This window comes from Abramis brama (assembly GCF_963993115.1).
Source record: "Abramis brama genome assembly, chromosome: 20".
NCBI lineage: Eukaryota > Metazoa > Chordata > Actinopteri > Cypriniformes > Leuciscidae > Abramis > Abramis brama.
Genome location: NC_139982.1, coordinates 33,490,392 through 33,634,570, shown reverse-complemented (window position 1 = coordinate 33,634,570; position 144,179 = coordinate 33,490,392). Strand labels below are relative to the sequence as shown.

The 144,179-nt window shown below is 41.5% G+C and overlaps 5 protein-coding genes and 1 long non-coding RNA gene across 8 annotated transcripts; all 6 read left to right on the top strand.

Annotated features, from left to right (window-relative positions):
- The first annotated feature begins 15,045 nt into the window (after window positions 1–15,045).
- Window positions 15,046–53,429, top strand: LOC311071199 (uncharacterized protein). Its single transcript, XM_084095430.1, has 15 exons — window positions 15,046–15,212; window positions 15,326–15,448; window positions 19,765–19,872; window positions 20,677–20,898; window positions 21,459–21,581; window positions 21,948–22,064; window positions 27,114–27,236; window positions 27,602–27,718; window positions 32,284–32,406; window positions 32,775–32,891; window positions 34,751–34,873; window positions 40,884–41,000; window positions 42,869–42,991; window positions 43,359–43,475; window positions 52,701–53,429. Exons 1-15 carry the CDS (start codon window positions 15,074–15,076, stop codon window positions 52,766–52,768), a joined length of 1,860 nt encoding a protein of 619 aa, XP_083951556.1. The 5' UTR covers window positions 15,046–15,073; the 3' UTR covers window positions 52,769–53,429.
- Window positions 53,430–71,238: 17,809 nt separating this feature from the next.
- LOC311071290 (stonustoxin subunit beta-like) lies at window positions 71,239–114,850 on the top strand (the record flags this gene model as incomplete). 3 transcript variants are annotated; one of them, XM_084095614.1, is made up of 6 exons in its annotated part: window positions 71,239–71,337; window positions 106,840–106,940; window positions 111,077–112,770; window positions 112,882–112,903; window positions 113,008–113,094; window positions 113,691–114,850. In XM_084095614.1, the coding sequence occupies exons 2-6, from the start codon at window positions 106,841–106,843 to the stop codon at window positions 114,848–114,850; spliced, it is 3,063 nt and encodes a 1,020-aa protein (XP_083951740.1). In that variant the 5' UTR covers window positions 71,239–71,337; window position 106,840. The 3 variants fall into 3 exon arrangements, with proteins under 3 accessions (XP_083951740.1, XP_083951739.1, XP_083951738.1); XM_084095613.1 differs by lacking the exon at window positions 71,239–71,337 and adding an exon at window positions 72,213–72,228; XM_084095612.1 differs by lacking the exon at window positions 71,239–71,337 and adding an exon at window positions 105,098–105,178.
- On the top strand, window positions 74,423–81,359 carry LOC311070399 (stonustoxin subunit beta-like; the record flags this gene model as incomplete). The annotated part of the gene is made up of 3 exons (XM_084094225.1): window positions 74,423–74,522; window positions 75,675–77,362; window positions 81,057–81,359. The coding sequence occupies 3 exons, from the start codon at window positions 74,423–74,425 to the stop codon at window positions 81,150–81,152; spliced, it is 1,884 nt and encodes a 627-aa protein (XP_083950351.1). The 3' UTR covers window positions 81,153–81,359.
- On the top strand, window positions 82,717–93,367 carry LOC311071308 (uncharacterized protein). The gene is made up of 9 exons (XM_084095662.1): window positions 82,717–82,902; window positions 82,983–83,281; window positions 83,596–83,712; window positions 83,850–83,939; window positions 91,679–91,807; window positions 92,410–92,544; window positions 92,644–92,687; window positions 92,802–92,845; window positions 93,024–93,367. Coding segments are annotated over exons 2-9 (702 nt in total). The 5' UTR covers window positions 82,717–82,902; window positions 82,983–83,140; the 3' UTR covers window positions 93,026–93,367.
- On the top strand, window positions 98,586–99,526 carry LOC311071123. The gene is made up of 3 exons (XR_014603760.1): window positions 98,586–98,780; window positions 98,911–99,018; window positions 99,221–99,526. It is a non-coding gene; the product is annotated as an uncharacterized lncRNA (long non-coding RNA).
- Window positions 114,850–133,630, top strand: LOC311071296 (uncharacterized protein; the record flags this gene model as incomplete). The annotated part of the gene is made up of 9 exons (XM_084095630.1): window positions 114,850–115,235; window positions 117,074–117,247; window positions 119,464–119,637; window positions 122,582–122,743; window positions 122,903–123,073; window positions 124,373–124,543; window positions 129,510–129,683; window positions 129,814–129,987; window positions 132,475–133,630. The coding sequence occupies 9 exons, from the start codon at window positions 114,850–114,852 to the stop codon at window positions 132,479–132,481; spliced, it is 1,593 nt and encodes a 530-aa protein (XP_083951756.1). The 3' UTR covers window positions 132,482–133,630.
- Between the last annotated feature and the right edge of the window lie 10,549 nt (window positions 133,631–144,179).

Genomic DNA, 144,179 nt, shown 5'->3' with positions numbered 1-144,179 from the left:
AGACTGCAACCTGTCTTTTGAAAATCATATTTCATATGTTACAAGAACTGCCTTTTTCCACCTTAGAAACATTGCTAAGCTACGTAATATGCTATCTGTTTCTGATGCAGAAAAGCTAGTTCATGCATTCATGACCTCGAGACTAGATTACTGTAATGCTTTATTAGCCGGTTGTCCTGCATCCTCAATAAACAAGCTACAGTTAGTCCAAAATGCCGCCGCTAGAGTTCTTACTAGATCAAGAAAATATGATCATATAACACCAATTTTATCATCACTACATTGGCTACCTATAAAGTTCCGTATTAATTACAAGGTATTGCTACTGACTTATAAAGCCCTAAACGGCTTAGCTCCAGTCTATTTAACCGATCTTCTATCGCCCTATAATCCATCACGCTCTTTAAGATCAATAAATTCGAGGCTTTTGGTCATACCTAGGATATCCAGATCAACCAAAGGAGGGAGATCATTTTCACATTTAGCACCAAAACTCTGGAATAGCCTTCCTGATACTGTTCGTTGCTCAGACTCGCTCTCCCAGTTTAAAACTAGATTAAAGACGCATCTCTTCAGCCAGGCATTCATATAATACTTTTAATCTTACAGTTAAATCCGACCTCTAGTTCATAAACGCCAGAGGAGAACTGGCCCCCGACTGAGCCCGGGTTCTCCCAAGGTTTTTTTTTCTCCATTAGGTCACCTGATGGAGTTTTTCGGTTCCTTGCCACTGTTGCCTTTGGCTTGCTCAGTTGGGGATATTTGGGAATATTTAATTTAATTAATCAATCAACGATACTATTGATCAGCATTACCAAACGTGGACATTCCACTAGAAACAAACATTGATGTATTGTTTTAATTTATTACTGTGAAGCTGCTTTGATACAACCTATGTTGTGAAAAGCGCTATATAAATAAACTTGACTTGACTTGACTTAATGTTGAACTACTCATTAGTCCTGCATTACTCCCTGCATCTCATTAATGACGGACCATTATTATAAAGTGTTACCTTTTTATGATTTCATTACAAACTGGTTTAGAGACACAAATTCATTGTTTGTTCATCTCCATCAGCTGCTAATATTTCTTTACATGTAAACACAAAATCATTACTCATTAGCAGAAACGCAAACATCCATTTTCACTGGCTTTATCATAGATGTTGGTTTTAAAATTGAAAACAATTCATAGATTATCATAGATGTTGGTTTTAAAATTGAAAACAAAAATAACTATGGATATTCTAATATTTCAAACAGAAGCAACATTGATTACAAAAGAGATTATGATCTCATAAATTATGGCATATTTATTCTACCCCAGTGTAAGAACTGATTTTCCTGGCTTCAGGTTATGGCCGCCATAGAGTAAGACGCGGAAAGCATCGCTCCCACAGAAAATCCTGCTTATATTGCATTAACTTGAGTAAAACTATGCTTGTATTTTCTTTAATTTAAACTGGATACACTTCTTTTGGCAACTTCTGAGAATGCCCCCTAAAAAACTCATCGAGAACAAGAAGGAAACAACCAACGCTACTGAAGACAACCCTTTAGCTTTAACGGCTAGCTTGGCATCGCCTCCTGAATGGTTCCAGTCAGAACTGGAGAAAGGTTTCGCGAAAATTCAAGTCATGCTAGACGGGCGTCTGTGCGAAATACGGGACTCAAGTATAGACAAAGTAGCCTACACAGCAACCTTCAGGAAACGAGGCAAAAATTGTGCGAACTCGAATCACGCCAAGACGGATTTAAAGAAGCCATTGTGAATCTGCGTGAAGACATCGCGGATGGTAAAAAGCACGCGGAGTGTGAAATACTTTGAAAGATAAGGTCGATGATCTTGAAAATCGCTCCAGATGTAACAATTTACGCCTCGTTGGCTTTCCTGAAGGGGTAGAGTGTCGTTTGTGGAGGAATGGCTTCCAAAAATCATCGGTGTCGATCAGGAGCGCACCTTTGAAATTGAACGAGCTCACCATACGCTTCAGCGCCGGCCGGCAGAATACGAAAGATTCTTTCGTGGTTAAATTGCTTCGCTTCAGAAATACAGTCTCAATACTGAATGCTGCACGGGAGAAAAAAAGAGTCAATACAAAACACATACTTTCCTGGATAAATTGGACATACTATCTCTTACTAAAGTTTCCAGGGACAATTTGGAGGGGGACATCACTGAGGTCGAAATACAAGAGGCCATATCATGCCTAGCTGCTGGCAAATCGCCTGGTTTGGATGGTTTTTCTATAGATTTTTTTAAAGCATTTATACCCAAATTAAAGCCACTGAAAGATATGTATGCAAGCTATAGAGTCTCAACGTCTACCAGACTCTCTCGAACAGGCTATGATAACTCTTCTACTTAAGCCTGGTAGAGACCCTTGTCTGTGTGGCTCATATAGGCCAATTTCATTACTCAACTCAGATTACAAGGTTTTGCCAAAATTATTGCCTTAAGATTAGAAAAAGTAATTTCACAGTTAGTACATATGGATCAGACAGGATTTATTCAAAATCGATGCCTTTTTGACAACGTTCGCAGGCTTCTAAATGTCATTTTTTTTCCGCCTCTCAGGTGGACTATCCTGTTATTGCCGTTTCTTTAGACGCCGAAAAGGCCTTTGACCGAGTTGAGTGGCTATATCTGCTTTCGGTCCTCCAAAGGATGAATTTTGGTCCTAAATTTATTAATATGGTTAAGATGCTTTATAACCATCCAACAGCAGTCATTCAGACCAATAGTGAAATCTCGACTCTATTTTCCTTGGAGCGGGGCACGAGACAGGGTTGCCCACTGTCTCCCCTTTTATTCGCGCTAGAAATAGAGCCTTTAGCTATTGCAATTTGCTCGCATGACGTCATTAGTGGTTTTACAACCCTTCAATGTCGGCATATAATCTAACTATATGCAGACGATATCATGTTGTATTTGATTAAAGTAATTTCTACTATACCAGCACTGACGACTCTACTACAAGATTATGGAATCATATCTGGTTATAAAATTCATGTGAACAAGAGTGTCTCTATGCCCCTTAATATAGCTGCTACTCGATTACCTCTTAGAAATTTTCCCTTCGCCTGGAATATGGATAAATTCACATATCTAGGACTACAAATATCCAGAGATCTGTCTCAGTTATTAAATTATGCTCCTTTACTTAAAAAAATAGAAGGGGACTTAGATACACTGAAAAAAATGATTCATTGAAATGATTCAATGATTCATTGAACTTAGTTCAACTTAATGCATTTGTTTAAATGTAGCTAAAATCCATTATGTGGAACCAATTAACATACACTCACCTAAAGGATTATTAGGAACACCTGTTCAATTTCTCATTAATGCAATTATCTAATCAACCAATCACATGGCAGTTGCTTCAATGCATTTAGGGGTGTGGTCCTGGTCAAGACAATCTCCTGAACTCCAAACTGAATGTCAGAATGGGAAAGAAAGGTGATTTAAGCAATTTTGAGCATGAGTGGGTCATATATGTAGTCGAAATGTAACATAAATTATGTTTAAGTCTACCAGGACATTTCCAGAGCACTTCATGCTTCCTTCATTTTCCAGCAGGATTTGCACCGGCCCACACTGCCAAAATAACCAAAACCTGGTTCAATGACCATGGTATCACTGTGTAATTACTGTGTGATTTCATGTAATATTCTAATTTTCTGGGAATTTGATTTCGTGGGTTTCATAAGCTGTAAGCCATAATCATCAAAATTATAACAAATAACGACTTGAAATATCTCACTTTGCATGCAATGAGTCTATATAACATATTAGTTTCACCTGTTTAGTTGAATTCTTGAAATAAACAAACTTTTTGATGATATTCTAATTTTATGACCAGAACCAGTGTATATATATATAAAGTTTAGTTTTATCTTGCCTTGAAACATGGAGGCCCAGACTAAAACAGCTGCACTTTTGCTATAATAAAATACTGTAAATAAATATTTTTGTGAAAATATGTTGAACATTACCAGGTAGAGTTAGTGTTATGATCATAGATTATTAGATGATCTACATTAAACATGAATCTGACCATTATAGGCTCAGTGTGTGTCAAATGAACTGAGTGTTTTTAGTCAGACTGTAATGGAGGATTACTTACTGGAGTAAAGGTTTGGCCTGCTCTTTCATGAGTGTGTGTGAAATATGGTCAGTGCTTCATCAGGTTCACTAGTGTAGACAGAGCAGAGTCTGTTCTAGTGTTACGATGCAGAGCAGGAAGCAAGAAGCAGGATCCAAGTGCAACGGTGTTTTTATTAAATTAACTAGAACTTTGACATAAACTCAGACTTCAGAACAGAACAAAGAACATGCAACCTCACAACATCAATAACTCACAATGACTGAACTAACACACAGGGCTTAAATACACAGACAACCAAGCTAAACAAGATAACAAGGGGGTGTGGTAAATAAGAAACACCTGGGAAGACTAATCAACATAACAGGAGACAGCTAAACATGCAAAGACAGGGGAACACATGACAGACAAGAACAAGACACAAAACCCACACCGTGACATAGCCCCCCCCCTATGGGCGGCTCCCGACGCCCATAAAAAACAAAAAGTTCAGGAGGGCGGTGAAGCGGAGGCGGTCTTGGGGGAGGGCCGGAGGGCCAGGCCCACACTGGGAATCGGGAACAGGATATAGGCAAGGCGGGCCTGGGCCATGGAGCGTGGGCGACAAGGGCGGAGCAGACTGTGCAGACGGCCATGGAGGTGCAGGCTGTGCAGGCAACCAGGGCAGAGACGACCCTTCGGGCGGCCAGGGAGGAGACGAACCTTCGGGCGGCCAGGGCGGAGACGACCCCTCAGGCGGCCAGGGCGGAGACGACCCCTCAGGCGGCCAGGGCGGAGACGACCCCTCAGGCGGCCAGGGCGGAGACGACCCCTCAGGCGGCCAGGGCGGAGACGACCCCTCAGGCGGCCAGGGCGGAGACGACCCCTCAGGCGGCCAGGGCGGAGACGACCCCTCAGGCGGCCAGGGCGGAGACGACCCTTCGGATGGCCAGGGCGGAGTTGACCCTTCGGGTGGCCACGGCGGAGAGGACCCTTCGGGAGGCGACGACCACTTGGGAGGCGACCATGGCACAGGAACAGACACTGGCTCAGGAACAGGAACAGACACAGAGACAGGAACAGACACCAGCTCAGGGACAGGAACAGACACCGGCTCAGCGGCGGCCATCTTGTCCGAAGACACAGGCGTGGTTTCGGCCATCTTGTCCAAAGACACAGGCGCAGAAAGAGGAAGAGGAACAGATTCAGGCTCAGGATCAGATTCAGTCTCGGCGGGACGAGACTCTGGACGGGCGGACGTGACGTGAAGCTCTGGCTCGGCAGGACTGACGTGAAACTCTGGCTCTGGCTCGGCAGGACTGACGTGAAGCTCTGGCTCGGCAGGACTGACGTGAAGCTCTGGCTCTGGATCAGGATCAGCGCGCTCTGAGCTTGACGGGACCAGCGGCAGCGAGGGCTTTGAGCTGGGTAGGACCAGCGGCGAAGAGGACTCTGAGCTGGTTAAGACCAGCGATGAAGAAGGCTTTGAGCTGGGCAGGACCAGCGACGAAGAGGGCTCTGTGCTGGGCGGCAGGACCAGCGGTGAAGGCTTTGTGCTGGGCAGGACCAGCGGTGAAGGCTTTGTGCTGGGCAGGACCAGCGGTGAAGGCTTTGTGCTGGGCAGGACCAGCGGTGAAGGCTTTGTGCTGGGCAGGACCAGCGGTGAAGGCTTTGTGCTGGGCAGGACCAGCGGTGAAGGCTTTGTGCTGGGCAGGACCAGCGGTGAAGGCTTTGTGCTGGGCGGGACCAGCGGTGAACACAGCTCTGGACTGGCGTGAAGTGCAGGCTCGACTGGACTGGCGTGAAGTGCAGGCTCGGCTGGACTGGCGTGAAGTGCAGGCTCGGCTGGACTGGCGTGAAGTGCAGGCTCGGCTGGACTGGCGTGAAGTGCAGGCTCGGCAGGAAGATACTCAGGCAGGAAGGTCTCGGTGAAACATGATTTATGCAGGATAGTCTTGGCGGGACAAGACTCCTGCACGATGGCCCTTATGGCAACACGTACTGACCTCAGCAGAGAATCGGCCACACTGGATACCAGTCCTGGACGATAATAGACCAATCCGGTGACTCGCTTGATGGCTGGCGTGACGTGAAGAACAGGCTGAAGAGATACTGCGGGTTCACGAAGCTTCTCCTCCATGCCCACAGCAAATGACGAATTACTCAGGAAAAGGGCCAGGTCAATATACCTTTCTAGCATCCAGCCGGTATAGTCCTCTGGCATCATTTGAGCAATATCCTCGTCCAGACCGCTCCAGAACAGATCCATGAGCTGGACGTCATCTAGTGACGCTAAATGGCAGCAAGCCCAGAAGTCCTTCACATACCTTTCCATGGGCTGGCCATCTTGAAAAAGAGTAGCAAGGAATCTCCTTAGGGCCTGGTTACTCACAGTTGCTGGATCCATTTTTGGTGAGTTATTCTGTTACGATGCAGAGCAGGAAGCAAGAAGCAGGATCCAAGTGCAACGGTGTTTTTATTAAATTAACTAGAACTTTGACATAAACTCAGACTTCAGAACAGAACAAAGAACATGCAACCTCACAACATCAATAACTCACAATGACTGAACTAACACACAGGGCTTAAATACACAGACAACCAAGCTAAACAAGATAACAAGGGGGTGTGGTAAATAAGAAACACCTGGGAAGACTAATCAACATAACAGGAGACAGCTAAACATGCAAAGACAGGGGAACACATGACAGACAAGAACAAGACACAAAACCCACACCGTGACATCTAGCATGAAGATGTTTCAGATTAGAGACCGGTCGAACTCGTTTCCTCACTCTGGAGTTTTGTAGCTTGTATTTTAAAGTTCATTTCTGAACACAAACTCATGTTCTCAAGGATAGTGAGTTTCATATTTCAGTCAACAGATTTACATTTTAAACCCATGTAAAGCCTATGCCAGTCTCTGATGATTCAGCCGTACAGAATGAATAAGAAACACACAGGAGATGTTTGTTTGGTCTCTATAAAGTTTAATTGAAGACTGAGTTGAATAAAGCCGATAATAATCACTGACAGGTTAGTCTAGTTAAAGAGTCTGACCTGTGCTTGAACTGAACCAATGAGTGTGAAGATCAGTCCATACAATCCCATCATGCATCTGGTTGAGCGCACTCTCCACCTATAGCTTTTGTATGTGTGTGTGTGTGTTGAGCGCACTCTCCACCTATAGCTGGTGTTTGTTTGTGTGTGTGTGTGTGTGTGAGCACACTCTCCACCTATAGCTGGTGTGTGTGTGTGCCCGGGTTGAGCATGTGTGTGAGCGCACTCTCCATCTATAGCTGGTGTGTGTGTGTGTGTGTGTGTGTGTGTGTGTGTGTGTGTGAGCGCACTCTCCACCTATAGCTGGTGTGTGTGTGTGTGTGTGAGCGCACTCTCCACCTATAGCTTGTGTGTGTGTGTGTGCGCGCGAGTTGAGCATGTGTGTGAGCGCACTCTCCATCTATAGCTGGTGTTATAGGTGGTATTCTTTTAGGTATCTCTGAAAGGTGGATTAAGGAAATTAATCAAATTCAGTATAAATTTCTTTGGAAAAACAAACACCATTACATAAGAAAATCAGATGTAGTGAAGCCAATCAGCGAAGGAGGCTTGAATATTATTGATTTCGATGTTATGAATGGCACTCTTAAATTGAGATGGCTCCAAGCCTTCCTTAGGAATAAACATTCTGTTTGGTCTAGTTTTTCTTAAAAAATCCTTGATTTTTTGGGGGGCATTGATTTTCTTTTCTTAAACTGAGAGAGCGTGGCGTTCACAGACACCAGAATGAACGAGTTCACAGTAACGTTCATCAGGCAGTAATGCGGTACGTTCAGTTCACGTTCGCCCAAAATATGAACGAGTTCATGAACTATCCTTCAATGAACGCGTTCAGGCACAACACTGGCGGGAGTATTAGCTTCGAGGTAAACATGGGGAATGGCTGCTAACGTACTTTGCAAAAAACAAATGACTGAGATCATCATGAATTCGGCTATTGTATATTGATTGCCTAACGCTTATACACTGGCCGGGAAGCCGGTCGCGGCCAGGTCGGGTTCATTCACAACTTACGCCATGATGTCATTTTGGAATGATATGCTAAAGAGTTACCTGCGGTGTCAACCCCCCTCCTTCCTGCAACCAATCAACGCGCCCCTCATTTGCATTATTAAAATGACCGTCCACGACAGCCAAAATATCGCATCAGATCTCGCGAGACAATAATGCCTTCAGAAATAAGGGTCTGAGGAGCTCTGTGTTTATTTTTTTTTTCCATTTTTATTTTTTAGAAGGGCCTGAAAGACTATAATACAGCAGTAGGTATCCAAGGTAATACTAGGTTATGACTCCTTTAATATGGGTGCTTCTCAATTCTTATTTTTGCATCCTCATTTCCTTTCCTCGCTTCCTTTCCTCGAGTCTCAGCTCCACCCCTGCAGGATGCGAGGGAACGCTTCAAAGAAAAGACGCGAGGACGGAGGAATCGAATGAAAGCTTTTTTTATACATTGGAATACTTGATCAGTCGAGCGTCACTTCATCACGTCATCAGCAGCGCTCAAAGGATCTGCCCTTATGTTGTATTAGTTTGTTTATTTAAGAAATTCATAATAAATATTAATAAAGCAAGATACCCTGTTGAAATATGTGAGATGTGTGGTTTATATAAACTGCAAAGGTTAAGTATAAATCCAAATTATTGTAACCGATGTGAAGGGGGAGGAGAATTTAGACGTGCGTCACGTTTAAGTTGATAAAACTCTTCCGCATAGGATACACCTGTGCATCCTCGCTCATGACTCCTCAGGAAGCTTCCTAACTCCTCGATCCTCGACTCCTCGCGGTGCAATTAGAGAATTGAGATGTCCTTCAAGGTGGCTGAGCTCGATCGGTTTCCGGGTCATAGGATGGAGGACGGAGGAGCGAGGAGACGAGGAGGGATATTGAGAAGCACCCTCTGTCTGATTATATTAGAGACCTAAAGAAATTCACTCTATTCGACAAAGGAATCAAACTGGTGTCAATACCAAATGATCTCGGTAAGTGTGCAGCACTTTTAAATTATTATTAGTTTAGCATTGCCAAAATGACTGTAAACAAAGAAGACAAGAATGGTGGATTTTGTTTAGTAGGGAGACCGGGGACAGTTGCAACACTTTTTGCATTTCTCTCAATTACTCAGAGACTATTTGGACTAGACCAACCAAACTTATAGATATTAAACTTGCATCTGTCTGCTAATTACCCATACCATTTAAAGATGATTATATATGACATATCGTTCACAGTATTTATTTGAATGGAAGAAGTCAGATGTTGCAACTGACCCCGACCCAGGGACGGTTTCAACACAACCCAGGATGGGTTGCAACATGTTAAAATTAGCCAAAAATTATCCTTAATTTTTTAATATTGTAACACGCGTTGCGGCAGCATGCAGACATAGGCGAGACGGCTCGCGTGCCCATTGGCTGCCCTGCGGCAACTGCAGCGGCCTATCGAGAGAGGCCCCCGTGATGTCAGATCCAATGAGGGTGTTTTGCGCCCATTACGCCACGTCCCGCCGGAACGGGCGTGGCTTAAGCCTATAAATAAGGCTCGAAGGCTGATAAAATCTGTTTTTTTCATTGCCGAAGCGAACAAGAGCTCTAGAGAGAACCGAGGTTACGTTAGTAACTGAGTACGTTCTCTTAAGAGAGGTCTCTCGTACTGCGTAATAGCTTACGCTAAGGGAACACAGTGTAAAAAGCTGTGCGTGCTGGTATTCAACACTAAGGTCCCAAGGGCAGGTGCCTGGGGCTCATACAGTGCATAATCATCAGGGACTCACAGAGAGTCCAGGAAGAGGGGCTAGAATAACATCATTCCCGTAGAAAGTAGTGCTCTATTAAGAGCAGATTATATCAAGTGTTCCACACAGTCAGTGCGAACTCGGCCTGGACTGATAAGTATTAGGGGACTTACACACTGCCCACAGAAGTATATAGTCGATCAGCGAGCCACGCTCTAGCAGTTTCAGCATCCTGAGCCGATAGCATCGGGCAGACAATACTGATTTATTAGACCGAGAGCAGCTTAGCCTGCAAAGTGAGAACCTCTAGGTTGTAGAACCCTATAAATGTAGACGGAGAGGCACAGCCTGCCGCCATACAGATATCTTGTAAGGCAATCCCTCTAGACCAAGCCCACGATGAGGCCATGCCTCTTGTGGAGTGCACTTTGACACCTAACGGGCACTGCAGGCCCTTAGATGTATAAGCCAGCGCTATAGCATCAACTATCCACCTGGATAGACTCTGTTTTGACGCAGCTAGTCCCCTAGAATGTCCGCTGAACGAAACAAAGAGCTGCTCCGTCTGTCTAAAGACAGTTGAGCGAGACACATAAGCTCTTAATGCCCTGACCGGGCAAAGGAAGCCCGCGTCCCCTTCCTCTTCAGGGACCGGCAGAGCCGACAGGGAAATCACCTGAGCCCTAAACGGTGTGTTGAGGGATTTAGGAACATACCCGCGCCTTGGTTTGAGTATGAATTTTGAGTCATTAGGCCCAAACTCCATACACGTCACGCTCACTGAGAGCGCTTGCAGGTCCCCTATGCGCTTTACTGAAGCGAGAGCCAGAAGAAACACCATCTTGAAAGATAAGAGTTTGAGGTCTATTGACTGAATTGGCTCGAATGGGGCGCCTTTCATGGCTTCCAACACCGTAGAAAGGTCCCACATGAGAACTGAGGGAGGTCTGGGAGGATTCAGCCTCTTAGCTCCTCTAAGGAAGCGAATGACCAGATTGTTTGTTCCGAGTGACTGGCCAAGCGTCGGTTAGTGAACGCTGCTATGGCCGCCACGTAAACTTTGAGCGTGGATGGGGTTCTGCCCTTATCCAGTAGCTCTTGCAGAAAAGAAAGAACCTCCGTCACCCCACAGTCCCACCTCTAGCCTGCGTGATCGTGTTTAACACTCCCACTGGTAGGTTAGCGGGTACCCGTTGATGGCCCAAACATGTAGGGACCACAGCTCCGGGCGAGGATACCAGATCGAGTCCCTGGCCTGAGAGAGGAGGTCCCTCCTCACTGGTATCGGCCATGGGGCGGTACTCGTCAGTTGCATCAGAACTGGGAACCAGGCTTGGTTCGTCCAGAACGGAGCCACTAGTAGCACTGAGCATCCGTGAATTATATAGGCCACCACCGACATGTTGTCCGAACGGACCAAGACGTGGTGTTCTTTTATTTGGGGACAAAAACGCCTCAGCGCGTTGTGGACTGCCATCATTTCCAGGCAGTTTATGTGTAGAAGCTTCTCCCGTTCTGACCACTGGCCGAAGAACGGTCTGCCCTCAAGCAGCGCTCCCCATCCCGAGGTGGAGGCGTCTGTAGACACCACCTTCACACTCGAGGAAGTCCCCAGGCTTACACCTGAGCGGTACCAGTTGGTCACTTTCCAAGGTTTCAGAGCTGAGATGCATTTCTGATCGACCTTGAGGCGAAAGAGACCGGAGGTCCATGCTCGGCGCGGCACTCGCGCTTTTAGCCAGAACTGCAGCGGGCGCATGCAAAGCAGACCCAACTGAAGCACTGGAGATGCTGAAGCCATAAGACCCAGCATCTTCTGAAACTTTTTGAGCGGGACTAAAGTGCCGTAGCGAAAAGTTTTCGTCATGCGCTGAATACTCAGTCTGCGCTGCGGTGACAGTTGTGCTGTCATAGACAGCGAGTCCAGTTCTGTGCCCAGAAAAGATATTTTCTGACTGGGAGACAGCGAACTCTTCACCCAATTGACTTTGAGACCTAGATTCTCGAGATGATCGAGTAATATGGTTCCGTGTTCTATGAGCTCTGAGCGTGACTGAGCTAGAACCAGCCAATTGTCCAAGTAATTCAGAGCTCGCATTCCCCGTAGTTTCAGGGGTGCGAGCGCTGCATCCATGCACATCGTGAATGTACGGGGTGCTAGGGACAGGCCAAATGGCAGGACTGTGTACTGATATGCCTGGCCCTCAACGGCGAATCTCAAAAATCGCCTGTGACGTGACGCTATTTGTATTTGGAAATATGCGTCCTTTAGATCTATTGACATAAACCAGTCCCCTTGGCGAATTTGCGAGAGGATTTTCTTCGTTGTGAGCATTCTGAAGCGTCGTTTCAGAAGTACTTTGTTCAGCTGTCTTAGATCTAAAATGGGTCTGAGACCCCCGTCTTTTTTGGGTACAAGAAAATACCTGCTGTATATGCCCCCTTCGCTCTGAGCTTGTGATAAGGGTTCTACTGTAGCGATTAGCCTCTTTTTATAATGTTCAGCACCCACTCTGATATTCCGGGAAGCTTTGCCCATGTGTTCGCATGAATAGCTAGGGGCAGAATGATATCTGGGCTCTGGCCGCGACATAGTGGCGAACGGAGAGCACCGGTATGCTGTAACATAAATGCCGTGCTTGCAGCGGGTGAGGCGGGGGGGCGCGCCCGTGCTCGGCTCTCCTAATGATGTTTTATTAACAAGGTTCGAGAGGAGTACGTTCAGATAATTAACACAAGTGGAGAGCACTCAGCAATCAATGGTAAGAGGTGTATATATACTCAGCAGTCTCACTTCATTCCATTGACAGTTTTGCAGCATCCCTCCACCACCCCTTCTCCATGCTTCTAGTCCTAAACACTTACATACGGGGGGAGTACTCTGGGTTCGGGCCGAACTGCGAGCTCGGAGCCCTCCCTCCGGACAGCACGCCAAATACGCATTAAACTTTACCCCCTCAAATTATATGTAAGTGTGAACTCGTGAAGAGCCGTACGCTGAGAGAGAGCGAGCGGGGCGAACCCCGTAGGGCTTGTCATGTCTGTGAGTGAATGAGGGCGCGGGACAGCGGGCACATTCATAACACTGAAAACACCGTCTGTTTGGGCAGACTGTATGTGTGTTGTTTTCGTTTTTACAGAAACCGTGAGACATGCAGTGTGTAGTGTTTGTGGGCACTGGGTCGCGGGCACATTCACTACATCTAGTGCACAATCGACATGTCTTGTGACGGCGTTTGTTTGCAGGCGTGCATGTATTACAACAGGCTTGTTTACTGCGATATTGACATTTCCAGTCGCCTGAACTTCAGAGGGGAATTAGAAATGTGTGAGAAATGGAGGTTGGTCTGGCCTTGGCGGGACTAAGAGCACTCTCTTTTCTCCTTTCGCCAGCGACGCATGCAACAAGGGCAGGGTAGCTTTCTTGTACGTAAAGAAACTAGCCCAGCGACCGTCCGTTTCTGACATTCCCTGCGAACTGCGCACTTTGCGCTGCACTAGCAAAGGGAGAGAGAACTGGAAGAGAGAGAGCGTCATCATGTTTTGCTTCGGCGTTTGTTTGCAGGCGTGCATGTATTATAACAGGCTCGTTTGCTGCAATATTGATATTTCCAGTCGCCTGAGCTTAAGAGGGGACTGAGAAATGTGTGAGAAATGGAGGATAGTCCGGCCTCGGCGGGGCTAAAAACACTCTCTTCTCCTTTCGCCGGGGAGTAAGGGCGGGGTAGCTTTCTTGAACGTAAAGAAAAAACTAACCCTGTGACCGTCCGCTTCCGGCCTCCCTTGTGAACGGCAAAGTTTGCGCGGCTGGAACAGAGGGAGAGCAGGTATCATCCCCCACAGACGCGGCTTCTTGGTCGATATCCACAACGGAAGCGGTGGCAGACGGCAGCCGCTGTCCATCAGGAAGAGACTCTAGCGAAGCGGGTGAAGCAGGTGGACGCACCGGCGAGCTTTGCGGGTTGGGGGAGGTTCCGGGACAGCTGCAGTAGAAGAACACAAGCTTGAGAGTTCATGTTAGAGATGACAATCAGATTTTCTGACCCTGTGCATCTCTTTTCTCTGTCCATATTCAGTATCCTGGTTGTGGCACTTTAATTGAAAGGTTGAATGCCTCCAATCTCTGTGTGCAGTGCTCCATATACAGCGAAGAACAGAAAACCCTTTGAGTTCTGCTGGCAGTGTCTGAGAGAGTGGAAAAGAGATCAAGACCGTGCTGATCGATGTGGAAATGTGGGATGTAAAAGTGGTGATCAGAAACTGCTGAGATACTGCCCAATGATCTCTTTAATATAGGCCTACTTTAAAAATAAAGTGCAGTGTCCAAAAGTCCGTAAATGCCCATCTTGTGGTGTGCTGATTGAACACGATAATGATGGATGTAATAACATGAAATGCCCTGAATGTGAGAAAGAGTTTTGCTTTATTTGTTTAAAACCTGGCCATGACTACCCAAGCTACTCAAGCTATCCATGCACAGTCGCGTGGTGACTGCTTCAAGACAGTACATTAGAAGCAAGTCTCCCATTATTTTAAAGAAAAAAAATTAATCCTATTTTGGAGAACATGGTACGTTTATATTTGCAAATAAATTTATATCACATATTGCATTATTCTCTGCATTTTAAAATTTTAGCAAATTGAAGTGTAAATATCACACAGCATTGTTACACTGGTCCTTCCAGTAATTGAATTAGGTTTTGTTCCTTCTTATGATAATGTCCATAAACAGCTTCTGGAGTATCTGGAGTAACTGATGTGTGTCATAGAGAGATGCTGTCTCCTGCTGGACAAACACAAAACACACCTGAACTTCAATCCATATTACCATTCTTACAGTCTGACTGAATGAACTACCTTTTTAATATCCTTTTTTTTCCCTTTTTTTTCCCTAATTTTTATACATATGCATACAGTTATTTATCTGTTTATATACATATTAATACACACACACACACACACACACACATATATATATATATATATATATATATATATATATATATATATATATATATATATATATATATAAAGGCTTTAGGCTTATGGGGTTTTACTTTGACAGAGAACATCATCAGCATAAAGAGATATGATATGATCTACCTGACCTTTAATCGGAATCTGCGGAATCTCCGCCATCATTTCCTAGTTTTGTCAGTCAGAAAACGTATTTACTTAAACAGAAACACAATGGCTTTTCAGGTCGGCGTTTGGATTAATCAAAATACTGTTAATGTATTATCTGTGGCGTCATCGAGTGAAGAGTTTGAAAAGTTCACCATTGGAAAGCTGAAGGAAAGAGCATTAAGTTTGTTTCCTGGAGTAAGCGGTAGGTTGACGGGATCTTTCATAATCTTTGGATTTAATAGCATTCTACTGGAAAAAGCCAACATTTTATCATAATTTTAATCTTTGTAAATATGGGTTTTATTTTCTTGTCAGACTCAAATAGACTGAGGATCATTTTCGGTCAAGATGAGCTTGAAGACCATCAAACATTTGGATCGCGCAACATTGAACATCTGTCTCCCCTTTTCGTCGTGCTCAGGATGCCTGAAGGAGGAGGTATGATTCTTTTACAATTGGCTTTACAAAATTTTATTATTTTAGGCATTATATAATGTATCTATCAGAAAATGACAGACAGGCACTTTTACCTTTTAATGAATTTGAAAATAATAAGGCATGTGTCTCGCTAACCATACAACCGGGATCATTTACTCTCCCTCATGTTGTTTCAAACCTGTATGAGTTTCTTTCTTCTGCCATAGCTGCCAACTCTCACGCATTCACCGTGAGACACACGCAATTGACACTTTTCACACGCTCTCACCCCACACATCCAATTTTCTCACGCACAGAAAAATCGCGAAGCAAAGAGGACACGGAGACCGACAGACTAGACAGAGCAGGTTATGATATTAAAAAAAATAATGTCACTTTCATTACGAAATTCAGACAATAAATACCGTTTTGGCGCTTGTAAATGTGACGCGACAGATCCCTAGCGGCACGTGATCCGATCATCTCTAGCTGATAGTAAATAACATTAAAACACAAATGAACACTGTTGAAAGATACAGTACAACTTACCGAAATGTATATTCCTCATACATAATATCGACCAATCAATCAAACAAAGGGGTCAATAAAACAGCTGGAGAACAATTATGTCACATAACATTTACCTCAGGAAAGCCATTTAATGACCATAATAATATAGGCTATAGCGTTAGTTGGCTAGAAAAAAAGCTATAGAGAGTATTTTGCTAAATATGTGTACTATATTGCATATTTATTATATTTTTATATAAATATATAAAAAATAAAAAAAATGTATAATAAAAAAACGCATTATATTTAATTTGTGTTATTTTTTACCTTAAATAATACTGCCAGCTGATAGGGCTCTCTGTATGTTTACAGCATTAGGTGAGTTGTTTTTTTCTTGAGAAAAATGAATGCCTATCTTGTGTAGCCTACCTAATATTTATCCAAATGAGTCAATATTAAATCAAATCACAATAATTTAATTGAAATAATAAAAAAGCGCAGATTACCAGAAATTGAACCATGTAAACATTGTAACATGTTGTCACTAAACCTAATAAAATTCAGTTTAGTTACTAAAATGTTTTGACAATCACAATACACTTATTATACATACCCCCCCCCACCCCCCACCCCCCACAAAAATCTCACTCCAAGCAAAACTCAAAAGTTGGCAGTGCTGAACACAGATGATATATTGTGAAGAATGTCGGTAACCTGAGAGTTGACGTTAGCCACTGACTTCCATAGTATTTCACCCCCAAACCCCCAATATTTTCTGGTTCTGTTTCATGTAAAATATAACTTTTGTGATGTATATATTGCTTTCTCTCCATATTATCAGGAAAAAAAAACAATATTTAAAAAGAGAACACAGCACTTCGGTTTTGTTGTTGCCAAGACCCTTTCCAACAAATTAGATTATTACATGAAATCACACAGTAATTACACAGTGATACCATGGTCATTGAAGCAGGTTTTGGTTCTTTTGGCAGTGTGGGCCGGTGCAAATCCTGCTGGAAAATGAAGTCAGCATCTCCATAAAGCTTGTCTGCTGAAGGAAGCATGAAGTGCTCTGAACATGTCCTGGTAGACGGCTGCGTTGACTCTGGATTTAATAAAGCACAGTGGACCAAAGTCCTCTTTTCTGATGAGAGCAAATTTTGCATCTCAATGTCCCAGAGTCTGGAGGAAGAATGGAGAGGCACACAATCCAAGATGCTTGAAGTCCAGTGTGAAGTTTCCACAGTCTGTGTTGGTTTGGGGAGCCATGTCATCGGCTGGTGTTGGTCCACTGTGCTGTCCACTCAACGCAGCCGTCTACCAGGACATTTCCAGAGCACTTCATGCTTCCTTCAGCAGACAAGCTTTATGGAGATGCTGACTTCATTTTCCAGCAGGATTTGCACCGGCCCACACTGCCAAAATAACCCAAACCTGGTTCAATGACCATGGTATCACTGTGTAATTACTGTGTGATTTCATGTAATATTCTAATTTGTTGAAATCCTGTTTTTGTGGGTTTTATGAGCTGGAAGCCCAAATGATGTACAAATAAACAACTAATTACTTGAAATCGTTTAAGCTTTGGGCCCTGAATCTATAATCTATGGAAGTTTAACGTTTTTAATGGAATTATGGAAATAAATAAACTTTTCCATGATATTCAAATTTTTTGGAAAGGGTCTGTATATTATATTATTTTATTACATAAAGCCTACAATTTATGGATAGAGTATTGTCAAACTAAAATGCTTTTTTGTCATAATGTTAATTACTTCTGTTAGGGGGGAACAGTTTAGGACCCAAGGACCAGATGTTTGAATGAACACACAGAGTCAGAATTATAAAAAATTTAAGAGAAGTTTTACTGAAGATAGTTTGCAGTTTCATCAGCAGAAGTTCAGCTTCAAAACTCACACTGGAGTTTGTAGGCCGTAACCCTGCTTACAGTCACACTGTAACACACACACACACACACACACACACACACACACACACACACACAGCAGCAGCAGTTATACCCTTCAAGGTCTAAGCTACGTTCTTGCTTCAGAATGCAGTTTCTGATTGGCTAAGAAATAGATAAATATAGTAATTTTCCACACATAAACAGATAGACTGAAGCATATCTCCATAGATTATGCAGCTGACACTCAGACCCTGAAGTCAGCCACGTTGTGACCTTCCGGGTCTTGCTTTAACAAAGAAATGGTCCCTTCTCTTTAGTGACCCTTATATGTTTTAACACGTTGAAGATCTTTCTCAAACACAAAAACAAGTCCATATTTCATCTCTGGAAGCCGGGCTAAATGAGCAAGCACTGTTACTGCATTCACATATCAGATACAGACATCAGAGAATACATGAAAACAACATTTCAGTGATCACATTGGTAACTTCTATAACAAAGTACAAGAGAAGTCATTCAACTCATTTGATATTTAGAAGAAAAAATATTGATTAATACCATGATTATAATCACTCATTCATATACATTGAAGCAGCAGTGGATTCCAGAATCACTCTTTTAAATAATTGTCTCTAAAAACAAAATATTAAGAAAAATGTGGTATATAGTGAGGTACTTACAAGTTATGAGATATGTTCATTATACTACCATGGTGCACATTTTAATGAAAATATTCATCTTTAAAAATTTGATGTTAACTTGTATTAAAAACTTTTTAAAACATTTCCACTTTTAATTAAATTTAAAACACAGCATGTATTGATGCACCTGATTTTTTTTAAATAAAAGTTTAGAGAAAGGATAATCTTCTTCATTTGATAAGATACTATTACAGTAAATAATATTTTAAAATTATAATTTTCATTGTAGTATTTCACAAGAACAGTCCTTCTTCTCTTCTAATGGTTGCTGACTGTCTTCACAGACTTGAATGCTTGTTCCTCTGTCTCAATGCTCTGTTTACTTATCATTCATCCTCTCATTTTCCCTGGGATGTAGGAACACCTGACCCTGGAGGAACCAGCTTTAGTTAATGTCATATTAATGCATTTGGAAGATGCTTTTAGCCAAATTTACACAAATCAAGGCTAATATTCATATTATCCATATATCATATATTAGGGCTGTTAATCGATTATTTTTTAAATCTAATTACATACTCTGTGATTAATTAATCTAAATTAATCGCAAACATAATTTTTTTTCTGTGAAAGTATTTTAAATGTTTCAATTCAAATGAATCAATGAATAATCAGCATTAATGACTTTAAAGTTCAAAAACCCTTTTAGTATTATTTTCACTGTTCAAATAATGGCCATAATAATCAACAATATGACCTAATATGCTGAAGAAATAAATTCAATGCTTCAGGAAGAAGATTTTTGTCACTGCACATACAAGGCATCTCAGGCCACAGTTATAACCTAGGGGACACAATGAATAACTGAACACTCCCCTCAATGTCAACACTATTTCTCTTGTATTGTGCCATGAATAAACTTGCTTTTAATGTGTACAAAAAGAAGCAGAGGCAGCATGAAAAGTGGCTTCAGCTTTCTAAACATTACAGCAAGATGTGTATCTGATGTGTATTACATTTACATTTATTCATTTTAGCAGATGCTTTCATCCTGTGATAAACAAACTCAAGCAGTTTCTCATGAGAACCAAAAATATCCATAGTTCACAACATTTAAAGTATAAGATGGATTAGGACACAAAACAGAGCAGAAGAGACATGGAAAAGAGAAATAGAATATAGCGTCTTTTAGAGTGTTCTGTTTAAGGTTGTGTATTTGTTTAGTAGAAAGAAGTGTGTCTTCAGCTGTTTCTTGAATGTTGTGGTGGTCTCATCAGATCAGCGGAAGGTCGGCAGCTCATTACAGCAGAGAGGAGCAGAGATTCCAGCACAGGACGATTATATGTCTCTTTCTACAGCAGCCGGATCCCTCTCCATCACTGACCGTAAGCACAAGGAAACACACATATAGATACATATGTACATTCTGTACACTACAAACAAAATGCAAGGCAGAAAATTAATTTCTTTATCAAAACACTGATTTTTGATTTCTAACAAATTAGATTCAGGTTTTTTTCCACACAATCACACTGGTTGTAAGTAATCTGTAAATGAATGTGGCAATTCCTTCACCAAACACAAGAGTTGTTAGTTTAGAATGATATAGAATAGTGATTATTGTCTTGCAAAAAGTTAGTTTTCCAATTGTAAACAGATATTTATTTGCATTTTGCCAGACTTGGTTTGAAGATTTGGTACACGAGTGAATGGTCCTCAAGGACCACCATGTCCCTTTAGGGCATGGATGGGCAACTTCAGTCCTGGAGGGCCACTGTCCTACAGGGTTTAGCTTCAACCCTAATCAAACACACCTGAACAAGCTAATCAAGGTCCTCAGGATTACTAGAAAATTACAGGCAGGTGATTTTTTCAGGGTTGGAGCTAAACTCTGTATGACAGTGGCCCTCCAGGACCAAAGTTGCCCATCCCTGCTTTAGGGGCTCTGTAGTTTTACCAATCATTCATTCAACTTTTATTGTTATTTCTATTGTCTGCTGAATTTACTTGCATCACATTTCCTTTTGTGTTCCATGAAATGCAGGAAGTAATTTGGTCTTGGAGAACCATGAGGGTGACTAATGATCATCTTTTAACATAAGAACCTGATTAACGTGTTACAGTATTGTTTCAATACCTGCATGATGGTTATTTTAAACTAAACATAGTGATCTTTTATTTTGCCATAGGTCCGTGGATGAGAATGCCGAGCACTCCCAGCGATGTTAATATGAGGTACAGGACAGAAGAAACAGCGTATGATCTTCCAGCGGGAGCTCCAGCTGTTCCCTCAGACCCAGACATGCAGTTTGTGCTAAATTTACTTACATCTCTAAAGAGGATGGATCTTAGACGCAGAGAGCACACCAAACTCAGAATGCAACAGCTTGTGTTTGAAGCAGATTTAAATGGTACGTTTATTATCATTCTCCTTATTTGTGGCGTTTTTACTGTTGAATGAAACTGATCCTTGATTTTAGAAGATCACTGGACCTCCAGCATGCATCATCACACAAACACATACAGGAGATACTTTATAAAAAGATAGTATTCACTCAGGGGCCGTTTACACAACACCGTCTTCAGCTAAAAACAGAAAACTTTTATGAGCTTTGACCGTTCATTTACATGACGACTGCGTTTTGGGAGCCTGAAAATGCAAACTTTTGAAAATGCAGACTTTCAAAGTGCAAGTTTTTTTTAAATCAGTACTGTTATTGTCTCCGTGCAATCAGACAACTATCAAAAACACGACATTGTGAAAACTACAGTAGATGTGTAGCGGTAAACAAACATGACCGTTCGGTACCTTGGTAATGAAGTCACGGTTCGGTACTGCAGTAATAAACTAAACTGTACATGTGATTTACTAAATGCTGGTCAAAACATTGTTTTTTTGCATTTTTACTGTTGTTTTATTCTTCATAATTGTGTTATTGTTGAACTTTCTCTGACTGATTAACACATATAGTGAGATGCACAATTAATGTTAAAACCATGACCGGAAACACAACATCAGTAGATGTGGATTCAGAGGAACTGAAGAACATGACCATTGGAGAGTTCAAAAGAAGACTCGATCCCACAGTTCCAGGTAAGTCGAACTCTTCAGAGTTATGTGTTAATGTCCGTGTGTGTTTCTGTCACTCGTTTAATAATAACATTAATTATCATATGCGAAAATGATATAAACAGGAAAAACTGCATCAACATTTGAATGTTTATTCATCAGCTCTGATCAACCCAAAGGCCTGAACTACATCAGATTGTAGAATAACTTCTGCTGGATTATCCTTATACAAATTACCCTTATTTACTACAGTAACCATATTTCAACCATGATATTTATAGTCAAATGATGTTAATTGCAGGAAAAGCCTCTTAATGATGAAATGATCGTCTTCAGCTCTTAATGAGGTTTATACACTGATGATTCTCACGCATTCCTTGCTTTTCACAGTGGACACATGTAGACTAATCTTCGCAGGCAGAATACTGCAGGATCATCAAACACTGCGGGATTATGGCATTGAACATGAATCTACAGTGCGTATGATTCTACGTCTACCTGTAAGAGGTAAAAACAGTGTTAGTGTATAATATTTAATCTGACTCTTCGTGTCGTCACTGAAGACAAACTCTTGTTTTCTCTATAGCAGTGATTTTATATTAGTAATTCTTCAGTGAATTCTGCTCTTAAACTGAATGTATATTGTATTATTTTCTGTCATTATTTATATCTGTTACACGATTAAACCCCACAGAGGAACAGCAGTCAAGTGTCAGTTTATGATCACAGTTTTAACCAGTATTTTATACTAACAGGGAACATTCTGGAAAGATTCTCTCAAAGTTATGATCAAACATTCCTCCAGTAACATTACACATTTGTCCAGAGTTATCTGGTGTTTAATAAAGTCCTCAGAACATCAGCACTAAAACATTATTTATTCATCATTCATGGAGCTTTTATTCTGAAAGCTTTGAGTTGGAAGTTTGGCTTGTGTTTTTAAATGTTAAAGGGGTCATATAATGCCATTTTTGTACAATATGATTCTTTAGGGTCTAAATGAAACATTTCTAATATACTTTAATTAAAAATTCTCATTAGTATTGTAAGAAAACACTCATTTTACCTGGTCAGAAACAGCTCTGTTTTCAGCACGCCGTTTAAGTGCATGTGTCTTTAAATGATAATGAGCTTTGCTGACCCCGCCCCTCTGTTCTGTGCCTACACCGTTTCTAACACAATAACACAATAACCGTAACGCGGTGTTCATTATAAACGTGGGATTATGAATTATATTGAGAACGTTGTTGTCACAGTGTCTGGTTTATGTTCCTTGGGTCACCACTAGATGTCCTCCTTCCTCACGGTGTCCAGCACACTCTTGCACTACATTCCCCATGATCCTTGTCTGTTCATTGCACTCAGCTGTCCCTCATCACTGATTATTGCACTCAGCCTGTTTCCCATTATCATTGTCGTTTCCCTGTGTATAAATACCCTGCCTGTTTTGTGTTTGTTACGGATTCCTTGTTTTTCATCACGCCACTTGTGAGGTCTGTTCCACTTGTTGTTCCTGTTTATTGTTGTATGTTTTTGGACTGCTTTTTGTATTTTTGACCCTTGCCTGGACTAGTTTCTGATTACGGATTTCCCTATTAAAATTCCATTTTGCATTATTGGATCTTCCTGTGTTTCCCTGAGTGTGGATCGTGACAGAAGGAATCCGTCAAGAATAAAGATCCAGCATTATGGGGTTTCGTATCTCTCCCCCTAAGACGGAGAAGGAGAGGAGGGGACGGGTCCAAAATTTGATGCTTCTACGCCAGCAAGGCCAGACGGTGAATTGTCTGGCTCAGACTTTTTGGACCCTCTCTAGAGGCATGGACTACAACGATGCAGCTTTAAAGGATTTTTTTAATGGCTGCCTGGATGACCCATTGCCTGGGTGGGAGATGAAGGGATTGGAGGTCCTGGACTTTTGGGGGTTCACCAAATACCTCCATCATCGGAGCCAGTGGGATACACCAGTCACGCCAACCATCAAGCCAACCACCGGATCTGTCTATTGCTGTCCAGGACTGGTTTCCAGCGTAGCCGATTCTCCGCTGATGTCAGCGCGTGTTGCCAGGAGGGCCATCGTGTCTAAGTCTCGTCCCACCAAGACCGTCCTGCCTGAGTATCTTCCCACCGAGCCTGCACTTCACGTCACGTCTGCCCAGCCAGAGACTGTTCACGTCACGTCTGCCCAGCCAGAGACTGTTCACGTCACGTCTGCCCAGCCAGAGACTGTTCACGTCACGTCTGCCCAGCCAGAGACTGTTCACGTCACGTCTGCCCAGCCAGAGACTGTTCACGTCACGTCTGCCCAGCCAGAGACTGTTCACGTCACGTCTGCCCAGCCAGAGACTGTTCACGTCACGTCTGCTGAGCCGGTGTCTTCGGACAAGATGGCCGCCGCCGAGAGTGTTCCCTTCACGTCTGCCGAGCCTGTGTCTTCGGACAAGATGGCCGCCGCCGAGAGTGTTCCCTTCACGTCTGCCGAGCCTGTGTCTTCGGACAGGATGGCCGCCGCCGAGAGTGTTCCCTTCACGTCTGCCGAGCCTGTGTCTTCGGACAGGATGGCCGCCGCCGAGAGTGTTCCCGTCACGTCTGCCGAGCCTGTGTCTTCGGACAAGATGGCCGCTGCCGAGCCGGAGCCAGTGTCGGTTCGTGAGCCGGAGCCAGTGTCGGTTCGTGAGCCGGAGCCAGTGTCGGTTCGTGAGCCGGAGCCAGTGTCGGTTCGTGAGCCGGAGCCAGTGTCGGTTCGTGAGCCGGAGCCAGTGTCGGTTCGTGAGCCGGAGCCAGTGTCGGTTCGTGAGCCGGAGCCAGTGTCGGTTCGTGAGCCGGAGCCAGTGTCGGTTCGTGAGCCGGAGCCAGTGTCGGTTCGTGAGCCGGAGCCAGTGTCGGTTCGTGAGCCGGAGCCAGTGTCGGTTCGTGAGCCGGAGCCACTGTCGGTTCGTGAGCCGGAGCCACTGTCGGTTCCTGTGTCTGTTCCTGTGTCTGTTCCTGTACCTATGTCTGTTCCTGAGCCGGTGAGGTCGGTGCCTGAGCCGGTGGTGCCAGTTCCAGTGCCTGAGCCGGTGGTGCCAGTTCCAGTGCCTGAGCCGGTGGTGCCAGTTCCAGTGCCTGAGCCGGTGGTGCCAGTGCCAGTTCCAGTGCCTGAGCCGGTGGTGCCAGTGCCAGTTCCAGTGCCTGAGCCGGTGGTGCCAGTGCCAGTTCCAGTGCCTGAGCCGGTGGTGCCAGTTCCAGTGCCTGAGCCGGTGGTGCCAGTTCCAGTGCCTGAGCCGGTGGTGCCAGTTCCTGGGCCTGAGCCCTGGCCGCCCGAGAGGCCTTCTCCGCCGTGGCCGCCCGAGGGGTCGTCTCCGCCCTGGCCGCCCGAGGGGTCGTCTCCGCCCTGGCCGCCCGAGGGGTCGTCTCCGCCCTGGCCGCCCGAGGGGTCGTCTCCGCCCTGGCCGCCCGAGGGGTCGTCTCCGCCCTGGCCGCCCGAGGGGTCGTCTCCGCCCTGGCCGCCCGAGGGGTCGTCTCCGCCCTGGCCGCCCGAGGGGTCGTCTCCGCCCTGGCCGCCCGAGGGGTCGTCTCCGCCCTGGCCGCCCGAGGGGTCGTCTCCGCCCTGGCCGCCCGAGGGGTCTTCTCCGCCCTGGCCGCCCGAGGGGTCTTCTCCGCCCTGGCCGCCCGAGGGAGAGTCTCCGCCCTGGCCGCCCGATGGACCCTCTGCTCCGTCCTGGCCGCCCGATGGACCCTCTGCTCCGTCCTGGCCGCCCGATGGACCCTCTGCTCCGCCCTGGCCGCCCGATGGACCCTCTGCTCCGCCCTGGCCGCCCGATGGACCCTCTGCTCCGCCCTGGCCGCCCGATGGACTGTCGTCCCCGTCCTGGCCGCCAGATGAGCTGTCACTCCCTGTTTCTGTTCCCCTCCATGGACCTGACCCCCCATCCCTCCCCCTGATCCTCCACCGTTCCACCTCCTGCCTGGACTCTTGTTTTGTTTGTTTCTATGTCTTGGAGCGTCTGGTAGCCGCTCCGTAGAAGGGGGGTCATGTCACAGTGTCTGGTTTATGTTCCTTGGGTCACCACTAGATGTCCTCCTTCCTCACGGTGTCCAGCACACTCTTGCACTACATTCCCCATGATCCTTGTCTGTTCATTGCACTCAGCTGTCCCTCATCACTGATTATTGCACTCAGCCTGTTTCCCATTATCATTGTCGTTTCCCTGTGTATAAATACCCTGCCTGTTTTGTGTTTGTTACGGATTCCTTGTTTTTCATCACGCCACTTGTGAGGTCTGTTCCACTTGTTGTTCCTGTTTATTGTTGTATGTTTTTGGACTGCTTTTTGTATTTTTGACCCTTGCCTGGACTAGTTTCTGATTACGGATTTCCCTATTAAAATTCCATTTTGCATTATTGGATCTTCCTGTGTTTCCCTGAGTGTGGATCGTGACAGTTGTACATAGAAAACATGCCGTAATGTACCCTGAGTGTAAACAGCCGCATTCATCATGAAGCGTGTAGCAAGCGATTTGCAAAGAGTAATATAAAGATTAATAAAACGTTACACTCACTTCTTCTTCTGGAGGTGCAGCAGGAACACGAATACTTGGTACCGATCCTTTTTTCAGGAACAGCTTCTTAGCAAAACCAGCTTTACTGACCCTCGTTTGTAAAGCAGTCTGGTGTGAAATGATTTGCGCAAACATGAAAGCATTGCTGTTGTGGGGAATATTCCCTTCGAAAACAAACTCAGCCACTGCGTCTTCAGCGGTTCGGATTTAGGAACATCAAAATGATGCTGTGTTCCTTATTACACCCGAGAACAGAACACCACAATCGCTTTGACGCCATTCTGCTCATAGACAGTGCTCCAGCGTATCAACAATGACTGCTCCGGTCCGCGCGGACTATGATTGACAGCTCGCTCACGAGCGAGGGCGGGTCTGTTGAAACGCTGCTGTCAATTAACAATCGAGGGAGGGGCTTCCGACCATGACATTCAAAAGTAACATTTCCATAATTTTTGAAGAATGATAATTTGGAATGTTCTCTTAAGGTTTTGCTGACCTTCACATAAATAAGAATAATGTTTTTAAAATTATATATAAAAAAAGAACATTCAGAAATAATGTTTTCATAACTTACTGTGAATGTCACCAAACGTTCTTAACAGGGCTCTCAAGTGTCTTCGCATTGAGCGTGACAGTCACTCATTTCGGTCTTTTGTCACGCACTCCCGCCACACATTGTATTTCTCACGCAGAAAAATTATTTATAATATATTTAATATGCCGCAGCAGGCAAAACTTCTCCGGCCGCGCCGCTCTCACTGTGGAACCGGCAGGAGTCAAGCGCGTCTCCCCTGGAGTTCTTAGTCGAGCCTGCCACTTATCAGCCAATCAAAAAAAAGAAAGGGGCTACACAATAGCCAATCAGAAAATAGCACTATTGTATCTGGGTAAGACAACGCAACAACCAATGAAAAAAAAAGCATATCCTGGAATTGTTATTTTGCATTTTTACTGTTGTTTTATTCTTCATTATTGTGTTAATGTTGATCTTTCTCTGGCTGATTAACACATATAGAGAGACGCACAATTTATGTCAAAGACCTTTCCGGAAAGACAACACCAGTACGTATGGATTCAGAGGAACTGAAGAACATGACCATTGGAGAGTTCAAAAGAATACTCGATCCCACAGTTCCAGGTAAGTCGAACTCTTCAGAGTTATGTTTTAATGTCCATGTGTGTTTCTGTCACTCGTTTAATAATAACATTAATTATCATGCGAAAATGATATAAACAGGAAAAACTGCATCAACATTTGAATGTTTATTCATCAGCTCTGATCAACCCAAAGGCCTGAACTACATCAGATTGTATAATAACATCTGTTGGATTTATCCTTATACAAATTACCCTTATTTACTACAGTAACCATATTTCAACCATGATATTTATAGTAAAATAATGTTAATTGCAGGAAAAGCCTCTTAATGATGAGATGATCGTCTTCAGCTCTTAATGAGGTTTATACACTGATGATTCTCACGCATTCATTGTTTTTCACAGGTACAGATTACAGACTGATCTACGCAGGCAGACAACTGGAGGATCATCAGACACTGCGGGATTATGGCATTAAACATGAATCTACAGTGCATAGGATTGAACATCTATGTGTAAGAGGTAAAAACAGTGTTAGTTTATAATGTTTAATCTGACTCTTCATGTCGTCACTGAACTCTTGTTTTCTCTATAGCAGTGATTTTATATTAGTAATTCTTCAGTGAATTCTGCTGTTAAACTGAATGTATATTGTATTATTTTCTGTCATTATTTATATCTGTTACACGATTAAACCCCACAGAGGAACAGCAGTCAAGTGTCAGTTTATGATCACAGTTTTAACCAGTATTTTATACTAACAGGGAACGTTCTGGAAAGATTCTCTCAAAGTTATGATCAAACGTTCCTCCAGTAACATTACACATTTGTTCAGAGTTATCTGGTGTTTAATAATGTCCTCAGAACATCAGCACCAAAACATTATTTATACATCATTCATGGAGCTTTTATTCTGAAAGCTTTGAGTTGGAAGTTTGGCTTGTGTTTTTAAAATGTTAAAGGGGTCATATAATGCCATTTTTGTACAATATGATTCTTTAGGGTCTAAATAAAACCTTTCTAATATACTTTAATTAAAAATTCTCATTAGTATTGTAAGAAAACACTCATTTTACCTGGTCAAAAACAGCTCTGTTTTCAGCACGCCGTTTAAGTGCATGTGTCTTTAAATGATAATGAGCTTTGCTGACCCCGCCCCTCTGTTCTGTGCCTACACCGTTTCTAACACAATAACACAATAACCGTAACGCGGTGTTCATTATAAACGTGGGATTATGAATTATATTGAGAACGTTGTACATAGAAAACATGCCGTAATGTACCCTGAGTGTAAACCTTAGCCGCATTCATCATGAAGCGTGTAGCAAGCGATTTGCAAAGATTAAAGCTGCCGTCGGCAAATTTTTTTTGATCAAATTCAGTGAAATTGACACTATTATCCGACAGAACAACATAAATAAGGTGGTTTTAGAAAAAAAACCCGAGCTTCTAACTCCACCTGGAGCGTGTTATTTGTTTTGCAAAAATCCCCCGCTCCCGGCTCATCGGGTCCAATCAGCGCAGGGGGGTGTGAGATCTGACTGTCAATCACAGGTCGTGCACACGCCACAGATCCCCTCTCCCTCGCGCAGAGGAGATCTGACTGTCAATCACAGGTCGTGCACACGCCACAGATCCCCTCTCCCTCGCGCAGACGCGCACGTTACAATATCACATGCACACGCCACGCCTGAAGATTGTACGAAGCGTGATGGCGGAGAGAAAATCTAATAACAAGCTTCCAATTCCTCGGTTATTGCTATCTGTGGATAGATTAGCCAGGGCAGCCTACCTCTGAGTCCATGGTGTTGATCGATGCTGAAGAGACGGACGCGTTCACAGAAAATCAGGTACACACGCACTGACGAGCACGACCTCGATGGGGGAGGGTGCTCGCTGGTAGTGGGGGAGGGGCATGAGAGTTGTAAACATTCAAAATTTTGGCTAAGTCCACTCAATCTGCCAGACTTGCCGACGGCAGCTTTAATATAAAGGTTAATAAAACGTTACACTCACTTCTTCTTCTGGAGGTGCAGCAGGAACACGAATAGTTGGTACCGATCCTTTTTTCAGGAACAGCTTCTTAGCAAAACCAGCTTTACTGACCCTCGTTTGTAAAGCAGTCTGGTGTGAAATGATTTGCGCAAACATGAAAGCATTGCTGTTGTGGGGAATATTCCCTTCGAAAACAAACTCAGCCACTGCGTCTTCAGCGGTTCGGATTTAGGAACATCAAAATGATGCTGTGTTCCTTATTACACCCGAGAACAGAACACCACAATCGCTTTGACGCCATTCTGCTCATAGACAGTGCTCCAGCGTATCAACAATGACTGCTCCGGTCCGCGCGGACTATGATTGACAGCTCGCTCACGAGCGAGGGCGGGTCTGTTGAAACGCTGCTGTCAATTAACAATCGTGGGAGGGGCTTCTGACCATGACATTCAAAAGTAACATTTCCATAATGTTTGTAAAATGATAATTTGGAATGTTCTCTTAAGGTTTTGCTGACTTTCACATAAATAAGAATAATGTTTTTAAAATTATATAAAAAAAAAGAACATTCAGAAATAATGTTTTCATAACTTACTGTGAATGTCACCAAACGTTCTTAACAGGGCTCTCAAGTGTCTTCGCATTGAGCGTGACAGTCACTCATTTCGGTCTTTTGTCACGCACTCCCGCCACACATTGTATTTCTCACGCAGAAAAACTATTTATAATATATTTAATATGCCGCAGCAGGCAAAACTTCTCCGGCCGCGCCGCTCTCACTGTGGAACCGGCAGGAGTCAAGCGCGTCTCCCCTGGAGTTCTTAGTCGAGCCCGCCACTTATCAGCCAATCAAAAAAAAAGAGAGGGGCTACAATAGCCAATCAGAAAATAGCACTATTGTATCTGGGTAAGACAACGCAACAACCAATGAAAAAAAAAGCATATCCTGGAATTGTTCACGTGATTCTGCCCGAAAGTTTCGTTCACCCACAGAGGAAATCACTCCGAGCATCACTTTGAGCACAGAGTAAGTCATCATGATCTCCTGTTTTAATGATACAACAAATTCACAACTTGTTTGACACAAACAGTAACAACTTGACTGCTGTTAGAGAATGTTTCCCAGATAATTAGCATCAGTTTTTCATGAGTGTCTGTAACTTAGCCAGCAGTTTTACAGCCTGTTCACTGACAACACCTGCTCAGAACAAGTAGTCTAGGCCTAGTCATATTTTCGTTATCACACGATGACTGACATATTGTCACATTATAAACATCTCTCTCTCCAAATAGGCTTAATCATGTTATTAGCACTGAATAAATGAAAGTGTATTGCATAGTCAATGTTATAGGTCACTTTTAAAATCATGTCATATTTTATAATTATATTCTGGCCATGGATGCATTAATCATTGCATCTGTCTTTCAAAGATGTCAGGTAAAAAGCAATTCATCATCCTCTCATTCACCCTGAGAGGAGAGTCCCCTAAATAGGCATGGTTAGAGGATGCTGGCCCAGAGAAGGTGGAGAAAGTGTAGGCCCATTAGAGGAGGAGACAGTGCAGGTTGAAGGCAACAAGTCCAAAAAGGCAACAAACATTTACAATAAACAACACCAGTCATAATCTCTCTCTCTCGCTCTCACACACACACACATATACACACGCACATGCGGAAATTGAATAAATACTTTGTATTTGAGCAATTATTAATAACAACAACAAAAACACTAATAATAATATTATTAATGAAACACCCCCAGATGGCCCATGGGCCATGACCCCCTGTGACCCGTCACTCTTGCCTGTCTTCAAAACTTGAGAGCTCTGTTCTTAAAGGAGTCATAACCTGTAATTTTCACTTTTCCACGAGAATCAATGTATGTTATGATTGCCTAACGATTATACACTGGCCGGGAAGCCGATATTTAAAAGTGAAGCGTTTGTTTACCCCAGGGTTTGTAAAACAGCCCACGCGCACTCAAATACGAGATTTTAATTTCTGCCCCGACTTGACGTCATGACGGGGCAGGATATACCATATATGGACACCGCAGACCTATGCCGCGGGAAGCCCCGCCCCTCTCCCCCTCATATTCAGTCGAGAAAGATGCAGAAACGTAGTGCACACGTGAGTTGCTCTGTTGTTGACTGCCAGAATCAACATGTAAATGTGTTTTCTCTACCAAAAACGGACCAAACTATCAGGGACCAGTGGATGAAATTCATTTTTAATGACGCTGTCCCAACAACACTTTCAACTGGCTTATCGTTATGTGTCTGTGCTAAACATTTTACACAGGAATCATTCACAAATTTGGGTCAATATCAGGCGAAGTTGGCCTCGAAGCTCCGTTTGGAAAAAGGTGCCAACCCAACAATCAGGGACTTGCCTGAAATTGAAACGGAAAGACTGTTTTTATTGCTCTACTGTGTGTAACAAACAGCAGCTAACTGCTAATGCGGCTATTGTATGTAACGTTAGCTTCGAGGTAAACACGGGGAATGGACTCTACGAATGCTAGCCATATCTTTCCACTTTGTTTTACACTACAGTAGTGACGGTACAGGAGTCCATGCTCAGTGGCTAAAACTGTTTGCTAAATGCAATTATGAAAACAATACCACAAAACATTATTAGCCAAACTCATGCAAAACATGCAGTCTGAAAATAGCTTCCTGCCACCAATCAACGCGCCCCTCATTTGCATTATTAAAATGACCGTCCATGACAGCCAAAATATCGCATCAGATCTCGCGAGACAATAATGCCTTCAGAAATAAGGGTCTGAGGAGCTCTGTGTTTATTTTTTTTCCACTTTTCTTTTTTAGAAGGGCCTGAAAGGCTATAATAGAGCGTGGGTATCCAAGGTAATACTAGGTTATGACTCCTTTAACATTTCTTTGTTTTCTGGGAAGATTGAATGTTTATTGGCGACTTCTGTAAATCAGGCCGTTATCATCATATGCTTTACTGTACATGTGATTTACTGAATGCTGGTCAAAACTTTGGTTTATTTGCCTTTTTACTGTTGTTTTATTCTTCATAATAGTGTTATTGTTGATCTTTCTCTGACTGATTAACACATATAGTGAGATGCACAATTAATGTTAAAACCATGACCGGAACCACAATACCAGTAGATGTGGATTCAGAGGAACTGAAGAACATGACCATTGGAGAGTTCAAAAGAAGAGTCGATCCCACAGTTCCAGGTAAGTCGAACTCTTCAGAGTTATGTGTTAATGTCCGTGTGTGTTTCTGTCACTCGTTTAATAATAACATTAATTATCATATGCGAAAATGATATAAACAGGAAAAACTGTATCAACATTTGAATGTTTATTCATCAGCTCTGATCAACCCAAAGGCCTGAACTACATCAGATTGTAGAATAACATCTGTTAGTTTTATCCTTATAAACATTAACCATTATTTACTACAGTAACCATATTTCAACCATGATATTTATAGTCAAATGATGTTAATTACAGGAAAAGCCTCTTAATGATGAGATGATTGTCTTCAGCTCTTAATGAGGTTTATACACTGATGTTTCTCGCGCATTCCTTGTGTTTCACAGTGGACACATGCAGACTACTCTACAGAGGCCTAGAACTGCAGGATCATCAAACACTGCGGGATTGTGGCATTGAACATGAATCTACAGTGCATAGGATTTATCGTATGCCTGTAGGAGGTAAAAACAGTGTTAGTTTATAATGTTTAATCTGACTCTTCATGTCGTCACTGAAGACAAACTCTTGTTTTCTCTATAGCAGTGATTTTATATTAGTAATTCTTCAGTGAATTCTGCTCTTAAACTGAATGTATATTGTATTATTTTCTGTCATTATTAATATCTGTTACACGATTAAACCCCACAGAGGAACAGCAGTCAAGTATCAGTTTATGATCAAAGTTTTAACCAGTATTTTATACTAACAGGGAATGTTCTGGAAAGATTCTCTCAAAGTTATGATCAAACGTTCCTCCAGTAACATTACACATTTGTTCAGAGTTATCTGGTGTTTAATAATGTCCTCAGAACATCAGCACTAAAACATTATTTATTCATCATTCATGGAGCTTTTATTCTGGAACGTTTTAGTTGGAAGTTTGGCTTGTGTTTTTAAAATGTTAAAGGGGTCATATAATGCCATTTTTGTACAATATGATTCTTTAGGGGCTAAATAAAACATTTCTAATATACTTTAATTAAAAATTCTCATTAGTATTGTAAGAAAACACTCATTTTACCTGGTCAGAAACAGCTCTGTTTTCAGCACGCCGTTTAAGTGCATGTGTCTTTAAATGATAATGAGCTTTGCTGACCCCGCCCCTCTGTTCTGTGCCTACACCGTTTCTAACACAATAACCATAACGCGGTGTTCATTATAAACGTGGGATTATGAATTATATTGAGAACGTCGTACATAGAAAACATGCCGTAATGTCCCCTGAGTGTAAACAGCCGCATTCATCGTGAAGCGTGCAAGCTATTTGCAAAGATTAATATAAAGGTTAATAAAACGTTACACTCACTTCTTCTTCTGGAGGTGCAGCAGGAACACGAATAGTTGGTACCGATCCTTTTTTCAGGAACAGCTTCTTAGCAAAACCAGCTTTTCTGACCCTCGTTTGTAAAGCAGTCTGGTGTGAAATGATTTGCGCAAACATGAAAGCATTGCTGTTGTGGGGAATATTCCCTTCGAAAACAAACTCAGCCACTGCGTCTTCAGCGGTTCGGATTTAGGAACATCAGAATGATGCTGTGTTCATTATTACACCCGAGAACAGAACACCACAATCGCTTTGACGCCATTCTGCTCATAGACAGTGCTCCAGCGTATCAACAATGACTGCTCCGGTCCGCGCGGACTATGATTGACAGCTCGCTCACGAGCGAGGGCGGGTCTGTTGAAACGCTGCTGTCAATTAACAATCGTGGGAGGGGCTTCCGACCATGACATTCAAAAGTAACATTTCCATAATGTTTGTAAAATGATAATTTGGAATGTTCTCTTAAGGTTTTGCTGACTTTCACATAAATAAGAATAATGTTTTTAAAATTATATAAAAAAAAAGAACATTCAGAAATAATGTTTTAACTTACTGTGAATGTCACCAAACGTTCTTAACAGGGCTCTCAAGTGTCTTCGCATTGAGCGTGACAGTCACTCATTTCGGTCTTTTAGCATGCACTCCCGCCACACATTGTATTTCTCACGCAGAAAAACTATTTATAATATATTTAATATGCCGCAGCAGGCAAAACTTCTCCGGCCGCGCCGCTCTCACTGTGGAACCGGCAGGAGTCAAGCACGTCTCCCCTGGAGTTCTTAGTCGAGCCTGCAACTTATCAGCCAATCAAAAAAAAGAAAGGGGCTACACAATAGCCAATCAGAAAATAGCACTATTGTATCTGGGTAAGACAACGCAACAACCAATGAAAAAAAAAGCATATCCTGGAATTGGTTTTTTTTGCATTTTTACTGTTGTTTTATTCTTCATTATTGTGTTAATGTTGATCTTTCTCTGGCTGATTAACACATATAGAGAGACGCACAATTTATGTCAAAGACCTTTCCGGAAAGACAACACCAGTACGTATGGATTCAGAGGAACTGAAGAACATGACCATTGGAGAGTTCAAAAGAAGAGTCGATCCCACAGTTCCAGGTAAGTCGAACTCTTCAGAGTTATGTGTTAATGTCCATGTGTGTTTCTGTCACTCATTTAATAATAACATTAATTATCATATGCGAAAGTGATATAAACAGGAAAAACTGTATCAACATTTGAATGTTTATTCATCAGCTCTGATCAACCCAAAGGCCTGAACTACATCAGATTGTAGAATAACACATGTTGGATTTATCCTTATAAACATTAACCATTATTTACTACAGTAACCATATTTCAACCATGATATTTATAGTCAAATGATGTTAATTACAGGAAAAGCCTCTTAATGATGAGATGATTGTCTTCAGCTCTTAATGAGGTTTATACACTGATGTTTCTCACGCATTCCTTGTTTCTCTTACGAGAGGTCTCTCGTAGTGCGTAAGAGTATCTTACGCTAGGGGAAAAACTCTTTTTCACGAAATATTGAAGCAAAAAATTATCCTTAATTTTGAATTAATGTAAAGCGCGTTGCAGCAGTACACAGCCATGGGCGAGACAGCTCGCTCGCTCATTGGCTGCTCTGCGGCAACTGCATAAGCCTATCGAGCGAGGCCTGTGGTGACGTCGGGCCAATGAGGGCGCTTCGCGCCCTCCTTGCCACTTCCCGCCGAAACGGGTGTGGCTTAGCCCTATAAAGGGAGCTCGAAAAGGCTGATTCACTGATTTTTCATCTTTTCAGTGAAGCTCACGCATCATTGGATCACGAGAAGAAGCAACGCGTCGTCTGAGAAGCTGCTGCGCTATCCGGCGCCTATATCCTTTTCATTTATATTCCAACTGTTCTTTGTGTGTATGTGTGTGCTCGCCCTGCGACACACACTCGTAAAAGAGCTCACGTCTTTTTCAAGATGCCTTCATGCGGCTTGTGCCGAGCCCCACTCAGCGAGGGAGACCGTCATGTCATCTGCGTCTCCTGCCTGGGTGAAGATCATGCAGCGCTCGCGCTCGCGCTCGCTGACTGCGGCTGCCCTCACTGCGAGCTGATACCGATGGTGACTCTGAGGACTCGCCTGGCAGTATTCTCCGAGCCTGCATTCCCCGCTGCACTGCCACGCCGTAAAAAGCGCCGCTCTCAACGGATCCCGGAACCTTCTCCAGCCCGACTGAGCTCGCCGGTTCACCCGCCTGCTTCACCAGCCTCGCCCGAATCACTTCCTGATGCTCAGTGACCGCTGGCTGCCGCCGCTTCATTAGAGGAAGTTGATTCGAAAGCCGCGTCGGGGGAGGATGACACGTGCTCTCTGTTAGCTTCGGGCAGCGAAGACTGGGCGAGCTCCGTGGATCTCGCGCTTCCTGCTCGTACGCCTAACAGAAGAGCTAACGTCGAGAAGGAGCTGATGCGCGTACTCTCGCTGGCCGCGGTGAGCCTCGGCCTCGAGTGGCCCGCACCGGAACCCCCTTCTCGGACTCGGCTGGATGGTAGCTTCCTCCCTGGTGAGCGCACTTCTCCGGAATCTAAGCCCGCTCCTTTTCTTCCTGAGCTTCATGAAGAGGTGGCTAAGGCCTGGAGCGCTCCCTTTTTAGCACGAACACGTTCGTCTGCATCACCAGCATTCGCTACACTGCACGATGCTAAAAACAGAGGCTACCATTCACTTCCGCCGGTGGAACAGGCGATAGCGACACACCTTTGCCCGCTCTCTGCTGGACGGCGGACGAAATCGGTGTTGCCATCCAAAGCCTGCCGCATGACGTCAATGCTGCTCGCGCGAATCTTCTCCGCCGCTGGGCAGGCTGCACTACACACCATGGCCACACTGCAGATCTTCCAGGGAGATCTCCTCCGTAAACTGGACGAGATGGGACCTGACGCAATCTGCCTCTCAGACTTAAGGAGTGCTTCGGATCTCTCTCTCCGCGCTACTAAGTCTGCTGCACAGGCCATGGGACGGTGTATGGCTTCCACCACTGTGGCTGAGAGACATCTATGGCTGACGCTCTCAGAGATGGCTGAGTCTGAGCGCACCGCGTTCCTCGACGCCCCGCTGTCTTCTGCTGGCCTCTTCGGATCCTCTGTCAACGATTTCGTAGAGAGATTCGCCGAGGTCCAGAAAGCGTCTCAAGCCTTCAAGCACTTCCTCCCGAAGCGCTCCAGCTCTGCAGCGGGTCGTACTAAACCGACCCCGCGGAGCTCTCAGCCACAGCCCCCGCCTCCTGCTGCTTCATCGCAACGCCGACAGGAACGCAGCTCGAGACCCGCTCTCGCTCTACCAACCGACACCCCGCTCCGCGCGGGCCACGGCCGAGGATTGCGGTGAAACCAGAAGCCCCGAAGACATCCTAGCACGCCTAGGAAAGTGCCGGTGTGTGAGTCCCGCTGCAGCCGGACTCTCACCCAAGCGCGCTGCTGTTTCAGTTCCAGGAATTGCGACTGTCTGAGCGTCCTCTGCAACGCGCAAGCCCGTACAGTTGCCCGCTTGCCTGCACACAAAAGCCGTTTTTACGGCTACCCAGATATATCCTGTAAAGAGTGTATTTTCTGGTATTCCGGCCACGGCCGATGGTGCTATAAATGTAGTGCTGATGCCCACTTCCCAGTGCCCACAAACACTATGTCACACATGTCACATGGTTTCTGTAAAAACGAAACCTGTACGCGCAGGCAGACAGCGCGTCCAAAGCAGTAAATGTGCCCGCTTCGCCGCGCCCACACTTACTCACAGACACCATAAGTCCTACGGGACTCGCTCAGCCCTCCCTCACTCGGTTAAGCACCGTAGTCGGGTCGGGGACGAGCGCTCTGCCCGCTGTGATCAGCGCGCTCCCCGCCTCGAATGTCACAGGCATGACGCCTATGTTACAGCACACCGAAGCGCTTCTGTCGCCCAGCAGACAGGGCGCACTTCGCATCCAACCCTTAGCCATCCATGCAGACGCATGGGCAGCGCTTCCAGGGGTTTCGGAATGGGTGCTAGGCATTATAAAGAGAGGCTACTCGCTACAGTTTTGTCGACGTCCTCGCCGCTTCACAGCGCGCGTCGAAACTACGGTGAATTCAGAAGTAGCACACCTACTTCGTGCCGAAATATCAAAACTGATGAGCAAAGGGGCTATAGAGCCTGTATCTCAAGCGAAGGGGGGCTGTACAGCAGATACTTTCTGGTTCCCAAGAAAGATGGGGGTTTCAGACCCATACTGGATCTAAGACAGCTGAACAAAGCATTGGTGAAACGCAGTTTCAGAATGCTCACGACCAGGAAAATCCTCGCGCACATTCGCAGAGGAGACTGGTTCATGTCGATAGATCTGAAGGACGCGTATTTTCAAATACAGATAGCGTCACGTCACAGGCGATACTTGAGATTCGCCTTCGAGGGCCAGACATACCAGTATACAGTCCTGCCGTTCGGCTTATCCCTGGCACCTCGTACATTTACGAGGTGCATGGACGCAGCGAGCGACTGGTACCAATCAGGTGTAAGCCTGGGGACTTCCTTGAGAGTGAAAGTGGTGTCGACAGACGCCTCCACCTCGGGATGGGGAGCGCTGCTCGAGGGCAGACCGTTCTTCGGCCTGTGGTCAGAACGAGAGAAGCTCCAACATATCAACTGCCTGGAAATGCTGGCAGTGGAAAACGCGCTGACGCGTTTTCGTCCCCGAATCAAGGACCAACACGTTGTAGTCCGTTCGGACAACATGTCTGTGGAGTCCTACATAAATCGCCAGGGCGGTCTCAGATCCCGAAACCTATACAGGCTGGCAGAACGCCTCCTGATATGGGCTCAGCGCAACTTGCGCTCGCTGAGAGCAGTGCACGTGCCTGGGCTACAGAATTTGGGTCCAGACAGACTGTCCAGGAACAATGTTCCTACAAGCGAATGGTCTCTACACCCGCAAACAGTCCAGCTGTTGTGGGAGAGATTCGGCAGAGCGGAGGTGGACCTGTTCGCGTCCCACGAAAACGTTCACTGCCCCACGTTCTTTTCCAAGAGCGAGAGCGCGCTGTCCCGAACGTGGCCGCGCTGTCCGCTCTATGCTTTCCCCCCCGTCTCCCTCCTGCCTCAGGTGATAGAACGGATCAGGGAAACGAAATGCTCAGTGCTGCTTGTAGCACCGCTCTGGAAGAATCAGCCTTGGTTCCCAGTTCTGATGCAGTTAGCAGACACTGCCCCGTGGCCAGTGCTATTGAGGAGGGACCTCCTCTCGCAGGCCAGCGGTTCGATTTGGCACCCTCACCCGGAATTGTGGTCCCTCCCCGTGTGGGCGCTCAACGGGTAGCCACTGATCTCTCAGTGGGAGTGCTAAATACTATCACTCAGGCTAGAGCTCCGTCGACTAGACGACTTTACGCCTCGAAGTGGTCGGTATTCTCCAGCTGGTGCACAGCTCGGGGTCGTTCACCCCTCGATTGTGAGGTGACGGATGTTCTCTCCTTCCTACAGGAGCTGTTGGATAAGGGCAGAGCCCCTTCCACGCTCAAAGTCTATGTGGCGGCTATCGCAGCGTTCTCTGAAACAACGCTCGGTCAGTCACTAGGAAGGAACGATTTAGTCATCCGCTTCCTCAGGGGAGCTAGGAGGCTGAATCCTCCCAGACCTCCCTCAGTCCCTATGTGGGACCTCTCTACGGTTTTGGAGGCCATGAAAGGTCCCCCTTTCGAGCCCATCCAAACGATTAGCCTCAAGCATCTGTCATTCAAAACAGTGTTTTTGTTGGCTCTCACTTCAGTGAAGCGTGTAGGTGACCTGCACGCGCTCTCAGTGAGCGCAGCGTGCTTAGAGTTTGGGCCAGGCGACTCAAGAGTCATACTCAAACCTAGGCATGGTTATGTGCCAAAATCCCTCAACACACCGTTTCGGGCTCAGGTCATCTCCCTGTCTGCCCTCCCGGTGTCGGGCGAGGAAGGGGACTCGAGTTTTCTTTGCCCTGTTAGGGCTCTGAGAGCTTATGTGTCTCGCTCTTCTGTCTTCAGACAGACTGAGCAGCTGTTTGTCTCGTTCAGTGGACGTTCCAAGGGAATGGCTGTTTCGAAACAAAGCCTGTCCAGATGGATAGTCGATGCTATAGCGCTAGCATACACTGCCAAGGGTCTTCAGTGCCCGTTGGGTGTCAGAGCGCATTCCACGAGAGGCGTCGCCTCGTCGTGGGCTTGGTCTAGTGGGATTTCCTTACAGGACATATGTATGGCGGCAGGCTGGGCCTCGCCGTCTACATTTATTAGGGTTTATAACCTAGAGGTTCCCGCCTTACAGGCTAAGCTATTGTCGGTATAGCCGAATCAGTTGTCTGATTAGAATACTGAGATCGCTAGCGCAGTGCGCTGCCGACTGTCATATGGGCAGTATTGCGTAAGACCCACATTTTCCCACATTAGTTCAGGCTCCCCGCCTTGTCTATGTGATGTCATGTTATTACGTCTGTGGACGTCACCATATAGGGGCAGGAGGATTCCCTTCCTGTTCCAGGACTCCCTGTAAAGTCCGAGTGATTATGCATGGTAAACCCTGGGGTTGCTTCCAGGTTTATTGGTGTTTGATCACAGCACGCACGGCGTTTTGCACTGGGTCCCCTAGCGTAAGATACTCTTACGCAGTACGAGAGACCTCTCGTAAGAGAACGTACTCGGTTACTAACGTAACCTCGGTTCTCTCTAGAAGAGGGAACGAGTACTGCGGTCCTTGCCGTGCGTGCGATTCACTCTGGTTCGCTTCGGCGATGAAAAAATCAGTGAATCAGCCTTTTCGAGCTCCCTTTATAGGGCTAAGCCACGCCCGTTTCGGCGGGAAGTGGCAAGGAGGGCATTGGCCTGACGTCACCACAGGCCTCGCTCGATAGGCTTATGCAGTTGCCGCCGAGCAGCCAATGAGCGAGCGAGCCGTCTCGCCCATGGCTGTGTACTGCTGCAACGCGCTTTACATTAATTCAAAATTAAGGATAATTTTTTGCTTCAATATTTCGTGAAAAAGAGTTTTTCCCCTAGCGTAAGATACTCTTACGCAGTACTCGTTCCCTCTTCTAGAGAGAACCGAGGTTACGTTAGTAACCGAGTACGTTTTCACAGGTACAGATTACATACTGCTCTACTGCGGCAGAAAACTGGAGGATAATCAAACACTGCAGGATTATGGCATTGAACATGAATCTACAGTGCATAGGATTGAACGTCTATGTGTAAGAGGTAAAAACAGTGTTAGTTTATAATGTTTAATCTGACTCTTCATGTCGTCACTGAAGACAAACTCTTGTTTTCTCTATAGCAGTGATTTTATATTAGTAATTCTTCAGTGAATTCTGATCTTAAACTGAATGTATATTGTATTATTTTCTGTCATTATTTATATCTGTTACACGATTAAACCCCACAGAGGAACAGCAGTCAAGTGTCAGTTTATGATCAAAGTTTTAACCAGTATTTTATACTAACAGGGAATGTTCTGGAAAGATTCTCTCAAAATTAGGATCAAACATTCCTCCAGTAACATTACACATTTGTTCAGAGTTATCTGGTGTTTAATAATGTCCTCAGAACATCAGCACTAAAACATTATTTATTCATCATTCATGGAGCTTTTATTCTGAAAGCTTTGAGTTGGAAGTTTGGCTTGTGTTTTTAAAATGTTAAAGGGGTCATATAATGCCATTTTTGTACAATATGATTCTTTAGGGGCTAAATAAAACATTTCTAATATACTTTAATTAAAAATTCTCATTAGTATTGTAAGAAAACACTCATTTTACCTGGTCAGAAACAGCTCTGTTTTCAGCACGCCGTTTAAGTGCATGTGTCTTTAAATGATAATGAGCTTTGCTGACCCCGCCCCTCTGTTCTGTGCCTACACCGTTTCTAACACAATAACCGTAACGCGGTGTTCATTATAAACGTGGGATTATGAATTATATTGAGAACGTTGTACATAGAAAACATGCTGTAATGTCCCCTGAGTGTAAACAGCCGCATTCATCGTGAAGCGTGCAAGCTATTTGCAAAGATTATAAAGATTAATATAAAGGTTAATAAAACGTTACACTCACTTCTTCTTCTGGAGGTGCAGCAGGAACACGAATAGTTGGTACCGATCCTTTTTTCAGGAACAGCTTCTTAGCAAAACCAGCTTTTCTGACCCTCGTTTGTAAAGCAGTCTGGTGTGAAATGATTTGCGCAAACATGAAAGCATTGCTGTTGTGGGGAATATTCCCTTCGAAAACAAACTCAGCCACTGCGTCTTCAGCGGTTCGGATTTAGGAACATCAGAATGATGCTGTGTTCATTATTACACCCGAGAACAGAACACCACAATCGCTTTGACGCCATTCTGCTCATAGACAGTGCTCCAGCGTATCAACAATGACTGCTCCGGTCCGCGCGGACTATGATTGACAGCTCGCTCACGAGCGAGGGCGGGTCTGTTGAAACGCTGCTGTCAATTAACAATCGTGGGAGGGGCTTCCGACCATGACATTCAAAAGTAACATTTCCATAATGTTTGTAAAATGATAATTTGGAATGTTCTCTTAAGGTTTTGCTGACTTTTACATAAATAAGAATAATGTTTTTAAAATTATATAAAAAAAAAGAACATTCAGAAATAATGTTTTAACTTACTGTGAATGTCACCAAACGTTCTTAACAGGGCTCTCAAGTGTCTTCGCATTGAGCGTGACAGTCACTCATTTCGGTCTTTTGTCACGCACTCCCGCCACACATTGTATTTCTCACGCAGAAAAACTATTTATAATATATTTAATATGCCGCAGCAGGCAAAACTTCTCCGGCCGCGCCGCTCTCACTGTGGAACCGGCAGGAGTCAAGCGCGTCTCCCCTGGAGTTCTTAGTCGAGCCTGCAACTTATCAGCCAATCAAAAAAAAGAAAGGGGCTACACAATAGCCAATCAGAAAATAGCACTATTGTATCTGGGTAAGACAACGCAACAACCAATGAAAAAAAAAGCATATCCTGGAATTGTTTTTTTTTGCATTTTTACTGTTGTTTTATTCTTCATAATTGTGTTATTGTTGATCTTTCTCTGGCTGATTAACACATATAGAGAGACGCACAATTAATGTCAAAGACCGTTCCGGAAAGACAACACCAGTACGTATGGATTCAGAGGAACTGAAGAACATGACCATTGGAGAGTTCAAAAGAAGAGTCGATCCCACAGTTCCAGGTAAGTCGAACTCTTCAGAGTTATGTGTTAATGTCCGTGTGTGTTTCTGTCACTCGTTTAATAATAACATTAATTATCATATGCGAAAATGATATAAACAGGAAAAACTGAATCAACATGTGAATGTTTATTCATCAGCTCTGATCAACCCAAAGGCCTGAACTACAACAGATTGTAGAATAACATCTGTTAGTTTTATCCTTATACAAATTACCCTTATTTACTACAGTAACCATATTTCAACCATGATATTTATAGTAAAATGATGTTAATTACAGGAAAAGCCTCTTAATGATGAGATGATCGTCTTCAGCTCTTAATGAGGTTTATACACTGATGATTCTCAAGCATTCATTGTTTTTCACAGGTGAAGATTACAGACTACTCTACAGAGGCCGAGAACTGGAGGATCATCAAACACTGCGGGATTATGGCATTGAACATGAATCTACAGTGCATAGGATTGAACGTCTACCTGTAAGAGGTAAAAACAGTGTTAGTTTATAATGTTTAATCTGACTCTTCATGTCGTCACTGAAGACAAACTCTTGTTTTCTCTATAGCAGTGATTTTATATTAGTAATTCTTCAGTGAATTCTGCTCTTAAACTGAATGTATATTGTATTATTTTCTGTCATTATTTATATCTGTTACATGATTAAACCCCACAGAGGAACAGCAGTCAAGTGTCAGTTTATGATCACAGTTTTAACCAGTATTTTATACTAACAGGGAACGTTCTGGAAAGATTCTCTCAGAGTTATGATCAAACGCTCCTCCAGTAACATTACACATTTGTCCAGAGTTATCTGGTGTTTAATAATGTCCTCAGAACATCAGCACTAAAACATTATTAATACATCATTAATGGAGATATTATTCTGTAACGTTTCAGTTGGACGTTTGGCTCGTCTTTTTTAAATGTTAATACTTGTTATTTGTTTCAAAACATTCAAAAGTAACATTTCCATAATGTTTGTAAAATGATAATTTGGAATGTTCTCTTAATGTTTTGCTGACCTTCACATAAATAAGAATAATGTTTTTAAAATTATATAAAAAAAAGAACATTCAGAAATAATGTTTTCATAAATTACTGTGAATGTCACCAAACGTTCTTAACAGGGCTCTCAAGTGTCTTCGCATTGAGCGTGACAGTCACTCATTTCGGTCTTTTGTCACGTACTCTCGCCACACATTGTATTTCTCACGCAGAAAAACTATTTATAATATATACTGTATATATAGAAAAACTATTTATAAATGTCCTTGAAAGGTCCTTGAATTTGAAGTTAACCAAGGAGTGGGAACCCTGTAAACACAAAATTGCTTCTTTTTATAATATATTATAACTTCTAAATCTAATGATAAATTAATGCTCTACTCCAATTCATTTTTGAAATATAATCATTTACACAGTGGCTGTCATAACTTGTTTTCATGATGAAGTTATTTAAACATACATTAAATAATCAGGACATTACTAACAGGTTAAGTAAATATAATGAATATGCTAATATAGTGCATATACGAAATGCTTCTCTCTAGAGTTCATTACAGCAGAATACAATGTATTTAGTCGTTTTTGTGGATCCGTGTGAATAGGGATCATTTTACAACATTGTCGTCTATACTGTAAAAATGCAAAGAAAACATATTCACAACATCTTAAGGCTAACAGTAGCTCCTAACTTGCCGATTTAGGAGAAACTCTTAAAAATAATGGGCGTGTCAGACCTAATTTTAGGATTCCTAAATATTTGCTCTAAGAGTATTTCACAAAGCATTAAAGCACAAAAATTAGCCCCTAAATCTGTAAAACGTTAGGAGTAGTCAAGAGGACTCCTAAGTCACCAAGACCAAATCACAAACAATCCTAATGGCTGTTGCTGGCAATCCACCTCAGCATTCCCCTCAAAGACACTGTACACCATTGATTCAATAGCGATAGAGCCTTTTCTTCATAAATTCAATAAATATTTTGATTTATAGATTTAAACTGTGGGGACATAACATAAAGGTTAATTTATGTACTGGCAATAAACATTGCAGACAAGCTCGCGTGACCCGGGATTGAGATCCGGCTCGTGGACCTTTCCCAATCCCCCACTTCTCTCATCCACTTCGCTTATAAAACATAATTAAATTCTGTAATTAGCTTAACATACTAGTTTATTTAGACATTAAGCCTACAGTTTTAAGCCTTTATTTGAATTTGGCAACATGATACCTCATTTTACAATATTTCAATGATTAAATCACTGACAGAGACCCTTCCCCCATCAGCCAATCACTGTGGTCATAGTTAGTGAGTGTGATGACATCATCCATAGCAACGAGCAACGCCCTTTCTCTCAACTTAACACTTCTTTATGTTCCTTAGTGAAAGTTGGTCTCATATGAAGGTAAAATTATGTCATAAAGTACTGCATGCGCAGGGTAAGATTTGTGAAAGTGTACATAAGATTGCAAGCGTAAATTAAATTTGCATGCGCAAGAGAAGTTCCCTTTCAAGGGAACTCCCGTTGCGTCGAGAATGACGCTATGGGGAACGCTTTGCGTGATGACGTCTTGAAGCACATGTAAAATCAGTCCAATGGTGTAGCGGGACGTCAGAGGCGGGTGACGTCACGTACCAGGAAGCTATAAAAGCCGGCCCGAAACAGAAAACGAAAGCTTTCTGAGTCTTCAGTCGCGCTCTGTGTTGAAATCTGTCCTTGTTATTTGGTGTTGTCTGTCTATATATATATATATTTATTCAGATATGGCGAGCAAGCAGCAGTATCGAGTGTGTGTCCATCCCTGCCCGCGTTATTTAACGGGAGGTGACACACACACTCTTTGTGTTGTTTGTTTGGGAGAGGAGCATGCCCAGTCAGCACTCGAGGGTGGTGACTGTGTGCATTGCTGTGCGCTTCCATTGCGGACGCTCCGATCCCGGTTGGCTCGGTTCAATCCCGACCACGTTCCCCAGGGCTCGGGTCCCGCCGCGGCTGAGGCTCGGCGGCGATCTCAGACCTGGGGTTCGCAAATGGATCTGTCAGTGGATGTTGAGACGGGCTCTGCCTTATCTCAGCCTCTTACTGACAGATCCAGTGCCTCTCATCAGGGTGTGGAAGCACGCGCTGCGGTTTCTTCCCCCCCGATAGAGGCACCAGTACTACAACTATCCAGCTCTGAGGAGTTGGATGTTGTCAGTATTGAAGCTGAGTCTGAGGATTCGCCACCTCAGTCTCATGCATTTGAAGAGCTGCTTGATGTAGTTACTAGAGCAGTTGACAGACTTTCTATTGAGTGGCCAGAGGATAGGCAGGACGTTCGTTCGAAAAGCAAACTCGACGAACGCTTCCTGCCATCTCGTGCACAGCCTCAGCGCAGGAGTCTTCCGTTTTTCCCCGATCTCCACACCGAGGTGTCGAGATCGTGGGGAAAACCAATGTCATACAGAGTATACACACCACAAACATCCCATTACTCTTCCATCTATAAATATAAAGAGCATGGTTATGGGGAGATGCCGAAGGTGGAGGAGACGTTGGCGAACTATCTCTCTCCAGCAACGGCATCTTCCTTGAAGACTCCTACACTCCCCACTAAACCAGTAAAGTTTACATCTTCCCTGATTCATAAATCGTATGCAGCCGCTGGTCAAGCTGCAGCGTGTCTGCATACGATGTCCCTTATGCAGGCTTATCAGGCAGAATTACTGGGTGATTTAGAGGAGGGCGGGGGTATTGGTCCTGACACAGTAGCTGAACTGCGTAGAGCCACAGATTTGTCTCTCAGGGCCACCAAGGAGACCGCTAAATCAGTCGGGCGGTCTATGGCAGCCCTGGTGGCCACTGAGAGGCATCTGTGGCTCAATCTGAGTGACATCAAAGATAGAGAAAAACATGTTCTTTTAGATGCGCCGGTTTCTACTGTTGGGCTATTTGGAGATGCAGTGAACAGTGCGGTAGCTAAATCGCAAGAAGCTTCAAAACAGGCTGCTGCACTCCAGAAACTTCTCCCCCGCCGTTCTTTCATTGAGGCTGCTGAGCGGGAGCAGCCTCACTCCTCTAAAAACAGCGCTGATCATCGTGCCACTCAAAAGCAGAGTGTGTCCTCCCGTGCTCCCCCACAAAAATCTCGGGGACACGGAGGGCGCGCTCAAACCCAGCAGTCTTCGAGGGGTAGAGCGGATCTGCGGACCGTTATTACTGCCAAGAAGGCTGCTGGGAAGAAATCCTGACGTCCGAGGGCTCAGGACTAATGAGGGTAGTCCCCCCCGAAGCAGAGCGGTTAACACCTCTTTTTACGGTGCCCGTCTCTCTTCGGTACCCTCAGGGGACCGTTCTGCCAACCCTGCCGCCTCAGGTGTTACAGGGCGCAGCGGTCTCCGGCGAGCACATATCTCAAGGACCACCCGGAAACGTAGTGGCCTCGGGATGCCCGCCCCCTCCGAGGAGGGTGTTAGAGCAGTCTGTTCGGTCGTTCCCTGCCGGTGCGCCGTTACAGGGCGACGAATTGACTACTCGACAACAACAAAATCCAGAAACCAGTCTCGAGAGGCTGGTACCTCTAGTAGAATCTTTGACAGCGTGGAAGCTACTGTCAAATGTTTCTCGTTGGGTCCTGCAGACCGTAGAAAAAGGGTATCAGATACAATTCAAGAAACGCCCACCTCGGTTTATGGGGGTCCTGCCCACAGTGGTGGGCCCCGAGCAGGTTCTGGTTATGGAACAGGAAGTAAACACTCTGTTAGAGAAAGGGGCCATAGAATATGTACCTCCCTCCGACAGGGAAGCCGGGTTTTACAGCCGGTACTTCATAGTTCCAAAGAAGGACGGGGGATTGCGTCCCATTTTAGATCTTCGAGTTCTGAACGAGTCAGTCATGCAGCTCAAGTTCAAAATGTTAACATTGAGACAGATCGTGCCACAGATCAGGTCCGAGGACTGGTTTGTCACGATAGACCTCAAGGACGCATATTTCCATATTTCCATCCGTCCGTGTCATTGGAAGTTCCTGAGGTTTGCTTTCGGGGGCAAAGCATACCAATATCGGGTTCTTCCATTCGGCCTAGCTTTATCACCCCGCACTTTCACCAAATGCATGGATGCAGCTCTGGCGCCGCTGCGCCTCCAGGGTATTCGCATCATGAACTACATCGACGATTGGTTGATTTTAGCTCAGTCGCATCAGTTGGCGGTTCAACATCGAGATGTTGTTCTCGCCCACATGAAAGAGTTGGGGTTACGGCTGAACGCCAAGAAGAGTGTGCTTTCTCCACTCCAGAGGACCACTTTTTTAGGCGTGGTTTGGGACTCAGTGTCGATGCAGGCGCGCCTGTCACCGCCACGTATAGAGTCCATCCTTGCAGCTGTGAAAGGTGTAAAGCTAGGCCAGCTACTCACTGTCAAACAGTTCCAGAGACTGTTGGGTCTCATGGCAGCAGCTTCCAACGTGATACCTTTTGGACTACTGCACATGAGGCCCCTGCAGTGGTGGCTCAGGACCAGGGGGTTTTCCCCGAGGGGCAACCCATTTCGCACAATCAGGGTCACGCGGCGATGCTTACGTGCCCTGGTTATGTGGAAGAAACCTTGGTTCCTGTCCCAGGGCCCAGTGTTGGGAGCTCCTTGTCGTCGCAAACTGCTAACGACGGATGCTTCCCTCACGGGTTGGGGAGCGATCCTGGAGGGTCGCTCATCTCAAGGTCTGTGGGAAGACCATCATCGTTCCTGGCATATCAATCGCCTAGAGATGTTAGCTGTCTTCCGGGCTCTGAGGAGCTTTATCACAGATCTCAGGGGACACCATGTGTTAGTACACACGGACAACACGTCGGTAGTCGCCTATATCAACCACCAAGGGGGTTTGCGCTCGCGCCCGTTATCCAACTTGGCACGCCATATCCTCTTGTGGTCCCAGGGGAAGTTACTGTCACTCAGGGCAGCTTACATCCCCGGGGTCCAGAATATAGGAGCAGACACTCTGTCGAGGCAGGGGCCGAGGCCCGGGGAATGGAGGCTCCACCCCGAGGTGGTGGAGCTGATATGGAGGGAGTTCGGCCAAGCACAAGTGGATCTGTTTGCGTCTCGAGAGACGTCTCACTGTCCACTTTGGTTCTCCCTCACGCATCCAGCTCCTCTGGGACTGGATGCTATGGTTCAGACGTGGCCGAGGCTACGTCTGTACGCCTTTCCCCCAGTTGCTCTGCTCCCGGGAGTTCTGGAGAGAGTTCGCAGGGACCGGGTTTGCCTGCTTCTTATAGCCCCGCGCTGGCCGGGCAGAGTATGGTTTCCCGATCTGGTCTCCCTCCTCGACGGGCATCCTCTGGAGTTACCCGTCAGGAGAGACCTTCTGTCCCAGGCAGGGGGCTCAATATTTCACCCCCGCCCAGAACTGTGGAACCTGTGGGCTTGGCCTCTGAGGGGGCCCAGCTCATAGAGTCAGGTCTCTCAACTGAGGTTGTTGAGACCATTCTACAGTCCAGAGCTCCCTCCACGAGGAAACTTTATGCCCTGAAGTGGAGAGTCTTCACTTCTTGGTGTAGTGACCGTCGGTTGGACCCAGTTAACTGCCCAATTGGTACAGTGCTGGAGTTCCTGCAGGACCGGTTCACTGCAGGTCTGACCCCGTCCACTTTAAAGGTTTATGTGGCGGCCATAGGTGCTTACCACATTCCTTTGGGTGGAATGTCTGTGGGGAAAGACCCTTTGATATCTCGTTTCCTTCGTGGCACTTGGAGGCTGAGGCCTGCAGTTCGCTCTAGGGTGCCACCATGGGACTTGTCCATTGCATTACAAGGCTTGTCCCTGGCCCCCTTTGAGCCTATTGAGGAGGTTCCTGAGAAGTTTTTAACGCTGAAAGCTCTTTTCCTTCTTGCTATTTCCTCTCTCAAGAGAATAGGGGATCTCCAAGCGTTGTCGGTTGCTCCGTCATGCTTGGAGTTTGCTCCGGGTATGATCAAAGCATTTCTTCATCCGAGACCGGGCTATATCCCCAAGGTCCCCACTAATGTGGTCAGACCTATTGTTCTGCAGGCCTTCTGTCCTCCTCCCTTTCAAAATGCGGACCAGGAGGCTAATAATTTGCTTTGCCCTGTGCGGGCGTTAGACGCATATGTCCACAGAGCTGCCCTGTGGCGAAAAAGTGATCAATTATTTGTGTGCTTTGGGTCCCCTAACAAAGGAGGTCCAGTGTCTAAGCAAAGGATGAGCAAGTGGGTGGTCGAGGCTATCTCACTTGCTTATGAGGCGGCTGGGCAGCCTTCTCCTTTGGCTGTCCGGTCGCACTCTACAAGGAGTATGGCGGCCTCTAAGGCCCTTATTTCAGGAGTTTCACTACAGGATGTCTGTGATGCGGCAGGCTGGTCCTCACCGCACACTTTCGTCAGGTTTTACTCTTTGGATCTAGACTCTGCTCCAGGGTCTCATGTTTTGTCATCCTAGTTCTGCTCTATTAGATTACACACAGGACAGACATTCGTAGCTATGGAGGCGTTGGTATAGACGTTCCCCATAGCGTCATTCTCGACGCAACGGGAGTTCCCTTGAAAGGGAACGCCTCGGTTACGACTGTAACCTCGGTTCCCTGAAGAGGGAACGAGCGTTGCGTCGCCTTGCCATATCTCCTTCATGCCTGTCAGCTCGACTTCAGACTTTTACGAAGCTTTCGTTTTCTGTTTCGGGCCGGCTTTTATAGCTTCCTGGTACGTGACGTCACCCGCCTCTGACGTCCCGCTACACCATTGGACTGATTTTACATGTGCTTCAAGACGTCATCACGCAAAGCGTTCCCCATAGCGTCATTCTCGACGCAACGCTCGTTCCCTCTTCAGGGAACCGAGGTTACAGTCGTAACCGAGGCGATTTGTAAAGGTGTAAATCGCCTTTCAAGTGTAAGAAAAAAATATTTGCAGCATTTAACTGTTATTCGTAAGTGTAATTCATGTATTGTGAAGCTGCAGCTTCATGCTAACGCAAAATAAATAGGATCTGTATTCCTCTGACTTCCATTTTTGCGAGCTAACACTTTTGGCACGGTTTTTACGCACAAATACGGCCAAAAGCATTGCAGGCCTGTGAACAGCAATTGGCAACCGAAAACAACAGAGATAGGAACTGCAAAACAGATTCATTGCATAAAATCAAACTTTGTGTAAAAAAATTAACTGTTGCAAATGTCTAAATGACTTGTGTGCATGGGGCAAACAACTCTGTTGTTTTCGGTCGCCAATTGCTGTTCACAGGCCTGCAATGCTTTTGGCCGTATTTGTGCGTAAAAACCGTGCCAAAAGTGTTAGCTCGCAAAAATGGAAGTCAGAGGAATACAGATCCTATTTATTTTGCGTTAGCATGAAGCTGCAGCTTCACAATACATGAATTACACTTACGAATAACAGTTAACCTAACAGTTAAATGCTGCAAATATTTTTTTCTTACACTTGAAAGGCGCTTGTCTGAAGTTTAAAATCATTGGTTACCTGTAAGCCAATCACATAACGTTTGGTTATGGTGTGTGTTATGCGCATGCTCAGCCGCATCTAACTTCCACTGTAAACACATGTATGATGCGAACACAAAACCATCGAGCGAAATACCGGAGTGAACATGGCTGTGAACGACTTTTGCAGATTATGTGAAGTAAATCTATACGCATCCACAGTACAATCAGCGTTTACGTCACGGCTCTCAGCCTGCCCTCTGTTCGGCTGTTTTGAGGCCGGAGGAAAACGGGGAGATAGGTCGCTATCTCAGACGCGAACTGAAATTGAGCGGAAATACGAAGTCTGATGTAGTCAGGCTAGTGTAATGTTGCTGTTTGAGCATAAACAACATCTGCAAAGTTACAACGCTCAAAGTTCAGAGCAAAGGGAGAAATTTGCTTTTAAAGAAAGGACTACAACAAACGGCTGGTAGAGACTACACCACATTCCTCCCGGGTTAGTGACATCACCAACCCTAGAATTTACATAAACCCCGCCCCCTGAACACGATTTATAGATTATCATGACAGAATATGCTAATCAATGACTAGAAGATAACTACACATCAGCTTCATAAACTCATCAACTAACCATTCATAAATGTCATTTTGCTTCTACATGTTGTCACTTCTTCTTGAGTCTCTCCATCATTGTCTGACTCCGGTTTGAAGATAAAAGGCTAAAAGTTTTTGAAATGTTCAGTGTGTGTGTGAGGTAAAAGGACACCAGCTCTTGAAGCTCCGCCCCCTGTGCCGGGAGCAGCAGCTCATTTGCATTTAAAGGGCCAGACACAAAAACGGCGTGTTTCTCCTCACCCTCAAAAAGTGACAATATTAACATGCTATATAAAAATATCTGTGGGGTATTTAGAGCTAAAACTTCACACACACACTCTGGGGACATCAGAGACTTATTTTACATCTTGTGAAAAGGGCATTATACCACCATAAGGCATTAACAATGAATGATTTTATTTAAAAATATATATATTGAACAATATTATATTATATTATATTATATTATATTATATTATATTATATTATACCTACTGCATTAAATTGTGTTTATATTGCTTATGATTATAATAAAGTATATTATAATAGATTAGATAAGGAGCTGGACTGAACTTGGATGGATGAAAAATACATTTCACTGATTCAATACATTGATATAAATTAAATAATTGTAATTATATATATATGACTGTTGTCTTGATATTTTCTCATTTTCTCAAAGACTCAAGCTTACCAGAACAGGGAATTCGCAGGAGTAATTCCAATGAAAGATTACGTCCCGACTATTAGCTTCATTGGACTCACTTGGTTAAAAGAGCTGAACACTTCATATGATGGACATGTGGGTCAGCTGTCAGACAGAGAAGATTCCCATCATCAGGCCCATTAAGACACTAATCCTTATGTTTACTTCCAGCTTCACCACCAGCATCTGTCCAGGGCTGTGATCCCAGAAAACATTGTTAGCTAACTCTGTTCACATGACAGTTCCTGTGGTTTCTTGTTAGTATGACATGTGGACAGAGATCATGCACTTGACACGGTAAAAACATACACTAATTTACTTTATATTGATTTTATTTCTATTTTTTTTAAGTTTGTAGAAGATTGGAAAACTCTAGAGTCAGGAGTGTTTTGGACAAACTAGTGTAGTCAAAGCTACTTTTGACCAGATTTTCTTCTTTTGTTAAATTTAAATGTGTATTTCATGAAATACATGTTATTATGTGAATTATTTTATGTGTCTCTGTTTGCCATCATCACAATTGTGATAATCATGTAAAAACATTGGCACTCTTCCAGTGGAAGCATGTAGTCCCTGTCCTTATATACTGTATATTATTCTGTATATTGATGTATGCTCTTTTGTTTTACCTGAGATGTTATTCTACTTTGTTTATTGATCTGTGTCAATCAGAATACAAAATGAAAAATCTAATAAAGTCTGAGTAACAATATTCTCATTTGCATTTGTATATGAATAGATCAGTAGATCTGAAATTTTAATCATTTATTTTAATAATAATAAGTAAGCCATTTATATTATGATTGTTTAGTTTTATTTATACTTGAGTTGATTTGGATGTTAACCAGCATCTGCCCCTTTGTCTCAGTGTCTCCTAAAACCCTGTTTATTGTATCACTGTTCTTGAAAACAGTAAATGAACAACTGTGTTCATAAATAAACCTTTAACCTAGAAACTAAATCCCATAGATGGCGATAAAAACGAGTTAGACCGGTTTCACAGAGAATGCTGTCAGGAACTAAAGCCACACATAATCACATGGGAAGACTTTAGCAGGAGAATCAGCACACTTCTGTCACAGCAGTGAATCTTCTGTTAGCATGTGTGTGCAGGTTTGTCTATAACTGTGAAGGCGTTTATTTTTTATTTGTTTTTATTTACTACTTTTTTTAAATGGATTTTGAAATAATTTATACACTGTTTTGGACAAACTAGTGTAGTCGAAGCTACTTTTGTCCATTTATACAAAAAAACGGAAAAACAAATAAAGGCACGTTTTCTCGTTTTTGCTTATTTAATTTCAAATTGGAAAAAAGCTTTTGTTACTTTTTGTCCACTTTCATACGTATCAGTCCATCTAGATTTGTTCATGTTTTCAGTTCAGATTTCTCAGTCATGTTTTATTGCTCATGTCATGTGATCTCTCCCTGTTTGGCTTTATTTGTGTAATTTAATGCTTTGCTCAAATGGAGTTGATCAGAACTGGACAGATGCTTAACATCCATATTTCCTCAATCTGTGTTTGGGCCAGAAATTAAGGTTTTATTTTAGATTCAATCTGAACCTTGTATTTTATAACATATAACTGGAGTTTAATGTTCCAGTGTTATAATTCCTGATATTTAATAGTGATATTCTGCTGTTATTCAGCAGTGTTGGGTCTGTGGACTCTGAATATAATGCAGTTGTAGATTGTAAAGATGTTCAACAGTCGTTACTGACACTGTCATTTAGTCAGATATATTGTCTGTGTAAAGAGTCTTTGGGTTTGATCAAGTTCCTCTAAAACCTCTTTCAGATCCAGAAGACACAGAAACCAACCAGAGACGATCATCTCCAGAGTCTCTCAAACACAAAACAGATTCAACAGGCAAGAGAAGAAATTAAACTTTCATTTGAACATCTTCAATAAAGCTTGTGATTCATGATTTGAAAACTCTTTCTCTGTCCCTAAAGCGTTACTGTCTGTGTTTGTTTCCTGAAGATGGACATTAACACACATGGGCCGATAGATTACTCACTGACAGGTTAGTCTAGTTAAAGAGTCTGACCTGTGCTTGAACTGAACCAATGAGTATGAAGATCAGTCCATTCAATCCCATCATGCATCTGGCCTCTGAGTAACTGCAGGCCGCTAAAGCTCAAGGCATCCATGCATTAAAGGAGAACTCCGGTCAATTTTAACATTGAGCTCATTTTTTTGTAAATTTGGAGTGCTGTCAGTACAGAGAACAACGACAAAAATCGGTGTTGCCTACACCGTGTTATCCTCTTTTTAAAATTTGCACTCTGTTGACTTCAATGTGGCAATATTTAAACCTGCTTTTAGCCTCTTAACATCCTTGATGTGTCATTACAAGTGCCCAGCCAATGTGAGTGATTCCTTCAGAGTGAACACGGTGAATCTGACTGCAGTAGATGTGAAAGATATGGATAAAAATGATGTTATTTAAGCCAGCGCTCATACCTCAAAACTAATTCAGAGGACCTTTAGTCATTACTTAAAGCTGCAGTCGGCAAGTCTGGCAGATTGAGTGGACTTAGCCAAAATTTTGAATGTTTACAACTCTCATGCCCCTCCCCCACTACCAACGAGCACCCGCCCATCGTCAGTGCGTGTGTACCTGATTTTCTGTGAACGCGTCTGTCTCTTCAGCATCGATCAACACCATGGACTCGGAGGTAGGCTGCCCTGGCTAATCTATCCATAGATAGCAATAACCGAGGAATTGGAAGCTTGTTAGTAGATTTTCTCTCCGCCATCACGCTTCGTACAATCTTCAGGCGAACTTCAGGCGTGTCATGTGCATGTGATATTGTAACGTGCGCGAGGGAGGGGGGATCTGTGGCGTGTGCACGAACTGTGATTGACAGTCAGATCACACACCCCCCTGCGCTGATTGGACCCGATGAGCCGGGAGCGGGGGATTTTTGCAAAACATATAACAAGCTCCAGGTGGAGTTAGAAGCTTGGGTTTTTTTCTAAAACCACCTTATTTATGTTGTTCTGTCAGATTATAGTGTCAATTTCACTGAATTTGATCAAAAAAATGTTGCCGACGGCAGCTTTAAATATATATATATATTGTTGTGAAATAAAAAATCAAGTTCTGAGATACTGTTAGACTTTTTACTTGTAATTGTTATTTTATTGAGCTGGGATGACACACAAATTATGCCTATTGATTAAATATACTATCATGACTTGTCAGAGTTTAACATTTTCAGTTAATCAAAAATGTATTTAATTTTAAGTTCTGTTAATGTAAAAAACAATTTGATGACGTGTAAACGGCCCCCAGTTTCCTTGGGCATATTTAAGGCCAGACGAGTGTGGCCACAGCTGAAACTCGCTAAAGTGTAATGTGGTGAATGGTAAGTAATTTTATGCTTACGCATATTCGCATTCACTCAGGATTCTGTTGATGATAGCCTACTGTAACCGAATACCGAAATCTGAAATTTGAGCTGTGTTGATAGTATACGTTGGTCTGTGTACCGAGGTAAAGTTAGCTAGTAGCTGTAGCCTGTCACTGATTGAGTAGCTACACTATTTGTTCAGATACTTTGCTCAAAACCAGTCGGAGTTATGTTGGGCCCTATGAATTCCGTTTTATTTTTCTAAATTTCGTTTTTATTGTTTTATTGCCCGCGCATGTTACACAAGCAGAGAGAGAGAGACCTCCGGCCGCGTGCGTACTCTCACAGTCTTCAAACTGTCTTGCTCTCCCTCCCTCCCTCGCGCATATTAACGTTAATCAAAATTGATATAACCATCAAAATTAATAGAGAATTCACTATGGTAATAGGTCAGAAGACCGAAGTTTCATGTGAAGCATTCAGACATTTTTTCCCCTGAGTTACCGCTGTGCTGGGTGTGAATTGTACTAAAATAATAATGTATAATGTATGCTTTATGTTGTATTAGAAAGGACAGCAATTGTAATACAGTTCATTTAAATGTTTTGAAAGGGAAATATATTAAAAGATGAATGTTAAATGTAGCCTATGTTTAAAAGAGTTATCAACTTCAAATCAAATCAAAAGGGCTCAACTTAACTCTTGCAGAGATCAACTTAATTATTAAGTTCATGTTACTTAGAAATGTGTTTTATTGTGGCCAAAAAACTTCACCTAACTGAAAACATTATGTTGGATCAACTTAATTACTTGCATTCATGTTGAAAATTATTAAGTTCATGTTACTTAGAAATGCGTTTTATTTTATTACCTAAAAGGTAATTCACTATGGAAGCTTGTTTCTGCCACAGAATAAAACATTTTAAAAGATAATTGCGACTTTTTATCTCACAATTTCGAGTTTACATCTCGCAATTCTGACTTTATTTCTCAGAATTGTGAGATATAAAGTCAGAATTGTGAGATATAAAGTCAGAATTGCGAGATATAAAGTCAGAATTGCGTGAAATAAAGTCGCAATTGCATGTTATAAAGTCAGAATTGTGAGATATAAAGTCAGAATTGCGAGATATAAAGTCAGAATTGTGAGATATAACGTCAGAATTGCGTGATATAAAGTCAGAATTGTGAGATATAACGTCAGAATTGCGTGATATAAAGTCAGAATTGCGTGATATAAAGTCAGAATTGCGAGATATAAAGTCAGAATTGCGTGATATAAAGTCAGAATTGTGAGATATAAAGTCAGAATTGCATGTTATAAAGTCAGAATTGTGAGATATAACGTCAGAATTGTGAGATATAAAGTCAGAATTGTGTGAAATAAAGTCGCAATTGCATGTTATAAAGTCAGAATTGCGAGATATAAAGTCAGAATTGTGTGAAATAAAGTCGCAATTGCATGTTATAAAGTCAGAATTGCGTGATATAAAGTCAGAATTGCGTGATATAAAGTCAGAATTGCGTGTTATAAAGTCAGAATTGTGAGATATAAAGTCAGAATTGCATGTTATAAAGTCAGAATTGTGAGATATAAAGTCAGAATTGCGAGATATAACGTCAGAATTGCGTGATATAAAGTCAGAATTGCGTGATATAAAGTCAGAATTGCGTGATATAAAGTCAGAATTGCGAGATATAACGTCAGAATTGCGTGATATAAAGTCAGAATTGCGTGATATAAAGTCAGAATTGTGAGATATAAAGTCAGAATTGCATGTTATAAAGTCAGAATTGTGAGATATAACGTCAGAATTGTGAGATATAACGTCAGAATTGTGAGATATAAAGTCAGAATTGTGAGATATAAAGTCAGAATTGCGTGATATAAAGTCAGAATTGTGAGATATAAAGTCAGAATTGCGTGATATAAAGTCAGAATTGTGTGATATAAAGTCAGAATTGCGTGATATAAAGTCAGAATTGCGTGATATAAAGTCAGAATTCTGACTTTTTTTCTCGCAATTGCGACTTTATATCACGCAATTCTGACTTTATAACATGCAATTCTGACTTTCAAAACTCTCTCACGCAGAAGAAGATCAGGAGCAGAAGAACTCAGCGCTGCTTTACACCCGGAGAAACTTCACCTTCAACTCTTTAAATCACAGGAGTTTACTGTTCATTACAAACAATCCACTTCTGGTCCTGATGGAGCTCTGAACCTCCAACCCGTTCTGAACCGCAACTGGATATCTAAACATATTAAAGCCATAGACTGTAAAAAATATGGACAAAGAGTCTGTGACGTCACTCATAGACTTTCTGAAGAACGGGTTTGAAGCCGTTTATGGGGGGTATGGGCGGCGCCATCTTGGAAAATCTTGGGAAATCCTAACCCCGCCCACCTCCTGACGCAGCGCGCGTCACTCAGCTCGCTCTGCTACTTCGGTTATCTCTGTGTATATTTTAGGCAACGCAATATGTTATAAAACACCATACTAACTCTTTTCGTTTTCATTTAAAGAAATCTTAAACATTATAGCCACACAAATGTGGTTCAGGCAACGCGTATTGATTATATTCACTGCACATAGCGATTGCCTATTTATAAAAAAAAACAAAATATAAAACACAAACCTGCCTCTTTTCGTTTTAAATATAATATAAAAATATTAAACATTTTAATATGGTCCAGGCAATATGTGCATTTGTACTAAACAACAGATTTTGCAGTAAACAACTTTACAGATCATCTTCGTTGTATTAAAATTTAAAATGACAAAACTCAACCCAGTCTCTTTTTTGTTAAATTTCACTTTTATCAATATTAGCCATTATAAAAGTATAAGTAAAAGGTATAAGAAGCTATACAAATAAAGCAAACAATTCAGTCAAACATACAAAGTCAGCGCTCTAGTCTAACCATACAACGGTAAAGTAAAATAGCTTATAAAGTTATGAAACTTCCCCTCAGCCAAAACGATTGACCAGGGAAAGATTATAGATTCACGAGACCAAAAATCGCCCGTTAGATATACACAAGACGAATTATATCTCATGTTTAACCACTACAGAGACGCCAGAGTCAGCGGCAAACCTCAGAACGACTAGCCGAGGAAAGGCTGCTCCAGGCGGGGTACATGACGCCGAGCGCCCGGTCATCGCTGGATCTCACAACTGGATACAATTTTCATAAATCTTTATAAATAAACCACAGATTTAAGCTTTAAACAACTACATTCTCGCCTGAAAAACTCTTAAAACTACATTTCATGATACAGAAACAGTAGTATTATATTTCAACTGTGTTAAAAAATGGCGCTTCTTATGTTGTCATTCTCCGTGGCGCAGCCTAAGCTGTCAATCAAGCTGTCAATCAAAGTTAACCACGCCCTTATTTGTCATACATTTTATATCTAAATGCGATCTAAACTAACGAGTTAGAAAAAAATTCACAGCCCTCACAGTTGTCAGGCACTCGGAACCTATCGAAAAATACAATAAAAGTCCATGGGACCAACCTGTAAAAACATGAATTTATGCTGTGAAAACGGACATTTTAACATGGGGGCTATGGACATTTGCTCCCTTTTGGGACCTGCCCCTAGCGGATTTTCGATGTATTGCAGTTTTTCGCACTTCCGGGTAGGCTTCATTTTTCAGATTAGAATGTTGCCGCTTGGGTAAAGCCTATACGATTATAAGTGGGAGATCCTCATATCTGAGAGTCCTGGTCATCAGAAAGTATAAAGTTTAGTATTTCACAGTCCCATGTTCAGCTCCACAGCTTCTGTAGCTCTAGATAACTCTATAGTGTGTGTGTGTGTGTGTGTGTGTGTGTGTGTGTGTGTGTGTGTGTGTGACGGTGTTCTCCTGAGCAACAGCTTTATCTACTGGTCATTCTCCAGACCGTCATCATGACAGTGAAATCTCTTCGTCTGCTTCAGAAGATGCTCAGATATTCTGGCCACATTCATCCTCACATTCAGTGTTAATCTTTCATTCAATCTGGCCAGTAAATCAGTTTCTACTTTCAATATGTGTGTTGTCCTGTAATGTTATGCTGGAGTTTTAAAAGACTGTTAAACTTGTGCATGTGTGACATTATATATGACATTATACTGTATGTGTTTAGTCCTCTTATAGGTCTAAAACACTAATGAACAATGAAGCGTGTAATAGTGGTGTTCAGTAAAGTGTTCTAGTACCAGATCATCAAATTAAACACCTTTCTCTTGTGTGTTTACAGTAGATTACCCTGAGCTTACACACATTAACCTGTCCTGATTCATGCAGCAGAATTAGTGTCAGAGAATGAAGCGGGACTAAAGATGCATCTGGTGTTCATTAAAGTCTTCAGCCTCACAGATGAACTAATTAACACTTTTCTCTTTTGTGCTATTAGAGATGTGTAAGGTTAATGTATTATATATTATAATTGGGAGATTTATGTATAAATGGAGACAGTGGGTTAAAGTGTGGAATCTGTGTTCTTGTTCAAAAAACTTGATTTACTTCAGAGTTCATCTTTTGTGTTTTCTGATTGGCTGAACTCGGCTGAACTGTGAGTTGCTGTTCTTCTCAGTGATTTACTCTATCCTGTTGAATGTGTGTCACGCAAAGTTAACGAACCTTCTGTACAGATGTTCTGTAATTCTCTAAATGTTCTTAATGTTCATATTTCACAAAATGTAGAATTACACGATATTTGATTAAAAAAAAAAATTTGAACAATTTAGCCAGTACTTTAATTCTAAAACACAATAGAAGAATGTCAGTGAAATAAGCCAAATTAAATAAAAATTAGTCTAATTTATTCACTCTTTTTGTTGAACACAGATTTGTGGATCATAAATTATCAGACACGCTGCTCTTTAACAGCACTCGACATTAATCATTCTAGACTTTACATTTACAGATATTACACATCTAATCCAGTTCGACTGATGGGCCGAGATGGCGGTGCAGACGACCTTTTCTAAGTGGATTATTATGAACTGAAGACAAAAAAATATTTTACATGAACTTTGTGTTGAATTTTTTAAATCATGTAACTTTTACGCCGTGTTATTCTAAGAAGTGTTTGCCTGAGCCGTGCAGAGTTGGCCTAGTCATGCGGGGAAAGGAGAAAAGCGCGCACAAGTGAAGTATATTATTCCTACGCAAAGAACTCTAATGCTGAGAAAAGTAAGAGTGATGGAACGAGTATCCCCGAGAGTAAGACACAAGTTATCTATTTTCAACAGTGAGAACCAGCGAGCCAGGCCTGTGATTGTTCGATTCATCTCACGATCATTTACAAACCTTTTTTTGTCTGTGCATTTCCAAAAAAAAGGAAAAAAGCATTAACGTGCAACAAGTACTACGCGCTGAAATCAATACCTCATCATTAAAGTCATTTTGGCTTCATACTTTTGGCATAAAGTTTTAAAAAATGTGTCATACCTGACCAGAAGATGTTCAAATAAATGTCACATTAGACAAGGAAGTTGTAGTTTGTGTTTGAATAATTACGTATCTTATTTAGCTGAGGTAAATTCAACACAATTCTCACATATTCTTGCTGGATGAAGAATGAGAAACGGCCCAACGGTCAGTTGAAATCTAAAAGGCTGATTGGCGCTTCAGGGCAGTGATGAGGACATGTGTCGTGTGTCCAGACACCCTCGGCACAACCTTCAGCAATGGCCCTGAACGGTGGTTCAATGTCAACATTGTGACAACGCTGTAACAACCTTCACCACACAACGTAGTTATAGCAACCTTTTGGCCATGTTGTTAAAACGCTGTTAGAAGGTTGGGGACGTTGTGCCAACGCTCTGTGTTTGCTGGGAACCAGTTGCAGTTCGAGGAAGATGTGACGCCGCTGATGGAGCAGCGAGACAGCGGCGGTGGCCAGAGGTGGAGCGCGCCAGGAACGCTGGAGACACGGAGTCGATGAAAAGATGGAGATCTGATGAATTTATTGTTTTAGAGACCCAAAGCAAGCAGCAGAAGAGAGAAAGGAGTGAAAACAGATTTCTCCCTTTAGGCCAGGAGCCAGGTCCACTCCTCAGGATGTTTTTTGCTACCTTTTTTTCACTATTATTTCCCATTATCTTATACCTTGGGCCATCACAAGTTGATAATGACCACCCCCAACTCGGCCCCGTTTGGTCTCAGGGGCCAAAAAACACCCTTTTTGGGGAAAAGCTTGTGGCGGAATGATGTAATTGTGAATATAAAGATACTGCAGCTACATAAATGGCCATATAACCCTAACATTTTGCATGGTGTATCTTGACATATAGGGGAAACTAGCAGAAAAATATTCTGGGCATTGTTGCCTTTTTTCTGTCAAATATCACCCTCAACATACCCCAAAAGATTAAAAAAATGGCTGTCCGCCTGACAAATTGTCATCAAAAGTGATCATTTTCAAGCATTTTATTATATATATCACTGCCTAAAATGTACATGAAAAACTTCCCAAGTTTATAAGCTTCAATTTAAGTCCAAGATGACCTTTCTATCTAGAGGATTATAGCTGGTGTAACCAAAGTTCTCCACTGTACCTCAAATCGGAGAAAACAGAAATTTCAAGCATTACCATTCTATATTGGATTAAGCATATTTTTTACATATGAACAATGTCTTAAACAAGAGTTGAGACTTGACTTATGAGCTATATTATATGAAATGAATTGCATGAAAAGTGAGCAATGTTATGCCCCTAGGTCAGGGCTATTCAATTAGCATCATTCAAGGGCCGGATTATTAAAGGGGGGGTGAAATGCTATTTCATGCATACTGAGTTTTTTACACTGTTAAAGAGTTGGATTCCCATGCTAAACATGGACAATGTTTCAAAAAATTAAATTGTACGTTTGAAGGAGTATTTCTGTGCCAAAAATGCTCCTTCCGGTTTGTCACAAGTTTCTGAAAGTTTTTTTTTCGAGTATGAGCCTGTGTGACGTCAGCTGGGGCGTAATTTGACGGCACGGCACGGCACGCCTCCAGCCGCTCGTTTTTATCCAGAAAGACTCGGTACAGCCTATCTTTATTTTTTATAAATATAATAAAACTAAAGACTTTTTGGAGATTTGAAGGATGCAATACTACTCTATAGGTACTCAAGATTAACATGAGATTGACTGAAAATGAGTGTTTCACCCCCCCTTTAAATCGAAATGTTGAGAAGGGCCGGTGGATTTAGCTTATTTATTGAAACATTATTTATTACTTATTGAAACATATAGTCCATGAGCCAGGGGGGTCCATCGGTATCAACGGGGGGGCAAATGCTATCATTGTTTTTTGGCAAGGTATACACCCCTAGTATTAGAAAAATCACGATAGCAGTGCAGCGGTGATATCGAAATCACTTTTTTGAGCTCATGAAGTTACTAACCCCCTAAAATAAATTCCGTTTTTGAAATCTGGTGTATATCTGGTTTAGGCTCATGCTAGGGATATTATCAATATTCTATAATATGGTGCTTGGTATCGTTGGAAAGGGGACCTTTTAGGCTTTCATTTAAGCCCAGTACTGAATCTGTCTGACAAACACAGAGGTCACATGACTTCTTTATACCAGAAATAACACACATTTTTTCACAATTTCCGCCTAAACTGTATGCTTTCTTTTATCCCTGTTGCATGAAAGAACACCACGGACACAAAACTCAACAACTTCAATACTCAAAGCACTCTGATGACTCAGAAAAATGTATAATATACCCATACTATTTATTTGTGAGAGCCTTAAATTAGACTTGTGCAGCCAGCACAAGTCTTCAAAATAGAATAGAGCCAATAGAATGGACAAATAGAATACCCTATTAGTCCAGGGCCAAATGGCCTATTTATTCATGTACAGTTGTAATAAAAAGTAATTATTTCAATAGTGTAGTCAATGGTGTTGTAAACATAACACTTGTAAGTGGTTTAACAAAATGTTTCTATCATGTATTTTGATATTCACCCACTTTCAGTTAGAATGTCAGAAAGTAGCTCATGCATGGAATATTGATGGATTTCAACAGTTTGACATGCTTTTGTCAGTATTGTGAAAAGATTGTTGGTTCAGTTGACTGGTTATAACAACACTACCAACTATGCCATCTTCAATCAACTTCCATTGAGTTCCAGGGGTATTAAATGTAAGTACAAAATACTTTTTCTCTTGTGCTTGTGAATTGGTGGGGAATAGTAGCAGTAGCTAATGTAAGCTTGGTGTTTTAAGCAGGCTAGCTAGCTTGCAGGTTAAACAGTGTAACAGTAACTGCTACAGTGCAGTCAGGGCTCTCAAGTGTCACGTGACAGTCACAAATTTTGGTCTTTTGTCACGCCCTCTCGCTACACATTGTATTTCTCACGTGGAAAAACTATTTATAATATATTTAATATGCCGCAGCGCCCAAAATGTCTCTGGCCGCGCCAGTCTCATTATGGAACCGGCAGGACTCAATCGCTGTAAAAATCTATTATTGTCTATCCATTATAAAAGTGCATCTATCCATTATAAAAGTCCATCTATCCATCATAAAGTGCATCTATCCATCATAAAAGTGCATCTATCCATTATAAAAGTCCATCTATCCATTATAAAAGTGCATCTATCCATCATAAAAGTGCATCTATCCATTATAAAAGTCCATCTATCCATTATAAAAGTCCATCTATCCATTATAAAAGTCCATCTATCCATCATAAAAGTCCATCTCTCCATCATAAAAGTCCATCTATCCATTATAAAAGTCCATCTATCCATCATAAAAGTCCATCTCTCCATCATAAAAGTCCATCTCTCCATCCGAAAAATACCATCTATCCATCATAAATTCCATCTATCCATCATAAAAGTGCATCTCTTCATCATAAAAGTGCATCTATCCATTATAAAAGTGCATCTATCCATCATAAAAGTGCATCTATCCATTATAAAAGTGCATCTATCCATTATAAAAGTCCATCTATCCATTATAAAAGTGCATCTCTCCATCATAAAAGTGCATCTCTCCATCATAAAAGTGCATCTCTCCATCATAAAAGTGCATCTATCCATTATAAAAGTGCATCTATCCATTATAAAAGAGCATCTATCCATCTTAAAAGTGCATCTATCCATTATAAAAGAGCATCTGTCCATCATAAAAGTGCATCTATCCATCTTAAAAGTGTCTCTATCCATTATAAAAGAGTATATCTCCATCATAAAAGTGCATCTCTCATCATAAAATGCATCTATCCATTATAAAATTGCATCTATCCATTATAAAAGAGCATCTGTCCATCATAAAAGTGCATCTATCCATTATAAAAGTGCATCTATCCATCATAAAAGTGCATCTCTCCATCATAAATGTGCATCTGTCCATCATAAAAGTGCATCTATCCGTTATAAAAGTGCATCAATCTATCATAAAAGTGCATCTCTCCATCATAAAAGTGCATCTCTCCATCATAAAAGTGCATCTATCCATTATTAAAGTGCATCTCTCCATCATAAAAGTGCATCTCTCATCATAAAAGTGCATCTATCCATTATAAAAGTGCATCTATCCATTATAAAAGTGCATCTATCCATCATAAAAGTGCATCTATCCATCATAAAAGTGCATCTATCCATTATAAAAGTGCATCTATCCATCATAAAAGTGCATCTATCCATCATAAAAGTGCATCTATCCATTATAAAAGTGCATCTATCCATCATAAAAGTGCATCTCTTCATCATAAAAGTGCATGTCTTCATGTTCATTTTATGAAGTATACTTAAGTAATTTTACCCTCTTGATAGAGGCCAGTGCAATCAGCAGCAAAATCTTCAAAGAGAGAAGCTTTAAGTCTACTGACTTCAAAGGCTCAAAGGGAGCATCCTGAAGAGCTTGAAGCACCAGGGAAAGGTCCCAAGAGATTATGGAGGGGGGACAAGGAGGGTTTAACCTTCTCGCCCCCCTAAGGAACCTGACGACCAGTTCGTGCTTTCCATAGATGGCACATAGATGGCAACTGATTTGCCATCTATGTGGTCGTGATAAGCTGAAATGGCAGCAGCATGTACTTTGAGGGTGGATAGAGACAGCCTTCGCTCCAACCCTTGCTGCAAAAAGGAAAGCACGGACCCTATTGAACATCTTCGGGGGTCCTCTCGGCGAGAAGAAAACTACTTGACGAACAGGTTCCACTTCAAGGCACACGTCTCGTGGACGGCGTCTGTGCAGAAGTGATGGTGTTAAGTACCTATGGGGGTAAGTCACCTAGAACCAGAGATTGAGTTTCCAGAGGTCCGGACGCTGGTGCCATAGGGTGCCCTGTCTCTGAGTCAGAAGATCCTTCCTCAGAGGAATGGGAGGGACTGTCACGAGGAGCATGATTTCTGGGAACCAGGTCTGGGTGGGCCAATAGGGGGCCACCAGAAGGACCTGCTCCTCGTCCTCCCTGACTTTGCACAGGGTCCTACCTTTGAAGGTGTTCAAGCAGTTCAGCACCGACTGAGCGCGTTTGCTCTGTGAGGCGTGCTGTCTGTGTGATCGAATCCAACTCCATACCGAGAAAAGAGATCCTCTGGGGGTGAGTTTGCTCTTCTCCCAATTGGCCGGAAGACGCAACTGGCTGAGGTGCCTGAGCACGAGGTCCCTGTGTTCGCATAACTGATCTCGAGAGTGTGCTAATATGAGTCAGTTGTCGAAATAGTTCAGGATGTGCACACCCTGTTCTCTCATGGAAACAAGGGTCCCCTTCGTGACTTTTGTGAAGACACGGGGAGACAGGGATAGCCCGAAGGGCAGGACCTTCTACTGATATCCTCGACCCTCGAACGCAAAGCGCAGAAATGGCCTGTGTCGAGGAAGAATCAAGACATGAAAGTACGCGTCGACCCTTCAGGTCGATCGCTGCAAACCAATCTTGGGGATGGATGCATTCGAAAATGCGTTTCTGCATGAGCATTTTGAACCCACCACATTTCTTGGGTACAATAAAGTAGGGACTGTAGTGCCCTGACCTCCTATCGGCTGGAGGGACTGGCTCTATCGCGTCCTAGTAGGACTGGGATCTCTGCTCGCAAGACATGGGCATCGGCTGCTCTCACTGTAGTGGAGTGAATGGCCCAATCTATCTCCGGGTCGCCCGTCCTAGGGCTGCTTGCTCTTGGCTTTACCGCCCTGCTTGGCAGGGGCCTGGACGGGTAGGGGGTTGCCTGCCTGCGACTGGCTCCTTGGCTCCACTTAGGTGGAGGCTGCTGCTGCAGCGCGGGAGCGAGGGCAGACACAGAAGGCCGCCCCGGCGACGAGCAGACTGAGGGGCTGCGGGCAATGGGGTGGAGGCAGCAGCTGACCGCCGCAGCAGGATGTGCTTGATGGTCTCAGTCTGCTTTTCAGCCAGTTTCTGCTGGGCAAAGTTCTCGACCACCTTGCCTTTGAGTGCTCTCAAGCGCACCTTACCAGCTGTGAGAACAGCTTTTGTTTGCTCAAGTCAAAACAAAAGCAAAAAAAAAAGAAAGTGAGAGAATAAAGACCGCTCGCACTGCTGTGCTGTCACCCGCACCAGTGTGGAGAGGTCTGAAGAAGAAGAAGCTCGCTCAGTTTCACAATCTCCTTGAAGGTATGTAGAACACATCGAAGTGCTTGGCTCCAAAAACTGATGAAATCCATATAAATATAGAAGAAGATGAGGAAAATGATGATTAAGAGTTTATATTCTACACTAATACAACACACTAACATGACCAGTCATCAAAGTACAGCATGGATAAGCAGCAAAAAGATCTAATAACCAAATAAATGTTTTCTATTTTATGTTTGAGCTGTATTTTAGTTTCGCCATTTGGCTGTAAAGAATGTTTACCTGTACAGAAGGTTACTAACGTTTACTCTATTGAAGGTTTTTTGATAACAGACTACACACTAGAGTCATCTTTATTCCTTGTGTTGCGAGGACTTTGTGGACTTATGGAACCCATAAGGAATGGTAATGCTTGAAAATACTGTTTTCTCCGATTTGAGGTACAGTGGAGAACTTTGGTTACACCAGCTATAATCCTCTAGATAGAATGGTCATCTTGGACTTAAATTGAAGCTTATAAACTTGGGAAGTTTTTCATATACATTTTAGGCAGTGATATATATAATAAAATGCTTGAAAATGATCACTTTTGATGACAATTTGTCAGGCGGACAGCCATTTTTTAGTCTTTTGGGGTATGTTGAGGGTGATATTTGACAGAAAAAAGGCAGCAATGCCCAGAATCTTTTTCTGCTAGTTTCCCCTATGTGTCAGGATACACCATGCAAAATTTTAGGGTTATATGGCCATTTATGTAGCTGCAGTACCTTTATATTCACAATTACATCATTCCGCCAAAAGCTTTTTCCAAAAAGGGTGTTTTTTGGCCCCTGAGACCAAACGGGGCCGAGTTGGGGGTGGTCATTATCAACTTGTGATGGCCCAAGGTATAAGATAATAGGAAATAATAGTGAAAAAAAGGTAGCAAAAACATCCTGAGGAGTGGACCTGGCTCCCGGCCTACTTGAAGTTCGACAGCTGACGCAACGTCTTAATGACATTTCTGTGTTAATAACTCATTTGTTTAGACTGTTATATAATGTTATATAATGTGGGAGGTGCTAAACAGTTAAACCAGATCCATGGACAGTTTTTGTTCTGATTACAAAGAGTCAGTGGGGTCAGGACATGTGTTGAGTCATGGTACAAATACACCAGCAGGGGGCGCTATTCCCAGAGGGCATTTCAGGGGCAAAATCCTTCATAAGGAGAGTAATAATAATGGACGGTGGCTGATGATCATATTAGAGGACTCTCAAAATCAATACATTATTGCTAATATTTATGGTACTATTGCAAATCTACAAATCTGATTTTACTTCATGAATTACAAAAACGAATTGCAGAAAAACTAAATACATGAATACAAAATGTATTCTTGAGGATGATTTTAATGTAGTCAGATAGTAGCATAGATGATGGCCTCCCAAAGGTGTAAGAGATGACAGCAGATTATCTCTGGGTCTATAACTTCGGTCTTGTTGATATCTGGTGGAAAATGAACCCCCGAAAACTCATGTATACACGACAGAATAGTGATTTATCTTTGCGGTCTCCAATAGATTTATGGTTAATATCAGAGGAGTCGACATCAACATTACAACTGATCCCGCAGCTTTTACTGACCACAAATCTGCATCTTTATCACCACTAATGACAATAGAAAGAAGTGGATACTGGATTTTAAACAATTCTTTATTATTAAATGATGAATTTAAGTGTGAGGTCTTAAAAATAATTGATAAATACTATAAACAGGGTGTAATTAATAACCAATATGGGCTGCCGTGGGATTTTATGAAGTATAAAGTGAGGAGTTTAGCTTAAATAAACGGGCCAAAATGCAGGCCATCGTCAAGAGTTTGGTGTGTGATAGAGCAGATCTAGAGGAACAAGAGTTCGGTGTGTGATAGACAGATCTAGAGGAACAAGAGTTCGGTGTGTGATAGAGCAGATCTAGAGGAACAAGAGTTTGGTGTGTGATAGACAGATCTAGAGGAACAAGAGTTTGGTGTGTGATAGACAGATCTAGAGGAACAAGAGTTTGGTGTGTGATAGACAGATCTAGAGGAACAAGAGTTTGGTGTGTGATAGACAGATCTAGAGGAACAAGCTCAAAATCTCATCAAATTACAAGGGAATTTATATTAAACATTGTGAGGAAAAGGCCAAATCTGCTTTCATACGTCCCAGAGGAAAGAGGCTCGAGAATGGGGAAGAAAACAAGATATTCTTTGGAATAAAGAAATGGTGAAAGATTATCGATTAATAAATTACGCATGAATAATTCTGTCACATATGATTTATCTACAATTTCAAAACATATAGAATTTTATAAAACGTTGTATTCTAGCTCTGAAATACAGCTCTTCTTAATGGAGTCCTTTAAAAAAATAAATTGGATAATAGTCTTTTTGTTCATGATTAATTTGTGAGAAAGAGCTTCTAGTATTACAGACAAATAGTGTTTGACAATGAACGAAATCCCTCTTTCTTTATCTAATTTTCACAAGCAAGTCTTTCTGACATGGTGTTTGGCTTTTAAACATAACTTCTCTCCTCACTCCTTTTTTATTTGGAATAATAAGTAAATCACACACCAAAGAAAAACTTTATTTTTTAGAGATTGGTTTGAGTCTGATATGCTATGAGTTGGTCAGTTGAGGAGTTATGATGGTCAGTTTCTGAGTATTACTGAAAGATTGTATCTCGATTAAATCAGGGCACTTGGTGTAACATTGCAGGAAGAAAAGTCTCCAACTCTCCAAACATTTGTTTTTAGATAAACTTGATTTAATTAATGATAAATGCAGAAACCAATGGAATAGATCTGCTTTTGTCAATATCTCTTCTCCTCCATCTAAATGTGTTTGTGTTCATATGTTTCCTTCATTTGAGTGGGAATATTTCTGTGGAGTTCTTAGCCGGTGTGTAACAAATAAAACCACAGAAGTGTCATTTAAAATTGCTCACAGAATATATCCTGTGAAAGACACATTAGAGCTTGTTCATCTGGATATTGATTATCATTTGCTGTTTTTGTAATTGTGAAAGAGAGTCTATTGTGCACTTATTTTTTTAATGTCCCTGTTCTTCAATTTCTAGGTGTTAAAATGAACTGCAACCTAGTCTTAAATTTGCCATCTGTCTTACTTCATACAAATGAATATGATTTTTCCAAAAGAAAAATATCGATTTGTTTTTGTTATTAGTAAAATTTTATATTCATCAAATTAAATGGAGTAACTCAAAACCCAAGTTTGCTCATTTTAAAGCGGCATATAAAATGTATTTAGAGTCTGTAAAGTTTTTAAAAAATCGAAAAGCCCAAAGATCTGTATCTCTGCTAAATGAATTTAGGAACATAGCCTATGTTTGTGATGCCCCTTACTTTTATTTTTAAGTTTCTTTTTTTTTTTTTTTTTGGTTATTTATTTTATTTTATTTTATTATCGGTTCAAGTTATACTTACCAAAAAGAAACTTGATATTGAATTCTGTAATTTTGAAAATGCAATAAAAAATAATAATAAAAAAAGTTCAAAAAAAAAAAAAAAAAAAGCAAACGCCGCGCGAGTGTCACTACGGGAAGCGGAGAGAGTCAAACTTCACCTCTGTTTCTGCTGTTACGTGTTAAAGACACACTTTAGAAAACAGTCCGAGCCTCCGAGGAGAGAACAACCACGGAAAGAAAACAGTTCAGGTATGTTATAATAATATGTGTTTGGATTTGTGGCTAAGGGTGAGGACGCTGACGAGGACAGCGTAGGCCGTATAAGCCTCGGCCTCGAGTGGTCTCTGCATGGCGAGCCCGCGCTGTGCAGCCCGGCGCGAGGTTCACCCTCTCACGCACCTAATCTGTCATTTATTTTTGTTTTGATAATAAATGGAGCCAGCCTCCAAAAGTGAAACCTGTCCTGTGATTTTTTTGAAAAGTTTTTATATTGTGTTTGTTGTCTTTACATTAGATTAATAAAGTTTCATATAATCTAGAATATGGAATAAATAGCATTCAATACAAAATGAGTGTCTCTCATATATTGAAATCGAGTTTTATGTTTTTATTTGCTTTATTGTGCATTTTAGTCATATTACAAAATAATTTATTGAGGCCAAACATTTATAAACTGTCACTTCACCACGTGACAGCAGCATGCAAGTAGGCTCCTGATTGGTTAACGCGGCGCGAATTGACGCAGAAGTTCAGATTTTTCAACTCGGGCGGCAGACGCGAATTCGCGTCAAACGCGTGAATGCACAAATAGCACTAATAAAATCATTCGCGCGTAACGCGCTTAAGTTCTTCGCGCGAACTTGACGCGCGAATGAGGCGAATTCGCGTCTACCGCGCCGCGCTAAACGCCTCATTCGCGCCGCAGGAATTTTTTACGCGCGTAACGCGTCTTTGCATTGACTTAACATTGAAATCACTCGCGCCTGACGCGCTATTCGCGTCCGGTGTGAACGCACCATTAGAGACGTAATGCGATTTGTTAATCTTCTGATTAGGTAAACTAATTTCCCCAATAAATCACAAAAAGAAATAGGCGTCAAACACGAGATAAACTTTCTGAAGATCTGAAGAGGACGACGGGTAACGTTAAGCGAACAGACATGATGAAAGAAGATTTCATTTCTGAGAGAATTACACACTGGCTCAAAGATTCATCGCTGAAATAATGTACTACGGGCCTAAAGGCACACCTTAAGACAAATGTGCCTTTTTACTATTCCCAAATGCAGAAGAAAAATATGTTTGTATTGAACATTGGAGCAACAGATTTTGTGTTTAAATAAATCATAGTGGTTAATTTAGTTTAAAACTCTTATAAATGTATGAGGTGGCGAGGTTTGTCTTTTATCCCACAAACACACAGGGAAAAACAGCCTGAGGCAAAACACACACAGTAGCCTATTGATACAAATACTGTAGCTAAAATAATGTGTTTTTAATGATGTCCAAATTAATATTTGTTCAAAATAATCACTTTAGAAAAGTTTGTACTATTTTCAGTTTTTTTTTTTTTGATAAATAAAATAATTCATTTTTGTTAAATAAATATCCTATCATTAAAATATGTTAATAACAATATATTTTAAAAAGTTAAGATTCTGAAAGCATTGAAGGAGATCCCATAATAATTTAATATAGATTTACAGTAGTAACAATACATTGTATTTAAATTATATTATATAATTATTATCATATTTTTTAAATATGATTGTTTCATTATAAATATGGATATTATCTCTAAGGTGGACACTGAACTTAATATATGATATTTCCCATCTGAATCTAATCATGTCCACAACTGTAAAAGTCAGTCAGATATTTATTATCATGTTTATTATTGTGCTTTTGCCCCAAATACATACTTTTACATATTCTTCTGTTATTGAAAAACTGTTGCTTTAATTACCTTCAATAAAACTGAAAACTATTAAGACCTTTGTTTCAAAATTTAAATTTATAGATTCTCATTTGCTACTTAAATCTACAACTTTTAAAAAAACATCAAATATTAGATTTTTTTAGTTTGCGCTGCTGCTCGAGATCGCGTCACAGATCAGCCAAATTTCCACGTGCATCTTGAAGAGCGGATGTTTAGGAAAGTGCTGCGGCAAGTCTTTGTGCCTCTAGTGAATCAGAGAAGAATAAAGTCAAAGGTGCTTTTAGCACAGGGGTGTGAACCGACACTGGTCTCACGGTTCGGTTCGATTACGATTATCATGTCAACGATTCAGTTCAATTCGATATCACGATGCACCACATCCTCAATTTAAAATTTTTCTTCTAAAGTGAAGAAACAGTGTCATTCCAGTTCAAGTTTCAAGGGAGTAAAGCTTGTTTATGACATTAAGAAAATGAAAATCTGTCAAATAAATTTTGTTTTAAAGAAATGTTCATTTAAAAGCAGCGCTCATTAATCAGTGTATTATGTTACCATTAAAGATGTGCGCATCAACCGTCGCCAAATCTGCTGTTGAAGGTGACAATCATCCATTTAATCACGTGTAACAACACAGAATAATTGTAATTTGACCATCGGGTGCGGATCCTTAAATCAGAGAGAGAGTTATTGGGGCGAGTTAACTCTAGATCTCTAGGTTCATTGAGAAGGGAAACGAGACACTATGTCTAATGAAATGCTATGGGGAACGCTTCAGCGTGACTGATGTCTGAAGCGACAATTGTATTTGTCAGCGACAGCCTATGACCAGATTCACCATCAGCCTGGTCAGCCTACAACCTGTCTGCCTAAGCAGAATCTCTAGATTCAGAGGCCTCCAATGAGAAGGTATTGCAACAGGCAGTAACCACTTCACAATGGATTCCAGAGACAGAAGTGCTAGAAAGCAGAAACTTAGCATATCGACCCCCCATGCGAGGGGAGTAACTCTGAAAACTCTGCTCTGACTTGCAGAGGAGAACTCTACATGATCAGCCTCTAGAATGAGGGGAGAACTGACCGACTCACTGGAGTAAGTTTATCAAGGAGGCCTACAGAAAGTCCTTCAATTTGACATAATTATGTTGTTAAAGGAAGCCCTAGCAGACCTACCATTAACTATCCCCAGGGAGCGTAGCACTTAGCATATCAACCCTCTCAAACGAGGGGAGCACTACACAGGCTCGGCCCAAAAACAGTTCATCCAGGAGGCTGAAAGCCCATCACAAGACAATACTGCTATATGGGCTGTAGAGAGCAAGTTGTTAGGCTGTCCGTGAGCCTTCTTAAGATCCTTCTGTAGGCTAAGTTTGGTACTCACCTTGTTAGAGGCTCAGTATGCAAAGTGCCAATCTTAGCCTACAGGAGTATCTTAAGGAGGCTCACGGACAGCCTAACAGCTTTATACTGCAGATGGTGCGGAGCCCTAAGAAACAAAGTACTCAACTTAATGACCCTCTAATTGAAGGGACTATTAGCTAATACACTAGACTTAACCTATCAGGGAGGCTTACAGAGAGCCTTGTTACTTGATACAAAAATACACTGAATTCTAAGGAGTACTTAGTATAAGGCCCTTCTCAGGAAAGGGCAGTATCACCCATGTTCAGCCTAAGAGAGCTCAGCTGGAAAAGGGGGTCTCTGATGGGCGGAGGACTCAACAGGATGACTTGCACAAGAGGAGGCCTAACTATGTATTATACTAGAGACAGCCCTACCAAGAACAGAGCTCTCAGAGAATCATGCCACTGGACAAAGCTATCCAGGCGGAGGTCAGGGATTGCAGAATTCTGCAGGAAGATTCTCTAAACGAGAGGAGGTAATATTACCTCATGCTAAGGCTGCTTAACGAGGATGCTCACAGAGAGCCATGCCTCTCCATATTGCCAACATTAAGAGAGTAGAGGCCTTTAGCAAAGAGAGCTAGGCTATTCGAATTCACAATCCCAGTGGTTCGCTCAGGGAGTGGAGGCTTCAACTGAACAACTCTCAATAGATGAGCGATAGCCTAACAACACTCTAACAACAGGCTTGTTTTAAGAAAGAGCTCTAGATAGTAAAGGCCTTAACTGGATAATTCTCTAGAATGAGAGGAGGCATGACTGTGCTACTCTTAAGGAAGCCGTCCTATGAGGGGGTTACTGAAAGCAGTAGCGCTAAATAGTGAAAAAAAAACTAAATTAAAGAATGAGGGCTGATGTTATCAGCCTCCAAGGGAAGGAGGGTAGTTTTTTTACCCTCAACAATTCTAGAGCGCTGTAAGTGTCTACATTAAATCACTTCCCTGAGATCATGTTTTTCCTCACCTCACGCCTCCTCTGCGACCTGCTTCTCGGAGGGGGATGATGTGAGCGACACTAGCCCTCTGGTCCTGTCTTTGGTCGTGAGCCCAAGGTAGGTCAGTCCCCCCCCGCAGTTTGGGCATGGATCGGTGTATGAATGTTTTTTATTTTTTTATGTTCAAGGTTAGTTCAGTAAGGTTTTTTCAGTAACAGATGTACATAGTCCTACAGTGGGATCATTTAATCAATATTGTGTTTATAGACATAAATATTGACTCGACTGTATTAAACGCTGTATACTTTTGCAGGAATCATACTGTGGGATCAAGAAAAGCTAAAGCAGAGTCTACGAGTCCGTCCCCAAATTAACACAAATTTCAAAGTCACGGCTTCAGACTCCATTCAGGACAAATCAAGCTTACTGAACATTGACGGCTCTCTGAAACTGAGTGTTTTAGGTGGACTCGTCAATGTCACTGGAGCAGCCAAATATCTCAACGACACCAAGAAGTCTTTCAAACAGCAGAGACTGACGCTTCATTATCATTCAACCAGCAGGTTTGAAGAACTGACCATGAACCACTTGAGACCGGAAAATATAGTTCATCACGAGGTGTTTGATAATGATGCAGCGACACACGTGGTGACAGCAGTGCTGTATGGAGCAGACGCCTGCTTTGTGTTTGATAGAGAAGTTTCATCAGATGAGGAAATAAAGACAGTAGAAGGAGAAGCAAAAGTGGCCTTTGAGAAGCTCAAATTAATTTCAGTAGATGCAAACGTTAATCTGAAGATGAATGACGCTCAGAAGAACGCAGTCCAAAAATTCACATGCACGTTTTATGGCGACTTCCAGCTACCGTCTAACCCGGCCTCTTTTGAAGATGCGTTGGAGGTTTTCGCTGATCTTCCAAACCTGCTGGGAGAAAAGAAAGAGCTGGCGGTTCCTCTGAGGGTTTGGCTTTTTCCTCTGGACAAACTTCTCTCAAAAGCTTCCAAGCTTCAGAGAGACATCAGCATGGATCTAATCATGGCGATTGAATCAGTGGTTGAGAGTTTAAATATAACTGAGATGAAATGCAGTGATCTTCTGGAAGACTCGCCTGCTTCAACTTTTACTGCACTTCATGATAAAATCCTGCAAATGAAGCAAAACTGCTACATGTACAAACTGAGACTCATGAAGAAACTCGGCTCTCTGCTGCCAAACATCCGTGGAGACGTGAAGAAGGAAACTGACCTGAATGATCTTCTACAAAAGCATGATGAATCTCCATTCAGTGACCTTGCAGAGTGGCTGAAAGAGAGAGAAACAGAGTCTAATTTCATTAAATTAGTCCTCAGACAGCTGAAGGATGCTGGTGCACAGGTAGAAGACAACATGGATCTGATCTTGATGGATCTGGAATTTGGAAATCTGGTCTGTTACACATTCACATCATTGAACTGCTCAGACGTGCTCCTTCTTCAACAAAAGGTCTATCTGAATCCTTTAACTAAAGGAACAACTGATGAGAACAGCCCTGATCCAGAGCAGAAGTCTTGGCTCACTCCTGAGATCCAAAAGACACTGAGGAGCAACTTGAAGATATTTAAGAACTTGATTGATTCGAAAGACCGTAAACCAGCCAAGTTCATTGTGTCCTCAAAGGAAATGAAGAATAATCCAGGTTCCTGCATTCTGCTGTATGAAAGTGAATGTGATGAAGCCGTTTGCTTCATTCCTCCATCCAAACCAGCCTGTCCAATCACTGAAGAGGTCAAAGATAATAGTGTGGATCTGAAGGTTCCTCCATCTTGTCCTGAAACAGTGGAGCTCAGAATACTGTACAAACGTAAGCAGGACACATTCTGGAGATCTAAACCTGTGCTGAAGGATCAACTCACAGTTACTCTGACTGATCTGAGAGAAGAAGCTGAGTATGAGATCAGATGTGCAGCGCTGGGGAAACTCGACTACACCGTATACAGTGACGTCACTGAAGTTGTCACAGAGGTATGATGATCATTTATTTATGCTAAGCAACACATGCAGCAACAAAGAGTCACAAACAGCAGATGTGTAGTAACACTAGTGTAATGCAGTCACAGGTGTGTGTTTGTGGAGTCATTTACAACGGCTTTGAACGCGGCTCAACCAGTCAGAATCAAGGACCGGAACTATCCGTTTTATAAATTTAATTTAATAATGATATTCTGTTATTCTGCTGTTATTCAGCAGTGTTGGCAGGGTTCCCACGCGTCCTGGAAAACCTGGAAAATGAAAGACCCTGTGAAAGAAAATGAATTTTCCCTCCTTGTGGATGAACGCAAACGGGTTAAACATTTTACGCATGAATGTCTGTTTTCAGCTGCCTTCAATAATATCAGAGAATGTCTAATAGGAAGAGAATTGATCTATGGCTAAGCCACGCCCCCAAACGCGATGAGCCAATCATAGTGTGCATAGCTAACCCAATACACTCGGACATTCTCTGCTTCCACGTCCATTGAAATGCATTGCAGTTAGTCAGTTTTCATTCGTTTTTATATGTTTTTTCTTGTCATTTTAAGTTTAAAATGGTCAAACGGTGTGCATGGGGTACATGCAACTCCGAAACTAGGTATCCTGAGAGGCTGGGCGACGGTGTGAATTTTTTTACTCTTTCCCAAACCACATCTCAACCGAGATAAGTGTCTGCTCTGGATTAAGTTATGCGGTAGACCACAACACCAACTAAACGTGGATAAATTAAACAAGGATGTCTACATCTGTTCTAAGGCAAGTCAACAACGTATTTGAACGTTATCTTTAACATCTCTAATGTAACATTAGGCTAACATTAGCCTAGCTTCTAGCTGCGTTGTAACGTTACATCATGTCACTTAGCTTTATTCACGTATCTAACACAATGTTGTGTTTTACACAAATATAAGTAGGCTAAACACTTTGCAGTTTTAATGATGTCCTGTATGAACGTTCGATCGCGCCCACGCCTCTCTCTCTCTGACACACACACGCATTCCAGCATTGCAATCTTGACATCGCAGCCTGTTCATTATGCTGCGTTCACACCAAACGCGAATAGAGCGTCAAATTCGCGCGTATCGCGTCTAGTTCGAAGCTTGAACATTTTGAATCCATTCGCGCGTCTAAAGCGAATAAGACGCGAATAATTAAAGCAAGCGTTTGAAGCGAAATAGCACCAAACTATAACGTTTACACTGTCACCTGTAAATCTTTGTATGGAGCTGAAGCTTATCGACCTTCTCAACAATAAAATTATTAATATAACCCTCCAATGCATAGTTAAGGCCCTTTTGGTGACTTCGAGATGATATATAATCTTTCTGTCTCCAAAAATCATCAATTGCCTCCTGTGAAATGTCTCCTACTGTGACAGCTGCCATAGCGCCTGTTACCGAATGTTGACTGTTTGTGAGTGGAGGGGGCGTGGCTTAGCCATAGGTCGATTGGCACTCTCTGGTTACTTCCGGTTTCTGGACTGGCTGTAGTAACACGTCTCTGTCCATGCGGGGGCGCTCGCAGGCGAGTACAGAATGAATGGAGGTCTATGGCGCTATACCCATCAAAATCCACTTTTCTCAGGATATAATTTTTTGTCTAGTAATTTGAATGTTGTATTCGAAAGGAGATGCAAAGAAATTACACATTGCTGGGTGTTAGAACACGGGAGTCACTTATTTGCTTTAAAAAGTCTTAAAATGTCAATGACGTCATACACATCGTACGACCAGAGATATTGCTTCACGGCAATCCTTCAGTCACTCTGGTGCTTTCGCGCTCTGCACTTTGTTTTCTCTCGAGGCATCGACAACACAGCTGACACAGGTAAACACACGTGCTGGAAGAGTTTTTGTTTTGTTTGTTTCTGGTCCCGCTTCGGATGCCACGATGCCATCAAGCGGTATCTCTGGTCGTTATCAGTCCTTCACTGACCAATCAGCGTTCATTAGCAGAATGCTAGCGTGTTATGGGCAACAACAACTCAACCTGTAAGAAATCCAAAGGACATGAGTACTCGTTCATTCAACTTTCGACCTATAACCCATGTTGAACTTGCAAAACCTACAATCAAATCTGAGATTTCTCAACGGCAATCGGGTGAAAGAGACGAATTTAGCCGTCTAGCCCATAGATATCATATAAAGGCTAGATGTCTCATCCGCGCTGCTGGCCAATGGAGGTCGACGTCCGCACACGGCGGCCATCTTACCACAGGGTGCTCGCTCACGCATAACATGGTGCATGTACTTTTAAATAACCATAACTTGCTCAATTTTCTACCGATTTTCAAACAGTTTGGTTTGTTATAAACGTCAGAGATGTAGCTATGACACTACATGCATATGAATAATTATACAAATGGACTTCCATATGAAAGAATTATAGCCACGTTAATGACGTTTGTAAGAAACCAAACCGTTTGTAAATCCGTCAAGATTTCAGCGAGATAAGAGGATTTGTGTGCGTGCTGATCACTCACCTTAATTCACAGAGCCCTGTGGTAAGATGGCCGCCGGTGATGCCGGAAGTGACTCCGCCTTAAGACATCTAGCCTTTATATGATATCTATGGTCTAGCCCAATAGACTCCCATTCAGTCTGCACTCGTCCGCGATCACCTCCAGTGGAATTCTAATGGAACTGCAACCAAGATCGATACAATGGGGCTAATAGGAAGTGCCAAGGCTCTCCGTAGACGGGCTCTGGTAATATTAGGCTGGAGCTGTCTGCTTTCATTTCTGCATGTAGCCAGCACAGCGCCCAACGTGACACAAACCTGCCAATATGTATGCATTTTGCTTAGCAAGTACGCAATTTGACATCTCAGTACGCTGGTAGTAGCCTGGCAAGCCAGACCTACATCAAGATGTTAGGTCTGGCAACTCCCCATAGACACGGCTCAATCCGAGGGGTGGGATAAACGGCTGTCTTTCAAATTCCCTCTGCACGCAATATGACAGCTCTTCAACCAACCAGAGCGTTTTCCCAACAGCGGAGCTAGTCGATAGATTCAACTTTTGCCATATCTGGCCGGCAAAACTACGAACACATCTTCCTTTTTTTAAGAATGACTTAAGTGCCGTTCTTTGCTCTTTCCTCAAAGAAAAACTTAACTCCCAAGTCCTCCAGAGTCGCGACCAATGCCGATTCGAAAGACTGTTCTCCAGCAGCAGCAGCCATTCTTTGTTTTCAAGTAGCAGGAACCCTCGCAACTCTGTCGTCATTATGTTAAGCCCGCCCCGCCTACTCTATACACGTTGTGATTGGCCTGACCCAATTTAGGTTTTTGCAGCTCAAAAGTCAATGGAGAGTTGCTAGACTACCCTGGCTGCAAAATACATTTTGCTGCCGCTAGGGTGCGTCTAGATTTCTAGGCTATGCTGGTAGGACTTGCCCCTCTAAACTACGGACATGTGAGTTCTGTGGCAAATGTGCACTGATATCAGCAAGTAAAATAGCAGTGTATGAACTAAAGTAGAGAATAACTTCTGTTTTAGTAGTGTGGCATTGCAAGTAGAGGAAAGCAGGTGGCATTGTAAAAGACAACAATCTTTGCACAACTATAATACAGATACGGTATAGGTACAATATCACATCTGTTTCAAAATATATCTCGATATGATAATATCGGTATATCGCCCAGCCTTAGTTGTGATAACTTGACTCGCACTGTCATATTTCAGATCCAGAAGACACAGAAACCCAGAGATGATCATTTCCAGAGTCTCTCAAACACAAAGAAGACTGACTCAACAGCCGAGAACAGAAGTAAGACATGAACCCTTCATCTGCTCTGAACATCTCCATCAGTAAAGAGCGTGTGATCATGATTAGAGTAGAGCTGTACTGAGAGAAAACACTTTCTCTGTCCCTGAAACCCTGTGGAGATGAACAGCATTGATGCCTCACGTTACTGTCTGTGTTTGTCACAATGATCCGGTTTGTTTTCTGTGAGAAACAGTCTGATCTTCAGTGAGTTTGTTCTCTGCAGTTCACACAACCGTTCATATTGGGATTGTTTTCTGAAGATGGGCATTATTAACACTAGGGGTGCACGATTCAGAAAATTTCACGATTCGATTCGATACCAATTTTTAGTCTCAAGATTCGATTCAAAATCGATTCTCGATTCAAAAAACGATTCACAGTATGTAAATGTAGTTGACTTTTTCCTTTGTGATTGCAGTAGACATACAATTTAAAAGAAAAGAAATAACAAATTAAATGAAGTTTGATATTACTTTGTCTTCATAAAAACTTTTGAAACTAAACAGCGCAAAGTGCCAAGCTTTGGCCAGCTTTCAAATACATTTAATTCAAGTTTAAATTAAAACTTAAATACAATTATTTTTTTATTTTTTTACATTTAGCTTTAAAGTGCTGTAGTCAGATCAAACAAACAATACTGCTAAATGTAGTTTAAGGAGTAGGCTATTGACGGCTAAATAGGCTACAGAATATTTCGTTCTGTATTGACAGGTGCAATTTTTGAAAATCGATTAAAAAAAATACAATATACATTATATCTGCATTTATGTCAAAACCTAGACTTTCAAACATCAAAATGTCATTTATTAATAAGAATATTCGTGTCAAAATTACATATAAACATTCTATTTTGCCTGGAAACGCTTTCAACACGCTTGCGTGTCGTGAGAAAAATAGGCGTCAGTTCTATTTCTAGCATGCACGCGTTTCCCGCACGACTCGGGCCACACCTGAGACGCGCGTGTCACGCAGCCTGCAAGCCTGTGCAAGCTCTAAGGCCGGTGACACACTGGCTGCGTGGCGTGAGCGTGGCGTTTCTGTTGCGTGTCAGCTGCGTGGTGTTTTCCATGTCTTTGCACACCAGAAGCGTGTCTGACGCGGCGCTGCTGCTGATAGGTGACATATGATTAAGCCTCAATCGCCACCACACAGCCAGCCAGCCTTCCTTCTGCTCCGCTTCTGCTGCAATTCTTCTTTTGGCTATGACAAGAGTGTGCAGGCGTAAGTGTGAATTCGATGCAGCGCCATCTATGAGAATGGTAAGCTAAACTCATTTCAGGACAATACTAAAAAATATATATTAAAAAAAAAAAAGAATCGATTTTTGGAATTCTATGAATCGATTTTGAATCGGTAAAGTTTGAATCGCGATTCATATGTGAATCGATTTTTTTGCCCACCCCTAATTAACACACAGTCATAGATGACTTCTTTTCTCACATTTCATTTCATTTCTGTCGAAGCTGGTGAATATTGAGTGACTATGTCCAGACCTACTCTCTTTTAAACCTAGCCAACATTTGCTTTGAGCCGTAGAGTCAGTTTCTGATCTCGATGGACACTCGATGGCTCTGTATGTTGTAAGATCTGCCGGATGTGTTTCTGGAGTTTCTCTGGTCAGCTGGATGGACGTCAGTCCAGTGTTAATGTGTTTCTCATATCAGGATACTGTGGGCTGGAATATCAAGGGTCCTCCTCCTGCTTGAATGCAGTTCTTCAGATGCTCTTCATGACAAAGGGATTCAGGCAACATGTCCAGAGGTAAAGAAACATCTTTCACTTCCAGCAGTGGAAACAACATGACAAACAGCCGATCGATAAACACTCAATGTCTTCTGTAGTTTGGGTTCATCTGATGGACGCTTGGCTGAAGAGTTGAAGAAGTTGTTCAGTGAATTAGAAACACAACAGAAAACTGCAGTTTCAGCAGCTGGAGTCATGAGGAGCCTCGGCATTACAGACGGTTGGTCTCTTTATTGCTGTTTCCAGCATTCAGTCAATGTTTCTGCTGATGAAAGTTACTCAATATAAGTGTTTGATTGTTATTTGCTTTCTCTCCATCAAACCCAAAGTTCATAAACAACGAGACGCAGCAGAACTTCTAGATTTGATCATTGAAAAGACTCCTGGATCCTCTGAGGTAACTAGTTTCTTCTGGATTATTCTGTCATCTTTTGTCTCTTTCATGAGGACCACCTATCATCATCTCTCAGCAGTTCAGCTCTGGAAGTGTTTCTCAGAGACATTATTGCCTCATATCTGGTTTAGATCTCCTCTACAAGCGCACTTCACTCGGATCCTTGACTATCATTTGTTGGCGTGAGACACAATTAAAGGTTTATCAGCAGTCTAATGTGCTGGAGGCTGAACTGCAGAGAATGATCATTTTAACAGTGAAAGCACACGTATATCTGTGGATCATCACTAAAGTCTGTTTTCTTCACATCTGTGTAGCTTTTTAAGGGCACTATGAAGAAGACGAGAACATGTGAGTCATACAGACACAATCCAGAAGAAACCTTGGAGGATTTTCTCTCATTTCCAGTGTCTCTTCAAAACTCTCCGGAAGTGGTGAGCAGATCTTTGCTCTTCTGAATATCTCTCTAAGAATTATTTCTATACACAGATTACAGCAAAACTCACTAAAAGCAACTTTTATCCTGACATTTTTCTTCCATTTCCCATTGTTTTCTTCATTGCAAATATAGAAAGATGCTTTACAGGCACGTGCTCGTGAAAATAAGAGTGAAGCATCAGTGTGTTTTGTTCACTGTAGGAGAATAACAGTCATGGAAACTGTGAGTATCTTTTCTAGTGGATATTAGATCTTCGAGTCACAACAAATGTGAAATAATGATCCTCTTTTTTTTTTTTACTTTATTGTGATTACACACAAAAAACAACAACAAAAAAAACATGAACATTGTCCTGAGACTGGGCTTCATACATTATTTACAATCAGAAACATAAACAATTTAAGGCATAGGCTTGTGTCCTATTTCAGAAAGTCAATAACAGGACCCCATCTTCTTTCAAAAACTGGGGTTTTTAATTGCAGTTGTGCTGTCAACCATTCCATTAAATAAACTTGTCTTATTTTTTGTGTCCATTGCGTAACGGTAGGTGGCTCAGGTTTTAACCAACAGATTGTTATAATTTTCCTTGCCGTCATTAAGAGGAGATTGAGAAGAAATGCTTGGTCTTGAGAAAGATTGTCTGGAAAGATATCCAGTAAAAATATTTGGGAGTCTAAAGAGATGTTCACTTTTAGTAGATTTTCCAAAATGCCCTTAATGTCCTTCCAAAAGCTATGTATGGTGGGACAGTCCAAAAAGATGTGAGTTTGATCACCGACAAATCCACAGTTTCTCCAACATTTGTCACGCATGATACTCTTGGCGAGGAAAGATTTTAACAGAGTCCTGAAAAATCTGGTTTTCGTCTTCCAATCAAACTCCTCCTAGACCTGACTGCCCACACCCTTATGACTGCCAGAGCAAATGTTAACCCAAACATCGTCATCCAAGGTAACATTCAGCTCCCTTTCCCATTGTTGTTTTATGTGTTGTGTGTTATCTAACATGTCAATCAACAATTTTTTGTACATCAAGGACATTTGTTTTTTCATTACACCACCATTTTCAATCAAATTAATAAAATGCTTCTCTATATTTGTAGGCTCTCTTCTGATCAGTTCCCAATCATTATGTTTTGTTACATAGCTCCTTATTTGAAAATATTTATATAAATCACTTGAGGGTAACTTGAATTTTGCTCTTAATTGGGCAAAGGTTTTAATTACATTTCCGTCAAACAATTGATTCACTGTGAGGAGACCCCTCTCAGCCCATCCCCGAAAGCCGCTGCTGTCTGATAAAGATGGAAGGAACTCAATATTTCCATTAATAGTCATAGCTCGAGATAAAGCAGTCTTTCCCTTCAACTGCTTTTGGACCTTATTCCAAATCTTTAATGTATGTTTAACACATAAATTTGCAATTTTTTTTTTTTTCTGAGACTGCAGGTTGAGAAATGGGAGTTGAGAGAGAGAGAGACTCCTGGCATTGAATATTCTTCCATAGAGACCCACTGTGACTCCAGATCACGAATGATCCATGCCACCACAGCTTTTATTTGGGCAGCCCAATAGTACAATTTGAAGTCAGGCAGATTTAAAGGAGACATATCATGCTTTTAAATTGTTCCTTTTTACATATAAATCATACATTTGTAGTCTATATAAAGCGGAACTGCAATGCTTGGGTCTGAATTCCTCATTATTATAGCTCCACAGGCCCCTTTTCTACCCCTTTTCTGATGTGCGTCTGAGAGCAACTCGTTTTGGTGCGGTCTCTTTAAATACAATTGAGACACTTCATACCCCGCCCCCTCTCCAGGATGCAGAGGTTCAACTCCACCCCGTTCGGCCATGTTTGTAGTTTGATAGCAGAGATACGATTATCTAGCGGCACAGAAACTTTTTATTCACACGTTATTAAAATGTCAACAACGGAAGACTTGTCCAGCCAGCCTTACATGTTCGAGCCAGAGTCGGAGCCGGAGCGAGATGAAAATGAAGACGACGAACCTGCAGAACAACGTCTTCATATGGATGTATTGCAATGGTGTGTTACTGTATTTACACATGAAACTTTGGTCTTCCGACCTTTTACCACCGTGTCGATTTATTTTGATTAATATGTGCGAGGGAGAGAGAGCAAGACAGCGTCTAGTTTGGAGACAGTGAAGTCTTGTTTACACTTTCGCCTGGCTCTGAAGAGAGAGTGAGCGCGCGCGCGACCGGGTATCTCTCTCTCTCTCTCTCTCTCTCTCTCTCTCTCTCTGCTCGTTCTTTCAGTTAAACATGCGCCCTGTCGCAAGCGCAGCAGTTCATCTACATTAGACGGTGTAATGAAGCGTGTGGATTACTACATCCAACAACCGAACATTTTAACTTAACCTCTCGTAACTTCTGCATCCTTTAGCTTGGACTACAAAATTGCAGCGAGAAATAATAATGGTGGATTGCTCGAAGTGGTGGACCGGAAGTCAATGTCCTTATTTGGCAGTTCCGCTGCAAATACTGTGACGTAATAGTTCACAAAACGTCATAGATAACAGAAAAATCGGAACAGGTTGAAAAATATGACCAAAACAGAATATAAAGATATCAACGAAGCACCTGAAGAGAATAATTTCATCTTTTCTGTACTTCTAAACACTCCAAATATACAACAAAATGCATTTAAGGGCTAAAAAAGTGCATTTAGCATGATATGTCCCCTTTAAGCCCCCATTTTCCTTAGGCGACATTAAAATTTTAAGGCGCACTCTTGGTCTTTTGTTCTGCCAAATAAATTTTGACATTAATTTATCTAGAAATTTGAAAGTAGATTGTGGTATAACAGCAGGGAGGTTTTGGAACAGAAATAATAATCTTGGAAGAATATTCATTCTTATACATTCAATTCTACCCAAAAGAGAAAGCGGTAGTACATCCCATCTGTTTAAATCAGTTCTGATTTCCTTTAACAATTTATCATAGTTCGATGAAACCAACTGCGTAGTCTTGGGGGTAAGAATTACTCCAAGATATCTGAACCCCTGCTTGGAGTGTCTGAATGAGACAAGATTATCCAACTGCAATGGCCAAGTCCCAGCAATCATTACGGCTTCAGATTTGTTTGTTGTATTGATTTTATAACCTGATATCATTCTATACTATACATACAGACTGTGGAGCAAGGCTGGAACAGAATTTTTGGACACTTGATTCTATGGACAACTCTGCTTGATTGTGCTTTTCGCAGCCGAAATGCTAACAGTCTGCTTGCCCTGTTACCAGATTCATAATACTTTTGATTTGCGAATCGAAGCTGCCCCTCTGCTTTATAAGTTAATAAGTCATTTAATTTCTGCCTATTTTCTTTCAACATGTTAAGTGTGTCATTATTTTGTACTGTTTGGTATTCTTTCTCTAATTGTCTAATTTTGTTTTCCAATCCTAATTGTTCTGCAAGCCTCTCTCGCTTTAATCTTGATGAAATCGCAATAATGTTTCCCCTTTGGACACATTTGGCTCCCTCCCATAATACTGATGGACTTACGGTCCCATTGTCATTAAATAGAATATACTCTAATAACACTTTCCTAATTTGTTGTTGAATCACTTCGTTATTTAGAATGGATACATTTGCTCTCCAGTACTTAAAATGATTATTTGGACTCAGCTTTAACGTCAAAGAGACTGGAGCGTGATCTGAGATGGTAATTGCTTCAATAGTACACTTGGTCACTCTATAGGAATCTGCACCAGTCATCAAAAACATACCTAATTATGTTATCGAGTTAAAGACTTCCTGGTCCTTGGACAAAGTCAGCAGGGAGTCTATCTACAGATGCTCTCATAACACAGTTCAAATCTCCCCTATAAGAATAATCCCTTCGGCTTTGTCTGCTATCAATGATGCAATATTTTTAAAGAAAATAGGACAGTCCTCATTTGGAGCATATACATTTACTAGAGTCATTTTAATGCCCCTACACATCCAATCACCATCAGAAATCTCCCCTCCTTGTCACTGAAAGTTTTCTCATGGCAAAAATACACTGACTTACTGAAAAGAATAGCAACTCCTCTTTTCCTCCCACTGTGATGTGAGGAGCTATATTGCTGGTCTACCCACTCTCTCCTCAGCTTCATGAGCTCCTTGTCTGAGAGATGTGTTTCCTGGAGCATTGCTATGGCACAGTTAAGTTTTTTCAATTGATTCAGCACTTTTTTCCTTTTAATTGGACTACTTAAGCCTTTAACATAGATAGATTACTATCTAGATTACTATAACCCTTTCTTGATTCTCACATAAATCACTATAAAAATAATCATTACAAAAAATAACAGTATAATGGCCCAACAAAAGTCTCAGGACAAAAAGAACATTTGCAAATGAACACATAACTAACAAATTGAACAATGTAGGCTTCCACATACCCGACTGGATCAAATGTGCATCTTTTAACTAGTTCTCAAACCTGAATGACCCAGTCCCCGGTGTGTCTTGGACGGAGGCTGGTGACTGGTCCTCCGCGGGGAATAACACGCCGTGTGCGGTATCGCTGTCGCTCCCAGAGCGTTTCGTTTGTGACTTGGCTGTGGATAGGTGGTCCTCCACTTGGTGGTTCTCACGTCTCGTCCATATAGGAAACCTTCACTTTTCTTCTCCTAACTATACTGGTTTAATTAGATAGATGTACTCGGCGAAGGTATAAATGAGTTATCGGTGTTGAAAAAGGCTTTGATTTCGGGTTGGCGAGTATCGCTGGGCCTCCGTTGGCTCTCCTTCCCGCTGTATTCCACCCTTCTCGGCACAGCTCCGTCTCCAGCATCTTAACATCTCTTCCCTCGCTCTCTTCGGCCACTTGATAAATTCTCATATTGTTTCGCCTTAGACAATTTTGCATATCTTCACATCGTGCATTCAAATCCATTTCTCAGTGCAGTAGGTAACGAAGGGCGCTTAGCTGTGTCTTCATTAGCGCTAATACGGTCCTCCGCCTCTGTGGTTCTCTTTTGCAGTTCAATAAGATCTCCTTTCAGTTCACCGAAGGACGTTTCCAGTGTTAAAGATAGTTGGGTCTGAGTGTGTCCATCTTGGTTGTCTTTCCTCAGTTTCTCGAGCTCTGCTAGTATTTTTGACTCGGAGTCACGCATGCTAGCATCCGATTGCGCACTCTGCGTTTGCATCAGAGTTAACTGCTTCAAGTTTTCGCCTTTTTCCTTAGCTGAGTCCTGTTTAGATTGTCCTCTGCCTCTAGTTGTCGACATGTCGAATTTGTTAAGAATCGCAGAGTTTTATGCTGGTTTTGTTAGGAAATTATTACAATTTTGGACGGAGTGTGTCCCTCAAGCTGCTTGCCAACATGGCGTCACCGGTTTCACTTTGAAAATGAATGAATTTCATGGCAATATCAATTAAAAACTACCCTGAAATCTGCCAAAACAAGTAATTGTTCATTGTGACATTCGCATCAAATGCTGAAAGTATCTTGTGAAGAAAAGCAGCACAATTCATTAACCCATTTAAGCCCACCGGCAACTATAGTTGCCGCAGTACATAGTTGTCATTTTCCTTTTGTAAATATTTTTCTAGATGTTGTCCATGTTTTATTTCTCAATGGAATGCAAGCAAACAACCAAATAAAGGATTTCAAGAAAAAAAAAAAGGTATTCACTTCCTCCCTGTCACATGAGGCTGTCAACTTCCTACCCCTATTTCCAGGAAGCAGGGCGAAGGCAAACCCTCCCAAAGAAAGGTCATTTTCATGTTACTAATAAGTATTTTTTGTTGACATATATATATATCTACATAATCATGAAGGTCTCTAGAATCAGCCAAACAAAACAAATCTTACAAGAGATCTATAGTTTTTTGTATACTTAGTCAAAAGTCCAAGCGGCAACTATAGTTGCCGGTGGGCAAATGCCTTGTAAGTACATATATCATGGGAAAATGGGGTATACTGTGTTAATAGGTTAATAAATTAAGGTTATTGGTCTTGTTTAGTGCATAAACATAACTTAACCCTTTAAATGACATCTCTATATAGATATATTTTTTTCTTCATTCTATTTATTTGTATTTATTTATTTTCATTTAACTTTTTGATACACAATGCCCTGTTATGGCTGCACTTTGTTCTGCACTATGTTCCACAACTTTAACCCTTGTGTGCTGTTCGTTTGCGGTTTGCAGTCAGGCTGTTTGGGGTCTGAGAGACCCCAGGCAACAAAATGTTATTTTGTTACAACATATATATTTTAAACAAATGTAATTTTACTCAGTTTATTAATGTTTTTACTCTACATTTGGACATTTTTACTCCACAAAATGTTCAAAAAAAGAAAAGAAAAATTAATAAAACATTTGCCTTATAAAATACCCACATTTCTAACTTTCATTCATGGGGATAACATGGATAATTTGACATGGTTTAGTGTAAGATTTTTGGCCAAATCTTGGAAAATGCAGTAAAAAAAAAAAAATAAAAAAAAATCACTTTAACCAGTAGATGGCTGCAGAGCTCTAAAAGTACTAAAAGTTTCAAGCTAAAAGACATCTTTTCACAAGTTTTTCCAGTTAGATTCATATCTACATATAATGAAATCACAATTATAACAATAAAAGTTACTTTTTGTCAAAGTTTGCCAGTTTTTGTACTGAAAAAAAAAAATCAGTTTTTCAATAATGTTCCATTATGATTAGAATCAAACCTGATCAGGATGTTACAAAGAGAAAAGTTGGAGTTTTTAGAGTTTATCATTTATTTCAAACATCTGTTTTTCATATAATTCTACAAATTTAAAGTGTGCCACTTCATTTCTATCTGTGTGTTCTGTGTTGTTTCTGATTTTGAGGATGAATTTTGTCCATTGATCAAATTCATTTGATTCTAATCATAATATATAACATTACTGAAAAACAGATTTTTTTTTTCAGTACAAAAAGTAACTTTTATTATTATAATTGTGATTTCATTATATGTAGATATGAGTACAACTGGAAAAACTTGTGAAAAGATGTCTTTCAGTTAGTAAAAAAGCAAATAGCAAATAGTGGTGCTCTGCAGCCATCTACTGGTTAAAGTGATAAATTGTTACTTTTAGAACTGCATTTTCCAAAAGATGGGCAAAAATCTTTTAAAAACACTTAACCATGTCAAATTATCCATGTTATCCCCATGAATGAAAGTCAGAAATGTGGGTCAAAAAGACCCTGAACAGCGCACAATGGTTAAGGCAAATGGATTTGTTGTTTGTTGTGTTTTCATATTCAAGAGATTATAAGCTAGATGCAGTTTTTTTTGGGTCTGCATCAAATGTTTTTCGACTTTTATACATAATAAATTTGTTTATGAATAAAGATTGATCTGTTGAAAGCAGTTATTTTGAGATAAATGCCAAATGTTCTCCTCCTATTCATATTTTACATTGAAGGGGTGCATACAACATATTTGCCCACCGGCAACTATAGTTGCCGCACATTCAAATATGATTTTCAAGAAATAAAAAAAAAACCTGGGGAAAATAAATGCAGAACATGTTCACATAGGACACTATTAACAGGATTATATGCATGAAACCATTCAGAAAAATTTGGGCACAAATGGGTTTTAATGCTGCACTAATATATGATGTTTTATTAACAAAGTTCGGGAGGAGCACGTTCAAATAATCAAGCAATCAATCAATCAACTCAAACAATTACCATGTCTACCCTATCAGCATGAGAGGAAGCATATATATATATTCACTCTGTCAACTCAACTAACTTCCTTGACAGTTTTCAGCATCCCTCCACCACCCCGACTCCTCACTCTTGGCTTGTTCTTTCACAGCCAGGAATACGGGGGGAGTACTCTGGGTTCGGGCCAAATACCGAGCCCGGAGCCCTCTCCTCGGACAGCACGCCAAATACGCATTTATTCTATCTGACTTATTTGTAAGTGTGAACTCGTGAAATGATTATTATCTCCACAGAAAAGGGAAATGATCAAGTTTCCAGAACACATGATTGTTGTGTTGAAGAGATCTGAGATGATGAAGAGCTCACCTGAGTCGAGCTCCAGTAAAAATGACCCGGAAGCGATCATTCATCCTCATGTCACGGTACTGAAGTAATGTCTGTTGCGTGTCTGTTGCGTGTCAGTTGCGTGTCTGTTGCGTGTCAATTGCGTGTCAGTTGCGTGTCAGTTTTGTGTCAGTTTTGTGTCTGTTGCGTGTCTGTTGCGTGTCTGTTGCGTGTCAGTTGCGTGTCAGTTGCGTGTCTGTTGCGTGTCAGTTGCGTGTCTGTTGCGTGTCAGTTGCGTGTCAGTTGCGTGTCAGTTGCGTGTCTGTTGCGTGTCAGTTGCGTGTCTGTTGCGTGTCTGTTGCGTGTCAGTTGCGTGTCTGTTGCGTGTCAGTTGTGTGTCAGTTGCAGAGATTAGGTTTAATGCTCAACACATCTCAGCCGCTTTAGACACACAGTCTTTTGTCATCATTGCTTTATTTGTGAATTCAGGTTCATTTCAAATTCATTACATTTCTTGCTGAAGTCAAAGACTGTAATTGTTGCTATTTTAATTCATCTGTGCTTTTATTAAACGTGACACAAATGAAAAACAACACAAGGTCTGATTGGTGGGTTTTAGGATAAAGAAGAGTAAATAATATACTATTGTGATGTAAAAATATAACTAAGATGATGAAGATAATTCCTCCTGCTGTAACAGGTTCTCTGCCATGAGTATGAGCTCTATGCCGTAGTAAACTACAGTAAAACACCTCGAGGTGGCGGACGTTATAATGCAGACATCAGATGTGAAGATGAAATCTGGTGTCGATTTGAGGACCGCAGTGTATCGGAGGTACAGATATGCACAAGCTGTGACTGAAGTATGAGTGTGTGTCGTCTTTCTCAAGTGTGTTTGTATAATTACTCACGACTTGTTATTTTTTGCTCAAAGAGTTCCTTGAACGGCGTCTTCAGTAACGAGAGCTCCACACACGGGTATATCAGTTTTATTTCTGATCACAGCAGCTTTAGAGACTTTGTTCATGACAGATATTAATGATTCTGTGAGCTCATATCTGAACGGATCTTAAAGTGTGTGTTTCTCCACAGGAGTTTAGAAGCCTGTTTACTCGTGTACAGACACGGAGAGCAGTGTGAGTATCACAGTACTTCAGTCTGAAAGCTTTCTGCAGTAACATATTGACATTCACAGCTATGCCATAACCAACTGTAAAAATAAATAAATAATAATTTTTAAACTTGTGCATATATGAGCCTTTTCTTTTCCTTGGATGTGTTTTGTGATAGTGTTTTGTGTGTTGATGTTGTCAGGAGCGGCTTTATAAACTCATCCTGTGTGACCGAATCTGAATCTTCTTCATCTGGACCTGCAGAGATCGCATAACTTTATTCTACAGAACACGGGAATATAAAGAATCAAAACCACACACTCAACTCTACAGTGTTTTAAAATATTCCTAAATGTATAAAAATAATTACATTGTGCATGTCACTCATGATTACTTGTTTCTAGATGAACAGTGGCTGTAAAACACCTGCACACATCTGTTAAAACTGCAGCTTTTCACATTAAACAAATAATCCAAGAAAAATAGATTTACATTTTTTATCTTTAATGTGAAAAAAATAGAAAAAAGATTAAAACATTAAACCCAAACATTGTTTTGTTAGTGCATTAGTCTCAGAACACACACACTCACAACCAAACACACACACACTCTCTCTCACTCACTCACACACACGAAGGAGGCACACACACACGCACACACACACACACACGCGCGCTCTCTAACTCACTGAGCTGATCAGTGTGAGGCGACACTGAACAAGAGTGTGAGATTTGATTTCATATGTGGAATATAATGCATGAATCATATTGTTATGAAACCCTTTATGACACTTTCATTGTAGAGCTCAGTTTGACAAGCTCTGGTTTCTGAGTGTTAAGCAGCACGTCTGATAATCGTGTGTGTGTGTGTGTGTGTGTGTGTGTCAGCTGCAGATGTCAGTGTTTCTCTTCCACTGAAATCACATTCAGTTTATTCCTCAGACAGAAGAGCTGCAGAATTACACACTACACACACACACACACCAAACTGATATATATAGACACAAGGAACACATTTAATATGGGTTTGGAATATATATATATAGATGAGGAATAGAACTGAATAGATTTGAACTAAAACACTTGCACTGACTGACACTCAGAATCACATGATGTTCAGTCTGAACTATATTAAAATATTGTCGTAAGGAAATATAGTTAAATTATTGTATATGAAATAGACAGTGTTTCATTTCTAGGGTGAGAGTGACTGACTTTGAGCTGTTTTAGAAACACAGTCTATTCGCAATGAAAGCGTTCAAACTGCAATATTAAACACAGAACAACTGCAAAGAGTCCAGTGTGTAAACGATATGATTTAGGCATTAAATCCAGCAGAAACTCCAGAACAATCTGCATATTTCTACACGCTCAGGACAGCCGTCAGTCCCTGAAGCTCACCGTCCGAGTCCAGCGTTTCTCTTTACACACTCTTATGATCCCAGTAAAGCCAGTCCAGCGTTTCTCCACTCTTACACACTCTTATGATCCCAGTAAAGCCAGTCCAGCGTTTCTCCACTCTTACACACTCTTATGATCCCAGTAAAGCCAGTCCAGCGTTTCTCCACTCTTACACACTCTTATGATCCCAGTAAAGCCAGTCCAGCGTTTCTCCACTTTACACACTCTCATGATCCCAGTAAAGCCAGTCCAGCGTTTCTCCACTCTTACACACTCTTATGATCCCAGTAAAGCCAGTCCAGCGTTTCTCCACTTTACACACTCTTATGATCCCAGTAAAGCCAGTCCAGCGTTTCTCCACTTTACACACTCTTATGATCCCAGTAAAGCCAGTCCAGCGTTTCTCCACTTTACACACTCTTATGATCCCAGTAAAGCCAGTCCAGCGTTTCTCCACTCTTACACACTCTTATGATCCCAGTAAAGCCAGTCCAGCGTTTCTCCACTCTTACACACTCTTATGATCCCAGTAAAGCCAGTCCAGCGTTTCTCCACTTTACACACTCTTATGATCCCAGTAAAGCCAGTCCAGCGTTTCTCCACTTTACACACTCTTATGATCCCAGTAAAGCCAGTCCAGCGTTTCTCCACTCTTACACACTCTTATGATCCCAGTAAAGCCAGTCCAGCGTTTCTCCACTCTTACACACTCTTATGATCCCAGTAAAGCCAGTCCAGCGTTTCTCCACTCTTACACACTCTTATGATCCCAGTAAAGCCAGTCCAGCGTTTCTCCACTCTTACACACTCTTATGATCCCAGTAAAGCCAGTCCAGCGTTTCTCCACTCTTACACACTCTTATGATCCCAGTAAAGCCAGTCCAGCGTTTCTCCACTTTACACACTCTTATGATCCCAGTAAAGCCAGTCCAGTGTTTCTCCACTCTTACACACTCTTATGATCCCAGTAAAGCCAGTCCAGCGTTTCTCCACTTTACACACTCTTATGATCCCAGTAAAGCCAGTCCAGCGTTTCTCCACTCTTACACACTCTTATGATCCCAGTAAAGCCAGTCCAGCGTTTCTCCACTCTTACACACTCTTATGATCCCAGTAAAGCCAGTCCAGCGTTTCTCCACTTTACACACTCTTATGATCCCAGTAAAGCCAGTCCAGCGTTTCTCCACTTTACACACTCTTATGATCCCAGTAAAGCCAGTCCAGCGTTTCTCCACTCTTACACACTCTTATGATCCCAGTAAAGCCAGTCCAGCGTTTCTCCACTCTTACACACTCTTATGATCCCAGTAAAGCCAGTCCAGCGTTTCTCCACTTTACACACTCTTATGATCCCAGTAAAGCCAGTCCAGCGTTTCTCCACTTTACACACTCTTATGATCCCAGTAAAGCCAGTCCAGCGTTTCTCCACTTTACACACTCTTATGATCCCAGTAAAGCCAGTCCAGCGTTTCTCCACTTTACACACTCTTATGATCCCAGTAAAGCCAGTCCAGCGTTTCTCCACTTTACACACTCTTATGATCCCAGTAAAGCCAGTCCAGTGTTTCTCCACTCTTACACACTCTTATGATCCCAGTAAAGCCAGTCCAGTGTTTCTCCACTTTACACACTCTTATGATCCCAGTAAAGCCAGTCCAGCGTTTCTCCACTCTTACACACTCTTATGATCCCAGTAAAGCCAGTCCAGCGTTTCTCCACTCTTACACACTCTTATGATCCCAGTAAAGCCAGTCCAGCGTTTCTCCACTCTTACACACTCTTATGATCCCAGTAAAGCCAGTCCAGCGTTTCTCCACTCTTACACACTCTTATGATCCCAGTAAAGCCAGTCCAGCGTTTCTCCACTTTACACACTCTTATGATCCCAGTAAAGCCAGTCCAGTGTTTCTCCACTCTTACACACTCTTATGATCCCAGTAAAGCCAGTCCAGCGTTTCTCCACTTTACACACTCTTATGATCCCAGTAAAGCCAGTCCAGCGTTTCTCCACTCTTACACACTCTTATGATCCCAGTAAAGCCAGTCCAGCGTTTCTCCACTTTACACACTCTCATGATCCCAGTAAAGCCAGTCCAGCGTTTCTCCACTCTTACACACTCTTATGATCCCAGTAAAGCCAGTCCAGCGTTTCTCCACTTTACACACTCTTATGATCCCAGTAAAGCCAGTCCGAGCTGTAATGTGATTGGTTAATGAGACATAATGAGACACAGCTGACGCTCGTTGAGGATCCTCTTTCTCCAACGGCAGAGACAGAGGTTTGATCTTATATAAGAAGATCTGGAGGAGTTACAGCTGGAGAATGGCCGTTGTTCAGGTGAGTCTCTGTCCTGGTGAAACTCTTCCTCATCTTCCTCTCTGTTAGAGTCTCAGCGCTCATCATAAATGTCTGATTCCCTTTATAACACAGATTGCTGTAATGTGTTGCACACTGCTGTTGATCGACGATTACTCTGTGCTCATTCCTCCTAGCATTAGCTATGGTCATTTATAATGGGAACGCTAATATTTCTGTGTTTCTGCTGTGATTTATTCCAGGTTTCTGAGTGATTTCGTGTGTGCTGAAGGTGTGACGGAAGCAGATAAAGCTGATCTCAGTACAGTACAGCAGGGTCTCAATTCTCCTGCAGAAACTCAGAGCAACTCCTGTTCTTACTTCAGTCTCTGACTTCTTACTTCTGTGAGTTTATTCATAATCATATTATCATTCAATTTTAGAATATATGCAAGATCTATATTTGACTCTAGGCAGCAAAAAAAATATGCACTGTGTCTTCTGAAAGACATTATAAATTATTTTATAAAGTACTGGTTCCGGCAAATACAAATGTAATAAATTAAACTGAAATTCAACACTTAATTTGCATACATAAGCATTTTGAAGTGAATTGTATGAAACCATGATTGTAATGGGAGTTTAGCTTAATTGTTTAGTTTAACCCTGATATTTTAGCTGTCGTTTCTGTTTGTTGTTTTATGCTAATTTAAATTTTTTTTTGTTTACTTGTGCGCTGTTCTTTGGAGCTCTTATTTATGTATTGTAATTTGTGTTTTTTTTATATCATTTGGAAAGAAATCACTCCTGCACTAGAACCTTCATTTATTTGCCACCGCCAGTAAACGCATAAAAGAAGAAATGCGGAGAACAACATCAGAGGATTTCATCAATTCCCCAGTGCGGACAGAAGACGGGACAGGAGGTCTTCATTAGCGAAGGAAGCACGCGCACAGGTAACACACACATCTAGTGAAGCACGCGCCCAGGTAACACACACATCTAGTGAAGCACGCGCCCAGGTAACACACACACATCTAGTGAAGCACGCGCCCAGGTAACACACACATCTAGTGAAGCACGCGCCCAGGTAACACACACATCTAGTGAAGCACGCGCCCAGGTAACACACACATCTAGTGAAGCACGCGCCCAGGTAACACACACATCTAGTGAAGCACGCGCCCAGGTAACACACACACATCTAGTGAAGCACGCGCCCAGGTAACACACACATCTAGTGAAGCACGCGCCCAGGTAACACACACACATCTAGTGAAGCACGCGCCCAGGTAACACACACACACATCTAGTGAAGCACGCGCCCAGGTAACACACACACACATCTAGTGAAGCACGCGCCCAGGTAACACACACACACATCTAGTGAAGCACGCGCCCAGGTAACACACACACACATCTAGTGAAGCACGCGCCCAGGTAACACACACACACACATCTAGTGAAGCACGCGCCCAGGTAACACACACATCTAGTGAAGCACGCGCCCAGGTAACACACACATCTAGTGAAGCACGCGCCCAGGTAACACACACACATCTAGTGAAGCACGCGCCCAGGTAACACACACACATCTAGTGAAGCACGCGCCCAGGTAACACACACATCTAGTTATCTAGTGAAGCACGCGCCCAGGTAACACACACATCTAGTTATCTAGTGAAGCACGCGCCCAGGTAACACACACATCTAGTTATCTAGTGAAGCACACGCCCAGGTAACACACACATCTAGCGAAGCACACGCCCAGGTAACACACACATCTAGTTATCTAGTGAAGCACGCGCCCAGGTAACACACACATCTAGTTATCTAGTGAAGCACACGCCCAGGTAACACACACATCTAGCGAAGCACACGCCCAGGTAACACACACATCTAGTTATCTAGTGAAGCACGCGCCCAGGTAACACACATCTAGTGAAGCACAGGTAACACACACATCTAGTCAAGCACAGGTAACACACACATCTAGTGAAGCACAGGTAACACACACATCTAGTGAAGCACAGGTAACACACACATCTAGTGACACACTGTGAGTCTTGAACCGGTAACACTAGTGTTGAGGCTCTCTACTACATTGCTAGTGTAAGCATTGCATCTTTAGTCTTTTAGCGTTGATTAGATGCGTGTTGTCATTCAGAGTTGATGTGCGGTCTATCATAATTTCTCTTTTGTTTTCACAGCCGTCCACCAGCACCATCCGAGACTCCAATACTGGAGCCAAAACTCCAGCACAGTAGGTGGCGCTAATTTACCTACAACCTTTGTTTGTTAGCCGCCAGTAAATGCATAAAAGAAACACGGATGAACATGAACACAAGATTCAAACAAAACAAAAAATGGATCATCCGTCTCCTATTTTCCAGTACAGCCAGAGGAAGGAGGTCGCCTTCATTAGCGAGGGCCGCACTGGACCTCTACACGGTCTAAGGTCACACATCCAGTGACGAACTCTCTCAGCCGCTGCTGTTTCTGTGAGTTTACTCCTGTAACCTGTTGATCATCAGTAAGTGAATCTTGAACCTGTAACACTAGTGTTGAGGCTCTCGACTGCATTGCTAGTGTTAGCATGGCGTCTTTCGTCTTTTAGTGTTGATTAGATGTGTGTTGTCATTCAGAGTCGATGTGTGGTCTATCATAGCATAGGATCATTCGTTTTCTCGTTTTTGTTTTCAGTCCTCCACTCGTCCTCTTAACGCTCCTCCACCTTCCCTCCATCTCCTTCCTCCATCTTTCCCCTTAACTCTCCTCCATCTTCCCTCCATCTCCTTCCTCCATCTTTCCCTCTACTCTCCTCCACCTTCCCTCCATCTCCTTCCTCCAGCTTTCCCTCAACGCCCCCCCCTTCCCTCCATCTCCTTCCTCCAGCTTTCCCTCAACGCTCCTCCCCCTTCCCTCCATCTCCTTCCTCCAGCTTTCCCTCAACGCTCCTCCCCCTTCCCTCCATCTCCTTCCTCCAGCTTTCCCTCAACGCTCCTCCCCCTTCCCTCCATCTCCTTCCTCCAGCTTTCCCTCAACGCTCCTCCCCCTTCCCTCCATCTCCTTCCTCCAGCTTTCCCTCAATGCTCCTCCCCCTTCCCTCCATCTCCTTCCTCCAGCTTTCCCTCAACGCTCCTCCCCCTTCCCTCCATCTCCTTCCTCCAGCTTTCCCTCAACGCTCCTCCCCCTTCCCTCCTTCTCTTTCCTCCATCTTTCCCTCTACTCTCCTCCACCTTCCCTCCATCTCCTTCCTCCAGCTTTCCCTCAACGCCCCCCCTTCCCTCCATCTCCTTCCTCCATCTTTCCCTCAACTCTCCTCCACCTTCCCTCCATCTCCTTCCTCTATCTTTCCCTCTACTCTCCTCCCCCTTCCCTCCATCTCCTTCCTCCAGCTTTCCCTCAACGCTCCTCCCCCTTCCCTCCATCTCCTTCCTCCAGCTTTCCCTCAACTCTCCTCCATCTTCCCTCCATCTCCTTCCTCCAGCTTTCCCTCAACGCCCCCCCCTTCCCTCCATCTCCTTCCTCTATCTTTCCCTCTACTCTCCTCCCCCTTCCCTCCATCTCCTTCCTCCAGCTTTCCCTCAACGCTCCTCCCCCTTCCCTCCATCTCCTTCCTCCAGCTTTCCCTCAACGCTCCTCCCCCTTCCCTCCATCTCCTTCCTCTATCTTTCCCTCTACTCTCCTCCCCCTTCCCTCCATCTCCTTCCTCCAGCTTTCCCTCAACGCTCCTCCCCCTTCCCTCCATCTCCTTCCTCTATCTTTCCCTCTACTCTCCTCCCCCTTCCCTCCATCTCCTTCCATCTTTCCCTCTACTCTCCTCCCCCTTCCCTCCATCTCCTTCCATCTTTCCCTCTACTCTCCTCCCCCTTCCCTCCATCTCCTTCCTCCAGCTTTCCCTCTACTCTCCTCCCCCTTCCCTCCATCTCCTTCCTCTATCTTTCCCTCTACTCTCCTCCCCCTTCCCTCCATCTCCTTCCTCCAGCTTTCCCTCAACGCTCCTCCCCCTTCCCTCCATCTCCTTCCTCTATCTTTCCCTCTACTCTCCTCCCCCTTCCCTCCATCTCCTTCCATCTTTCCCTCTACTCTCCTCCCCCTTCCCTCCATCTCCTTCCTCCATCTTTCCCTCTACTCTCCTCCCCTTTCCCTCCATCTCCTTCCTCCAGCTTTCCCTCTACTCTCCTCCCCCTTCCCTCCATCTCCTTCCTCCAGCTTTCCCTCTACGCTCCTCCACCTTCCCTCCATCTCCTTCCATCTTTCCCTCTACTCTCCTCCCCTTTCCCTCCATCTCCTTCCTCCACCTTTCACAGCACGGGTCCGAGTTGGGCTGGAGGAGTTTGCTGAGGGGAGCAATAAGAGGGCGGCGAGGGAGACAACGACCCGATCGGCTCTGGAGGAGCTCAGGAGAAGAGGGCCGCTGCCGGAGAGGGTGAGAGAACGACTGACACCACAGAAACAGTGTGACGATAATGGTCAACGGTCCCCTTCAGATGATACTCTATTAATCTGTGAACCGTCACCAGTGATTGTAATCTAGTCTCTGTGAAAGATGATTGACACTGACAGCTAGTGAAGAGCATGAGGGTTTAGTTCACAGCAGAGACTCGTTCAGAAACAGAGAAATGCACTAATAGTGCTAAAACTACTCCGACTAGTAGCCATCAGTGTCTGGGACTGTTTTCCATTGTTATTCCAGGTAAAACAGACGAGACGCACCGCAGTAAACCTGTAGCGACTCCATAGCACATTAACAAAACAATGACAACACTAAAAACATTACAATTACAAAATATTAATAATCACTGAAATGAGAAGCTGCTTTTGATTTTCACAGATGGCAATCACTTGTTTAACAAGAAATATTCCTCTAATTTTTCCACTGTCATTAATGTAGGTCCACAAGAGAAATATTAAGCCAGTAAATGAAGATAGTCGCTATACCGTTATATCCATCGTCGTCTCATCTCGTGTAGAAGTAGGCTAGTCGAAATGCTGCATGTGTAACGGCATGTGAGGATAATGTCTGTAAATTTCCCGCTGAAATACTCAGATACACCTCACTATACCTGGAAATAACGAGATCTAGCCTATTAATAGGTGACTCCACCTTAGCAAAATAGAAAAATATTATTATATATAAAACAAAGTAATAAAACAAGCAAATTAATGAGTAAAAATGCAAGTTAATAATCAAATAAGCCCCGCCCCCCTCATGATAATATCGTGTATCGCCGATCTCACAGGCTGACGATAGGACGATATGGAAATGGAGCATATCACCCAACACTACTAACCACACGCTTTTATTCCCATCTGCTTCATTTTCTGTGTGTCACATGATATAATCTAGAGTTTCTCTATCCTAGCAGAGACTCGGAGGACGGCCACGGCTGCAGGACTGCCTGCACCATCACTCCCTCTCTGGCCTGCGGAGATTTGCAGCCGCTCATGGGGAGGAGCTCACGCTGACTGGGCTCCCCAATTCACAGAGGTTAGGGTTAACCCAGGGTTAACTCCTCATGGGGAGGAGCTGGTTCTGGAGCTGGTGGAGCAGACGGGCCCCCAATTCCCAGAGACACACTCACTCACAAGGCAAGTGTATTTATAGAGCACCTTTTATACACTATGGCAATTCAAAGTGCTTTACAGGAAGGAATTAAAATTAATCACAAAATAAAAGGACCTCATCTCATTGTGTCCTCACGGTCATGATCACGTTTCACACACCTGTCATCCACTCTCCTCACGGTCTCTCTGTCTCTCAGGTTCTCCTACCAGGTGAAATTGGGGGTCGCTCCTTCCTCCCCATGAGCGGCTCCTCAAAGCAGCCGTGGCCATCCTCCTCACAGAGGCCTCTCAGGTACACTCGCACTCGCACCCTCCCCTAAAGCTTAGACTGTCAGTAGCTTTTCACACTGAAGCTTGATTCCTTTCCCCATTAACACCTGATCTATGATGTCCACAGCCGTCCTCCAGCATTTCCCGGACCCTGACAGCTCCCGGAGCCGGAACCCAAGAGGCTTCTGGACCGTAATTCCCGCAGCTCCCACACTCCAGAGGCTTCCCACACCCGTAACCCCCGGTTCCTGGACCCGGAGCAGCTTCTGGGCCCCACACTAAAAGATTAAGATTATTATTATTGTTATTATCACTTGTGTTTGTTTCAATTTAAACTTTTGCCTCCATCTCCTCGTCCGGCCTCCTCCGTCTCCTCACCACTGTTTTTACTGTTCTTTTGAACTGTTTTTATATTATGGGGTTCAGTTTTATTTCCTGTTTTAGAAGCGCAAGCTCATTTTAGCCATTTAAAATTGTTTGGTTTTATCCATTTGTTTGTTTTGTTTTTTTAAATGTTACATTTAAGTTTATGTATTTATTGATGCAGTGAGTTTTAGTAATGTTATGTTCCAATTAGTTTTAGACTGTTTTTAATGTTCTGTACTTTTTAATGCACTTAATGTTTAATGTTAACTTAATGCTTTATTTATTTGCCCCTGCTTTTATTGCTGCTTGTTCCTCATCTCTGCTGTGGTTCTTGTGTCCGTCGGCTGTGATCACATGATCTCAAACTTTACAGTCTGTAGGACAAAGTGTTTGTTTGGAAAATAAAGTGAAGCTTTTGTTACTTTTGTCCACTTTCATAAGTATCAGTCCATCTAGATTTGTTCATGTTTTCAGGTCAGATTTCTCAGTCATGTTTTATTGCTCATGTCATGTGATCTCCCCCTGTTTGGCTTTATGTGTGTAATTTAATGCTTTGCTCAAATGGAGTTGATCAGAACTGGACAGACACTGAACATCCATATTTCCTCAATCTGTGTTTGGGCCAGAAGTTAAGGTTTTATTTTAGATTTAGATTCAATCTGAACCTTGTATGTTATAACTGATAACTGGTGCTTAATGTTCCAGTATTATAATTGCTGATATTTAATGGTGATATTCTGCTGTTATTCAGCAGTGTTGGGTCTGTGGACTCTGAATATAATGCAGTTGTAGATTGTAAAGATGTTCAACAGTTGTTAATGACTGTCATTTAGTCAGATATATTGTGTGTGTGTAAAGAGTCTTTGGGTTTGATCAAGTTCCTCTAAAACCTCTTTCAGATCCAGAAGACACCGAAACCAACCAGAGATGATCATCTCCAGAGTCTCTCAAACACAAAACAGATTCAACAGGCAAGAGAAGAAATGAAACTTTCATCTGAACATCTTCAATAAAGCTTGTGATTCATGATTTGAAAACTCTTTCTGTGTCTCTAAACCGTTACTGTCTGTGTGTGTTTTCTGAAGATGGACATTCACACACATGGGCCGATAGATTACTCACTGACAGGTTAGTCTAGTTAAAGAGTCTGACCTGTGCTTGAACTGAACCAGTGAGTATGAAGATCAGTCCATTCAATCCCATCATGCATCTGGCCTCTGAGTAACTGCAGGCCGCTAAAGCTCAAGGCATCCATGCATTAAAACTCTCTCACGCAGAAGAAGATCAGGAGCAGAAGAACTCAGCGCTGCTTTACACCCGGAGAAACTTCACCTTCAACTCTTTAAATCACAGGAGTTTACTGTTCATTACAAACAATCCACTTCTGGTCCTGATGGAGCTCTGAACCTCCAACCCGTTCTGAACCGCAACTGTACATCTAAACATATTAAACCCTATATACGGTTATAAGTGGAGATCCTCATATCTGAGAGTCCTGCTCATCAGACAGTATAAAGTTTAGTATTTCACAGTCCCATGTTCAGCTCCACAGCTTCTGTAGCTCTAGATAACTCTATAGTGTCTCTGCTGGTGTGTGTGAGTGTGTGTGTGTGACGGTGTTCTCCTGAGCAACAGCTTCATCTACTGGTCATTCTCCAGACCGTCATCATGACAGTGAAATCTCTTCGTCTGCTTCAGGAGATGCTCAGATATTCTGGCCACATTCATCCTGACATTCAGTGTTAATCTTTCACTCAATCTGGCCAGTAAATCAGTTTCTCTTTCAATATGTGTGTTGTCCTGTAATGTTATGCTGGAGTTTTAAAAGACTGTTAAACTTGTGCATGTGTGACATTATATATATGACATTATACTGTATGTGTTTAGTTCTCTTATAGGTCTAAAACACTAATGAACAATGAAGCGTGTAATAGTGGTGTTCAGTAAAGTGTTCTAGTACCAGATCATCAAAATAAACACCTTTCTCTTTTGTGTTTAGTAAACAGTTCAAGTAGCCTACGTAATAATAATACGTGTTTTAACTGTAAGAAAAAAATAATAATAGAAAAACTGAAGAATTATTGGTAATATTTTGCCAGGGCTGTAACTCTAAAACACAATAGAAGAATGTCAGTAAAATAAGCCAAACTAATTTATTCACTCTCTCTTTGTTGAAAACAGATTTGTGGATCATAAATTATCAGACACGCTGCTCTTTAACAGCACTCGACATTAATAACTCTAGACTTTACATTTACAGATATTACACATCTAATCCAGTTCGACTGCGATGAAGAAAGCAAACGCCGCGCGAGCGTCACTACGGGAAGCAGAACGTGTCAAACTTCACCTCTGTTTCTGCTGTCACGTGTTAAAGACACACTTTAGAGAGGAACTGAAAGCGAAAGCAAGACAGTCCGAGGAGAGAACAACCGCGGAAAGAAAACAGTTCAGGTAGGCCTACGTAATAATAATAAGAGTTTGGAGATGTGGCTTTACAGACGGCAATGCGATTTGTTAATCTTCTGATTTAGATAATTTAATTTTCTCAATAAATCATAAAAATATCTTTAGATAGAAATAGGCGTCAAACACGAGATAACCTTTCATGTGGTGATGCGGAAGCGCCGAGGAGGACAGGTAAGCGAACAACATGAAAGATTTAATTTCAGAGAGAATTACACACTGGCTCAAAGATTCATCGCTGAAATAATGTACAACGGGCCTAAAGACACACCTTAAGACAAATGTGCCTTTTTAATATTCCCAAATGAAAAAAAATATATACATGTTTGTATTGAACATTGATGGAGCAACAGATTTTGTGTGAAAATAAATCATAGTGATTCAGTTTGTTTAAAAATCTTATTAATGTTTGAGGTGGCGAGGTTTGTCTTTTATCCCACAAACACACAGGAAAAAACAACAGCCTGAGGCAAAATACACACAGTAGCCTATTGATACAAATACTGTAGCTAAAATAATGTGTTTTTAATGATGTCCAAGTTAATATTTGTTCAAAATAATCACTTTAGCAAAGTTTGTACTATTTTCAGTTTTGTTTTGTTTTTTGGATAAATAAAATTATTAATTTTTGTTCAGTAAATATACTATCATTAAAATATGTTAATAACAATATATTTTAAAAAGTAAAGATTCTGAAAGCATTGAAGGAGATCCATTAATAATTTAATATAGATTTACAGTAGTAACAATACATTATATTTTAATTATATGATATGATTAATATCATATTTTTAAATATGATTGTTTCATTATAAATATGGGTATTATCTCTAAGGTGGACACTCAACTTAATATAATTACCATCTGAATCTAATCATAACTTGAATAAAACTGAAAACCATTAAGACCTTTGTCTCAAAATACAAACATTCATTTTATCGATTCTCATTTGCTACTTAAATCTACAACTTTTAAAAAACATCAAATATTAGATTTTTGTTACTTTGCGCTGCTGCTCGCAATCGCGTCACAGATCAGCCAAATTTCCATGTGCATCTTGAAAAGCGGATGTTTAGGAAAGTGCTGCGGCAAGTTTTTGTGCATCTGGTGAATCAGAGAAGAATAACGTCAAAGGGGCCTTTAGCCCCGTTCTACCCTACATATGTATATATATATATATATATATATATATATATTTTTTTTTTTTACTGTAGCATTTTTACAGTCTTTTACCATTAAAATCACAAACAATATTTTTTATAGTGTATAAAAGCAGCCAATCAAACAGTTCTGTCTGTAAAGCCTAAAAAACCTTCAAATGTTAAGATGTATTTATACTTCTGTTTACTTTCAGACAAGCCTTTATTAATCCTTTCTTCAAACTTTGTCTTGACATGTTTCTATTTTTTACGCTTAGTTTTATGAAATTATTTTAATTTCAGTTTATTGTGATTCTGCATCATTAAATTCAAACTAGAATTGGAATTCTGCATCCTGTTTGCCACCTCAATTCAAATTCTGATTATAATTAAATTATATAATTTAATTCTATGCCTAATGTTGCAGCAGTAGCCTATGGTTTATACTGGTAGTCAGTGAGTTAAAATAAGTGTTCAGGATCAGTAACTGGTGTGTGTTTGTGTGTTTAGAATGGCTACAGTGGGAGTGAACGTGATTGAAACAGCGGCTCTAGGGAGACCCTTCCAGCTGGGGATGCTGTATGACTGCAGGAAAGATGCTCTGATACCAGGTACAAAAAACATCTTGGGTTACAGATGTAAAAGAGGTTCCCTGAGAAAGGAAACGAGACACTATGGGGAACGCTTCAGCGTGACTGATGTCTGAAGCTATAATTGTATTGGCCAGCGACAGCCCATGACGTCTCTACCAGTGTGACCGTGAGTATAAAAGGGCTCCTGAGGAACACGTCATTCCCTTCTTCATCTGAAGGAGACGGGACAGGCAGCCCGAAAGAGACGCAGCATCTCGTTCCCCTTCTTTGGGAACCTAGGTTATATTTACAACCTGAGACGTTCCCTTTGAATGGAAACCCGCACTACATCTATGGGGAACAAATACCTACTCCGTCATGCTGAGGGGAGTACATGCCCTATTGGCCGTGACTAAGCACTAAAAAAGCTGACTTTCCTGACCTCACTGTCAGAGTCAGATTCCCCAAAGGTACACACCAGCAAGCTGTCAGTGACACTATTCCCTACGGCAACTGACCAACCTACATACCCTAAACAAGGAAAGTCCTTGCTGGGCCAAGTGTTAGGACTCGGCCCAAGGTCAGAGCTCAGAGGCTTGGAATCATTTACATACTGAAAGATTCCTTTAAGGGAATATGGCCAGGCTTGCAAAGAGACCAGGTCTGTCACTTCAGGGGGATTTAAAGCATCAACCCCTAGATTCACCAGATTCACCATCAGCCTGGTCAGCCTACAACCTGTCTGCCTAAGCAGAATCTCTAGATTCAGAGGCCTCCAATGAGAAGGCATTGCATATCGACCCTCCATGCGAGGGGAGTAATTCTGAAACTCTGCTCTACATGATGACCATCTAGAACAAGGGGAGAACTGACCGACTCACTGGAGTAAGTTTATAATAGAGGCCTACAGAAAGTCCTTCAATTTGACATAATTATGTTGTTAAAGGAGGCCCCAGAAGATCTACCATTAACTATCCCCAGGGAGAGAAGCACTCAGGTATACCAACCCTCTCAAACGAGGGGAGCACTACACAGACTCGGCCCAAAAACAGTTTATCCAGGAGGCTGAAAGCCCATCACTAGACAATACTGCTATATGGGCTGTAGAGAGCAAGGCACTCTGCAAACTGATCCTCTAACAAGGGGAGAACCAATCTTAGCCTACAGGAGTATCTTAAGGAGGCTCACAGCCTAACAACTCGAGACTGCAGATTGTGCGGAGCCCTAAAGGCGGGCATACACTGTGCGATGTCTGTGCGATTTCAGCAAGGAACCTACTCACACTGAACGAGTAGATCGCATGCGATGTAAAGCCAAAGCTCAGGATTTATGTGCTCACACTGTACGGTCCGAACGTCGAGCTGCGACTTGACTGCTCACACTATGCGTGTGAAATATGCGCGAATCAGCGCGATAAATCCTCGTGCCGGGTTGTGCCTATGGATGATATCATAATTAGCCTATCCAGAGATATTGTCGAAACAAGCATCAGCTATCAATATCAAGAAGATTTAGCATTTCCAATTTATATATTAAATTATTAGTAGGCTAGTATTGTTGTATTATTATTATTATTATTATTATTATTATTAGGGAAGGCCTAGGCTATTAAAGTGATAGGCTATAATTAAATTGCCACGCAACAATTTCATAGCGCATCACCGCATAACCAACGCGCTGTGAGGATAATAAAATATTACATAGGCTAGAAGCTTATACTTCTCCTCATTAAAAATGGTCTAAAACATTTAGGTCGATTACAATTAATTATATACATATAATTAATTATTAACAGTCTATAATATGTCCGAACACTGCAATAATTCATCAATGAAAATTAAAAACAGCTTTATTTCAAAAACATTTTTTAACAATAAAAGAGGCAAGTGGCTTGGAAGAAGTGGGTAATGGTTAATCCATTTTGCAACACAAACTGGAGGTAAGCAACAGTAATTTGTAGCTTTGAACTACAGAACTTAAAGATCTCCCTTTTTTCGTTTTTTTTTTTTTTTTTTTTTTTTTTTGCTGCAATGAAATGTTTTCGCGCAGGCGCAGTGAGGGAAAAACACAGAGTTTAGAGCAATCGGTTCTTATCACTGCTTCAACTGTGCGATATAGTCACGAGGAGCGACCAAAATTTCTAACATGCCAGAAATTCATCCGACCATACGATTGCCGGTCGTGAGAGGTTAATCGCCTCTCTTTCCCCCCTGTACACTGTACGAACACTGTACGACAAACGACACACGACAAAGCTGAAAATCGGCCCGACCCGAAAAAGAGTCGCACGAGTCAGAATTCGGCTCAAAATCGGACGAAAATCGCACAGTGTATACCCGCCTTAAGAAACAAAGTACTCTACATAATGACCCTCTAATTGAGGGGACTATTAGCTAATACACTAGACTTAACCTATCAGGGAGGCTTACAGTGAGCATTGTTACTTGATACAAAAGTACACTGAATTCTAAGGAGTACTTAGTATAAGGCCCTTCTCAGTAAAGGGCAGTATCACCCATGTTCAGCCTAAGAGAGCTCAGCTGGAAAAGAGGGTCTCTGATGGGCGGAGGACTCAACAGGATGACTTGCACAAGAGGAGGCCTAACTACCTATTATACTAGAGACAGCCCTACCAAGAACAGAGCTCTCAGAGAATCATGCCACTGGACAAAGCTATCCAGGCGGAGGTCAGGGATTGCAGAATTCGTCAGGAAGACTCTCTAAACGAGAGGAGGTAATATTACCTCATGCTAAGGCTGCTTAACGAGGAAGCTCACAGAGAGCCATGCCTGTCATGATTCTGCCTTCTAGTCTTTGATTTTCCCTGGTCTTGAGGCAGGATCATGACAGACCCATGTTTTATGTTCTCACACATGGCCTTTTGCTGGGCCATGTGCTTGTGTTGTCTCGTTCCTCGCCCCGCCCCCTTGTTATCCTCGTTTAGTCATCATTGCTTTACCCTTGTCACCTGTTTCCCTCATTAGTTTCTCCCTATTTAATCCCCTTGTGTTTGCTGTCCTGTGCCGGTTCATTGTCATTCATTGTGTGAAACAATCTGTGAGTAACCTGTTGAAAGTCTTGTCTAGAAAGAAGAGTTTGATCCTGTCTTAGCTGCTAGTTTTTTGTCTGAGTCTTAGTTTAGTCTTGTCAGTCCAAAATAGTCTATCCTGTCTTGTTTTGCCCCCTCGTGGGTTTTGTTTTCCTGTTTATTCTGTCTAGTTGTATCAATAAACCGTGTATATTGCATTCTGTCTGCATTTGGGTTCATCTCCTCCGCATCACCATAACAATGCCACTCCATATTGCCAACATTAAAGGGATAATTCACCCAAAAATGAAAATTAGCCCATGATTTACTCACCCTGAAGTCATCCTAGGTGTATATGACATTCTTCTTTCAGACGAATACAATCAGAGTTATATTAAAAATTGTCCTGGTGCTTCCAAGCTTTATAATGGCAGTGAATGGCTGTATGTTTTTGTCCATCAAAGCACATACATCCATGATTAAAGTGCTCCACACATCTCAAGGGGTTAATAAAGGCCTTCTGAAGTGAAGCGATGTGTAAAAAATATTTAAAACTTTATCAACTAAAATAACTAGCTTCCGGCAGACGGCCATTCGCAACAATTTACGGAGAAAGAGTAACCCTTGACCTTGACGCACAACGGTTGCCCTGTTTGCTAGAACTGCAAGAGGCGCCAAAGCTCACGCTACTCCTACATCTACGTCATACATCGTCAAGTGTTACTCTTCTGGCGTAAGTCAACTTGCGTTCAGCCGTCTGTTTCTTTGTGCTCTGGGTATTGTAGGGCAAAAGTTTTGTAGATTATATAATTTGCAGCAGTGAATAAATATTGTGAACAAAATTAATGATTATCAGTTAATTAGACTTCCTCATAGGTTTTTCTGCACATCAATTACTGCATTGCTGTAAGTGGCAAAGACCAATTATGTTGACTCATATTTCAAAGGAGATTGATCATGCATTCTCCAGTGTCTATTGGTAGGCAAAGTGACCCTAATAAGCATGTACCATATAAGCACACTTCAGAAAGCTTTTATTTTTTACACAACAGATGCACATAGCCCTACAGTGGGATCATTTAATCAATATTGTGTTTATAGACATAAATAATGACTCGACTGTATTAAACACTTTATACTTTTGCAGGAATCACACTGTGGGATCAAGAAAAGCTAAAGCAGAGTTTACTAGTCCATCCCCAAATTAACACAAATTTCAACGTCACGGGTTCAGACTCCATTCAGGACAAATCAAGCTTACTGAACATTGACGGCTCTCTGAAACTGAGTGTTTTAGGTGGACTCATCAATGTCACAGGAGCAGCCAAATATCTCAACGACACCAAGAAGTCTTTCAAACAGCAGAGACTGACGCTTCATTATCATTCAACCAGCAGGTTTGAAGAACTGACCATGAACTACTTGAGACCTGAAAATATAGTTCATCACGAGGTGTTTGATAATGACGCAGCGACACACGTGGTGACAGCAGTGCTGTATGGAGCAGACGCCTGCTTTGTGTTTGATAGAGAAGTTTCCTCAGATGAGGAAATAAAGACAGTAGAAGGAGAAGCAAAAGTGGCCTTTGAGAAGCTCAAACTAATTTCAGTAGATGCAAACGTTAATCTGAAGATGAATGACTCTCAGAAGAACGCAGTCCAAAAATTCACATGCACATTTTATGGTGACTTCCAGTTACCGTCTAACCCGACCTCTTTTGAAGATGCGTTGAAAGTTTTCACTGATCTTCCAAACCTGCTGGGAGAAAAGAAAGAGCTGGCGGGTCCTCTGAGAGTTTGGCTTTTTCCTCTGGACAAACTTCTCTCAAAAGCTTCCAAACTTCAGAAGGAGATCAGCATGGATCTAATCATTAAAACTGAATCAGTGATTGAGAGTTTGAATATAACTGAGATGAAATGCAATGATCTTCTGAAAGACTCGCCTGCCTCGACTTCTGCTGAATTCCATGATAAAATCCTCCAAATGAAGCAAAACTGCTACAATTACAAGTTGAACCTTGTGAAGAAACTCGGCTCTCTGCTGCCAAACATCCGTGGAGACGTGATGAAGGAAACTGACCTGAATGATCTTCTACAAGAACATGATGAATCTCCATTCAGAGGACGAGACCTGGCAGAATGGTTGAAAGAGAGAGAAAGAGAGTCTAATATCATTAAATCAGTCCTCAGACAGCTGAAGGATGCTGGTGCACAGGTAGAAGACAACATTGATCTGATCTTGATGGATCTGGAGGTTGGAAATCTGGTCTGCTACACATTCACATCACTGAACTGCTCAGATGTTCTTCTTCATAAACAAACCATCTATCTGAATCCTTCAACAAATGTAGAAACTGATGAGAACAGCCCTGATCCAGAGCAGAAGTCTTGGCTCACTCCTGAGATCCAAAAGACACTGAGGAGCAACTTGAAGATATTTAAGAAATTGATTGATTCAAAAGACCGTAAACCAGCCAAGTTCATTGTGTCCTCAAAGGAAATGAAGAATAATCCAGGTTCCTGCATTCTGCTGTATGAAAGTGAATGTGATGAAGCCGTTTGCTTCATTCCTCCATCCAAACCAGCCTGTCCAATCACTGAAGAGGTCAAAGATAATAGTGTGGATCTGAAGGTTCCTCCATCATGTCCTGAAACAGTGGAGCTCAGAATACTGTACAAACGTAAGCCGGATAAAGTCTGGAGATGTAAACTTGTGCTGAAGGATCAACTCACAGTTACTCTGACTGATCTGAGGGCAGGAACTGAGTATGAGATCAGATGTGCAGCGCTGGGGAAACTCGACTACACCGTATACAGTGACGTCACTGAAGTTGTCTCAGAGGTATGATGATCATTTATCAGCTGAAGAAAAAATACATGAGAAGCTTTATGAGAATGAGTAAACGGTAACTTCTTATTTGGGTTTTTAATTATTATCAAATATTTCCTCTAGGGAAAGGGCAGTTTGATTACTGGTGAGTCAAATGTTTTTTCTGCCCATCTTCTTTTTTTTAATTACTTTTTGTTGATTGTGGTGGTCTGTGAATAACAACAAGAGTTGTATTTGTGTGTGTTGCAGGCATTGACTTCAAAGGAGAGGGTCACTCGATCCCTTCTACTGTCTCTGAGAGTTGTTGGTCTCCAGGACCTCATAAATCTTTTCAGAGTATGTGCCTCTTTTTCATAAGAATTTCATTTTCGGGGTGAGACTACCGTTCTAGGTGAATAAACTTATGTTACAAACATAATTCCAGTCGGTTAGTTCACTACTGCTTTGGTAGATTGCATTACATTAGTTGATAGATTGGATATCACTTTGCACAGACTAGGTCTATGGCACTATGTTGCTTCACATTATGCGACAAATACTGTCAGCAGAGTTTAAAGAGAAAGTAGACCCCAAAATTATCATTTACTATTTATTTACTCACCCATGTCAAACCTGTATGACTTACATTCTTCTGTAGAACACAAAAGACGATATTTTGAAGAGCACTGGGAACCAAACAATATCAAACCACTTCTAGTCATTTTTCTAAATGTCTTCATGTTTCACAGAAGAAGGTAATACAGTTTTAAACATGGATCATTCCTTTAAATATGTTGGCTGTTCCAGCCTTTTATCCAAACTCTAGTAGCACAGAAGTGACTTCTAGTTCAGTGTTGAGTGTTTTAAATTCTTTATATAGACTAGATAATGTTACTGATGTAAATGTGATAAATGAAAAGCATGTGAGCTGAACTGTGTTTGTGTGTCTGTAGTATCAGAGACGTTCAAACTGAGACTGATGGAGGAGTTTCGGTATCTGAGTGAAGAAATATCACCTGGTCGAAGACAACTACTGAATGATGTCTTCATTGAGCGGCACATCACAGAGGAACCAGATTCTCACATCAATAATAAAAAAGAAATAATAAGCAACAACATTTTTGAAACCAGGACCGTTTTGATGAAGGGTGAAGCTGGCATTGGCAAAACTGTGGCTGTGCAGAAGTTCATCCTGGACTGGGCTGAAGAGAAATCAAACCATGACATCGAATATATATTTCTGATCCCTTTCCAGAAGCTGAACATTATCATAGAGACGGTGAAGGAGTGTAGCTTCATGGATCTTCTGCAGCGATACTGTGAAAACACTGAACATCTGAATCCTGAGTCTAGGATCATGCTGATCTTTGATGGACTAAATGAGTTTAAAGTTCCTCTAGATTTCCAAACCACAAAGAAGATTACAGATCCAATCAAACCAGCCTCAGTCTCTGATCTACTGACAAACCTCATGATGGGAAATCTGCTTCCAAACGCTCAGATCTGGATCACCAGCAGACCGGCAGCAGCCAGTCAGATTCCTGTGAGGTTTATAGATCGTGTGACAGAGATCCAGGGCTTTGCTGATGAACAGAAGGAGGAGTATTTCAGAAAGAGCATCAGTGATCACAGAATGGCCAATAAAGTCATCAGCCTCATCCAGAAATCTCCACGCATCAACAGCATGTGTTATTCACCAGATTACTGCAGAATCATCGCAGCGATTTCAGAGGAAATCATCAGAACAGGCGGTTCAGATTTCCCCAAGACTCTCACTCAGATGTACAGCAAACTCCTGTTAGCTCAGATGAACCTGAGTCGAGAGAGAAGAGAGACCATCATCGCTCTGGGGAAAATAGCGTTTGACCTGTTGGTAAAGGCCAACTCTCTCTTCTGTGATGAAGATTATGAACTCAGTGCTGAACGTGTTAAAGCAAGCTCATCAATCATAAAAGTGATAGATGAAGAAAGAAAGTCCTTCTGTTTCATGAATCACAGAACACAGGAGTTTCTGGCAGCTTTGTATGCGGCTGATGTCATTAATGGAGGAAACCCACTCCAGCTCAGAGATCTCTCCAGAGCTTCACAGACTATGATTCACTCCAGAAAGTGATGAACAACGCTTTACAAAAACAGATGGATCTCTTCTTCTGCTTCTTACTGGGTTTCAGACTGGAGTCCGACCTCCTGACACAGAGAACAAGCTCTTCATCCAGTCAAGACACAGTTCAACACATCAAAACAATGATCATGAATTCCTCTTCAGAAAATGCAGTCGAATGCAGTCTCCTGTTCGACTGTTTGAAAGAGCTGGATGACCGTTATCTAATCCAGGAGATAAAGACCCAGCTGAAATCTGGACTCAGACTCTCTCCTGATGAGTCTTCAGCTCTGATGAGTGTGTTGCTGAACCCAGAAGAGAAGCTGGATGAGATTAAATATCATCAATCAGAGGAACTGAAGCTTCGACCAGCCGTCAAAACATCTGGAGAACATGAGTGAGTAAATACAGTACAGTACATATGAGCTGTGTAATGCATAAAAATCCTTTAACTGTCATAATGTTTAAAATTGATTGATTATATACTGTAGCCCATTTTTAATTCAGTGTTTAAACATTGCTCTTATTTAGTTCAATCAGCCATGAAAAGCCTATAATACGCATTTGGTATCCGTTCAGATTTTCATCTGAAAAGTGTAACGAATGAGACCAAATCAGACACACATTTGGTACATGTACCATAAAAACTTTCAAACTTCTATGGGATCTGCGTCCCATCCCCCAAACAGGCCAAGATGGTCCTAGTTGTCATGACCATGATCAGATAAGGTTTTATGGGTGTTAAAGAATGTGGCCAAATGCAAGAGAGAGACCATGGAAAGACAGAAACAATCTGCAAAACAGACTCCTGCATTAATTTATTGATGAATTGACTAACATGAAATTAACATGCATTCCAGAACATTTTGAGAATGATTTACTGTTGTGTGTTTTGTCTTTTAATAATTCTGTTGATACTATGATCTCTTTGACACTATGTAGTTATTACAGGAACAACAGTCATTGTACCCCACTTATACCATGTTTGGTCTCGATAAATTGGTACTTTGAAGATCGAAATGATTGTGTACATGATATGCCAATAGCTGTGCAACATATTAGTATTACTAAGAATCTTTCTTAGTAGTGTCATTAAACACCAATCCAGCATGCCAGTCCGAGTGAGCACGCTTAAGACAAAGGCTTGTAAATCCTGGTGACAGAGGAAACTCCCGCCAGAAATTCTACCCTTCTCATTGAGTGAACCAGCCTGCATAGGGCTGTCCTTCGTCAAGCTTTAAAAAGGCCTTTTCACTAGATCAGCCCACTTTTTGTGTTTGTGCTGCTGGCCTCCACTGTACTCCTCACGTTGGGGATATTTATACATTAAATATCAATTTAATGAGGTGCTCTGAAAATGATCAGCTGATGGTTCTTTTCATACTAAAATAGATCTTGCACCAGAGTTCTATTTCCTGCTTCAGGTTCCATAACACTCACCACTTTACCTATACATGTATGTATGGATGAATGTACTGTAAGTAAGTATGTATGTATGTATGTATGTTTGTTTGTTTAGTTCAGTTATGTTTGTGATTTAGTTAATAAAACTTGTGCACAATTATGAATTTGATTTCTGATCCTCTGTTTGCATACAAAGTCCCTTTTACGATCTTGATCTTGTTACAGTATGCTCTAATTGCTGTACATGCTAAGGAATAATTATTTTTCAGTGACCATGAAAGATACACTTTTCTTAGAATAAATGAATAATCAAAGAGTTTGTTAGAACTGATTAATTGATTGTAATATTAATTGGCTTACCTCAAAGTTAATCTAATTAACTGACCCAAATATTAATAATTAATCATAATTAGTAATTATGGATTATTATTAATATTTCCCCCCTGAGCTAATATCGTTACAAAAGTCTGCACCTAGTGATTGAGCTGGTGTAACTCTTGTCAGTCGAAGGTTCTGTAAGGACGAGTTGATGCAGACAATAGAAAAGCATTGGTTGCATGTATTCCGGCCAATCACAAAACACCGGAATACATGCAACCGTTCTCCGGAACGCCGTCCCTCCGCAAAACTCATTTATTTCCAGCCCTGTATAAGTATATGGATACCTATTGTGGGGTGCGAGGAATACATTTTTGTTAACACCTGAATGCAGGATATATCAGTCTAGAATTGGTGTCAAAGCTTGTGCTGATCTGAGATCTTGTTAACAAGTAATTTGTCTTTTATACTTTTGTAGACATTTGTATTTAATTTGTTTTCTCGCACGCACAGGTTGAGATCTTGTGATATCAGTGATGGAGGTTGTGCTGATCTGAGTTCAGCTCTGAGATCAAACCTGTCTCATCTGAGAGAGCTGGACCTGAGTGGGAATAAAATTACAGAATCAGAAATGAAGCAGCTTTCAGCTCTACTGGAACATCCTCAGTGTAAACTGGAGAAACTGGGGTGAGTGGTGTTGTTTTTGGTCATGAATGTTTCACAAGGAATACTTTTGTTGTTTATATTTTGCTGTGAAAAACAACAAAAGAGTAAAAAGTGGAAGGACAGTGGTTGTGAGTAGGAGTCACTAAGCTTGCCATGGTATACGGTAATACAAGTTATGCTAGGTATAATAGATGATATTAGTATGAAATGATATACTGGTTTAAATCCCAGTTCAAGGACTCATTTTTCCATTTCTGTTCGTCAATTGTCTTTAAAACATTTTCCATTTATGTCTCAGTTGTTGAATGTCCATTCAAATATTTACATTTCTTTTTTGGCTGAGTATATTAGGAATATGGATACATTTGTTTGCATTTTTTTTAATTCCACTGGAGCGGATAGCAGCTGCTGAAAACTTGTCTGAGAGTGTAAATCTGCATATATATATTCCAGAGGTGGGAGTAAGTCACTAAATGCAAGTCTCAAGTCAAGTCCAAGTCTTAATATTGCAAGTCAAAGTCAAGTCAAGTCATTCTGTTGTAAGGGTCAAGTCAAGTCAAGTCAAGTCATACTCTTTGTCAAGTCAAGTCAAGTCGCAACTTAGTCATCAAGTCATACCAAGTCACACACAGGCTCGTTTTACACATTTTTTAACTCTGGGACTTTTATTACTTATTTAGACACAGAGGGCTGATGGGTTACAAAAATAAACAAATTAACTTGTGTGTAATAAATAAAATATCATTAAGAAGCACTTTAAATGCTCTAAAATAAAAATAAGTTAAATGAACACAAGTAAACAAGAATTAATAAAACTTTTCCCATCTTGTGCTAGCCCTACATATAGTTATTTTGCTGTGATGTCAAATTTCCAGATACTTACATAATTGTGATGAATTGAATCCTTTTTGAGTTATTATTTTGCAGTGTAAGATTACAGTTAACACCTTTAAATATTACATAAATGTATTATGCATTTTTATTAAACTTAATGTGTATAAATCAGCAGCAAAAAGTAATTCTTGAAAAAATCTGCACAGTAATTTTATAAAATCTAAACATGTTAATAAAAACAAATGACTATTAGTACTCTTATAAAATTCAATCAGGCAATCATACATTTCACAATTTTATATTTATATATTAATGTCAAGAATTCAGAAGTGTATGTATTTATATAGCCTACACTACACAGAAATAATATACAATTAAATTATGCTTATTTTAAATGTATTGAGCAGGCTACGTATAAAAAACAAAGGCTTTTAATAATCTTTCAGTGCGCAAAACCATGATAATATGAAACGCTTCAAAACAGAGCGCACAAAGCGCGTATGCGCATCGCGGGTGCAGAATGATGTGCTCAAAGCAACATGGAGTCACAGTGTTCAGCGCTGCGCTGCGCTAGTGCGCATTTAGAAGATCACGGCACAAAGCGAAGAAATGTCACAAATCCTAGTGTATATCTGTCCAACAGTTTATTGATCATTTGCTTCACAGTTTTAAATTCCAGTTATTGTGCGTTTGATGCCGATTCATAGCCCTTGTGATGTGCGTGATCTAACAAGCACACGGTAGTGAGTCGTTTAAAAACAGCAACAAACTCCAACAAAATAAAGTCATTTTATGCAAATCCACAGCCTTTTATCTACAGATCATGCATTATATTGCTAATATATCATATTGGAGAGAGTTTTACCGTGCATCCAACCGGAAGAGGCGCGCGCGCTGTTTGAATACTGAATGGAGAATGATTGACAGCCGCAGAGGAGGGAAAAGGAGTTTCCGTAAAAAAATAAAAATAATTCACAATAATTGAAATAAATTATTTTCCACAAGTCATTTCGAATAAATAGGCACAAGTCCGAGTCAAGTCTAAAGTCACAAGGAGCAAGTCTAAAGTCAAGTCGAGTCTTTTCAGAGATCTAGTCAAGTAAGTCTCAAGTCCAGAAAATTGCGACTCGAGTCTGACTCGAGTCAAGTCATATGACTCGAGTCTCCCACCTCTGATATTTACAGTCAAAACACCTCACCATTCAAATCAGAAAATTCAGAACAAATACGTTTTAAATTATTAAATTTATAGCAGTAACAATAAATTACTACTAATGTTTAAAATGGCTGTTTTCATATTTAGAAAAAAAAATGTATGTCTCTAAAATACCTTTCAACAATTGTTTTTAATAATTACCTGGTTCTCATTGTATTCACAATATTTGTATTTCTCGCACTCACAGGTTGAGATCTTGTGATATCAGGGATGGAGGTTGTGCTGTTCTGAGTTCAGCTCTGAGATCAAACCCATCTCATCTGAGAGAGCTGGACCTGAGTGAGAACATCATTACAGAATCAGGAGTGATGCAGCTTTCAGATCTACTGGAACATCCTCAGTGTAAACTGGAGAAACTGGGGTGAGTGGTGTTGTGCATATTTGTTAATACAAAATAACACAATCTATCACTGTTCAATGTATTTTTAGGGGTTCAAGAATGTAATGCTGAAACCCTATTGTATTCGTGGGCCAAGCACCGAAGATGTGTATGTGTTATAAAGAGTGTGAGATAGTGTGTGATAGTTCTCAGGTGTGAGCGTGATTAGTGGAATCAGCTGTGTGTGTCATCAATGCAATGAATGATGGGGATTATAGGGAAGTGCAAGAGTCCAAGCTGTGAGTGGGCGACCTCTGGTGGTGACCAACCGGAAGTGCAGTGACCAGATTTGTGACATACTAATGTAAGAGCTTATTCTGCGGTCATGCAAAAAAAAAGTGTCGATTCACCCCTTGGTGGCGGTGTAATACAAAAAAACCCCCATAAAACCGCTTTAATTATGCAACCGTTAGTCCAATTGTCTTGAAAATTGGCATGCAGTGTCTTTGTCCAAGTTGTCATAATAATTTACAAGGATATTCGTGTATCGTGAAAAAACTGCCATTGGCCAATAAAGTTTGAGCACCTATTAGACCAGGGTAATGGAGGCCGATCGGAAAGAAACTTGGTGGCTGTGTTTGACTCATGGTTCTAGAGGTCTGTGCAAAGTTTGAAAGAAAACAGCCACTGGGTGGCGCTATCACATTTTACACCCTATATCATGCAATGTATCACACACACACACACACACACACACACACAATATTCATATCATATGTTAAATCTCCTCATTCTGAATGAGTTTGTCTCAAGAATCAAATCATTTGTTAAATATTTAAGATTATTTAAAAAAAATCTACTTTTTCTAACTCCTCGTAGGCCGTTTGTTTGATTTGCTCGAACCTTGACATGCATCATCTAGAGACCCTCACGGCAAAAAGTTATCAAAAGAATTTTGGGTAACACTTTATAATAACTGCATGCTATGAATCATTACTTAAGCATTAGTAAATAGTTAATTTATAATTTATAAAATATTAATAGACATTAACCAGTTTATAAATACAGCTATAAATGCTTTATTCTTGATTTATAAGCATATCTATAATGTGTTTAATAATTGTATTTTCATACTTTTTTAATGATCAATTTATCATTTCTAAATTAACAATAACATAATTTACAATCAAGTTATTTAGGAGTTGTTAGTGGTTCATAAAATCATTTAGAAAGTGTAAGTAAATGATTAATAAACGATTTAAATGTACATTTATACATCTTATTATTCAGATGTATTAATAGTTACTCAGTGTGTGAATAAATGCTTTATTAACACACATTTCTACTGTAATTCATGATTAATTCAGGTAGTTATAAAGCATTTAGTAGTTGTCAGTTAACTGTTTTTTGTGAGCTCATCTAAAGTGAGGACTAGTTATGCCTTATAAAGGAGATTTAAAGGCTCAGTTCTCTTCTAAACAGAAAAAGGAAACACACACAACACAGAGTGATACAGAACATGTACATTTTTATTTCAAGATGCAATCAATGAAACTGTACAACTGTACACTTGATATAACATGAAAAATAAACCTTGAATGAATCTGAGGTGAAATCCATGTAGGGAACGAATTCCTCTCTCCCTCCAATTTTATGTCTCTTCAAATAAAGATTATGTTGATTACATTATTACTCCAGTAGGTGGCAAAAATCGACTGTTAAATTTTATTATTTTTTTCATTTAATGATTTATTCAAGAAGACTCAAGAGATTCATTAAAAAACTGAATTAATTTGTTTTAAAAGTGTTGTAGTTAATGATTCAAATTAGTTGTTTTTTTTTTTAAAATAGACTGGAACATGTTATTCTGTGTAATTGTCTGATGTATGTAATCGTGATCTCCATTTTAAGCCAAACAAAACCAATAGATTCTCAAGTTTATTATTTATTAGTGGCCGTTCACATATCGCGTCTAAAAACGCGTGGAAAGCGCGGCCGCGCCGCTGTCTCCTTTCCACAAGCGCTTGCTCTCCCGTGGCGTCTGTCGTTGCTATGCAACCATAAACTGCGCTCTCCATGATGACGAGGAAGTATCAGCAAAGGATTAATTGATTTCTAGCCCTTGCATTAGCTTTACTCCTAGATATTTATGGAGATGAGAAATAAAAACCCGCCCTGTCCAGCTATGATCAGCTGTTCGGCCAAGCTTTCGATGTTGTCACGGAAAGGTCGGTTGTTTTTTGTCACATGACCTGTGTGCGCTTGCGGCATTCTAAAATGTTGAGATGTTTTCATCTCGCCGCAGCATAGGTGCGCCTGGACAAACGAGCGCACTGCACTTATTTTATGAGCGCATAACAAATTTGCACGCACAAAAAACGCGATATGTGAACGGCCCCAAAGTCAGGAATCGATAAGCGGAATCGAAATGCGTTCGTCTTATCGAATCCCCGTGTTTTGGAAATTTGTTACCGGTTCTAAAATGGAACCGGTTCTCGATACGCAACTCTAGCTGCACCTCTCCGCGATTGGCTGCCACCAGGCGGTTTTCGGTTTGCAAGACACAAATTAATAATAAACTCAAGTTATGGTTTTATTTACTCATTGTTTGAATTATTTAACAGCTGTTTATGATTTAACTGCTGATTTGGTTTAAGGACACAAGTAGAGGCACGAGCAGTTCATTGATATTTCCACACAGGCACTACTTTTACACCTCACCGCTCATGTTTCCTTTATTTTTGGTTAAAATGAAAATTGTATTTGCTTTATTTTTTCAGTTTAATAAAAAAATATTTAGTACAATTTTTATTTTATTTTTTTCATAACACCAGCTAGCGTCCAACCAGCACTAAAACCGGTGTTACCAATTTGAACACTGATACTATATTGTGTAAATGATTATATCTTGGCAGTCTAAGCACACACACACTTTGCTCTCTGAGTGAGTTTGTCATTGTCTTATCACTTTATTCACTGAAAACAGGTTGAGATCTTGTGATATCAGTGACAGAGGTTGTGCTGTTCTGAGTTCAGCTCTGAGATCAAACCTGTCTTTGAGAGAGCTGGACCTGAGTGAGAATAAGATGAATGAATTGGGAGTGAAGATTCTACTGAAAGATCCTCAGAGTAAACTGGAGATATTGGGGTGAGTGTCACTGGCTTTAATTTATATATTTATTTGAATGAAGACAGAGTGAACCTGTTAGTTATGCTCAACAAGTAGGTTATTTTCTTTGAAAGTTTATTTTTTGTCAGATACACATGAAGATGGAGAAACATTTTCCCCCTTTCTTCACACTCACAGGTTGAGATCTTGTAATATCAGTGATGGAGGTTGTGCTGATCTGAGTTCAGCTCTGAGATCAAACACGTCTCTGAGAGAGCTGGACCTGAGTGGGAATAACATTACACCTTCAGGAGTGAATCAGCTTTCAGCTCTACTGAAACATCCTCAGTGTAAACTACAGAAACTGGTGTGAGTTGAGTAATTAAGAGCCTGTCTGGTCTAGATGGAATCAACAATTTGTTTATTTAGAGCTCGGGGTCGGCAACCTGTGGCTCACATGCCAATATCAGCACACAGAGGGTTAATCACTGACATATGAGTAATAGCGAGATAACTGTATTCATTTATTTAGAGTTAATCTTTTCTCATAGACACACATCCTAACTTAACTTGTGTGCTATAAATACTATTTAGCGCTCTGGGTATGAGAAAAGCGCAATATAAATAAAAAGTATCGTCATCATCATTACAGTGTGTGAATTAACCTGTTAGTCAGCAGAAGCGAGCCGGGAGTGTTTCCCAATCCTGGTCCTGGAGTTCCCTCAGCACAGTTTTGATGTCTCATAAATCAAACACACCTGATCAACTCATTAGTAAAGACTCAAAGGCCTCAGATGGGTGTCAGATTAGAGAAGCATGGACAGTGTTGGGGCTCCAGGATTGGGAAACACTGACTAACCGTTTGCACGAGCGCTGCACATCATGAGCTGCTGAAACTGACTCAGATCAAGGTTGCAGAGCTGTACTTAAAGTGTGAATCACACAAGTCTGATTCGCTTCAGTCACTCTGCGGGATTGAGTGAAGGACAGTGTGATCTGCTGTAGCTTTCAAAGCTAAATAAATTACTGATATCAATGTTGGAGATTTTTAACTAGGAATACAAAGTCCTTTACATTCCACACACAAATCATGAGATGCACAAACTACAGCAATAATCAATAATGCATGTGGTGGGGTTCAGTACGGCCATACTGCAAAACTGTTTTTAAAATGAACTTAACTTACATTTCATAAAAAAATTGCTTCAGAAATAATAAATAGTCAGTCTTGTGTTACTAATTAAATAAGCAAGTTTGAGATTTAGTTGATTTTTCTATTGCACTTAAACCTTTAAAAATAGTTGTATACAATATATTTATTTAATTATAAATGTGTTTGTGTGATATAAGCCAGGAAGAATGTGTGTGTCCAGCGATTAACTAGAAAAAACAAAAATGGCACAAAGTTGCTGACCCCTAATTTCATGAAGTATAGACAGATTTATTCACTATATCATTTTTCAGATATCTATATCAGATTTGTTCATTATATCAAAGCAACATGTCAACAGAGACAAAAGAGGTTTAATGATGGATCTGATAAACAGTTTGTTTCAGGTGAACTTAATCCAACTTGCCTGATTCTCATTATTGTAGATTAGATCTTAATAATTACTTGAATCTTTATTCTCACAGGACATTAACACATGCTCCTTTTCACATTCACAGCTTGAGATCTTGTGATATCAAAGATTATGGTTGGCCTCATCTGAATTCAGCTCTGAGATCAAACCTGTCTCTGAGAGAGCTGGACCTGAGTGAGAATAACATTACAGAATCAGGAGTGAAGAATCTTTCATATCCACTGGCAGATCCTCAGTGTAAACTGGAGAAACTAAGGTGAGTGGTATTGTGTTTATTTGATATATTGGTTTTAGTAAAGTCTGGAAGTGTTACACCCACCAGCTGGAGTGCCCAGGATAACCACCAGAGGATTTGTGCTGCTAGTGTACTCCTGTAGTGCTTTCCCATCATGAACTACACTTCCCATAACCAAATGCAGACCTGCCAACCTGTACGCATTTTGCGTAGCGGATCCGCATTTTGACTTCAAAGTACGCTGGTACGATTTGTCACTCTAAACTACGCAAAAACCTGGTGACGCCTCTGTGCACGCACTGTCCTCAAATCAAGCAACAGCTAAAGAAGAAGAGTTCGACCAATCACAGCGCTGGGTTCATTCCCCAAATAGCAAGCGGGGATGATTGACAGATGTGTAAGGCCTATCATTAAAAAGAGACTGAAAATCGACACCATTAAAGAATCCCGCTCGATCCCCCTTCCACTCGGCCGCCGTCTGACTGATGTCATAAGCGAAGACAATACAGTACTCCTCAAGGTAAACGGCGTGGGGTCGATGTGGAAAGTTGATTGTTGAGTTAACTTAATCTTATGGATTCGATGATCACACAGAACGCATGGATTATCTTAAAAAAGTTATTCATGGTCACTCAGAAAAGAGGAAGACATCATTCAGTCATGCAAATAATAAAATGCTCAAGTAATGCTGAACTATAAATCTTGAAATCGCTATGGCTTAACGTTAGTGATTATGAAAGTCGTGCTATGATTTGTGGATTAGCCTATGATAAGCGCGAGTCTGGAGAAACAGGCGTTTATTTATTCATTCATTCTCAGTGTTGAGAAACGTATGTGTTACGTTATTGTGTTAATTATCCATCCATCCATCCATCTTCTTCCGCTTATCCGGGGCCGGGTTGCGGGGGCAGCAGTCTAAGCAGAGATCCCCAGACTTCCCTCTCCCTAGACACTTCCTCCAGCTCTTCTGGGGGGACACCGAGGCGTTCCCAGGCCAGCCGGGAGACATAGTCTCTCCAGCGTGTCCTAGGTCTTCCCCGGGGTCTCCTCCCAGTGGGACGCGCCCGGAACACCTTCCCGGGAAGGCGTCCAGGAGGCATCCGGAACAGATGCCCGAGCCACCTCAGCTGACCCCTCTCGATGTGGAGGAGCAGCGGCTCTACTCTGAGCTCCTCCCGAGTGACCGAGCTTCTCACCCTATCTCTAAGGGATCGCCCAGCCACCCTGCGGAGAAAGCTCATTTCGGCCGCCTGTATCCGGGATCTTGTCCTTTCGGTCATGACCCAAAGCTCATGACCATAGGTGAGAGTAGGAACGTAGATTGACCGGTAAATCGAGAGCTTCGCCTTGCGGCTCAGCTCTTTCTTTACCACGACAGACCGGTACATCGACCGCATTACTGCAGAAGCTGCACCGATCCGTCTGTCAATCTCCCGTTCCATCCTTCCCTCACTCGTGAACAAAACCCCAAGATACTTAAACTCCTCCACTTGAGGCAGGAACTCTCCACCAACCTGAAGTGGGCAAGCCACCCTTTTCCGACTGAGGACCATGGCCTCGGATTTGGAGGTGCTGATTCTCATCCCAGCCGCTTCACACTCGGCTGCAAACCGTCCCAGTGCATGCTTAAGGTCCTGGCTTGATGAGGCCAACACGACAACATCATCCGCAAAGAGCAGAGACGAAATCGTGTTGTCACCAAACCTGACACCCTCCGGCCCCTGGCTGCGCCTAGAAATTCTGTCCATAAAAATTATGAACAGAACCGGCGACAAAGGGCAGCCCTGCCGGAGTCCAACATGCACCGGGAACAAGTCTGACTTACTGCTGGCAATACGAACCAAGCTCCTGCTTCGGTCGTACAGGGACCGGACAGCCCTTAGCAAAGGGCCCCGGACCCCATACTCCCGGAGCACCCTCCACAGGCTGCCACGAGGGACACAGTCGAATGCCTTCTCCAAATCCACAAAGCACATGTGGACTGGTTGGGCAAACTCCCATGAACCCTCTAGCACCCCGTAGAGGGTATAGAGCTGGTCCAGTGTTCCACGGCCTGGACGAAAACCACACTGTTCCTCCTGAATCCGAGGTTCTACTATCGGCCGGATTCTCCTCTCCAGTACCCTGGCATAGACTTTCCCAGGGAGGCTGAGAAGTGTGATCCCCCTGTAGTTGGAACACACCCTCCGGTCCCCCTTCTTAAAAAGAGGGACCACCACCCCGGTCTGCCATCCCAGAGGCACTGTCCCTGACTGCCACGCGATGCTGCAGAGGCGTGTCAGCCAAGACAGCCCCACAACATCCAGAGACTTGAGGTACTCAGGGCGGATCTCATCCACCCCCGGTGCCTTGCCACCGAGGAGTTTCTTGACTACCTCGGTGAATTCAGCTTGGGTGATGGACGAGTCCACCTCTGAGCCCTCAGCCTCTGCTTCCTCAATGGAAGACGTGACAGCGGGATTGAGGAGATCCTCGAAGTATTCCTTCCACCGTCCAATGACATCCCCAGTTGAGGTCAACAGCTCCCCACCTCTACTGTAAACAGCATTGGTAGGGCACTGCTTCCCCCTCCTGAGGCGCCGGACGGTTTGCCAGAATCTCTTCGAGGCCAGCCGATAGTCCTTCTCCATGGCCTCACCGAACTCCTCCCAGGCCCGAGTTTTTGCCTCCACAACCACCCGGGCTGCAGTCCGCTTGGCCTGCCGGTACCCGTCAGCTGCCTCAGGAGTCCCACAAGCCAACCAGGCCCGATAGGACTCCTTCTTCAGCTTGACGGCATCCCTTACTTCCGGTGTCCACCACCGGGTTCGGGGATTGCCGCCTCGACAGGCACCGGAGACCTTACGGCCACAGCTCCGAGCGGCCGCTTCGACAATGGAGGTGGAGAACATGGTCCACTCGGACTCAATATCTCCAGCCTCCCTCGGGATCCGGTCGAAGCTCCGCCGGAGGTGGGAGTTGAAGATCTCTCTGACAGGAGACTCGGCCAAACGTTCCCAGCAGACCCTCACAGTACGCTTGGGTCTGCCGAGTCTGTCCAGCTTCCTCCCCCGCCATCGGATCCAACTCACCACCAGGTGGTGATCAGTTGACAGCTCCGCCCCTCTCTTCACCCGAGTGTCCAAGACATAAGGCCGGAGGTCAGATGAAACGACTACAATGTCGATCATCGACCTACAGCCTAGGGTGTCCTGGTGCCACGTGTACTGATGGACACCCTTATGCTTGAACATGGTGTTCGTTATGGACAAGCTGTAACTAGCACAGAAGTCTAATAACTGAACACCACTCGGGTTCAGATCAGGGGGGCTGTTCCTCCCAATCACGCCACTCCAGGTGTCACTGTCGCTGCCCACGTGGGCGTTGAAGTCCCCCAGTAAAACGACGGAGTCCCCAGTCGGAGCACTTTCCAGCACCCCTCCCAGAGACTCCAAGAAGGCCGGGTACTCTGCACTGCCGTTTGGCCCGTAGGCACAAACGACAGTGAGAGACCTATCCCCGACCCGAAGGCGCAGGGAAGCGACCCTCTCGTTCACCGGGGTAAACTCCAACACATGGCAGCTGAGCTGGGGGGCTATAAGCAAACCCACACCAGCTCGCCGCCTCTCACCATGAGCAACTCCAGAGTGGTGAAGAGTCCATCCTCTCTCGAGGAGTGTGGTTCCAGAGCCCAAGCTGTGCGTAGAGGTGATCCCGACTATCGCTAGTCGGAACCTCTCAACCTCACGCACAATCTCAGGCTCCTTCCCCGCCAGCGAGGTGACATTCCACGTCCCTAGAGCTAGTTTCCGTGTCCAGGGATCGGGCTGTCGAGGCCCCCGCCTTCGACTGCTGCCCGATTCCCTAAGCACCGGCCCCTTACGGTCCCTCCTGTAGGTGGTGAGCCCACGGGATGGCGGCCCCACGTCGCTCCTTCGGGCTGAGCCCGGCCGGACCCCGTGGGGGGAGGCCCGGCCACCAGGCGCTCGCATACGAGCCCCAACCCCAGGCCTGGCTCCAGGGTGGGGCCCCGGCTGCGCCATACCGGGCGACGTCACGGTCCTTGGAATAAATTTCTTCATAAGGGGGGATCTGAACCGCTCTTAGTCTGACCTGTCGCCTAGGACCTGTTTGCCTTGGGAGACCCTACCAGGGGCATATAGCCCCGGACAACATAGCTCCTAGGGTCATTCGGGTACTCAAACCCCTCCACCACGTTAAGGTGGCAGTTCAAGGAGGGGCTAATTATGTGTTAATTATGTTACATATATTTATTTTGTATGAAAACTAGCGCGTTAGTTACTTATGGATTAAAAAGTACCGTTGTATCAGTGCTGCGCGAGCTCTCTCACAAACACGGACACGCGCACAGAGCGAGAAGATAATTGTAAAATGAAAATTGACGGGCTAAGTTTAAATTTTGTTCTTGCTTGATTTTTTTTGTCAAAAAGCATTTTGTATTATCCATCCCTGCTTTTAAAATTCGTTAAATGACGGACGTTTTACTGTTAACACAGCCCTCATTATGTCGGATTCGGGACTTATAACGTTACTTTATATTATTTTTAGAATAAGTGATTCGTTATGCTATTATTGGACTCCTGTCTATTCATTGTCAACTGTTTTATATAAATACGTTTATATTGGCTAACATTTATTCCGATAATGTGTGTCCTGTTTAAAATGTAAAATGTTTAAATGCAAAGACAGCACGTCACAAATAGAAGCCCTTTTCCCTGTGTTATTTAGTATTATATTTGGATATTGGAAAATAAATAAATTAGCTTATTATCTTAATTGTACACAATGTTCCTATGTTTTTATCTTTTTTTGTATATATTTTTTATTTTACTGTGTTCTAGGGGTTTCTTAATTTTAGACTAGTTGACCAGCACATTATATAATAATGTCACTGCAATACTGAGCGTTATCCTGGTTCCCTGTGTGTTGGTTTTGATCTTCTGCTTGTCTCCCTGGATTTCCCTGTGTCTTGGACCTTGTTTCACAGGTTGGGATCTTGTGATATCAGGGATGGAGGTTGTGCTGATCTGAGTTCAGCTCTGAGATCAAACCCATCTCATCTGAGAGAGCTGGACCTGAGTAAGAATAAAATTACAGATTCAGGAATAAAGCAGCTTTCAGCTCTACTGGCACATCCTCAGTGTAAACTGGAGAAACTGGAGTGAGCGTCACTGGCTTTATTTCATATATTTGTTTTAGTAAAGACTGGAAGTACTTTAATCTTTAGTTATAGTAGTTTTTCCCATACATTTTTCCAGACATCATTTAATGTGTTTTCTTCGCACTCACAGGTTGAGATCTTGTTATATCAGTAACCGAGGTTGTGCTGATCTGAGTTCAGCTCTGAGATCAAACCCGTCTCATCTGAGAGAGCTGGACCTGAGTGGGAATGTCATTACAGATTTAGGAATGAAGCAGCTTTCAGATCTACTGAAACATCCTCAGTATAAACTGGAGAAACTGGGGTACGTTTCTAATTCTGGCATTGTAAATCCATGCATGTTGAAACACATTCTTCACCACACAGACTCTTTTCTTTGTGATTGTGTCTGATTTTCTGTAGCTGTGCTGTTCTGAGATCAACTCTGAGATCAGTCCCCCTTTACCAGCTTTATACAGATAAAGTATTTATGATAAGTGTTCTATAAGGTGTAGATGACCAATAATTAACCCTACAATAGTCAAATCATACCTAAATTGTGCTTTAAAGCTGCACTACCAAAGCTTATTTGCTTATTAAATGTGCTTGTTGGTTGTTTTACACAAGTGTCCATATTCATATGTGTAAAGTAAATGTTGTAATAAAGTATAATACAGTAATAAAGTATAATAAATATAAACAGGAATGAACATGTGTAATATGCAGAGGTGGGAGACTCGAGTCATATGACTTGACTCGAGTCAGACTCGAGTCGCAATTTTCTGGACTTGAGACTTACTTGACTAGATCTCTGAAAAGACTCGACTTGACTTTAGACTTGCTCCTTGTGACTTTAGACTTGACTCGGACTTGTGCCTATTTACTTGAAATGACTTGTGGAAAATAATTTTTTTCAATTATTGTGATTTTTTTTTTTTTTTTACGGCAACTCCTTTTCCCTCCTCTGCGGCTGTCAATCATTCTCCATTCAGTATTCAAACAGCGCGCGCGCCTCTTCCGGTTGGATGCACGGTAAAACTCTCTCCAATATGATATATTAGCAATATAATGCATGATCTGTAGATAAAAGGCTGTGGATTTGCATAAAATGACTTTATTTTGTTGGAGTTTGTTGCTGTTTTTAAACGACTCACTACCGTGTGCTTGTTAGATCACGCACATCACAAGGGCTATGAATCGGCATCAAACGCACAATAACTGGAATTTAAAACTGTGAAACAAATGATCAATAAACTGTTGGACAGATATACACTAGGATTTGTGACATTTCTTCGCTTTGTGCCGTGATCTTCTAAATGCGCACTAGCGCAGCGCAGCGCTGAACACTGTGACTCCATGTTGCTTTGAGCACATCATTCTGCACCCGCGATGCGCATACGCGCTTTGTGCGCTCTGTTTTGAAGCGTTTCATATTATCATGGTTTTGCGCACTGAAAGATTATTAAAAGCCTTTGTTTTTTATACGTAGCCTGCTCAATACATTTAAAATAAGCATAATTTAATTGTATATTATTTCTGTGTAGTGTAGGCTATATAAATATATACACTTCTGAATTCTTGACATTAATATATAAATATAAAATTGTGAAATGTATGATTGCCTGATTGAACTTTATAAGAGTACTATTAGTCATTTGTTTTTATTAACGTTTAGTTTTTATAAAATTACTGTGCAGATTTTTTTCAAGAATTACTTTTTGCTGCTGATTTATACACTCATTAAGTTTAATAAACATACATAATACATTTATGTAATATTTAAAGGTGTTAACTGTAATCTTACACTGCAAAATAATAACTTAAAAAGGATTAAATTCATCACAATTATGTAAGTATCTGGAAATTTGCTGCGGGGCGAGGGCTTCGATAACCTCTCTTTTTTTTGACCACATGTGTTTGCGTCCCTGGACACTTATAGGTATTATTACTATATGTTGAGATGGGGGCACGTGACAATGTTCACTCCATGTTTACACAGATACATCAGGGTATTCATAGATAGAAATGATCCAGTTTAACAGCTGTAGTTCTGACTCCTCCTGAGAAGGGAACATCAGCACATTCTACTGTCTGAAAAACTTACAGTAATATGAAATTCACAGATATATGTTCTTAGTTCTTTTTAAGCGTGTTCACGTTGGCCTAATTGGATTAAATTGAAATTTTGAATGTTTTTGTTTAGTTTACACTTTCATAGGGGACATCACAGCAAAATAACTATATGTAGGGCTAGCACAAGATGGGAAAAGTTTTATTAATTCTTGTTTACTTGTGTTCATTTAATTTTTTTTATTTTAGAGCATTTAAAGTGCTTCTTAATGATATTTTATTTATTACACACAAGTTAATTTATTTATTTTTGTAACCCATCAGCCCTCTGTGTCTAAATAAGTAATAAAAGTCCCAGAGTTAAAAAATGTGTAAAACGAGCCTGTGTGTGACTTGGTATGACTTGATGACTAAGTTGCGACTTGACTTGACTTGACAAAGAGTATGACTTGACTTGACTTGACTTGACCCTTACAACAGAATGACTTGACTTGACTTTGACTTGCAATGTTAAGACTTGGACTTGACTTGAGACTTGCATTTAGTGACTTACTCCCACCCCTCTGGTAATATGTATCTATTTAATAGAAAATGGGAAGAAATAAATCACATAGACTTGCTTGGATACTGGATACAAGATTACTTGCTTGGATAATAACTGTACGTCTTTATGTCTGTGTGTGATTGTCTGATGATCTGATCCTCACTGTATTCTGACTGAAAGGGTTCATCTGTTTCTCAGACACTAACAGGTTGAGACCTTGTCGTATCAGTGACGGAGGTTGTGCTGATCTGAGTTCAGCTCTGAGATCAAACCCGTCTCATCTGAGAGAGCTGGACCTGAGTGAGAATTACTTTAGAGACTCAGGAGTGAAGCAGCTCTTGCATATACTGGAGGATCCACAGTGTAAACTGGAGTGAGTGGCATTACTCTGCTGCTGTGTGGTTTTTAAAGGGATGTCAAGAACAGATTTATTTTTCATTAAAATCAAGTGACAACACCCAGATCTCAGTAGAAACAACTTACTATACATCTCTAAGTGTCTGTGTATGATAATACCTTTTAATTGTTTGAGATAAATGTTCACAGTATTAACAGACACAACATGTAAAATATAAATATAAAACAACTGGAATTTATCTGGCTCATTTTACCAGCAATTATAGCAAACCCATGAATATGTTAAGGCATAACACTAAAACTTAATAAAATATGAAAATGATTAATTTCAGGACATCAGACTAGATTTGTACATGTTCTGAAGGAAATGTGAGTAGCGCTCACTCAAGCAAAACTGAGTTTAGTTAATCACAATTCAACTTTTCAGAATATAAATGCTCAAATTCACAATTTCGTATTTACAATATAATCCACACACGTATGTCAAACAGATATAGCACTGTAAAGTTAGTTTTAGGTTTGTACTCTTGCTTTAAAAATGTACACAAATGTGCTTTGACTTCTGTGATAACTGTTGAGAATGCTTATGTGACTTTGATCTTAGACTTCAGAAATATAACTGGTCTGATCTGTTATTACACTTGGATGGTGTTTGCCAGAATATCCGGTTCATAATTCTAGAAATGATCACATAATGACGGAGGGACTTTAGTCTAACCTTAGTTTAATCACAAGTAATTTTGAACAGTTTTAATGTGTTATCTATTCTGGCTCGAACCATTAAATTCATCACATAAATGTTTTTCTTGTGTCTCACTTTTTCCGCAGCTCAGTTCTCATATTTGTAGAGCCTTTATAGTAACAGATACATTCTGAATATATAATATATGCTCTTTCATTTTAACCTGAGGCGTCATTCTTCTCTTCATTGCTGAATGTGTACTGCTGCAAACCAAATGAAACTTAAAATAAAAATAAAATCTTAAATGACCCGCTGCATTAGTCTGAGGTGTGTGTGTGAATAGAGAAATCATCTGATATCTGATCTGTAAACCAGATAAAGGACTGTCAACATTTTGGTCAATCAAAATATAGTCACTGAAACAGTTGCCAAAACACATGCGTGGCGTTGCTTGATGCCGGAACGTGTGCAGTGTGAGTCTCAGCAGCAGATGTCAGTGTTTCTCTTCAGATGAAATCAGATTATTCCTCAGACTGAAGAGCTGCTGAATTACACACACACACACACACACACACACACACACACACACACACACACAGCTGAAGATATACAGACACCATAGGAATCCATTTACACTGATCAGAACTAAAACTCTTCAGTTCTCAGCCTGTTTAAACATTCACCAGAACACAATAACGCTCACTGAAGTCAGAATCACATGATGGTTTAGTTTGGATGATAACACAGATTTTATTGGACTGTCCTGCTTTACATGATTTTAGGCAACAGATTTATCCAGAAATGTCATTAATGGACATTTCTAAAATGATTTCTTCTGGGAAAATTTTAGCTGTAAAAGTGTGTGTAATTTACTCTTAGTTTGCCATGAAAAATAACCTTTTCTGCCGATGTGGCTTTAACTAATAAATGAATAAACTAAATAAATGATTTAGACTGATTGAAGCTCTTCTGCTGTATAGCGTGTGTTCCCAGCAGAAACAGATGCTGTATTTTTTTGTGAAGTTTGAGGATCGGAACTTTTTTCATTTCGAAAATTTGAAGATTTGAGTGTGAGTGAGAGAATGTGTGTGTGTGTGTGTGTGTGTGTGTGTGCATGCACTGTTTGGGGTCTGTTGGCAGGACGACAGCACAGACTCCACAAGTATCTGAGCAGTGGGGAGTGTGTGTGTGTGAGTGTGAGAGTCTGTAATATTTCCTCTTGCATCTCTTTCACACCAAGAAAAGCTTTTCCTTCTTTTTCCTTTTTTTGCAAAGATTGTATAATCCGTAATAGCGCTCCATGTGTTTGGTCACACTTCATCAGAGCTTCTCCATCCAGCTGTGGGTTCATCAACCGGATCTCCATCCAGGAGTCTCGGAGTTAAACTCACACACCTTCACCTGGACTGGTAAGTTAAATAAATAATGATTTGCATGTATGCTGTTGTATTTCAGACTCTGTTTGTAGGATCACAGGCGTCTCGTGTTTCTGTCTAACCTCTCCTAGAGACTCAAGAGAGTCTGATTTGACAGTCGTTAAACTCAAACTGTCATTAATAATTAATCGTTCATGTTTCAGCGGGAAACACACACACCTGAAGATTCACACACACTCATCTGGGGTTTCTGCTAATAAAAGTGCAGCTCGTGCGAGGTACTGGAGCTTTTATAGGGTCGTAACGGCCTCGATTAGCTCTCGTTTATGTGTGTCCAACAGTGTCACCAACACAGATCTCTCACACACACTCTCTGAACATTACAGTATTTGAGCTTCATGACCTTTAAATGTAAAGTAATGGCTGACTTGAACCTGAGATGCATTGATATTCCTCTAATACGCTTGAAGTCTCTTTCATGAAGTCTTCCTTTAATGATCATATTTCTGTGTTTTGGGTTCACTGATGCTCTCTGGTTTCTTCCTCTCCCAGTTTGGCTTCACTGGGACTGAAGTGTGTGTTTCCCGTCTAATGGAGGCCCAGTAGTGATATTTTCTGCTGTTATTGAGCTTTTATCTTTAGCCGGCGTGTCATTAGCTCTTTACGACCTCACCAGATCCCATAAACTATACAGCAGCCTCAGCAAAGTTTGGTCATTAAGAGACATTTAAACGTAATTATTTATTGATAGCTCTTATGATTTACTCTCTGGGTGAGTTTTTATGCGCCATGTCTGCGCTGCGAGATTGGAGACGCGGGTTTACGGTCGTTTAAAGACCGCAGTGTGGAAAGAGCTTTTAGCACAAACACTCGCGTTCTTCTGAAATCATCAGATCTCAGGACTGAAATAAGGTGTGTGTCGTTTTAAAGGTACTTTTGATCTGTTCGACATCAGTAGAAACACATATTAAGGGCAGTCGTTTAGATATAAGAAACTCCTGCTGGTCAAAGGTCATAATTACATGCTTCATGAGTTTAATTTGAGTCGTTTTGGATAAAAGCACCTGAAAAAAAATTTATTATTGGTATATTAGTGTATATGAAATTATGACAAATATTTCTAGGTAAATGTTTATGTTTCTTCTATATTAAAAGTTTAAAAATAAATAAATGTTCTGTTGAAAAAAATCTATTATTTAAGACTTAAACATCCATAAAAACACTTATTCCCTGCAGCTAACAAACATATATTCTAAAGATGTTTTGTTAATGTTCCCATTAAGTTATGAATATAATTTCTAAATGTTACATTTTTTGAAAACAGTGTTTAAATTTTTTTTTTTTTTTTGGTTATACAAACATTGAGGGAACGTTCCATTGTATCATTCTTCACACATTATGGAATTGTTACTTTTGAATGTTCTCTGAACATTCTAAAAACAAGCAGTAACATTTAAAAAAAACATTAGACAAACGTCCAACTGACATTTTTCAGTAAAAAAAAATGTTTTTTGTTCTAACATTTTGAGAATGTTGAATGAATGTTCTATTAATGTTACTGGAAGAACATTTGTTCATAATGTTGAGAAAACCGTTCCTGTTGTGATTATTTAAACTAAAGACAAAGAGGTTCAAATCCTGCTAATCCCAGTTTCACTAGATAAACAATTAAATGCGTTGTGTTTTATTAAACAGAGCTAAAATATGTCTCTTTAAAGTACGCCACTGTATCTGGTGCTCTAGTCATAAACCAGCATGTGTGCGACCCTCTCATAATTAATACTCAGTAATTATACTGAAGCTGCGCTGTAAACCACTCTTCATGAAATTAATAGCACAATAAATGGGCGATTTCATGCGAAGTGAGAGTTTATAGTGCGTTTTACATGTGTGTTTGACAGAAGCCCCAGCGCTAGCATTAGCCGGAGCGCTGGAGATGAAACCGCTGAGACGAGGCGTTTATGAAGAGGTTTCGCTCACTGAGACGTTTATGATCTGCAGGAGAGGCTGGTTTCAGGAGTACGGCTCTCGCTTCAGGATCTCTGAGCTGATCGGGCCCTGAGGGGCCAACGCTTCAGTTCCTCTCACAGCAGATTCACACTCCATCTGAAGACACACACCATTAACCAGAGCTTTACTCATAGCCTTCATTTAAACGCCAGGGAATGATGTTCTTCCTCAGTGTTTCTCGTTCTCCAGCACACACATCCTTAAATCAAGATACGTTTTGGTTTGATTGATTGGTTTGTTAAGCTTGATCAGGACAGAGCCACAACATGAATTAATGAACCGGACAGTTTATTGGAAATTGGAGTGTCATAATGCTGACAACTTATAAAAGCAATAATGCAATAATGTGTTTTTACAGTAAAACAGCCGTCATAAAAACATGTATTCTTCTGTATTATTGCTTTATTTCATCAATATCAGTGTTGTTAAAGGTATCAATTCAGCAATAATTGGACATATATACTTATATACAATATATACTTTCTTTTTTTTCAATATTTAAACAATTTGTTCTTCTAGATTTTATTATTGTTCTTCTATTATTGCAGTGAACTGGATGTTTTTACTCTTTACCCTATATAATAATCAACACAAGTGTTTAGTTTTAATAAATAATTTTATTTAAAGTTTATACACTTCCTTGTCATTTATTTATGTTCTCAATTCAACAAATATCTGCCAATGGAGTCAAAAATAATTCACAGGGAAAACAAGATTATTTTTCTGACTTCATTGATATTTATTCATAATTTTCATCATTTGTTTCACTTTCACTTTTTTATATTAATATTTTGACTATTTTTCTATATAATTTGTTTTTGCACACACACACACACACACACACACACAGTGATAAAGTATATTGAAACTGAATGATGTTTAAAATCATATCAGAAAGTTTTGATTCATTAATGTTTTCCTCCATTATGCCAATTTTCAATATTTTTTTACCAATTTATACCAGTTACATGGTTGATCAATCACATTAGAGCATTCAGCAGAAGCCCCGCCCACTAATATAAAAGTGTGATCCGCAGTGATAAACGAGTCACTTATTTTGAAGCACATGTTTGTTCCATTTTTGTATATTTTCTATTGTGTTCTTCAACAAAATCTTTTCAGGGCTACAGCGGCTCATCAAAAAGTCAAAGCGCTTGCTGGAGTTTCTCTTCCCAGCAGAAATCTCATCTGTAAATCCAGCTGGTTTATTCTGAAACAGTTTCCATTACAAACTCCAGAGAAACACTCGTGTCAAAGGTCATCAGAGGTCATGTGTCCGTCAGCGATTCACTATAATGCCCAGAACTACAGCGAGAATGTTTTGATTCAGTAATTAAAGCGCGAGCAGATCAAGGACTCACATTAACCATCTGTACGGCACCGTTACTCATGCCAGATGAGTTTCTGCACTGGTTAACTGAGGTTTTAATGACTAGTTGTGTCTAATGCAGAGAGGACGGAGACGAGCTAATGGCTCTCAGAGGCTCATGCTGCAGATTCCCCTTTACACTGCAGAAGTCAGCGTGAGTGTGTGTGTGTGTGTGTGTGTGTGTGTGTGTGTGTGTGTGTGTGTGTGTGCACAACCTGAGAGAATAGAATACGCAATCAGAGGGATTAAAACAGAAATGTGAATTTATTACAAATCTGTTTCGATTTCATGTTGATTTTAATGGACCTGAGGGTTTAAAAGACATTTCATATTCAGAATTATTATTATTATCATCAGATGAGAACAAAACTTGAACTGAATTTATCTGAATAATGACTCTATTGTCTTCTGTAGAGCTGCTTTACAGATAAATGTGAATTTGTCTCATATTTTATGAAGTTTGCATCATTAATTCTGTTATTTTCCTGATTATCTCTGTGAAGCTGCTTAGAAACGATCTGTACTGTATGAAACGCTTTAAATAAAACTTGACTTGACGATGTAAGAAATGAAATCCAGATTCAGTATGTCAGTTATGTGAACGTTATTATCATTTCATTTCCTCATTCTTCACGCATTATAGGACCGTTAACTTTGAATGTTCTCTGATGTTCTACAAACGTTAGACGAACATCCAACTAAACGAGAAAAACATTCTATGAACGATGTATGAATAAACATTTTGAGAACATTATGAAAGACCAGATTACTCTGAATGAACGTTCTTTTAACGTTAATTGAATGTTTGTAACAAGAACCCTTCCAGAACGTTCCCAGTTCTCCGAGTGGATGTTGCTCTGTGAGCGTAAAGGCTTTGAGTGTGTTTAATTGTCTGAAAGTAGGTCATATGATTCATATAAGTGCGATACTGCACTTCTGATCAGTGTTTCATGTATGAGCTTGTGTCTCTGTTCAGTAATGAAGAGCATCAGTGTTTCAAACACACACACACACACACACAGTTTGATGTGGGATTGGATGGAGGTCAGTGTGTGTGAGTCCTGAGTCTGTGGGGAAATATACAACACTGGTAAATATAACACTGGTAAATGTCAACGCTTCTTCATCCTGGTCACAGATTGTGTGTGTGTGTGTGTGTGTGTGTGTGTGTGTGTGTGTGTGTGTGTGTGTGTGTGTGTGTGTGTGTGTGTGTGTGACTGAGGAGGATGAAGGATTGGCCTTTAGAGGTTCAGAGAGAGTCACGTCAGTCTTCATGAAGTTCACATCTGCTGTTTCAACTGACACTGCATGTGTGTGTGTGTGTGTGTGTGTGTGTGTGTGTGTCTTTCTGAGTAATATAAACATATTTCCACAAATTCAGATATTGCCCTGTGACCCCACCGTGACCTCAGACCTGAAACAGCTGGTGTTTAGACCACAGTAGAGTTTGATCAGCTGATATCAGTCAGGGGTCCGGAGCCCATTGCGGCGCAGGATGAAGAATACATAAATAAAAAATACTAAAATAAAATACTTAAAATAAAATAAGATAAAATAAAATAAAATATTAAAAATAAAATAAAATACTTAAAATAAAATAAAATACTTAAAATAAAAAAGGAAATATTAAAAATAAAATAAAATACTTAAAATAAAAATATTAAAAATTAAATTAAATTAAAAAAGTAAATAAAATAGAAAATAGAAAATAGAAATATAAAAAAGTAAAAATTTATTTATTTATTGAATTTTTTTTAACTAAATATAAATATAATATGTGATGAAAACAATGTAAAGTGCAATGATTTTCCCCTAGACAAATGTTGTTTATTGAACTATTTTTTATTTGAATGTATTAAAATAATCCAACTGAATTAAAATGCTAAAAAATTAAAATACAGCAAAAAACACAATGATTTTTTTTAATCATTTAGAATTTTTCCCCTCAACAACTGCAGTTTTATTGTTGTTTTTCATACTGTACATACAGAATCACTCAAATGGTTTATTTATTTAATCTCCCAGTTTGTATTGACAAAAGAGTTTGAAAACAAGCAGTTTTGTTACTTGAAATAAATGTTAACTCAAATAAAATAAAACATAAAACATTTTTTATGTAGTTTAACTGATGTATGTTAAATTATGTACTAAAATAACAACAAAACAAAAAAATGAATAAAAACTATATATGCACAATACTACAGTATATATATATATTTTATTTAAAATACAAACCAAAAATATAAAAATAAAAACATTCAAAATAATAATAAAAACTATACACCAAAATAACACTGTCAGAAGATTGAGATCTCTACTCTGGGATCATGACTGTGAGTTTCGCACATTTGCTTTAAACAATATTTTCATTCCAGATCCGTTTGTTTGTTTTGGTCAGACTGGAAACTTCAGCAGAAATCACGAATATGACGAGCCTCGAACTCAAGTTATGAGTTTTATTGCTAAGGGTTGCCATAGCGACCCGCCTCTCCCTCAGACGTGGAGTGGGAGGAGAGATATGGAGAGAAGGTCATGAGATATGAATATAATTGCTTTGGGTTGCCATGGGCTCCTCGAGAGCCAGACTCAGGCTCTGATCAATGAGTTTCTTGAGAAGAGCAGAGAAATATACAGAAAACAGGAGTGAGGATAGTAATACTGGCTGCTGATTGGCTCCTCAAGTGCCAGTCAAAAGATCAGGCCACGCCCCCTCATGATTAATGCATAATTAAATATAGAAATAAACCTCACAGAAACATTTCACAAAATAAAAGTGAGAAATGTGATAAATATCAGTGGCGAGTGGATTCAGAAAATCTATTAATCATAAACATTTCCTACTGACTATAAAACTGATGATTTGTATTAAAATATATATATCTATGACCTGATAATAACCAGATAATTTGGCTCTATCATGTTTCACATTCTCCACATTAATAAAATAAATTGTGTAGACTTCATGTTTACTATCATTTGATGCATATGAGTGTTTATTTGGGATTTTATGGCACTGTCACACATCAGCGCTTTTGGAGTAAATATAAACATCCGTTATATAAAATTAAACCTTTATATGTTGTTAAAACTGTACCTGTGTTGACTTTATGTTCTGTTTCATCCCTGAGAGTGTGTTTACAGGGACTTTTACTGTGTATACTGCTGTTCTTCTGTTTCCTCCACAGCAGGAAGTGCAGGGACTCTTAACCAGGAGCCATCTTGAGTGAATGCAGTGAGTCTGAGGTAAACATTCGTTATCACTGGATTATATGGATTATTATACAAGTATTTGACTAATAAAAGTGTCTAAATGTATTTAGTAAGTTGATATCAAAAGTTTTGCTTGACTTTGACTCAGTTGTGATGGTTTGGATGACAGATGTTCTGACAGATGATATCACGTATAATATCCTTGAGACGGTTGTAAGGAACCTTTCATTTTTCATAATGACAAAATGTAGCCTAATATTGTATTGATTTGTGGAGCCAAAATCATTCTCTTATGATGCCCACACACACACACACACACACACACACACACACACACACACACACACACACACACACACACACACCCACTGTTAATGTCTGTAATCTTTCATTTGCAATAATAATAATTTAAAACAGAGATCTCATTTCCCCACTGAAGCAGGAAATTAAGGGACTCACTGCTGATTGGCTGTCATTCACTTCCTGTCTCTCACACACACACACACACACACACACACACACACACACACGAGACGTCACTGATACCATCTCTGCGCATCTCTCTTCTTTAACTAATTGAAGTTAATCAGAGAAAGTGTGTGTGTGTGTGTGTGTGTGTGTGTGTGTGTGTGTGTGTGTGTGTGTGTGTGTGTGTGTGTGTGTGTGTGTGTGTGACGGACGGCCCGGGCGGGTTTACTTCGTTTAGAACACCTCCGCATTTCCTAATTAGCAATTAGCGTCCGGGACTCAGTGTGAATCATGTGTGACAGCTCATTAGCAGCACTTCATTACCGTACGCATGCGAGTCGGTGTCACACAACTAAAACATTTGAGGATCAGATTTAATAGTGTTTACTAAGTCAACATCACTAATATTTGATCAAACTTCATTGTGAAGGTCTTGTTTTGTTCTGAAAGACTGTGCTGATATAATTAAGTCTTTCATTAGTCTATGAGGCCTTATAAACGTGTGTTGAAAGTTCGGCTCATCTGTGTGAATATACTGTGGATGATACTGAGGCTCTTGGTTTAGTTTAATGGTCTGTTATGACGTCTTTATGGTTTATTAAATCATGCCGTAATCAACATCTCAGCAGTTTCCAGGTCAGTGGTTTTATAGTGGATCTGGTGTAATTGTGTTGGAGCGGCTGTGGAAACACTGATGATCTACTGGTGTTAGACAGCGCCTGAGATCCAGAACCAGCTAATCCAAGCTAGCATTCCCAGCACAGAATGAAAACGCTACGGTAACACTGTACAGTTACATTTACTACATTAGTTAGCATGAACTAAGAATGAACTGCACTTCTGTTAATGTTAATTGCAATATTTACTAATACTTTATTAAAATCTTGTTGACATTAGATAATGCACTGTGAACTAACATGAACAAAGATTAATAAATACAGTAACAAACGTATTGCTCATTGTTAGTTAATACATTAATGTTAACTAATGAACCTTATTGTAAAGTGTTACCAACGTTATTTCTACATATCCAAAATGTTTTAACATTATTCGAACATCAATTTCATCATTCTTCACACATTATGGGAATGTTCCTCTTGATGTTCTCTGAATGTTCTGAAACAAGGAGTAACATTTAAGAACGAACAACTGAAACATTTAAGAAAAACACTCTGAGTGATGTAGAAATAATGTTTTCGTGAATAATGTGTAAAATGTCCACAGATAACGGAGCGTTCTGGCAAGATTCACTCAAAGTCATGAACAAACGTTCTTCCAGTAACGTTAATATAATGTTCGTTTAATGTTATCTGGTCTTTCATAATGTTCTCAGAACGTTAGAGCACAAAAACATTATTTATACATCGTTCATGGAACATCTGAAACATTTTAGTTTTTATAACGTTTTTTTTTTAAAATGTTACTAGTTTCGAAACTTTCAGAGAACATTGAAAACATTTTTCTGGATGTTTTGAATATTCAGAAGTAATATTTTGCGGTTACACTTTTGATATTCTACTAACTCTGATTAGAGTTTCAGTGGACTGTTAGTTTAGGGGTCGGGTTAGGAGAATACGTGGACCTGTACTTGTAAAGTTACTAGTAGTCAGATGAATATCTGTTGAGGAGCATCAGAATAAAGAGTCAGTAGATATTAAGCATCACTAATACTCTAATATTGCTAGTTTGTGTTAGCGGCCCCTGAGTTAATAACTAATGATCTTTACATCAATCAAAACTAACTTTATCTGGACAATAACTTTATTCTAGAGCTGCTGTAAAGCCTAAACAATCTCTGTCACTGTAATCAACTCAACTAATCCCGTAACCCTGAGTTTGTTCAACTACCATCAGGGAACAGGCCCCAGGTCATGACAGATATCTCAGTGTGTGTGTGTGTGTGTGTGTGTGTGTACTTGTACATCTATCTTTGTGAGGACCAGTTTGAGTGTTAGAGCAGTGGAGTGAGGACAGAGAGAGTAAAGTGAGGACATGTTGGCCGGTCCTCAGTTTCTGAGAGCCTTTAAAGGCCTGTTTGAGGGTCAAGACTTGGTTTTAGGGATAAGGTTATGATGAGGTCAAGGGTCGGTTCAGGGTCGGGGGTCGGGTTAGGCACTTAGTTGTGATGGGTAAGGTTAGGGTAAGCGGCTAGAGATTGCATTGTGTCAATGAATGTCCTCATAAAGATAAATGTACAAGTGTGTGTGTGTGTTTCCAGTGATTCTCGAGTTGATAAACAGCGTCTGTGACCTCGGCCGGTGTGTGTGTTGGTCCGCAGTCGATGCCCTTATCGTCCCGTCGCTCCAGTGCCGGTCCGGACACAGACCCAGTGCGTCTCCTGGAGTTATCAGCGCTGGCTGTCGGGGATCTGGAGCTGATGAACGCCTCTGACCTCGTGTCCGGCTGATACACACCAGCGTCTGCTCCACAC

Bases quoted from the DNA above. Each gene is read 5' to 3' on its own strand.
- LOC311071308 (XM_084095662.1), top strand. From the start codon at position 83,141: ATGTTTCTGCTGATGAAAGTTACTCAATATAAGTGTTTGATTGTTATT. The intron at 83,713-83,849 runs GTGAGCAGATCT...TTGCAAATATAG, and splicing joins TTCAAAACTCTCCGGAAGTG to AAAGATGCTTTACAGGCACG. The intron at 91,808-92,409 runs GTACTGAAGTAA...CTGCTGTAACAG, and splicing joins TCATTCATCCTCATGTCACG to GTTCTCTGCCATGAGTATGA.
- LOC311071199 (XM_084095430.1), top strand. From the start codon at position 15,074: ATGGCTTTTCAGGTCGGCGTTTGGATTAATCAAAATACTGTTAATGTA. The intron at 21,582-21,947 runs GTAAGTCGAACT...TGCTTTTCACAG, and splicing joins ACTCGATCCCACAGTTCCAG to TGGACACATGTAGACTAATC. The intron at 22,065-27,113 runs GTAAAAACAGTG...TAACACATATAG, and splicing joins TCTACGTCTACCTGTAAGAG to AGAGACGCACAATTTATGTC.